This window comes from Spermophilus citellus (genome assembly GCF_964194105.1).
Source record: "Spermophilus citellus genome assembly, chromosome: 4".
Classification (NCBI taxonomy): Eukaryota; Metazoa; Chordata; class Mammalia; order Rodentia; family Sciuridae; genus Spermophilus; species Spermophilus citellus.
This window is the reverse complement of record NC_138185.1, coordinates 177,668,393-177,812,571: the sequence shown is the minus strand read 5'-3', so window position 1 is coordinate 177,812,571 and position 144,179 is coordinate 177,668,393. Positions and strand designations below refer to the sequence as shown.

General features: G+C 36.1%; 3 protein-coding genes and 1 long non-coding RNA gene across 11 annotated transcripts; 1 reads left to right on the top strand and 3 right to left on the bottom strand.

Annotated features, from left to right (window-relative positions):
- Positions 1 to 25,749: 25,749 nt before the first annotated feature.
- On the bottom strand, positions 25,750 to 79,707 carry SEC23A (SEC23 homolog A, COPII coat complex component; the record flags this gene model as incomplete). Its single annotated transcript, XM_081292913.1, has 20 exons — positions 79,524 to 79,707; positions 73,465 to 73,706; positions 72,293 to 72,350; positions 71,845 to 71,931; positions 69,423 to 69,659; positions 67,460 to 67,539; positions 66,048 to 66,192; positions 64,240 to 64,398; positions 62,208 to 62,323; positions 56,266 to 56,389; positions 54,339 to 54,419; positions 53,286 to 53,375; positions 50,376 to 50,482; positions 46,959 to 47,112; positions 41,889 to 41,966; positions 38,562 to 38,723; positions 36,179 to 36,265; positions 34,625 to 34,780; positions 32,769 to 32,834; positions 25,750 to 25,839 (listed from the first exon to the last, which is right to left on the bottom strand). Exons 2-20 carry the CDS (start codon positions 73,683 to 73,685, stop codon positions 25,750 to 25,752), a joined length of 2,298 nt encoding a protein of 765 aa, XP_081149039.1. The 5' UTR covers positions 73,686 to 73,706; positions 79,524 to 79,707.
- Positions 79,708 to 96,602: 16,895 nt separating this feature from the next.
- On the bottom strand, positions 96,603 to 101,356 carry LOC308646417. Of its 2 annotated transcripts, XR_014021384.1 has the most exons (4): positions 101,304 to 101,356; positions 98,264 to 98,792; positions 98,068 to 98,159; positions 96,603 to 97,635 (listed from the first exon to the last, which is right to left on the bottom strand). It is a non-coding gene; the product is annotated as an uncharacterized lncRNA (long non-coding RNA). The 2 variants fall into 2 exon arrangements; XR_014021385.1 differs by lacking the exon at positions 101,304 to 101,356 and having other exon boundaries at positions 98,264 to 99,331.
- GEMIN2 (gem nuclear organelle associated protein 2) lies at positions 101,078 to 123,335 on the top strand. Of its 4 annotated transcripts, none has more exons than XM_081289283.1 (10): positions 101,099 to 101,667; positions 102,056 to 102,140; positions 105,056 to 105,145; positions 105,393 to 105,452; positions 107,119 to 107,232; positions 109,456 to 109,500; positions 111,358 to 111,426; positions 116,159 to 116,269; positions 117,171 to 117,229; positions 122,877 to 123,335. In XM_081289283.1, exons 1-10 carry the CDS (start codon positions 101,480 to 101,482, stop codon positions 123,295 to 123,297), a joined length of 1,242 nt encoding a protein of 413 aa, XP_081145409.1. In that variant the 5' UTR covers positions 101,099 to 101,479; the 3' UTR covers positions 123,298 to 123,335. The 4 variants fall into 4 exon arrangements, with proteins under 4 accessions (XP_081145410.1, XP_081145409.1, XP_081145412.1 ...); XM_081289286.1 differs by lacking the exon at positions 122,877 to 123,335 and adding an exon at positions 117,731 to 118,028 and having other exon boundaries at positions 101,129 to 101,667; positions 117,171 to 117,234; XM_081289285.1 differs by lacking the exon at positions 122,877 to 123,335 and adding an exon at positions 119,331 to 121,014 and having other exon boundaries at positions 101,168 to 101,667.
- TRAPPC6B (trafficking protein particle complex subunit 6B) lies at positions 118,188 to 143,937 on the bottom strand. 4 transcript variants are annotated; one of them, XM_081289289.1, is made up of 7 exons: positions 143,489 to 143,922; positions 133,992 to 134,059; positions 132,567 to 132,684; positions 131,292 to 131,375; positions 127,024 to 127,117; positions 118,814 to 118,905; positions 118,188 to 118,321 (listed from the first exon to the last, which is right to left on the bottom strand). In XM_081289289.1, exons 1-6 carry the CDS (start codon positions 143,567 to 143,569, stop codon positions 118,859 to 118,861), a joined length of 492 nt encoding a protein of 163 aa, XP_081145415.1. In that variant the 5' UTR covers positions 143,570 to 143,922; the 3' UTR covers positions 118,188 to 118,321; positions 118,814 to 118,858. The 4 variants fall into 4 exon arrangements, with proteins under 4 accessions (XP_081145415.1, XP_081145414.1, XP_081145416.1 ...); XM_081289288.1 differs by lacking the exon at positions 118,188 to 118,321 and having other exon boundaries at positions 118,715 to 118,905; XM_081289290.1 differs by lacking the exons at positions 118,188 to 118,321; positions 118,814 to 118,905 and adding an exon at positions 123,470 to 125,458 and having other exon boundaries at positions 143,489 to 143,918.
- Positions 143,938 to 144,179: the final 242 nt, after the last annotated feature.

Sequence of the window (144,179 nt, the reverse complement as noted above, 5' to 3'; positions counted from 1 at the left end):
CGACATAGGCTGGTATCATGGATTAAAAAAACAAACCCAACAATATGCTGCCTCCAGGAGACACATCTGATTGGAAAAGACATACACAGGCTGAAGGTGAGAGGTTGGGAAAAAATATACCATGCACACGGTCCTCGTAAGCAAGCAGGAGTGACCATCCTCATATCGAATAAAATCGACTTCAAGACTAAGTTAATCAAAAGGGATAAAGAAGGACATTATATACTGTTAAAAGGAACCATTCACCAATAAGACATAACAATTATCAATATTTATGCACCAAATAATGGTGCTGCAACATTCACAAAACAAATTCTCCTCAAGTTCAAGAATCAAATAGACCACAACACAATAATTATGGGTGACTTCAACACACCTCTCTCACCATTGGACAGATCCTCCAAACAAAAGTTGAATAAAGAAACTATAGAACTCAATATCACAATCAATAACCTAGACTTAACTGACATATATAGAATATATCAACCATCATCAAATGGATATACTTTTTTCTCAGCAGCACATGGATCCTTCTCAAAAATAGACCATATATTATGCCATAGGGCAACCCTCAGTAAATATAAAGGGGTGGAGATAATACCTTGCATTTTATCTGATCATAATGGAATGAAACTGGAAATCAATGATAAAAGAAGGAAGGAAAAATCCTACATCACATGGAAAATGAACAATATGTTACTGAATGATCAATGGGTTACAGAAGACATAAAGGAGGAAATCAAAAAATTCTTAGAGATAAATGACAATACAGACACAACATACCAGAATCTATGGGACACAATGAAAGCAGTTTTAAGAGGAAAATTCATCGCCTGGTGGTCATTCCTCAAAAAAAGAAAAAACCAACAAATACATGAGCTCACACTTCATCTCAAAGCCCTAGAAAAGGAAGAGCAAAACAACAGCAAATGTAGCAGAAGGCAAGAAATAATTAAAATCAGAGTGGAAATCAATGAAATTGAAACAAAAGAAACTATTGAAAAAATTAACAAAACTAAAAGTTGGTTCTTCGAAAAAATAAATAAGATCGACAGACCTTTAGCCATGCTAATGAAGAGAAGAAGAGAGAGAACTCAAATTACTAACATACGGGATGAAAAAGGTAATATCACAACAGATGCTACAGAAATACAGAAGACAATTAGAAATTATTTTGAAAACCTATATTCCAATAAAATAGAAGATAGTGAAGACATCGATAAATTTCTTAAGTCATATGATTTGCCCAGACTGAGTCAGGAGGATACACACAATTTGAACAGACCAATATCAATGGATGAAATTGAAGAAGCCATCAAAAGACTACCAACCAAGAAAAGCCCAATACCGGATGGGTATACAGCGGAGTTTTACAAAACCTTTAAAGAAGAATTAATACCAATACTTTTCAAGTTATTTCAGGAAATAGAAAAAGAGGGAGCTCTTCCAAATTCATTCTATGAGGCCAACATCACCCTGATTCCGAAACCAGACAAAGACACCTCAAAGAAAGAAAACTACAGACCAATATCTCTAATGAACCTAGATGCAAAAATCCTCAATAAAATTCTGGCGAATCGAATACAAAAACACATCAAAAAAATTGTGCACCATGATCAAGTAGGATTCATCCCTGCGATGCAAGGATGGTTCAATATACGGAAATCAATAAATGTTATTCACCACATCAATAGACTTCAAGATAAGAACCATATGATCATCTCCATAGATGCAGAGAAAGCATTCGACAAAGTACAGCATCCCTTTATGTTCAAAACTCTAGAAAAACTAGGGATAACAGGAACTTACCTTGACATTATAAAAGCTATCTATGCTAAGCCTCAGGCTAGCATCATTCTGAATGGACAAAAGTTAAAGGCATTCCCTCTAAAATCTGGAACAAGACAGGGATGCCCTCTCTCACCACTTCTGTTCAATATAGTACTCGAAACACTGGCCAGAGCAATTAGACAGACAAAAGAAATTAAAGGCATAAAAATTGGAAAAGAAGAACTTAAATTATCACTATTTGCAGATGACATGATTCTATACCTAGAAGACCCAAAAGGGTCTACAAAGAAACTACTAGAACTAATAAATGAATTCAGCAAAGTGGCAGGATATAAAATCAACATGCATAAATCAAAGGCATTTCTGTATATCAGCGACAAAACTTCTGAAACGGAAATGAGGAAAAACACTCCATTCACAATATCCTCAAAAAAAATAAAATACTTTGGAATCAACCTAACAAAAGAGGTGAAAGATTTATACAATGAAAACTACAGAACCCTAAAGAGAGAAGTAGAAGAAGATCTTAGAAGATGGAAAAATGTACCCTGTTCATGGATAGGCAGAACTAACATCATCAAAATGGTGATATTACCCAAAGTTCTCTACGGGTTTAATGCAATGCCAATCAAAATCCCAATGGCATTTCTTGTAGAAATAGAGAAAGCAATCATGAAATTCATATGGAAAAATAAAAGACCCAGAATAGCAAAAGCAATTCTAAACAGGAAGTGTGAATCAGGCGGTATAGTGATACCAGATTTCAAACTATATTACAGAGCAATAGTGACAAAAACAGCATGGTACTGGTACCAAAACAGGCGGGTGGACCAATGGTATAGAATAGAGGACACAGAGACTAATCCACAAAGTTACAACTATCTTATATTTGATAAAGGGGCTAAAAGCATGCAATGGAGGAAGGATAGCATCTTCAACAAATGGTCTTGGGAAAACTGGAAATCCATATGCAACAAAATGAAACTGAATCCCTTTCTCTCGCCATGCACAAAAGTTAACTCAAAATGGATCAAGGAGCTTGATATCAAATCAGAGACTCTGCGTCTGATAGAAGAAAAAGTTGGCTCCGATCTACATACTGTGGGGTCGGGCTCCAAATTCCTCAATAGGACACCCATAGCACAAGAGTTAACAACTAGAATCAACAAATGGGACTTACTCAAACTAAAAAGTTTTTTCTCAGCAAGAGAAACAATAAGAGAGGTAAATAGGGAGCCTACATCCTGGGAACAAATCTTTACTCCTCACACTTCAGATAGAGCCCTAATATCCAGAGTATACAAAGAACTCAAAAAATTAGACAATAAGATAACAAATAACCCAATCAACAAATGGGCCAAGGACCTGAACAGACACTTCTCAGAGGAGGATATACAATCAATCAACAAGTACATGAAAAAATGCTCTCCATCTCTAGCAGTCAGAGAAATGCAAATCAAAACCACCCTAAGATACCATCTCACTCCAGTAAGATTGGCAGCCACTATGAAGTCAAACAACAACAAGTGCTGGCGAGGATGTGGAGAAAAGGGTTCACTTGTACATTGGTGGTGGGACTGCAAATTGGTGCGGCCAATTTGGAAAGCAGTTTGGAGATTCCTGGGAAAGATGGGAATGGAACCACCATTTGAGCCTGCTATTGCCCTTCTCGGACTATTCCCTGAAGACCTTAAAAGAGCATGCTACAGGGATACTGCCACATCGATGTTCATAGCAGCACAATTCACAATAGCTAGACTATGGAACCAACCCAGATGCCCTTCAATAGATGAATGGATAAAAAAAAATGTGGCATCTATACACAATGGAGTACTATGCAGCAATAAAAAATGACAAAACCATAGAATTTGCAGGGAAATGAATGGCACTAGAGCAGATTATGCTTAGTGAAGCTAGCCAATCCCTAAAAAACAAATACCAAATGTCTTCTTTGATATAATGAGAGCAACTATGAACAGAGCAGGGAGGAAGAGCAGGAAGAAAAGATTAACATTAAACAGAGACATGAGATGGGAGGGAAAGGGAGAGAAAAGGGAAATTGCATGGAAGTGAAGGGAGACCCTCATTGCTATACAAAATTACATATAAGAGGTTGTGAGGGCAATGGGGAAATAAACAAGGAGAGAAATGAATTATAGTAGATGGGGTAGAGAGAGAAGATGGGAGGGGAGGGGAGGGGGGATAGTAGGGGATAGGAAAGGTAGCAGAATACAACAATTACTAATAGGGCATTATGTAAAATTGTGGATGTGTAACCGACGTGATTCTACAATCTGCACTTGGGGTAAAATTGGGGGTTCATAACCCACTTCAATCTAATGTATGAAATATGATATGTCAAGAGCTTTATAATGTTGTGAACAACCAATAAAAAAAATAAATAAAATAAAATAAAATAAAATAAAAAGTTGGCTACGATCTACATACTGTGGGGTCGGGCTCCAAATTCCTTAATAGGACTCCCATAGCCCAAGAGTTAATAACAAGAATCAACAAATGGGACTTCCTTAAACTGAAAAGTTTTTTCTCAGCAAGAGAAACAATAAGAGAGGTAAATAGGGAGCCTACATCCTGGGAACAAATTTTTACCCCTCACACTTCAGATAGAGCCCTAATATCTAGAATATACAAAGAACTCAAAAAATTAAACAATAAGATAACAAATAACCCAATCAACAAATGGGCCAAGGACCTGAACAGACACTTCTCAGAGGAGGACATACAATCAATCAACAAGTACATGAAAAAATGCTCTCCACCTCTAGCAGTCAGAGAAATGCAAATCAAAACCACCCTAAGATACCATCTCACTCCAGTAAGATTGGCAGCCACTATGAAGTCAAACAACAACAAGTGCTGGTGAGGATGTGGAGAAAAGGGTACACTTGTACACTGCTAGTGGGACTGCAAATTGGTGCGGCCAATTTGGAAAGCAGTATGGAGATTCCTGGGAAAGCTGGGAATGGATCCACCATTTGACCCAGCTATCGCCCTTCTTGGACTATTCCCTGAGGATCTTAAAAGAGCATACTATAGGGATACTGCCACATCAATGATTATAGCGGCACAATTCACAATAGCTAGACTGTGGAACCAACCTAGATGCCCTTCAATAGATGAATGGATAAAAAAAATGTGGCATCTATACACAATGGAGTATTACGCAGCGCTAAAAAATGACAAAATCATAGAATTTGCAGGGAAATGGATGGCATTAGAACAGATTATGCTAAGCGAAGCTAGCCAATCCTTAAAAAACAAATGCCAAATGTCTTCTTTGATATAAAGAGAGCACCTAAGAACAGAACAGGGAGGAAGAGCATGAGGAAAAGATTAACACTAATAAAATAAACAGAGACGAGTGGGGGGAGAGAAAGGGAGAGAGAAAGGAAAGCATATGGAAATGGTAGGAGACCCTCAATGTTACACAAAATTACATATAAGAGGTTGTGAGGGGAAAGGGGGGGAAACAAGGGAGAGAATTGAACAACAGCAGATGAGGTAGAGAGGGAAGATGGGAGGGGAGGGGAAGGGGGATAGTAGGGGATAGGAAAGGTAGCAGAATACAACAGTCACTAATATGCCATTATGTAAAAACGTGAGTGTGTAACCGATGTGATACTGCAATTTGTATTTGGGGTAAAAATGGGAGTTCATAACCCAATTGAGTCAAATGTATGAAAGATGATATATCATGAGCTTTGAAATGTTTTGAACAACCAATAAAAAAAAAAAGAACCAGTACAAAAAAAAAGGAACAAAATGCCAAATTGTCCCATGTTTATTCCATTGGAGTATAGCTTTCTGTTTTTTATTCCCAGATACCATAAAACCATAAAAAGTAGTCCACATTATTTGAACATCAGGGGACATTGATATCATTTTAAGAAAAAATATACTACAGGCTTTGTATATATAAAAATTATATAAAAAAATACTACAAAGTCTGGGGAAAATATGTGGCATGTAACTCTGTAGTTGTGGATACATTTCAGCATTTTATCCAGTTATAGCAATTGTGTTAAATATGCCACACATAATTAAACAGTTTTTAATTATTGTGTAAGGTATCCTAAAAAAAATTTTAAAGCTTAATCTTTCTGTACTTTTAAATGTAACTGGAATTCTTTAATTTGTATCATTTTATTGTATCAGTGATTTAAAGCACATCTGTGGGGGCAGTTTGCAGTGTGGGCATAAAGATTTGCTAGTGTTGGAGTGTACCTCAGCAGTAGATTCTGGAATCTAATGAGTACATTGTTTGACATCAGTTAATCTTTTCTGAATCCACATAACTGCTTTTAATTTTGAGGCATATGATTGATATGGAAGAATTTGTAAAAGTGGAATTTCCTTAAAATTTATAGTGAACATAATTGTTGGGGAGAGGCATGGTATTTAAATTGATTGACAACATCCTTCATAGCATTAATTAGTTTAAGATAAAGGGGAAGATGGAGCTTCCTTCTTTCCCGAAAATTTTTAAAATTAAAAATATGCTCCAAAAGAATTTGGCAGTTTGAATCTTAACAAAACTGACTGGATGGTTACGTCATCCCTCCCATGTCCTTAGAGCTGGTCTGTGCTACCTTACATACTTCATAGCAAGATTATTGAATGGCTTCAGAGCAGAGTTAGTTAATTTCTCCCTCAAATGCACGCCATGTAGTCTCAATAGGCTGTATTTTCCCAGTGATCAATAAATGAACACTCATTCCAAAAAAAAAAAAAAAAGAAAAGTTCAGAGGTGAAATAATTGGGTTATGAGAGCCTTAACCAGTGCATTGATCACCTGTTAACTGAATCATAACTGTGGGAAGGTAGGGAGTGGCTGGTAAAGCTGGGTTGATAGGTGTGTGCCATTGGGGTTTATATTTTATCTGTTGTGAAGGGAATTTTTCCCTCTCTCTGCTTCCTGGTACCATGTCCTGAGACATTTTCCTCCACCACACTCTTCTGTCATGATGTTCAAACTCACCTCTAAGCCAGCTGTCAATGGACTGAGACCTCTGAAACCATGAGCCACCAAATAAACTTTTCCTCCTCTAAAATTTTTCTTGTCAGATCTTTTGGTCCCAGAGATAGAAAGCTGACTAAAACATCTGCCTTAGTCCATTTGGACTGTGAGGGTAAAAATGCCATAGACTGGGTACCTGACAAATAACAGAAAATTTTCTCCAATTCACAGAAGAACTGGAGCTCAAGATAAAGAAATAAACTCAGATATTTCAGAAAATATACCCACTTAATTTTTTTTCCAAAAAAAAAAACTGGAGTCATATTTCAATTGAACAATAGAAGAAACCTGAGATGAAAATAAAGAAGTAATGACATAGAAGTATTGTCCCAGAGCTCCAAAAATGACTGAAATAAAGATAGATTTAAATATTATAGGAACAGTTAGAAAAGAAAGTTGAATCAATATCAAAACATTCTTTCTTTAAAAATATTTTTAGTTGTAGATAGACACAGTACCTTTATTTTTATTTATTTATATTTATGTGATGCTGAGGATCGATCCCAGTGCCTCACACATGTTAGGCAAGTGCTCTACCACTGAGTCACAACCCCAGCCCAGTATCAAAACATTCTTGATGGAGATAATTTTTTAAATTTTTTACAATAATCTATATTTTAAAACCAAGATTATGGGTTGGGGTTGTGGCTCAGTGGTACAGCACTTGCCTAGCATGTGTGAGGCACTGGATTCGATCCTCGGCACCACATAAAAATATAAATAAATAAAATAAAGTTATTGTATTCATCTACAGCTAAAAAAATATTTTTTAAAAAAAAACAAGATTACATTTACAAGGGCTGGAGTTGTGGCTCAGTGGTAGAGTGCTCACCTAGCACATGTGAGGCACTGGGTTTTATTCTCAGCACCACATAAAAATGAAATAAAGATATTGTGTGTCCACTTACAACTAAAAAATAAATATTAAAAAATTACATTAACAAAAATTGGGTGGGGAGGAACAATGAGCAATAAGAAAATGAAAGGTGAGTCAATCTGCTCAAACATGATGAAGATATGGTTTTTCATCTTGACAGAGAAATACAAGTTAAGGAATGCTTTTGAGAAACTTTGAAAACTAAGTACTACTAGAAGAATTTAAGTTTGTGTGTATGTGTTTATCGCCAAAGGAAGATGAAAGCAAAGAAAATGAGATCCATATTTCAAAACAATGGAAATGCAAAGAAATATGAAAACACCACATGAAACAAAATGACAAGTAAATCCACACATATTAAAGTCCAAGAACTGCAGATTGAGTGCAAAGCTGGTATTTTTGAGATCCATCGAATATAAAATGACATGAATGAGAAAAAAGTAAGAGGAAAATACAGGAAGAAAACAAGCAATGAAACAGCAATGAAAATACTATCAGATTAAGAGAAATTAAAGGCCAGAAGCATCATGTATTAGCAAAAAGGACCATTTCTATTACATTAATGAGTGGCATTCTCCTTAGTACCGCAATAGCAGTCACATCTCTGTATGCTGATGATAATTATAATGAAATATAGGCAGGCATTTTTTTAAATACCAGGGTACATTTTCAGTAATGCAACAGTAGTGGAATCTTTGACATAGTCTCCATTTCAACAAATCAAGTAGGCAAAAAGTAAACAAGGGCAATGTTTTAAGAAATATATAACAGCCAGGCATGGTGGTGCATGCCTATAATTCCAACATTTTGGGAAACTAAGGCAGGTCAGACTCAGCATCTTAGTGAGACCCCATATCAAAATGAAAAATAGAAGAAGGGTAAGGATGTAACTCAGTGAAAGTAAGCCCAGGTTCAATCCCAGTATGGAAAAGAAAGAGAGAAAATGATCAAACTAATAGTAATGTAGCTTTTTTTTTTTTTTTTTTTTTGGCAGGGGCGGGGGTATAGGGGATTGAACTCAGAAGCATTTGGCCACTGAGCCACATCCCCAACCCTATTTTCTATTTTATTTAGAGAAAGGGTCTAGCTTTTTTTTTTTTTTTTTTTTTTTTTTGTAGATGGACACAATGTCTTTATTTTATTTACTTATTTTTATGTGGTGATGAGGATTAAACCCAGTGCCTCATGCGTGTGAGCCAAGTGTTTTACCACTGAGTTACAACCCCAGCCCCGAGAGTCTAGCTTTTGCTGAGGCTGGCTTTGAACTCAAGATTTTCCTGCCTCAGCCTTAAATTATTATAAATATCTAATGGTAATCTAATTATGTATCCCATGAACCAAAAAACAATTCCTAAATTCTTCTAAGTAAAAGGGGGAAAATCAAAACTACTATTGGGATCAATTTAGAAATAATCAATGAAAAAAAGAAATAACCAAGTGAGAACCCTAATTGTAAAATAACATGATATCAATAAGACACTCAGAGAAAAACATTCACAAATACTTTAAATTAAACAAGAAAGTATCAAAATAAATGAACTAAGCATTTGTAAAAAAAAAAAAAAAGCAATAAAGCAAGTTAAAGGTAAGCACAAGGAAGAAATAAATAAAAGAATAAGAAAACAAACAAACAAAAAATACTAGAATTGATAAATAACTCCAGAAGATGATTCTCTGAAAGAATTGATAAAACAGGCAAATTTCTCCTGAATCTAATCAGGAAGCAAAAGAAGTATTCATAGAGAAACAGAAATTCAGATATGAAAATATTTTTTAAAATATTTGAAAAATCTGGGCCAAACAATGAAATACAATTTTACACAAATTAGTCTAACAAAAATCACTAAAATCTAGCCAATAGCAAGTGCTACACATATGTAATTGGATGCGCTAAGCTAGACTACAGAAAACTTTGGTTTTGAGGACAGGCAAGTAAAGCAACTTATGTCATTAAACAATGCTCTATCAAGGCAGCAAACAGGTAGTGCCGAGGATGTCCACCTGAGATGCAGGTGTGTACATGACTGTCCATTGCTTGGCTTGCATTTCATGGCAGCACACCAGGTGAGAGGAGCATACAATGAAAGGCTCCCTGATTTTTATCCCCCAAATACATTAAAATTCAGAAACAACTTTTGCTGCTCAAGAAGCCCAGTTGCCCATGCCTAATGTTCAGATTCTGGGACTTGACATTCTTATTGTACCAACCCTGGAGCAATGTCCCTTGTCTGCAGTGCAGGCTCTAGGAGCTCTCCATTTATGTCTAGCCAGGGGAGTTTTGTACAAAGACTTGGCCATAATCTTTCACAGGTTAACACCCACAACTCTCCTCACTTTTTTTAAAATTAATTCTCTCACTTCATTCAATAAATATTTGACAGCATTTTATGTGCCACACAATGTAATAAACCTGGGAATACAAAAACTCTGGGCAAAAATAATAGCCTTCAAACGTATTAAGTCCCAAGTTTTCAATTCTATGAATATTTTAACAAAATTGATACAGATGCATTAAAATGGATTGGGAATCATAATCCAGAGCTTATATGTCCTTTATTAACATTAAGAATGAAAATACAGATTGTCCTACAAATAGGAAACTGGGAAAACACACTACCTTTTACATATATAAGCCATCCAATAAGTCAGACATTAGGCAAATATGATATCCTGACACTGGGACAAAATGGGTCTCAGTGGAAAGACATGGGAAAGGAAGATATAGTGAAAAAGAGATTTCTAATATTGACTATGCAAAAGCAGGTAGGAAAGCATTACCAATCAGCACAGGGGTCTTTTGCTCAACTGGAAACAAATCACCAAGGGGCTTTCCATGGTCAGCTGCATGTTTGGAAGGCATAGCAGCTTCTGTTGGTGCAAAAACCTCTTAGCAGCCCCAGGTTTTAGGTGATGGCCTTCCTCTGTCGTCTGCAGAGATGAGAAACACATCTTAAACTGTGTAGACCACAGTTTAAAAGTAATAGATGGAACCCCAAAATTAGTAAAGATGGATGCAAGCAGGATCTGGGTAGTCACCATAAATGAGAAAGCAGAGATGGTGTAATGCCCTGTCAAATCCACCTCATACCTTTTTCTGAAGTTAAATTCAACTGTGAGCACACGTTGACAATCGAAGGTGTTGGCTGTGGACTTAGAAGAAAGTCATGTGAAACCCATCATCTTAAAATATTGAGCTTAAGGACCTCTGTGATGAAATTTTTATAAATGGTGCATCTCAGCCTCAGTTTCTATAGCTGAAAAAAAGGTTCTTTTGCAGTCACATTGTGGCAGCCACCATGAACCTGAACTCCAAGGAACTCTCTCTTTCATGTATCTTCTGAGTGACGATCTGTAAACTGCTTTGCCAGAAGCCTTGAAGTGGACACAGATTTCCTTTCTCTTCTGTGGAAACTGGGAGGTTCTCTTCCAGTGCTTCCAGACAGGATCCACACAGCCCTGCTTCTGCTAACACCTTTAAGTCAATCTCCCCCAAATAGAATCATTTAAGAATTCTTTGGGTTTCATCTTCAAAAATAGGCAAGGAATTTGAGTCTGAGATCATCCAAAAAAAAATTGGCAGCTAGTAAACTTAGGGTATAACTAAGAACATTTGAACTTCAGCTTAGGTGGTCTGGGTGTAATGTCATGTATAGATGGGACTGTAGTGATTGTAAATTGAAATTGTTATTAATGTGTATATACATAGTTGTAGAAAGTTAAGGAGAAACAGATGCTTGGCCTCAAAAAGCATTTATCAGTGGATTTCTTTGAAGTCAGTATTTTGGGTTTAAAATTTGAAGCACAATTAGAGGTTCTTTTTGTTTTAAAGAAAGAAATAAAATAAACCACCATGAGACAAGCACTACCAACCCAACAAGGCTTTATGGGGGCTTATGCTTCAGCAAAAGGGAGACAGCACGCAGGAGGGGGTTCTGGACTGGCTCTCTGAGGAGGCATTAGTGAAGCTTTCACAGCCTGGCCACCGCCTTGCATAGGCACACTGGCGGTTGTTGCACATGATCTGGGATTTCCTCACACATTCCATCGTCTTTTGCTCCTGGCACCATTTGCACTTGACCTGGTGTTCTGTACATGTGCATTGGGTTATCTAGGCTCCGCCTCCCACCCTAGCGAGGTTATATAGGGGCATTCTGTACTAACAGAAGTCGTGTGTTGGAAGAGAACCTTTGCTGAGGATCAGGGTCTCCCTAATCTATCTTAGAAGCAAGCCCTGGGAAAACAGAGTAGGCGTCACTGGGAAGGTATCCCTAAGAGTAAGTAAGAGAAGAAAAGAGAAAGTAAGAGAGTTTTCTAAGTAAAGTTTTCTAAGTAAAGTGAGATGACCCCAAGAAGACCAGCCTCTCTCTTCCACCTTCCCAACCAATCTCCAGATCCTTTCTCTTCCACTTATCTCCCCTAAACATCACCCCCCCTTGCCTAAATAACCCAGTGTATTAATTGGGAGAAGCAAAAATTAACCAATTGGAATGAGCTCCTAGACTCCTGCTAGTGAATTATTTTAGATTTTTCTTCCAAGTACTAACATTCTTCCTGCAATGTACACCTAATACAGTCCAGAGCCTGTGAACTTTCAGCGACAGTGATGATGCTGATGGGAACCAGGCTCTGTGAATGGACTGTGCCTCCACTGAAAAGGAAGGGATTTGGAGCCTGAGGAGAAGAAGAGGCGGAAGAAGCAGGTAGTGGTAAGAGACTTGGGACATGAGTGTGAGACCTAAAGTCTCAATCCTACATCAAGAGGCGACAAGGGGGAGAGAAGTCATAGAGATTCTGGGTAAATATGGAAATTCCCAATCAAAAGGAGTGTGGATCCTTCTTCCTGTCTGGAGCTCTATTGCACCCACAGGTAGCTATAGTAAAGGAGACAGCAGAAACCTGTGAGGGCCAAATGCCAGTGGGGAACCACATGCAAGAGTTTTGGTCGCCCTCCAGAAAAACCTCCATGGTTTCTGGAGCAAACACCTGGGCTTACAGCTAGAGTCTACTGCTCAACAGCTCTGTGATCTTTAGTTACTTACTCACTCTGTATCTTAACTTCCTCATTGATGAAATGGGAGTAATAATGGTGCCTCTCTCAGAGGTTATCCTGAGCACATAGAACAGCACCCAGGACAGACTGAGTACTCAATTCATGTTATCAGTTACTATTAAAGACATTGTGTTTCCACTTCACAATGCATTTGTATACAATCTGCATAGTGTTATCTGTGGGCCTAACTACCTACCAAGTGTGAAAACTTTCATAAGGTGTTCTAGCCTTTGTTTCTTTCTCTGTAAAAGGCACCTAATAATCTGGGGTACCCAAAAGGCAATTAAGAATCAGAGCAAGGACTCCCATAACAGCAGTGGCAGTCAACTCTTTTTTTTTTTTTTTTTTTTTTTTTTTTGTATCAAGGATTAAACCCAGGGGCACTTAAACATTGAGCCACATCCCCAGCCCTTTTTATTTAGAGACAGAGTTTCACTAAGTTGCTTAGGGCCTCACTAAATTGCTGAGGCTGGCTTTGAACTGGTGATCCTCCTGCCTCAGCCTCCAGAGTTGCTGGGATTTACAGCCATGTTCTACCTTGTTTAGCAGCAGTCAACTCTTAGGGGGCATTTTTTAAGTGCCAGACAGTGCCGTATGCATATTACAGGCACTCAGTCATTCAGTCCTCACACACCTCCATGAGATAGGTGCCATGAAGCTGAGGAAACAGAACCCAAAGAGGTTAAAAAACATGCCCAGAAGTAACTCATCAGGGGGTGACCAACCTGGGCCTTGGACCCATGCACTTCACTTTACACTCCTTTGCTCTTTGTGCTTGTGTTTAAAACCAGTATCGATGGATTTTTTTTTCCTTGAAAGATATGGACTAATTGCATGACCAATGTGATTCTGCAACCTGTACACTCAGAATAATGAGAAATTATATCCCATCTGATTCAAATATATGATATGTCAAGGTCATTGTACTGTCATGTGTAACTAATTAAAACAAATTAAAAAATAAAAAAAGAAAGATATGGACTATATTTACTTTTCCATCCTTGCTGAATGAAAATAGACTTAAAAAAAAAAAAAAATCTCTGAATCCAACTACAGGATTACCCCTACTGAGTAAGCAAATACGCAGAACTTGATGGTTGGAAAAATCTGAGACAACCAGTATTTCTAAAATTTACCAAAACTGTTCATCTGCACAGATGATCCATGATAAGTAATTTACTCAAGCATAGAAAGTGAGTAAGAGTGAGAATTTTTAACTCTTTAGAATCTTCCACAAAATATAATTTTTGGAAATAAATTCCCCTGGGTTTGGCGGTTGCATTTTTGCTCTGAATAAAGAGTATCACCACATCTTAAATCTATACTTAGGTTGTAAAGACAATATTAAATATTTTATAAGAAATTATGAGTCAAAAATATGTTTACATCTGGAGATGAGAAGATGATGTAACCCTCAAATCCCACCCAGCCTTTCTTGTACAATGGAGCCCACAATTGCTACTTTTAAAAGAATTGACTCACACAACAAATTTAAAGATTCATGAATTTTTATTTTTTTCAGGAAACTCAGACTTTGAAAGCTTTAAATGCATGATGTGGAATTAAGAGTATTTTCGCATTTTGTACCCTTTCAGCAAACTATTTCTTACTTTCGGGATCCAATTATTTCACACAGAAACAGGGATTAGCTTTCAAAAATCAAAGACTATCAAAGCATGGGTGTTGATAGAAAAAATATCACATATAGAATTAGAAAAGTGGAGAATTTCAAGTGAAGAAGAGATTAAGGAGCCCGGTTTCCTGTTATGTAGTAGCTACTGCCACCCGGTGGTGAAAATGTGTCAGTGCCTTCAAATTGTGTTCAACTTGATTGAAGTTTGATTTACCTTCAGCAGACACTGATATGTTACTCTTAAGTGGTTTCATCTTTGTGTTCAGTGGGTTATTCTTCATTTTCTTTAGTAATTATATCTTGTGTTCAACGAAGGCTTAATAATATTTTTAAAAAGGAGTGAATTAAAGCATTCACTATATTCAAGAGCTATTTCAAAGAAGTAGTCATTGAAAATAATATAGAAAAATGTAATAACGTATCTCCCAACAGAAGAAAAGAACATAGAATAATTTGTGTCTTGTCAAGTTTTATTTCATAACTCTTCTAAATTTAATAGTAAAGAAGACTTGACTAGGAATAAAATTGCAGCATTAAATTGATTAAATCAAATGATGGGGGGGACGATGCACTCTAATGCATGAGTCACCTAACATTAAAAAAAAAAAAATCTTGCATTGATTATTTGAAATAAAATCATGATTTTTCTTTCCAGAAAGTTTTTTGGGGAGGATAAATGATTAAATACCTTAGGCCTCTGTCCTTGCAAATATCTGACTGGTAGGTTAGTTCTATTTCTAACTTTCTAGAATCATCAGCAACTGATATTTTTAGCACAAGGCATTGCTCTATAAGTCATTTTTATCTCTAGTCTATCAGCACTATCTAACCTACACAGTATTGCATATAAAATGATTAAATGATAATATCCCTGAGCTATTTTTTAGCTAGAACTGCCAAAGAAACACTGAACCAATGTTACACAGAGTTGTACAATGGAGGGTCTGTTCTTCGCTCAGACTCCAAGCAAGAAGGGACTTAAATACCCTTCCTGTAGCTACAGCCCACAAGAATCCCACACTGCAAAGCAGCTCAGTGGGCAAAAGAAATGAACACATCACATTCCACAGAAAGCTGCAGCATCATGTCACCCCATCATGTCACGTTCTTCATTAAAAAGAGCAGATGGCCTGACCAATATTTTAGAGGGAGACATTGCCTTTCATTAAAATTAGTTGATAAAGATTCAGCCCTTGTATGTTGTACACATGATCAAAATAGCACACTGTATTCCACAAATATGCACAATAATGTCAATTTTTTTTAGAAGATTCAACTCTTAAAGGTTATTTTGAGCAGTTTATAAGCAAATTCTGTGATTAGGAATAAAAGTTCTGAAGAACCAGATATCCCAGGCAAGAGCTGAGTGGGTGAGTCCCAAGAGAAAATCCCTAAGTCCTTGGTGAAGAACATATGGGAGAAAGGAACCCCGAGAAACACTGATTCAGAAGTCTCCATAAGAACCAGAGAATGACAATGGAATTCTTTGTGTATCATTTGTACTCTTCTGGTGGATAAACATACAACAAATGGCTTAAACTAAGATGTGGAGATAACAGATGGCAGATTCCACGTGAGCTATGAGATAAACACCATGGGCAAATGTGGATGAGGTATTTCCCACCTAGCGCAAGACAAGGCCATTGTTAAAGTGGGGTTCTGTCTATGACAGAGAGGCCTTTAAGTGACCCCTAAATCATCAAGGGATTGTTAGAATTGACAAGCTACACATATTATGCTAGTTTAAAAGGACATTTGTAGAGAGAAATGTAATAGCTTTCATACAGGCTCAGTGAGTGTGTATTTGGCAAGCACAAGGCCCAGCACGCACAAGCGCGCGCACACACACACACACACACACACACACAGAATCACTTTCATAATTATAGCCACAGTTCTTGCTCATTCAGTGCACTAGTCACAAAGGTGTAGTGAATCATGTGTAACTCCCTATACTCGATAAGGTCTTCTATTGTTTTTAGAAAGCTGTAAATTAGAAATCCTGCTGGATATTTTTAGAAAGACACCTAGACCTGGTGAGTCTTACCTACTTTGAGTAAACAGGTAAAAGAAACTCTGTCCCAGTGTGCTGCCTATTTCATTTCTGACTTGTTCTCTGAATATTGGATCTATATTCTTTGCAATATAGACAAGTCAAAGGGTAACTGTAACCTTTGTTCTGCATGTAAATTGAACTTTTAGAATGGGGAGTTATGTTTGGGATTAAGAGTGAAATGATCCCAGAAATAGCCATGTTTGGCATTCAAGGCAACCAACTCTAGCAGCAGAAGCTGTGGACCTGCACCCTAATGTTCCACCATCAGTTCACCTCTTCCGCTCCTGTTTCTTCATTTTGTCTTTTTTCTTCTCATTAAAGAATGACCGCCAGGCACAGTGGTTCATGCCTGTAATCCCAGTGGCTCTGGAGGCTGAGGCAGGAGGATCACAGTTCAAAGCCAGCCTCAGTAAAAGTGAGGCACTAAGCAACTCAGTGAGACCCTGTCTCTAAATAAAATACAAAATAGGGCTGTTGAAATGGCTCAATGGTTGAGTGCCCCTGAGTTCAATCCCCAGTACTCCCCATTAAAAAAAAAAGAAGATTGGCTCATGCTTTCTGAATGTTCCTATCTCTCAATTATATAATTAGTCAATTACCATTATCCTTATTACAGAAACTTGTTTTTGTTTTGTTTTGATTTTTGTACAACCCAGTTTTGGGGGCGGGTTTAGGAGGAGAGGTTTGTTTTGTTTTGGTTTGTTTTGGTTTTGAGACAGGGTCTCACTGAATTGCCCAGGCTGGCCTTAAACTTGGTGATCCTTACCCTCCCAAGTAGCTGGGATTATAGGCACATGCTACTGTACCTGGCTCAGAAATTTTCCATGTCAAGTTGTTTTATGGACAGCAGCCAGTCTGTGGATTAGACTGCCCCTGGGAAACTTGACTCCACTCCTTTGCTTTAGGAAGAGACTGAGTGAGGCTGGCTGTTCAGCTCAGCAGAGCAACAAGTGGGAGAACATAAGCATCATGACTGAACTGTCTAGTATCCTATGTTGAAATGTGGGGCTTTTTACTCTGAACAGATAACTTTAGGTTTTATTCATTAACAGACTTTATCTATTACAGGAAAAGAGTGGTATATAACATAGCATAGCTACACCATATAATGTAATTATATACTTAATAAATAAAAGTAGGTTCTGCACATATTTAAACATCTCTATTTGACAATCAGTTTCAATAGTCTATTTAATCCTCACGTCAATGCACATAACTGTTATTTTGTCTTGCAGAAAGGTGGACATTTTTCAATCCAGTTAGTTCACTTCAGCAGATACAGGCAGATTCTTAAGCATTACAGACAGCTAATGATATAAACTTAGATCTGAAAGGTGCAGATGGAGAAGCAGATGTAGCTGTCGCCATATACGCTGAGTAAGCACAGCAGGCGTGCTGAAATGTTCCTGCCAGAGAGCCCACAATAATAAAATATTAGCTCTCTGAAACCATGCTGGACTTTAGACTCCAAATGGAAACTAATCATTAAAGTCATTTACTGTGAGCCATGTCAGGAGGGTATACAGCACTCAATAAATTAATATAATTGAAAAGGCCCACTGTAAATATATAAGAAAATGAGAAGAGCCACCGTACAGCAAACATAAAACAGAAGTGTATGGTCCAAAGTTTGCTCAGAAACGGTCAAATTTATTTCTCTAACTACAGGTGGAGACATGTCTATTCTGTAATGATCATCAAATCAACTAATAAACATATCTAATTAGAAACAATTCATAATATGCCTTGGCAAACTTTTTCACAGCCCCCAAAATGGGAGGTAGTTCTTAAAGAAACTAAAGATAGTTTTGGGGCCATTTCACAATTTATTACTCAGGGTCTTTTTTTTCTCAATATCTATTAAAATACAGAACGTAATTCTGGGCATTATCAAATCCCAGAATTCAACAAAAACATTCTCTTCCTTTACAGGATACTGTATTACCATTAATATTTCAGCAACTTGATAGCCTTTTTAATAGAAATACTTCCTTACAGAAAAAGATATATTTGATAAATCAGTAGGCTTAATGTTCTCATTAAAAATAGAATTTTAGAATTAAACATTGCAAGAGCCCACATATGATGGCATAATCCATGCTCAATGGAGAAAGGCTGTCTCTAACTCTGAGGTCTATATTTATCTCGTTAGTACTTAATAAATAATTAAAGAGTGATTTCACTAGCCCCATAACTTCATCTATCAATTCCATGCTTGTGGTTCCCAAACCTGAGCCTCCCAACTCCAAAATGCATATTTTCCACTCACTGCTGGACTTCCTCCTATGAATGTCCCCAAACATAGCAATATTGTTCTTAGCCGACATTATCGTTTAAGTCGTGGTCCACAGCACCGACACTGGTATCACCTCAGAGTTTGTTAGAAATGCAAAAATCTCAGGCTTTGTGACCCAAATAATTTAATCACTATCCCTCGCTGTTCCTATGCTTGTTCAGGTTTGAAAAGCACTGCCCTTGGATTCCCTCATCTCTGTTGAATTTTACTTCTTCACAAATGTTTTCAAACCTACAGAATACTTAACCTCACAAGGATTTCATGAAGATTAATTTTTAAACCTCTGCAGATTAAGTTATTTTTAAATTGCCTTGAAGAAAGGGCACTAAGCCACTAAATAGAGCACAATGTGATCCTTCCTTATTGGAGGTTCTTTAATCAGCAGACTTATCACTTCAAAGTGACATCTTTACTCATAAGTAATCTTTATTCATCAGTAATCTCCAGATTTGTTATTCTTAGAAAAAATTCTAATCCCTTAGAAAATTATTGATTTTATGGATTTCTCTATTTTGCCAAAACAAACAGTGCCATCCCCAGAATAGGTTAAATGTATACACAGGATCTTTGTGTGGATGGATGCTTCTGCCTGTTAAGGCAGCTGAGCAGTATCTTCTCATAGTTCAGAAATAGCATCTCTTCCAGCAGAGCAGGCCACATTCCCCACAGGAGACAGATTGTTAACACCAGGCCCTACAGTATAATTTTCCCTGCCTAAATTCCCTAGTTAGGAAAAAAATACAGTTCTGTGGACAGTGGGTATAAGATGTCCCAGTCGGAGGCATTTTTCTAACCAGCAAACACCTGCCCAACAGGCTGCCCTGATTTCTTTTAAAGACAATATCAGAGTACCAGACATCTTTGTAGGCTAATAGTTATGGTCCCTCAGTAGGTGTTCTGTAAAACAAATTTAAATATTTCTCCATAAAACCCTGGTCAGAGCTTGCTTTGATGTCATATGAATCCTTCCCAATTCAGTATGTTTTGGAAAGATACTCTAGCATTCAGCAACCTACACCTGTCTTGTTTAACAGTTAAAGCCATCTACAGCGATTAGATAACCATCAATGACATAGCTGGGGGATTCATGAACTGGGTTAAGAAGATAGGACTTTATGACCTCAATGGATCCTTTAAGCTTCAAAATTCCTTAATTTCTCAACTCTGTAACTACTTTTATTTCACATGTATGACTGTAATACTATCAAGTCTTCCCTGAAGTTCATTAAAGGTGAAGTTTTAGATGAGTTAGACATTAAACAACTAAATAATTATGATTCTTAACTAGCTTAGACCAAAAAAAAAAAGTATTCTTTTAATGCTTCTGTTTACTTTTTTTTAAAAATTTTTTAGTTGTTGATGGACCTTTATTTATTTATATGTGGTGCTGAGAATTGAACCCAGTGCCTCCTCACAACATGCCAGGCAAGTGCGCTACCGCTGCCGCTGAACTACGGCCCCAGCCCGTTCTGTTATTTTTTAAGGCACTTATTTTACCATTAACAGAAGAACCAATATCTATTTCCTTCTTAGCTTTAAAAATTCATTTACAAAAACTTTCAAACTTTGGACTTGGGAGTTTTACAAAATATTTCCCTTGAATGATTTTGTTTTCCATCTCCTTAAAATTCTAATTTTATCATTATTTCTTTTCCTTTTATTTTTTTTTAAAGAGACAGAGAATTTTTTAATTTTTTCAGTGGATACAACATCATTTTTTTATTTTTATGTGGTGCTAAAGATCAAAGCCAGCGCCCCGCATATGCCAGGCAAGATTGTTACCGCTTGAGCCACATCCCCAGCCCTCCCTTTATTTATTTTTTTTTTTTTTGAGAGAGAGAGAGAGAGAGAGAGAGAGAATTTTTAATATTTATTTTTTAGTTCTCAGCGGACACAACATCTTTGTTGGTATGTGGTGCTGAGGATCGAACCCGGGCCGCACGCATGCCAGGCGAGCGTGCTACCGCTTGAGCCACATCCCCAGCCCCCTCCCTTTATTTCTTTAGGTTCATTTGTAGTCCTGTTATTTTCTAAGGTTGAATGAAAATGTCTTTTCTACCCTTTCCTCCAGTTGCATTTAAAATAACATGTCTATACAATAATCCTTTTTCTCATACTAATAAGTTTTCACATGTAATACTTTCATTGTTCAATTATAAATATAAATTTCATTGATTTATGATCTTAATTGTACATGAACATTTATACATACTCATATTTTTTTCTCATTTCTAGCATTTTTTAAGCCAGTCATTTTTCAGGGATCAGTTTTTTTAGGACTAGGACGATTGATAAGTATATTTTAGTTTTGTATTCTTTTTGTTTTTAATTTCTTATACATTTATTTTTATGTGGTGCAGAGGATCAAACCCAGCACCTCACACATGCTAGGTGAGCGCTCTACCACTGAGCCACAACTCCAGCCTGTTTTTAATTTTTAATTTTTACTTTATATATATTTTTTCTTTTACCTGTTTCCCTTCTTCTTCTTCTTTTCTTCCACTAACAGCCAATCTTTATTGGCACCAAAACAGTCATGAAGACCAAAATAGAAGACACAGAGGTAAACCCACATAAATACAGTTATCTCATACTAGACAAAGGCACCATACCATAAACATACATTGGAGAAAAGATAGCCTCTTTAACAAATGGTGCTGGGAAAACTGGAAATCCACATATAACAAAATGAAATTAGACCCTTATCTCTCACCCTGCACAAAATTTAACTCAAAGTAGATCAAGGACCTAGGCATTAGACCAGAGACCCTGCACATAATAGAAGAAAAAGTCGGCCCATTACATCAGCTCAGGAACCGACTTCCTCAACGAGACTCCTAAAGCACAACAAATAAAATCAAGAATCAATATATGGGATAATATCAAACCACAAAGCTTCTTCATAGCAAAGGAAACAATCAAGAATGTAAGCAGAGAGCCTACAGAATGGGAGAAAATCTTTGTCACCTACACTTCAAATAGAGCATTAATTTCCAGGATATATAAAGAACTCAGAAAACTTAATACCAAAAAAAAAAACAAAAAACAAAAAACAGCCCAATCAATAAATGGGCAAAGGAACTGAACAGACACTTCATAGAAGAAATACAATCGGTCAACAAATATAAGAAAAAACGTTCAACATCACAGGCAATTAGAGAAATGCAAATTAAAACTACACTGAGATAGATTTCATCTGACTCCAGTCAGAATGGCAAATATCAACAATACAAGTAACAGGGTTGGGGATATAGCTCAGTTGGTAAGAGCACTTGCCTTGCATGCACAAGGCCCTGGGTTCAATCCCCAGCACCACCAAAAAAAAAAAAGAGAGAGAGAGAGAGAGAGAGAATATAAGTAACAATAAATGTTGGCAAGGGGGCTGGGGATGTGGCTCAAGTGGTAGCTCGATCGCCTGGCATGCATGCGGCCCGGGTTCGATCCTCAGCACCACATACAAACAAAGATGTTGTGTCTGCCAATAACTAGAAAATAAATATTAAAAAATTCTCTCTCTTAAAAAAAAAAAAAAAAGAAAAAAGACCTTTAAAAAAAATGTTGGCAAGGATGTGGGGGAAAAGGCACACTCATACATTGCTGGTGGGACTGCAAATTGTGCAATCACTCCAGAAAGCAGTATGGAGATTTCTCAGAAAACTTGGAATAAAACCACCATTTGGCCCAGTTATCCCACTCCTTAACATATACTCAAAGGACTTAAAATCAGAGTCCTCTAGTGATACGTTCATATCAATGTTCATAGCAACCCAATTCATAATAGCTAAGCTATGGAACCAAACTAGGTACCCTTCACCAAATTAATGGATAAAGAAAACACGGTACATATACACAATGGAATATTACTCAGCCATAAAGAATGAAAGTATGGCATTTGTTGGAAAATGGATGGAACTGGAAACTATCATGTTAAATGAAATAAGCCCAATCCCAAAAAATCCAAAGGCCAAATATTCTCTCTGATATGCAGATACTAACTCACAAATGGGCAGGGGGAAGTGAGGAGTGGAGGTTCATGGGTTTGGATGGAGGGGAGTGGGGAAAAGAGAAAGAAAATTGGAAATGAGAAAGACAGTAAAATCAGACATAACTTTCCTGTGTTCATATATGAAACTATAAAGTTACCAATGTAACTATAAAGTTACCAGCATAACTACACATGTACATCCACAAAAATTGTTATACTCCATGTATGTATATGTCAAAGTACATTCTACTGTCATGTATAACTAAAAGGAACACATAAATTTTTAAAAAAATTTTTTAAATAAAAATATAAACAAATGTGTGCTTTGGTCTGAATGTTGGGAACCTCCTCAAAACTCCTATTTGAGATTTAATCTCCAATGTGGTTAAGAGGTAGGATGTTATAAGTTGATTAGTGCATAAGGGCTGTACCCTTGTCAATGGATTAGTGGCCTTATAAAAAGAGGCCTGAGGGAGCTGGATAGCCCCTTGCCTCATTAGGACACAGCAAAAAGGTGTATCATCTAGTGTCTAAACTCCCCAAACTCTAATACATTTCTGTTGTTTATTATATATAATCTACTGTACTTTGTTAAAACAGACCAAACAAAAACAAAGGATTAAACATTTTTTCAACCATCCATCTGAATATCTAGTAATTTACTAATAGCTTAAATACACACAAAAATGATTTCTTTTAAATAGCAAGCTAAATGGGTATGATGATATATCTGTTCATCATTTATCCTTAAATACAGAGGCACTTTAGCATTTAACCTGTACTTGATTTAGACATTAAGAACCACTTAGGGCTAAAATACCATCTTTTCACTAAGACAAAATACATTCTTAACGAACAGAAGTTGAAGGTACAAGCAAAAAAGCAGGTGTTTTTATTACAACATCTTTCCTCAGTCTAAAAAAACACTGAAGCATACTTGTCTTACATAAAGAATGAATAACTATTTTTGGCATGATGAAAATGCTCTAAAATTGATTGTTAATGGTTATAGAATTCCATGAAAATATTTAAAATTACTGAATTGTATAATTCAAATGAGTTAATTGTATGATATGTGAAATATATCAACATAGTTATTTTTGAAATGAGTAATATTTTACTCTACTAGCAGAAGATTTTAAATGCTCTCATTTTGTTTTGTGTGTGTGTAGAGAAATATTATTGAGTCCTTAAAAAATAATGAATTCCTATCATTTATAGCAACGTGGATGAAACTGGAGGACATTTTAAACAAAATAAAGCAGGCAAGATGGACAAATACCACACATTCTTATTCACATGTGGAAACCTAAAGAGTAGTCACTAGAAGTTAGGAAGTTAGGAAGTTATTCACTAGAAGTTAGGAAGTTAGGAAGAGGGGATGGAGGGAGACTGGATAATAGTCATCAAAATGCAGTTAAATAGGAAGAACACATTCCAGTGTTCCACAGCACAGTTGAGTGACTGTAGTTTACAACCATTTACTATATATTTTATTAAGAACTAAAAGAGAGTTCAAAGTGTCCCAACACAAATCATGAATTTTAAGGGGATGAAAATGCTAATTACCTTAATTTGACTATTACATATTATATTCATGTATGAAATTATCACACTGTACCCCATAAATACACACAATTACTAAGTGTAAGTCAAAATATCTTTTAAGTGCTCTAATGTTACAACAGGCTTCTTAGGTTTTACTAGATATCAAGACAACCAGAAACACAGAGAAAAGTATATTTTATTGGCATTTTGGTCTAGCACAGTTCAATTCAAATAAAATGGAACTTACTTAAGCAAACTGAATATAACAATTATAAGTTTTCTGTTTTACCATCATATGATTGTGTTCATGCAAGTAACAATCATCAGAACTATCTTTCTAAGCATATATCAGCGCACCACCTTTCATTTGAAGTACTTGATATGTAAATTTCATTGTCAAAACATATCTGGCTTTAGCAATGTAAACATCTGCTATAAGTAAACTTTAAAAGGAAAAAGCGAATGTTACTGATGAATAAATCAAAACAGAACTAAGTATCGTCACGTGACATAATTAAACATTATATAATACTGTTTCAATAAGAACCACAACTTAATAAAGTTCACACAAAGGAAGCAGAAATAAGAAATGTAAACTCCCAAAATAGTGTTAAAATACTGAAGGATATAATGTAAAATTTACCACAGAAAAAGAAGGGAAAACAACAAAATGAGTAGTGAAAACCAAATTTGGTTTAGTAGTTACAATAGTCATTTTACTGCAAAGGCTTTCTTTATGCACTCTAACCAAATGCTTTATTTTCTGTATCCTTTTTAAAAAGAAATTATTGTGGTTAGTCACATAAGTTAGGTACTTTGTAGGAATTTCACATTTATTGTCATTTGTGGGAATGTTACCCCCACCAAAATTTTTCATCTCTAAATAATTTTTCCAAATAATCAAAAACATTAAATTATCTTCATGAAAATTGCCATTATAAAGTCAGATAATTTCTAAACAAATCATAAAATAAATCTGCCTTACCAGAAAAACTACAGGAAAAAGTGTATGCATAAGTGCTGAAAATCACTAAAAAAAATCAACAAATAAGAAAAAATGTTCACATTTATTATAACTATTGATTTGTTCCTTTCTGGATAAAATTAAATAAGTTTTTAAAAGGTCAGTGAGGATATTCAGTGCCACTTTGGATTTGTCTGCAATATACAAATAAGTTATATCTGTTGTACAAGGCAGACTCTATTTTTACTCTTTAACATAATTAAGTTATAAAGACTTTGAAATTCTAAAACCAGTTATAATACTGTGGCAAGCAAAACAAATTTGTTCTCAATGCTCTCATTATATTCCAGCTTTATCTACAAACGTGAACATTTTTATGTTTTCTCAAACCATACTGATACAAAAAAAAAGTCTAGAGAGATCTGTTGGTTTCCACAGACAAACTGAAAAAGGAAAAAAAATGAAACTGAAATATTTCATCTTCTTAAATGTCTTTAACATGTTTCATATGTCAAGCAGCACTTGACACAGCAAGTTTCTTCAAGTGATCCATAAACACTTGTAAACTAACATCATCTGTGAGGATGGGTGCTCCAGACTCCTAGAGGAAAAGAGAAGTATGTGCTATGATTAAAACACAGGGTGATACCTTGGACTGTATAAGAAAATGTTTAAAATAGACAAGGGAATCATTTTAAGCAGAAGAATGCCTATACTCCTGGTTTCTGAGAGGGAAATTCTTATCTAAGTCCTCAAAATTTCCTGATTGTCTTTGTGATTCATGGACTATTCCCATCACTTCTGAGTTTATGCTAGAAAATAAGAGGTCTCAGGATGGAGACTGGTTATCAAGAGGACTGAGAGGTGATTAGAGGATTAGGGCTTTAAAACAGCCTGACCTCCAAAACCCCTCTCCCTGGCATTTTAACAGAAACACCAGTTAGAAGGACGCAAATTCACGGCATCATTTTTAAAATAAACTATGCTTACTAAGCTTTCAAGTCATTGGATTTCTGTAAGTTTCAAGAAATTAACCAGAATTACCAAAATTCTTTTATTTATTTATTTATTTATCTATTTATTTATTTATTTTTGGTATTTGTTTATTTTTATGTGGTGCTGAGGATTGAACTCAGTGCCTCACACGTGCAAGGCAAGCGCTCTGCCACTGAGCCACAACCCCAGCCCCCAAAATTCTTAATATTTTAACAAAAACTGTACTGACAAAATGACCTTGAAAACCTAATCCATTAACAATGAAATTTTACTGTAAGAGAAAGTATTTGTGGATTTTATATCTGAATTTTTAGAAATATTCTTCTCATACTCAAATTCCATTTATTAATAAATGGAAAGAGTCTAACACAAAGTAATTTCAGAGGAGATCAGCAAGATAGTGGCAAATGTTAGATATGAATTTATTGCTCCTGTGGGTCTAGCCTGGCAAAGCCACAGACATGTTATTACCTCTTCTGAATAAGTCATGTTAATTTATAAGAACTTGAGAAACTTGGCAATGAAGGGAGGGATTAAAGTGCTGAGCTTATGGGCACAGAACTTGGAGCCAGGATGTCTGAGCTCAAATTCTGGTTCTGCCACTTAGTATTCATGTGACTTTGAGGAAGTGATTTGACCTGTGTCTTAGTTTCCACATTTGTCAAATAAGGATAACAGGGTCTATCTCGAACAGCTCTTGAAAAGATTCAATGAGTGAAGTAGTATAAAGCAAACAGAAAAATCTGTGCCATACAATAGACATATGTGTTTTAGCTATTTTCACCATTACTTCATTTGAAAAAGCTATTACTTTGTATCCACAAAAACATTTTTCCTTCTTCTACATTGAGAGTTATCAGAAGCCCCTAAAATGTGACCCAAACTGGTGGTTCTTGCTTGTTCTCTTCCGATGATTTTTTTTTCATTTTAAATGTTTTTCACCTCAATTCACCCAATTCTAGATCTATTTCTTCCATTCAAGATAAAAGATACAGATTGCCTAATTTATACACTGCAGAGATCCTATTTGAAATTATAAAAACTAAGGCTAAACTCAAATTATATCAAAAATCAGTAGTTAGCTCATTTTTCAAATGGGTCTTTTTTCTCTTTAAAATTACAGAAAGGTCCAAGCTTTACAACATTTAGCATATGAAGCATTACACCAATAGAGGTCCCGAATGCTACAGAAAGCAGTATTGCAGTGGTGCCCTCTTCAGGACATTCACATATAATACTTATCACTATGTTCTCGATTTCTGACAAAAAGAAAACTATGATATTTCAATTTCCTCTTCTGAAAAGTTTTTCATAATTCAAATGGGGTAAAGGAGATGAAAACCTAAAGCACTGTGACTAAAACATACTACTGCTCAACTTATGATTATTAAAATACTAACAATTTCTCTTATAAAAATTATAGGTCAAGGAAGACGTGAAGGCTCTTGTTTATGCTTCTAATTGCCCTACTTTCAGATAGCATTAATTAAACTTCAAAGTTGAAATTAGGCTTTCTTTCCTATGTTAAATATCTTTAGGGAAAGACTTTTTCCCAATGATTAACACTGAAAACTAATAACTAATATTTACAGAGTACAGCAAGCAAGGGCTATTATTAAAACTCTGTAGACAAGAAATTGCAGACAAAGAAAACTTAGGCAACTGGCAAAATCTACATTCTCATTACCATTTCAGAATGATGCTTTTCCATATTTAATTGGACAAGCTCTTTCCTTTATTAAGAGTTTACCAAAACAGCCAGGCATGGATGCGCATGCATGTAATCCCAGCAACTCTGGATTTCACTTAGGGATCGTGAATTCAAAGCCAGCCTCAGCAACTTCATGAGGCCCTAAGCAACTTAGCAAGACCCTGGCTTAAGAGAAAAAATAAAAAGGGCTGGGGATGTAGCTCAGTGGTTAAGAACCCCTAGGTTCAATCCCTGATACCAAAAAAAAAAAAAAAAAAAAGTCTACCAAAAGTATATCTCCATGTTGTAATTTAACCCGGAAAAAAACAGAAATGAGAAGTCATCATTTCCATGAATTATTTAGTTTCATGGACTAAACCATACTTTTGTATGAAAAATCCAGCTATATAGAGTATATTTTATTTGGTCTGCAAAGTGTAGACTCCCATTTTTTTTAACTGAATTATGTGAATGATAATAAGGATGGGGGAAAGCAGCTACCTCCTTTAAAGAAGAAATGTGTATTCTTTTCACAAACCTTAGTTTGCCATAGACCACCCCACTCCTAAGTATTGCTTCTTAACACTGAGCATCAGGGTTTTTTGTTTGTTTGTTTGTTTTTTTACATCCAGCTACTTTGTTACTTACCTGGCTCTTGTGGACATTATATGTTCGAACCCTCACAAATACTATTTTAAAGTTTCCTTAACCTCTTCTATACCATATTATTACATCTGGCTTTTTGTTCCCCCAGCAAAGAAGCAGTGAAGTGATACTGAGGTTATATACGTATATGCATTATTTAGGCATAAATTTTTTTTTCATATGTGATCCGACCCTTTCCATACTTCCAAGATTATGGTCCTTCGCCTGTTATACAAGTCTCCCCAAAATTTCAAGACTTTTGGACCTTAAATTTAACTTATTCATCTATACTACAAAATCTCATTAACTGCTAACCATCTCCTCAGATCTCCCACACTCCCATCTCTACTCTTCTGTACAAATCTATCATATTCAATATGTACTATGTTTTTAAGGTACCAGGGGAAGTTAAAAATGAAAATAACAGAATTGTTGCCCTTGAGTAATTTATACTCTAACATGTGAAATAAGTGCAATAGGAAACAAATGGGGAAAAAGGGATGATGGGGCAAGGATATTACAAATTCAGTTATACAATCATATAAAAGGTTTCATGGAGTGAACTATGAACTGAGATTGGAGGAATGAATGTGATGTGTCTAAATGGTGATGAGGACAAAAATCACAAAGAGATAAGAACATGTTCATTATATTCAAAGTAGAGTCAAAATTCAGGCATAGTGCTAGCACACCTATAATACAACTCAGAACTAAGGCTGGAGGATTACAAATTCAAGCCAGCCTTGGCAAGTTAGTAAGACCCTGTTCTCTAAATAAAAAATTAAAAGGGCTGGGAATGTAGCTTGTAAAACACCACTGAGTATAATCCCCAGTACTGCCAAAAAAAAAAAAAAAAAAAAAAGTAGAAGTCTAGTTTGGCTAAAAGACCTCAGTGGTGGTGGCTAACAGTGGAAAAAGATAATGTGGGTAATACCAGAAAGGCTCTCAGTGACAATACAAAGGGTTCTTATGTAATTTAATATGGAATTATTGAGAATTTTAGAGCTGATATTCAGGACTACTACATTAAGGAGACTAATTGGCCACTGACAAAATGGAGGGAAAAAGCTGAAGCACTAAAACCAGTTAGTAGGGAATTCCAACAGTCCATGTGAAAAGTAACCACTACTTGACTTTGGATAATGACATGGAGATTGAAAATGGATAGAAGAAATAGGGCAAAGCCAGGCCAGGTGGCACATACTTATAACCCTAGTGATTAGGGGCAGAAAGGAGAAACTATAAATGACTAAAGTTTGAAGCCTTGGGAATTCAGGGAATAGTGAGGCCTTCTGTTAAAAACAGGAAATCAGGAAGAACAAGATAGTTTAAAAAGAAAGGTAAGGTTGGGACATTCTGCTTGTGAAATATCTACAGGAAATTCAAGTAAGCAGTTCAAAAAATTAAAGTCTACAGCTCAGTGTGAAGCTAAACAAAAGAAGGAAATTGGCAAGTAAGCCTTCACATAAAAGCTGAGAGTAGAAAATGAGACAAATGATTGCTTCCACTGTAAGAGTGGAAGCAATCACCAAAAGAAACAGTGAACGTAGAGAAATCAAGGAAAAATTTTTGAGACAACTCTATACTCAAAGGGCCCTAACCCAATTATGGCATCATTTGTCTTCTACCCAGATGGGACCCCATTGTTACTCAATTAACATTGCTCTAAAAATTCTACCTCCTTTTCTCTTCTTCATCCTTAATCACCCAAAAATCTTTCATCTTTAATACACTGCCTAAACTACAAAGTATGGTTAAAGAACATGATGGGAGCTTGTTAGAAATTATTAGTAAATAAAATGGGCCCTCGCCACTGCTATAAAAGACCATTTTTATCCTGTTGTCTTCTATTCCTCACAATTGTTTTTAATCTTTCCTTTTTTCTAGTCCTTAACCCCGTCTGTCTCACTTTAGCAAATAATCTGAAAAGAAACAGGCAGTTATGTGAACTTTCTCTCCACTTCAAAAATCTATCTTCACCCTTCCTCTCACCTTTTTCTTTGGCAAAAATAAATGTCCTGCCTCCTTACCAATGCTTAACCAGCCTATAGTGCTTGTGATTATATCTTAAATCTGTCTTTTTTTTTTCATCCCCAGATTGTCACCTTCATCTACAAATAAATTCTGTGTTCTTACACTAATAACAATAATCCTTCCATTTACCCTCAGGCTAAATTTATGAAAGGATCATTTATACTTATAATTTCTACCTTTTACCACCCACTCTAATCTGTTTTGTAATCTATTTTCCTTATGATCTCTTTTCTATCCAAATACTATATTAAAACTGTCTACTGAAGGCTACAAATGACTTCCTTATCAAACTCTTTGTATTTTCCTTCAACTGCCTGTAGCATTTCAGTGCCCATTACCCTCTTCTTCTTCCTTAAAGTTCTTCCCTTTATGACAAAGGATTCTTTTCAATCTCCTTCTACCTCTGATTATTTATAAATACTCCTATCACATGTACTTGCTCCAGGTTTTGTCTCATTGTGCTTTGTCTCATTTTCTACTCTCAGATAAGCATTTACTGTAATGACTTTAAGTATCACCTGTCCAGAATCAGCCTTCATATCCTTGCCTCACCACAAATCAAAATTTCCAACAACTTACCCAATATGGTCATCTAGATGACATCTCAAACTCAGTGTCTAGAATCAAACATTTTCTCTCCACCCAACTCCCACTTACTAGTACACGTTTTCCTAGATACCTAGGCTCAAAACCCCTTGTTTTCCCTTAATTTCTTATATTTTAAAAATTCAAAGCTACAGAAAAGTTGAGGATGTATATAGTATACCTAATTTCACTGATTAGCATTTTGCCACATTTGCTTTGTTTCTATATATTTTAGACATTTTTCCTTTTCTTTTTACTTCTTTTTGTTGACTCATTTCTGCAAGTTGAAGACATCATGATATTTGACCCCTAAATAAGTCAGCATGTATCTCCCAAGATCATCAACAAACTCCTATATACCACAACACTATTATCATACTCAAAAAAATTAATAATATTGTCTAATTATCTGATATAGTCTATACTCCAATATCAAAAATCCTCCCAATTATATTCCTTATAATTGTTATCTCCCTAGCTCAAGATCCAATCAGAATTTAGATTTTTGTGTATAGCTACTTTCCTATAATTTCCAATCAAGTTCCATTGAGTCCATCTTCAAAATATCATCTTTATGCCCCATCACTTGAATTATTTCAATAAATACAGTTTCAACTGACAGACTGCTCCCATTTTTTAAGTTTCAACCACAACAGGACTCAAATTTGCCCCTTTGTCCAAAAACTTCAACAACTTTCTACTGCTTACCAAACAAGGTCTTCAACCTGGCATTCAAGATCCTCCACAATTTGGTCACACAACACATTTCTAATTTTGTGTTCTACTATTCATCTCTACACATACTCTATTATTTTAGCCCATACTATCCTTTAAATAGAATTCCCTTCCTCATAGTTTCCACATATTGAAATTATAATTATTCTCTAAATTAAACATCCCTTTTCCCTGAACTGTTTTCTGATCACCCACCCTTTCCTGCTGCCATCACATGACTTCTTCTCCTCTTCCTCTTCTACCCATTGTATTACTTTATATTTTTCTAAAGGCACATTTACCATATTCTGCCTATACTTTACCGAGGTATGTGTCTTATCTCTAATACCAGACTACAAAAACTCTTTTAAGGCAGACAGAAATAGCAATCACATACCCTGAAGTACCAATACAGAGTCCTGCCCTTTTTGGACACTTAATAAATACTGACATGTTATATCAAGAGATAGACTTCTACAAAGTTAAAATATGTCAATAATGGTTCCTAGGCTTCCTGACTCTCCTACTCAAGTATAATCCCTGGCCTCTCCTGGCTTAGGGTGGCTTTTTGTGGTTCATGGCCTCACATTAAACTTCAATCATTACTTCCTAGCTTTCGTACTTTATTGCTTTTTGGCTTGTGGGTGTGATACTGAATTGAAATTTGAAGGGATTCTGCCTATTAGATAGGATAATTTATTTATGTATTTTTTATTGTGTCAAATACTAATTCTATTTTTTTATTACTTTTTCAACAGAAATCATCAGTAAATACACAGAGGAAAAAAATGAAGCTTTCATGAAACTAAAATAACAAACTATGACTACATAAAGAAATAATTTCCAAGACTGCCATTTATACTTACCTGCCCCCAGGCATACATATTATTATGAGTCTGTGAAGGGTTGACTTTTGAAAGCAGGAAACGAGCCTTAAAAACAAAGAATAATATTATCCATCAGAAATAGCTTAAGTAAATATAAGCTGAACAAATACATTATGCCATCTAAAACCAATTTTATTTAATATGTTGGTAAAATTAACTTTATTAAAATGTAACATTTAAAAAGATTAACTAAATTTTGAAATGTGTAGGCTACTATGTTATATATAATTATACTTCTCTAAATCATACATTTATAATCTCTATAACAAATTGTTGTGTCTAAAACTCAGCATATAAAAATTGTGTGTACAACATTTATGACAAAGTTAGTATAAAATCAACGAATGCTTGGTCTGTAACAGTTTTGGAAATTCAAAATCCCAAATAATAATACAAATTAAAAACAAGAAAATCTTGTATTCTTTAAACAATGATTTCAAACTTTCTTAAATCACAGGTGATTCTATGAGACAACTTACCCACCGTTTTACCCATCTGCCCACTATGGTTTACATCATGAAAAAAATCAGAACAGAAGAGGAAAGTAGTAATATGCATAGTGAGATATCAATGAGACTAGAACATGGGCAGTCATATCTTTCAAATTTCAAAAATCTCTTTCTATTCTTTAAGTATTCACATATTATAGTCAAGAGCACTGGTCCTTAAACTGGCCCAGAACTCCAGAATTCAAACCCCAGATCCTCCATTTACCATTTCCTTGACCACAAGTAACCAAAGTCTCCTATAAAAATGGATATTACAACAGAATTCTTATGAAGATCTTATAAGGAGTGTAAATTGCCTTGCAAATTCTCATTACCTGATAATTCCTACTATACATACAGTAAAACACTAACAATAATTGTTATCATCTCTGATAATAATTGTTACTGATATCTGCTACCTTTTTTGTAATACTTGCTACATGCTGGGGTTACAGCAATAAACAAAGCATAATCCCTGCCTTTAAGGAGTAATGAAACAAACTTATAATAACTTAAAATTAATTTATCATAACTCTTCTTTTCTTTAGTAATGGGGATTGAATTCAGAGTGCTTTACCATTGGGAAACATTCTCAGTCCTTTTTATTTTATTTTGAAATAGGATCTAAGTTGCCACAGTTGGCCTTGAACTTGTCTCATGGAATCACCTGCCTCAACCTCCCTGAAGCTGGAATTATCAGCATCATGCACCACCATGCCCAGCAATTTATTGTAACTTAAAACAGAATCACAAGGAAGAAATAAGAACTGTTTTACAAATGTAGGTATGCTAAGGGCATCTAATCTAGCCTTTTGAAGGGATCAAATGAGACAGGCATATGCATATATATTTTGTTTAATCCTCACAGTTCAAAAAAACCACAGTTTCTTTTAATACCACAAAACTTTCCTTTAAATTGACAATTTATTTTCTAGAAACTGGAATGACAGAATGAGAAACATGAAAAAGTAAGTTAACACAAACTTCATGTTCATAGACTTTATCAGTAAAATTACAGTTTTTAGAAAGGTACACTAAATTATTTCCCCAGCTATTCATATATTGTTCACATATGTCAGCTCAATTAAAGTTGACATAACCACTGCAATGCCATCCTAACTTTGTTATGAGAGCTGAACTGGAAACAGAAAATGGAGAAAACTGGTAGCTTTAGGCAACTGGTCAATCATCTTAATGCTTTGCTCTCAAAGTTACTGCAAAAGCATTCCTGTCTTCTCCTCTTTCTGTCTTGTAAAGCAATCTATTCAAACTAAAGTCATAAGACAAGTAAGTATACCTCATTGCAAACCTATCAACAACCACACACAAAAAAATTACACTACTTACCTGGCTGCCCCCATGTTCGGTGTCAATATATCTTGGCATTGGAAATCTGGAGTGAAGGATCTCCTGTGCATCATCTACTGGGGCTTGCAGAAGGTGACGGAAATTTTCGTATTCTGGCATGTCTTGGTATCCTGACTTCCGCCACTGTGCTATAGTCTAGTTTTAAAAGAAGTGAAGGAATTACTTTAAATTTCTTGCCCACTAAAAATCTTATGATTTTTTTCAAAGGAAGTAATATTCAGAAAGTGACAGAAAAGTATTCCATTTATCTCAATTTTTTAAAGTTAAAAATACTAATTTCAGTAGATAAAATATTCTTAAGTAAACAAATAAAAAATTAGGAGATTTCTTCTCCTTTAAAAGAAAAACAAAATAAAAGTTTATGAGATGTGAGTGGAATCAATTAAAAATAATCAAATAATAATAATGAATAAACCTTTTAAAATCCTAGAGTATTACTTAAAAGGATATTTTGAGTAACATCTTTACTATTCCAATGCAAATCTAAAATAATTTACAATAAAAGAAAATTTTAAAATAAATCTGTATAAGTTACTAAAATACTAGACTATAAGCTTGAGTGCAGGTCTGTGAAAAATCAATCTCTTCTAAAGCATCCAGAGTATGCTACTTTTTTATACAGTGGATGTATTTAAATATTGGCTGGATAAATTCAGTAAGAATAGAGTTCTGCTAAATACCTGAGTTAAAGCTTAATGGTTTCTCAAATATTCTACTCTTTTCAATCATTTACCATTCCAATTAAGTTATAAATTTTAATTCATTTATGCCTTAAATGAACTTTTCAAGATCATGTGGGACACTTTTTAAAATAACTTATAATGATCACATGAAATAATGAAAAAAAAAAAATTGTCTCCTGACAAAGGCTGGCTTTTACCCTCTCTTCAAGGTAAAACCCAAAAATCTCATATATCTATGCACATGTCAATGTTTTTACATTCACAGCACTTGATTTGTATAAAATCTATTTGTACAAATACGTATAGACAAATGAGCAACAACAAAAAAACAGAGGAGGGTCAATTGTGATTGAAACCTAAAAACCTAAATTAAGAAGAATCACATTATGTACACACAGGTTGAGCATTCCTTATTTGAGATCCTTGGAACCAGAAGTGTTATGGACTTCAGATTTTTTTTTTCAGATTTTTAAATATGTGCATACACATAATGAAATATCTTGGGGGGTGGAAGCCCAATCTAAACAAAAATTCATTATGTTATATATAGTTATTACAGATACAATCTGAAGGTAGTTTTTCCATAATATTTTTAATAACTTTGAGCATGACACAAAGTTTCATGGTGGAATTTTCTACTTGTCTCATATCAGTGTGCAAAGTATCAGATTTTGGAGTATTTCAGATTTGGAGTTTTGGATTAGGCATGCTCAACCTGTATTTTATAAACAGGGAAGTCAAAGTTTATTATCAGAGATGAACACTAGCTATATTTAATATAGGAGTTAAAAACCTTCCTTGAGTAAAAAAGACTTTACATGCATAGCCTTAAATGGCTATAGGATCTTACCTCACCATGATAAATCAAAATCTGGAAGAATGTGTCCATGAGAAGAATACGATCTGCAAGAATGCTGCTGCTATCAAGAAGAACCGGCTAACATGGAAAAAACAATGAGAGGTACGAAAAAATTAACTACTTAAAGATACAAAATGGATCTTTCCAGGATTTTCTTTTTAATTGTGGAACTGGTAGTTTAATCCAGGAGCATTCTACCACTGATCTACACCTCCAGCCCTGCTTAAAATTTTTTATTTTGAGGAAGGGTCTCACTAAGTTGCCCAAGTTGGCTTCGAACTTGGTATTCTCCTGCCTCAGCATCCCAAGTTGCTGGTATTACAGGCATGTAGCACTACACTCAGCTCCAGGATAGTTTTTGATTCTGAAATTTTTTATTACTTAAAATCTCTTACTATTAAAAAATTCTTGCAGTGTATTTTAATTTAATTTTCTAAGAAATCTTTACAAATTGAGGTAACAAAAAATAGAGTCAAGAAGAAATCAAGGATGACTCTTAAGCTTAATAGTGGCAGCAATAAATGAAATGGAAAGGCTTGGGATAGAGCAAATTTCCATATATGAATAAAAAGGAGTGGACCAAACTGATGATATAAATTTGGGTATCATATGCCCAAAGATGGTAATTAAAACCATGGGATTAGATTGCATCACCTAGAAAGGGGAGAAGATATGGAAAACAAAAGATTGAGCCTAAAAGCATGCCAATATTTAGAAGGAACCTTCATGAGTAAGGGGATACCAGGTGAGAACAGTAGGAGTCAGAAAAGACTAAAGCATAAGGTTTTTGAGAAGAGAGTCCTTATTAGCAAATACTGTGAATAGCTTGTTGAAGCAAGTTGTGGAATAATGGTGGTCTTGATAAGAGCCATTTTAATATAATGTTAGGGACAAAAACTGACTCAGAATATATGACATGTTCAACCCGTATTTTATAAAGAGGGAAATGTATGACATGTGATGAGAATGTCAACTGAGAAAGTGTAGACAATAAATAACTCTTCTGAATTTAATTGTGAGCAGAGAAATGGATGATAATTAGAGAAAATGTAAGGAAAGGATGAGGGTTTTGATAGTTTTCTTTTTTAACCTGACTGCTGTTAAAGTTTCTAGGTTAATGAGAATGATACAGATAGACACAAAAGTGGTGATGCAGGAGAGAAAGAAATAATTTCCAAAGCAAAGCCTTAGGAAAATGAGGTTAATGGGATTCATGTATTAAATGAAATGGTTGGAATTTGATAGGAGCAGGGACTAGGGATGGTGGGATTCCAATTTTCTTCTAGACACTATTCTACATTTTTCCAGTGTCTACAGTTTATATACATTACTCTGAAACAAGAAGTTACTTATAAAACTTATTTTCTTGATTCAAAGAGTTACAAAATTAAAATACATAGCCAAACCAACATATTTTAAAAATGTATTTTCCTAGTAGAAACTATTTGACAAATTGTTTAAAAATTACACTAACAAAATAAAACATTTCCTACAATTTTATAAGACATGAGGTATCATGAAGGATCACTAACAAATAGAAATCACAAGTATTCTCTATATAGTGATCCTTCTTCAAGTATTACTTTCAAATATAGTCATTACACATTTTTATAAGTGGTAAAACAGATAATTCAGAATATAGAACAGAAAAACTGTTCACTGATAACAGGTTAAAGTAAATGGGACAGTTTGATAAGGAAGCTAAGCCATCATTCTTCTAAATATGTCTTAAATATGGCAACTGTATCTTATGTTCTCAAAGGACCAAAGGAAAATGAGACTATGTTTAGACAGAATCCTGTAACTATCTGACACTAAATTTTGAAATAAGCTGAGTACTACAGAATCACAATCACATCTGAACATTGTTAAAGATATGAAGTATAATCATAAGCCAGGAATGGTTGCACACACCTAAATCCCAGCAGCTCAGGAGGCTGACGCAGAAGGATCACAAGTTCAAAGCTAGCCTCAGCAACTTAGCGTGGCCCTAAGCAACTTAGCAAGACCCTTTCTAAAAATAAAACACAATACAGGTTGGAGATGTGGCTCAGTGGTTAAACACCCATGGGTTCAATTCCTGGTACCAAAAACAAGAATGATCATAGGTGTTACAGGATTTGATCAACTAAATGGTCAGACAAAATCATCTGAAAGTCTCTTCTACAATATTTTTATATTATTTTTAATGATCTTTCACTATTCCTATCCAAGATATCTAGTATAAAAAAAGCTCTCATAAATATTTTTAAGTGAATAAGTAATTCAATTCTTGTATATAATAATTATATATTTTTTAAATTAACTGTTCAATTTTAATGCCAAACATCACAGTAGTAAGACCAATGAACATTTGTGTGTGTGTTCCTCTTACCTCTGGTGGTCCACTAAAAGAATATGCATACAGAATAGGCTGAATCATGATTAGAGACTGGGTCAGATCTTGACGCATAAAATGATGACGATAATACGAACTTTCATCAGGACTATTGTTAAAAACTTGCAAGAAAGGAGATCGTCTTAAATGAAACATAAACTGTAAAATAAATAAAATATGAGATATTGTTAGTGATTTTAATATCAGGACAGCAGTTTACAATCAAGAAAAGCATTTGATTACAACTATAAACAATACAATAAACAATTTACGTTGAGAACATTCTAAACAATATTCCTCAGAAATTCATGCTATTTATCAGCTGCTTAAAAATATAATTCTATGAAGAGAAAAAAATTAAATGAGAAGTAACTCCAAAGTATAAAAGTAGGAAAAAAACTTCTTGTTCAAATCCATTCTTCTGAAGCTGATGCCAGGTAGTGTTTTATCAGCTTCTCTGTTGTTATTTGTTTTTTGTTTTTTAACATATATATTTTTTTAGCTGTCAGTGGATGTTTATTTTATTTATTTGTATGCAATGCTAAGAATCGAACTCAGTGCCTCACACATGCTAGGTAAGTGCTCTACCACTGAGCCACTACCCTAGTCCCAGCATTCTCTGTTTTTATCCCTCATCCCTCTGACCACAACTCTGGATTTTTTCATTACTACATCAAAAGGCTCTCAAAAAAACAAAAGTAGATTAAAATACTTTTTATTTTTGGCATACATCTAAAAAATTGGGCTAGCAAGAGTCTGCATTAGTTTCAAAAAGAGAAAAAAAAAACTTTATCTATACCCATATTGTTATCTAATATTTAGGTCTTTCCCATCCTTAGGAAACATCCTCCAGACTTTGTTTTACAGCTTCTTTCTCCTCTTACTTCCTCCCCCTCAAATAAAACAGATTTTTTTTTAAAAAAGGAGAGAGGCAGGCATAAATAAAGAACAGCTATACTAGATCTTTCCTAAAATCGGCAGGATCAGCCCCAAAGTACTCCCACTTGTCTTTCATCATGTCTCTTAAATTCTTTCAGTCCTGAGGTCTCAAGTGCCTGCATGTTCCTTCTGCTTGGAACTTACTTCACAGTTCTCTCCCAACACATGGCACCCAGTGAAATTCTCCTTCCTTTTCCTTTTTCAGTGATCCATAATACACTGGAGAGGCTCTCTCACCCCTTTATCATTTGAATCATTCCTGTTTACTTACAAGAATGTCTAATTACTAAATTCTTAGGTAAATATTTGGGGAATAAAGACTTCCCTTGAATTTAATGAATGCCACTTTCATCTATCTATCTATCTATCTATCTATCTATCTATCTATCTATTTATTCATTCTTGGTACTGGGGTTTGAACCCAGGGGCACTTAACTGAGATACATCCTAATTCCTTTGAATTTTTACGGAGACAGGATCTCACTAAATCCCTCTGCCTGAGTCTATTAAGTCACTGGATTCCCAGAGTGTGCCTATGCACATGCCTCTGGCACCTTTACAGAAGATCCTCAGGTTTTGAAAAACCTAAGGAAAAACGAGTTTTCTGCTTCCTACTTCCAGCAGAAGGGAAAAAAGGAGATTGGTGGGATCACTCTGAACATCTAAAATTCTAAAGAGAAGTCTTAGAGTAAGGACAAAAGAAGAAGAAAGGAAACTGAAAAACTTAGTCTAACATATAGGCTAATGCCCACATTCATTTTGCTTTTTTTTTTTTTTTCAATAACAAAGATAAGGCCTCAGAATTCCCAAAACAGAAAGGACTTTGCATGCCTTAAGACAAATAGATCCTGCTTTTTTCCTTAATTCTCTAAAACCTCATTAGTTTAGAAAAGTCTCCCTTTGTTTAAAAAAAAAAAATGGAGTTTCTGGATCACAAATCAACAAAGGATCTAGCTTTTTTTTTTTAAATGAGTTTTATTTTGACTTGGACATTATTAACACAATTAAGCATAGCAATGCATTATTGCTCTGTTATTTTTTTTAATCTTTATTTATTTTTATGTAGTGCTGAGGATTGAACCAAGTACCTCACATAGGTGAGGCAAACACTCTACCACTGAGCCACAATCCCAGCCCCAGAATCTAGCTTTCACACAAAGTTTTTAAGGGCAAAAACTTGAATTTCCATATCTCAATATCTATCATCCCTCTAGGTTGAGCTGAAATGTCACCCTCTATAAAGATGTATCAAACCATTCATTTGAAAGAATTTCTTTAAGTTGTCTTTAAATTCTGTATGCCTTTCATAGCATTTCTCACTTTTTCTTCTGTGTTGTTTGGGTATATATCAGATTTTACCCTTTAGACTGAAGCTCCTTCAAAGTGGGATCCAGGTCATCATCATCATTTATTCAGTACTCAGTTGAATAAATGTTCTGTTATTTATTATATAAACAACCTAGAGTTTATAGATAAGGGGACAGATTCCACTGTGCCCAGTGGAAAAAGTTCATAAAGTAAATCAAGTTAGTTTCTTTACCTGGCATGGCCCCACAAAACTGTTCCGAGGTGACAATAACATGCTGTAAGTCTAACTAATTGGTAAAATTACCTCACAAAAAGTCCTTGTAGCGGGAGGGGATATAGCTCAGTTGGTAGAGTGTTTGCCTTGCATGCACAAGGCCCTGGGTTCAACCCCCAGCAACACAAAAAGAAAAAAAAAAAAAAGTCCTTGTGGTATCACTGCAATTAGAACCTGTTATATCAGATGGAAAGCTAATCACTTACACCCAATTGTAGTAACAGTAGGGTTTCATTATAAATCTGTATTCCACAAATAAATGACTATTTATAAGAGCAAAATATAAAAACACTATAGACTTTTCATTCAGTACTGACCGCATAGTATTAATTACTTAGCTATCCCAAAAGTTACCTAATCAAAAGAATAACTCAATAAAAATAGGTCCTATGGGGCTGGGGTTGTAGCTCAGTGGCAGAGCACTTGCCTAGCATGTGTGAGGCACTGGGTTCGATTCTCAGCACCATGTATCAATAAAGGTCCATTGACAACTAAAAAAAATATTTCCAAAAAAATAGGTCTTATGAGTAATAAAAGATAAATAATAGCTGGGCATGGTGACACATGCCTTTAATCCTAGCAGCTCAGAAGGTAGGAAAATTGCAAGTTCAAAGCCAGCCTAAGCAACTTCATAAGGCCCTAAGCAACTTAGCGAGACCCTGTCTCAAAATAAAAAAGGCTGGGGATATGGCTTAGAGATTAAGCACCCATGGGTTCAATCCCTGGTATTAAAAAAAAAAAAAAAAAAACAAAGTAAGACAAAATGCTACTGGCAATGCAAGACAAGAATTTTATATACTTACCTGTGGATAAAGAGAGAAAGTTTCCGAAAATCTAAAGGAACTTGGATCATCTTTGTGATACTCTCCAAATTTCTGACACTAAAAAAAATAAAATATAATATGTTAGTAATGAATTTCTGCTATCAGAGCCAAAACTTGTTGCCTCTATATATTCTATTTACAAGAAGTTACTACTTTTTAGGAGGTAGATACTTGATATAGAATAAAATTGGAATATTACATATACATTTAGCAAGAGACTGATTACAACAAAAAGAAAACATTTGAATTTCAGAAACAATAATAGTATAGTAACAACTCACCCTAAAATGTTTGGATTTGTTTAAGTAAGTATCTCTGTTTATTTAATAAATAAAGAACTCCTAGACACTGGCCAAAAAAAATTCCCTAACACTTAACCAAAAAAGATATTAGCCAACTAAAGGAAAGATGCCTATCAAAATACCAGAGTAGCTATAAAAGTACATTGCTGGTACAAAATTTGATATATCAGAAATACCATTAAGAAAGAAGAGGTGAGGAAAAGAAAATCAGAAAGACCAACAGGAAATCTGATAAAGAAAAAAGGCAGAAATTAGAAAATGTAAAGAGGGACATACATTGGCAACAGAGAAGTAGGCTATGATAACATAACAAAAGGCATCTAGGGAATTAAGTAAGATTATCTATAAGACAAACTGCCTAGCACAATGACTGGCACTTACTAAAGCACTCGATAAATCATAACTTTTCTTATTCTTGAGTAAAAAGTCTCTGCCCTGAAAAGGTTTTTTTTTTTTTGGGGGGGGGGGTGTTATAATATATTCATACATGCACACAATAAAACAGTATAATTTGATCAATTTCATTCTCCAGTACCTCCCCTTTCCCACCCATATCTCTCTCCCCCTGATCCCCTTCTTCTATTCTACTGGTCTCCCTTCTACTTTTTTTAAAATTTGTTCTAATTAGTTATACATGAGAATAGAATGTATTTTGACACATTGTACAGAAATAGAGCATAACTTCTCATTCCTCTGGCTGTACCTGGTGCAGAAAATCACATCAACCATACATGTATATAGGGTAATAATGTCTGTCTTATTCTATCATCCTTATCCTCATTGCCCTACCCTTCCCCTCTGCACAATCCAAAGTTCTTTCAATCTTCCCTACCACCCCACCCCACCCCACCCCTCCGCCCCATCCATGGATCAGCATTCTCTTATCAGAGAAAACATTTGGCCTTTGGTTTTTTGGAATTGGCTTATTTCACTTATCATGATGTTCTCTAGTTCCATCCATTCACATGCAAATGCCATAAATGAAAAGTTTTTAAGACTTATGTAACTTTCTATCTTCTGGAAATGTTTACCATAGTTGCATATGAGTTAAGGACAAAAACAACAGGCAAAATGTAATAAGCAAAAAGTTACAAAAGGTTCACTGCTAGGAGTTGTGCAGGACTTTTGCTACCTGGAATGTTCAGCTCTATCATTTATTTGTGCCCTACAAAGAAAGTAAAAGGCATATTTGGCTTAATCTAATTTTAGCTTCCAGGAAAAAAATCATTTCAGAATCAGAGTTATCCAAGGATAAAAAAGTTATAGATGGAGGCTCAGTTACAGAGCACTTGCCTATTTTTCGTTCTGCTTTGTTTGGCATTAGGAATTAAACCCAGGGCCCCTTTACCACTGAGGAAACCAGTCCTTTTTAATTTTGAGAGGGTTTCTCTAAGTTGCTGAGGGTCTTGCTAAGTTGCTGAGGCTGATCTCAAACATGCGTTCTTCCTGCTTCAGCATCCCAAGTCACTGGGATTACAGGCATGCAACACCACACCCAGCTACTTGCCTATCATGTGAGAGGCCCTGGGTTCAATCCCAGGCAGGCAGGCAAGAAGGAAAGAAGCCAAAGTAATAGAGTTAATCCTTGAAAAAAAAAAAAACACTCCGGATCTGAGAATAACAGCATTGCTATCTTTAATTTTCCCTCATAATGCTTCACTGGCAAATTAATAAATTTGTCATTGCCCAATGATAGCCACTAGCTACATGTGGCAATTTAAATTAATTAAAATCAAATAAAAATTAGAAAGTCAGTTCCTCAATTGCACTAGCCAAATTTCAGGTGTTGATTAGCTACATGTGGGTACCAGTTCTGTAATAGTGCATTTCTAACATTGTGTAAACTTCTGGATAGTGATGACAGAATATCATATATACTTGAAAAAATCTAGAATACTAAGTATATTGAATAGATTTTGTGAAAAAGTCAGTATGTCAGGCTATCAGCCACAATATTAACCATACACCTGTCAAAATGTGCCCCAAATTCTGTTAAAATAATGTATTAGGCAAACCTGATGTTATAATAATGAGGGAAACAAAGGATTACTGAGCTGGGCACAGTGGGAACATGCCTGTAATCCCAGCTACTCAGGAGGCTGAGGCAGGAGGATTACAAATTTAAAGCCAGCCTCAGCAATTTAGCAAGACGCTGTCTCAAAATTAAAAAAAAAAAAAAAGGGCTGGGACAATAGCTTTGTGATAGAACACCTTTGAGTTCAATCCCCAGTACCCAAAAAAAAAAAAAAAAAAAAAAAAAAAATCCCAGAGTTGGAAGTATCCGATACTTTATGCCAAAAATTTCTGCTTTAATTGTGAGCATTTCTTTCATGTCATTAAATACTCTTATTACTACTACAATTTTAATGCCTGACTAGCATTGCAATACTGACATACACCATAATCTTAACCAATCAATCCCTCATTATTGGCATCTTCATTTATCCTATTGTAATTTTAGAATAAATTCTGAGATATTTCTAAGTAAAATATAGTTTTTAAGTTTTTGATGTAGTCAACAACTTCCTTGACACACATGGTTATAAAGATGTTTATAAAGGCTACACAGATTCATATAACAAAACTATAAACTATGAAGTTTTCCATTTCCCTGAAAACAGGGCAACTCTAGCAATTATCCTATTTTTCTCAATCTTACAAGAATTGGTAAGAAACTAGCAATGCCAACATGTAAAAGAATAGTAAATAAAATGTTAGGACAGAATGCAATCTGGGGAAATAAAAAAATTCCATTTTAGAGGGTTGGGAGAGTAATTCAGTGGTATAACACATACTTAGTGTACAAAAGGCCTTGGGTTCAATATTCAGCACTCCAAAACACAGGTTTCATTATAAAACAGTATCAGCCAAAGAATTGATGACATTTCACATAATGCTAAAGAAGTTTGTGTAATAAGGTAAATAACAATTTCCCTGTTCAGAATGACAAGTTTACAGGTTTCACCAATGATATGGCAGGTTTTTAAATGATAGTAAAATTCCAGAAAATTTTGCTACTGCAAAGATAATCTTCTCTATTGCCCAAAACAAATAAAGGTCAAAATATACTTAATGATTTATCTTCCTATCTGGAATGAAAGGTCTACCTCTGAAGAACTGTGTTGGCATTTGTACTGATAGTGTCCCATCAATGGCTGACTCTGTGAGAAGTTAAATCTCTGGGTTTTTTTTTTTTTTTTTGTTAAAAAGATACACTAATACTGTCATATACTGTCATAACACTGTTTTCTACAGAGAGGTGCTTCACAGAATTTTTTTCTCCTTGGTCTTTAATTCAACCTTAGTTGTAAAAAAATCACATAATTAAAATTACTTTGTGTTCTTTTCTCTCTACATTAATATATTGACTAAAACCAAAAGTTGAGTGAGAATTTCAGTCTGAAGGATTAATTTGATATTTTGCATAAAATAATTTATTAAATTCACATGTTCTATAAATAAAGATGAAAGTGAAAAAAAATAGCTAATGCTAGATGTGGTGGCATACATCCACAATTCTAGCTACTCAGGAGCTGAGGGAGGAGAATAAGGCCAGCCTGGGCAACCCAGCCAAACTCTGTATCAAAAATAAAAAATAAAAAAGAGCTGGGATGTAGCTCAGTGGTAGAGCACTAGCCTAACATGTGTAAGGTAATTAATACTATCCCAAGTACTGCAAAAAAAAAAAAAAAAAAGAGAGAGAGAGAGAGAGACTAACTTTACTAAACAAAGGCTAGTTCACTCAAGACTATTTTTAAAACTACATGAAATAAAGCACAACCTATTTGATAGTTTAAAAGCAAGTTAGCTGTCTCTTGTACTCAATAGCTTAACAGAGCTCTCCATAGGGTATTCAAGCTGAAGAGTGAATGCAGAAGTACTTTCAAGGAAATGACAGGCCAGAGAAGAAAAGTAGAACATTAATAAAGCCTTCTTGGGGCTGGGATTGTGGCTCAGCGGTAGAGCACCCCCCTAGCACAGGCGGGATCCAGGTTCGATCCTCAGCACCACATAAAAATAAAGGCATTGTGTTGTGTCCATTTACACCTAAAAAAATAAATATATATGTGTGTGTGTGTGTGTGTGTGTATAAAACATATATTTTATATATAAATATATATATTTTATATATATATATATATATATATATATATATATATATATATATTTAAATAAATAAATAAAATAAAGCCTTCTAGGTCACAATGTGAGAAATGGGTTCCTGGTATGTTTACAAAATCAAGTAAATCAACACCAATCATTTTACTAGCATATATTTGTAATCTATGTAATTTGTAATTGATACTTGCCTATATTTCTATATTTAATATGTATAACTTATATATACTTCACTTACTTTTAAAAGATGTATTTACAATATGAAGTTCCATTCAATATAAAACAGAAATAAAACTAACATCATAGCAATGAATACACAAAAAAAGTAGTAAGAGCAGTTACAGTAATATCTAATTAAATTTCAAACTAATTTCATACCAACTAAAATCAATAGAAAAATATAGGTTACATACTTGCCATTCTTTCATGTTAAGGAAAAAAAGGAATTCACTTTTACTGGAAGTTATTACTGAATTTTACTATCATTACTATGGTATTGTCTCAGTAATTTGAATAAGAATCCCTCATATAGTATTTCAGGGTCACTGTTAAGTACTTTTAAGGAGATACAGCAAACAAATTACAAATGAAAACATATGTTTATTAGAAAAGCACAATGTTTATTTACCAGTCGAATGAGCTGTCTGTCCAGCCATCTGAGCACATCTGGTCCTTCCTCTGTTTCTGCTCTATATATTGCTAGCCGGGCCATAAGAATGGCAGCTGCCTCCTGGTCAAAAGATGCAGCGATGTTTTGGATTTGAGTTTGAGCATCTGCCCAGCTAAAGAAATAAGAAAGTACAGAAATGTTGCTGAATTACATTCACATTATCATAGTTGGCCACCACACAGATTTAAATTTGAAAAATGAAGAAAACTACTTTAATATTTCAAATTCCAACACTATATAGACAAATTAGCTTTGGGGAGGGGGGCAGAAGCTTTTTTTGGTTGTTTGAGTTGTTTTGCTTCAGTGATACCGGGGATTGAATGCAGGACTTCATACAAACTAGGCAAGCACACAACCACTAAACTACATCCCCAGACCTACCACATTTTTTAAAAAGAAATCACTAATTCTTGTTTCACTACAGCATTGTTTTCAAAAAATATAATCAAACCTAAAAAAATTCTCTAAAGTAAACTGTAAAGGCATATATGCACAATCCTGAAAACAATAATATTTTTACAAGTAAACATAATAGTATGCAAATGTGTATATATATATATATATATATATATATATATACACATACATATACATATATATATATATGTACACATAGATACATGAATCTATCAGACGTTAGGATTTTATTTCTTCAATTTTATAAAAGCAGAAAAGGGGCTTTGGAAATAGCTCAGTGGTAAAGCATTTTCACAGCATGTGTGAGGCCCCAGTTCACTCCCTAGTTCAGTGATAAAGCATTTTCACAGCATGTGTGAGGCCCCAGTATACACTTCCCCAGTTCACTCCCTAGAGCAAAGGGGGAAATAAGCAGAAAAATGGAAATATAAAAATAAAGATTTTCTCTAAGCCTAAACTGGAAAATAAAACAATAGAATTTTTTCTCATTAGTCTTTAATCATGAGTGATAAAAAAAATCATATAATTAAAATTACTTTATATTCTTTTCTCTCCAATTTAGTATACTGACTAAAATAAAAAGTTACATGAGAATTTCAACCTGAGGGATTAATTTGATATTATGCATAAAATAGCATAATTTATTAAATTCACATGTTCTATAAATGCAATTCAGTAAAACTATTGCTGGGCTATCTTTGTTTATATTTGTTTATTTTATATTTCAAAGGTGCAATTTTTGTTTCTTTCCTTAAAGAGAGAGAGAGAGAGAGAGAGAGAATTTTTTAATATTTATTTTTCAGTTTTGGGTGGATACAACATCTTTATTTTATTTTTATGTGGTGCTGAGGATTGAACCCAGTGCTCCGCGCATGCCAGGAGAGCGCATTACGCTTGAGCCACATCCCCAGCCCAAAGGTGCAGTTTTATATTACTTCAGATGATCCTAGTTCCAAAGTACCTCACTTTGAGCAAGACTGGCAATATTTATGAACTTTCTGAAAATAAATGTTGAACCAATTTTACACACAAGACCAATTCCAAGGGAATTTGGGTAGTAAAATCTTTAAAGTTCTTCTTCCTTCTTCTTCTATTGTTATAGTTTTCTGAGAATAAATAAAAAAGGGCGCTGAAAATTTTGAAAATTATTTTTAATGAAATTTATGTACAGTGACTATATGAATAGTTTAGCTTAAGTACTAATTATTTAATATTTGTTTTCAAATAATCAAAGAATTAAAAACAAAATTGTTTAAATCAAGACTTTCCCAACTGATAACCATAAAGGTGACATTTTTTCTTGTAAAAATATAATGGTTCAACAACAGAAATATATTAGCAAGTAAACACAATGAAAACATGCTAATTATAACATGTTAATTATTTCACCCAGAAAACCCAACATTTCTGACACTGTAAAAATCTCTCTTCTGTGTTGCCAATATCCCTTCACAATGATTCTTACTAGTTTCAAGCCAAACTTTGCAGATCCAAGTTATTTTCTATATGAAAAAATACGGTAACTATGATTATGTTCTCTGGAGACAGAGTTTTTACTTCCTCATTGCTTATTTACTTAACATAAACACTTGTCTAGGCCCCTAAAGTCATGTTTCTAGTAAATGAAGAAAAGACTCTACCCCTGAAACCTTATCACTGCCTTTGATGTATCACCTTAAATAAACCACAGGAGACTTTTTCTAATTGTCTAGCTCCAGGTCCTGTGTGTACTGAATCTACAGGGCTCCACCTTTTTGAAACTGTCTTTCCAACTTTGTCTTTTTGTTTTGACTAATTATTCTAGACTAATTTCTTAGGTAGCTTACACCCTCCTTAGCAGGAAGAAGAACCCCCTTGAGCTTAAGTTGGCACTGGCCGCCTCCCCATGTTATGCCTAACTATTCCCCTCTGAAGATTCTGCCTGCATCAATACAATCAGACAAGATCATGTTACACAAACACTATCCTATAATCTAAACTACTAGAGACTTTACCTTGTGTGGTCTTAATAGGTGCTAGTCAAAGTGTGGTATATGAACCAGGTCTCATTTCCCATGAGATAAGAATACAAACTAAAAATTTCAGAAAATTTTGAGCAACTCAACAAAATAATTTTATGTCTAATGAATCTACTAATAAAAAATAGGAACTGTGTTTTGAATGGTTTTTTAAAATCTACTTTTCCTAGTAATTCAATTTTATTATATTTAATAAAAGCATTCATTCCCAAAGGATTCGAAGACAAAAAACACAATTGGCCTTTTAGCATAGATTATTTAAAGACGAGCCCATACGATGGTGAGCCTCCACCATCATATAAAGACCAAGTATATTCAAGTCTCTTGCATTCACACTCTCCTCTAACAGTACCACAAAACAGAAGCTGAACAAAGATCTAAAAAATGAATTAAATAACTAATAACACTTGAAAAGAAACACAGTTAAGAATTTTATCGTCCACTGAAAAATAATGCTACTAATCACTACATCATATATAAGGTATATATATATGTATATGTATATAGGTACACAGAAAGATATAGATTTTATATAAAGATATATTACTGCCTATTAAAGGAAAATGTTTGATTTTTCCCTCTCCTCTTTCATTGTTATGAGGTAAATAAAAATATTTTGAAGAGTGGGTCTCAGGAATACTTTTTAAAAATTGCTTACAGTTCTTATCAATCAATAGTCTAACAAACAAAGTGGGTTTGAAAAAAATAAAATGTTGTTAATTGTAAATGTTCACTTTCTACTTGTGTCTCCCAAAATGGGAATCCAATTTGGAATTATGACCTATAATAGTTTTGATATGTAAATTAAATCTCTAACAAATAAAATTTACAGGCTAGGAATATAGCTCAGTAGTAGAGCACTTGCTTAGCACACCCAAGGCCCTAGGTTTGATCCTAGCACCACAAAAAAAAAAAAAAAAAAAAAATGTATACAACTTACTTCCTAGCAATGGTGGTCACCCGGATGCGCCTCTGCCCACTTGAATGCTGATACTGGGTCACAAACTGGATTGCACCACGTCCTCCTTGAGGAATTGGAGCATTATGCTATGTAAAAACAAATGAGTAAAAACTAAACAAAATTTACTATGTTATTATCATAGACTACATATTCTCTAGTAGTAATAAAATTCAAATAAAATTCATTCAAAAATTAAAAAGTCTCCCATCAAGCAAAAGCCAGGACCAGACAGCTTCACTGCTCAATTCTAACAAACATCTAAAGAAGAACTACTAGTATTAACCAATTCTTCTCAAAATATTCCAAAAAACTGAAGAGGAAAGAACTCTTCCAAACTGAGACCAACATTGCCCTGATAACAAAACCAAACAAGGTTGCAACAAAAATAGATAACTACAGGTCAATGTCCATAATGAACATTGATGCAAAAATTCTAAACAAAATAACAGCAAACCAAATTCAAGAACAAAGTAAAGCCAAGCATGATGGCACACACTTACAATCCCAGCAGCTAAGGAGGCTAAGGCAGGAAGATCACAAGTTCAAAGCCAACCTTAGCAACTTAGCGAGCCCCTAAACAACTGGGCAAAACTCTGTCTCTAAATAAAGTATTTAAAAAGGGTTGGGAATGTGGCTCAGTGGTTGACTGCCGTTACGTTCAAACCCCAGTACCAAAAAGAAAAAAAAAAGCAAATTAAAAAGATTATTCACCATGATCAAGTAGAATTCTTCTCAGGAATGGATGAACTGGTTAAACATAAACAAATAAATAAATGTAATCAATAGAATGAAGGATTAAAAACTATATGATCATCTTGATAGATGAAGAAAAGGCAATTTGATAAAACTGAAAATCCCTTTATAGGGCTGGGGACACAGCTCAGTTGGTAGAGTACTTGCCTCACATGCACAGGCACTGGGTTCAATCCCCAGCACCACAAGTAAATAAATAAAAGAAAACAAATAACCCAATCAACAAATGGGCCAAGGACCTGAACAGACACTTCTCAGAGGAGGACATACAATCAATCAACAAGTACATGAAAAAATGCTCACCATCTCTAGCAGTCAGAGAAATGCAAATCAAAACCACCCTAAGATACCATCTCACTCCAGTAAGATTGGCAGCCATTAGGAAGTCAAACAACAAGTGCTGGCGAGGATATGGGGGAAAGGGTACACTTGTACATTGCTGGTGGGACTGCACATTGGTGCGGCCAATTTGGAAAGCAGTATGGAGATTCCTTGGAAAGCTGGGAATGGAACCACCATTTGACCCTGCTATTCCCCTTCTCAGACAATTCCCTAAAGAACTTAAAATAGCATACTATAGGGATACTGCTACATCGATGTTCATAGCAACACAATTCACAATAGCTAGACTGTGGAACCAACCTAGATGCCCTTCAATAGATGAATGGATAAAAAAAATGTGGCATTTATACACAATGGAGTATTACTCAGCACTAAAAAATGACAAAATCATGGCATTTTCAGGGAAATGGATGGCACTAGAGCAAATTATGCTAAGTGAAGCTAGCCAATCCCTAAAAAACAAATGCCAAATGTCTTCTTTGATATAAGGAGAGCAACTAAGAACAGAGCAGGGAGGAAGAGCATGAGAAGAAGATTAACATTAAACAGGGACAAGAGGTGGGAGGGAAAGGGAGAGAGAAGGGAAATTGCATGGAAATGGAAGGAGACCCTCATCGTTATACAAAATTACATATAAGAGGAAGTGAGGGGAAAGGGAAAAAAAACAAGGGAGAGAAATGAATTACAGTAGATGGGGTAGGGAGAGAAGATGGGAGGGGAGGGGAGGGGAGGGGGGATAGTAGAGGATAGGAAAGGCAGCAGAATACAATAGACACTAGTAAGGCAGTATGTAAAAACGTGGATGTGTAACCGATGTGATTCTGCAATCTGTATACAGGGTAAAAATGGGAGTTCATAACCCACTTGAATCAAATGTATGAAATATGATATGTCAAGAGCTATGTAATGTTTTGAACAACTAATAATTTAAAAAAAAATAAAATAAAATAAAGGTATTTTGTCTATGTACAACCAAAAAAAAATTTAATCCCTTTATAGTAAAAATACTAAACAAGTTAGATATAGAAGGAACATACTTCAACATAAAGGGGGAAAGGTAAAAGTTTTCTAAGATCTATAATGAGATAAGGATGCCCACTTTCACATTTTTATTCAACACAATATTAGAAGTACTACCTAGAAGCAATTAGGCAAGAGAAGGAAATCAATGGCATTCAAATTGGAAATGAGGAATCAAAGTGTCACTGTTAACAAACACCACAATCTTTCTCAAGTGCAAAAAATCCTAATTACTCCACTAAAAAATGATTAGAAATAATAAACAAATTCAGCAAAGTTGCAGGATACAAAATTAAAATGCAAAATTCAGTAGCACTGCTATACATCAATGGCAGATTATAGAAATCAAGGGCTAGGGATGTAGCTCACGGTAGAGTACTTTTCTAGCATTCACAAGGCCCCAGCAGCATAAAAAAAAAAATGAAAAGAAGTAGAAAGCAATTCCATTTACAATAACAGCTACAAAGAAAATAAAATACTTATGAATTCATTTTATCAAAGAGGTGAAAGATTTTTACAATGAAAACTATAAAATGTTGATGAAAGAAATTAAATAAGCTAAAACAAATGGAAAGACAACTGTGTTCCTGGACTAGAAGAACTAATATCATTAAAATGTCCATGCTACCCAAGGCTATCTACAGATCCATTTCAATTCCTCAAAATACCAATGATATCCTTCACAGAACTAGAAAAAAAATCCTAAAATTCATATGAAATATTCATGACTTAAATTAAATACACTTTTAAATATTCAAATACAGAAAGTCATACCTGATTAACAACCTCAAAATATATAGCTAAGGTTGTAGTGGGACTGAGTCCACATATCTTCCATTGACAAGTGCCACCCGTTCCTATCTCCTGTAAAAACAAAATATAGTATGCTTGAAAGCCAGAGAACATAATTTATTAATATAAAGTAAGTACAAAAAAATCTCCAGTAAGAAAAAATATTTCAATTTTCAACCAACTCACTGCATGTTAAAAACTTAAGAGTTGCTGGGCCTGTAATCCTAGTGACTCAGGAGGCTAAAACAGGAGGTTCACAAATTCAAGGCCAGCAACTTGAATTTAGCAAGATCCTATATCAAAATTTAAAAAAAAAAAAAAAAGCTCAAGAATTTTTTAAGACCATATCATGAGTGGGCACACACACACCTGTAATCCCAGCAGCCTGGGAGGCTGAGGCAGGAGGATTACAAATTCAAAGCCAGCCTCAGCAAAAGAGAGGCACTAAGCAATTCAGTGAGATCCTGTCTCTAGATAAAATACAAAAAAGAGCTGGAGATATGGCTCAGTGGTTAATTGCCCCTGAGTTCAATTCCCAGTACGGAAAAAAAAAAAAAGTTTTAACTTAAGAATGGATGGGAAAGGGTATGTGAAAAGAGCACAGAACACAAATAGAAGTATATCAGAAGCAAATAAACCACATAAAACAGAGCATACAATAATTTTAAAAGAAATGCCACACCAAATCTTTCTTGGTGCTGCCCAAGAATCAACTGTATTTCTTTTTAAGAATAAAAGTGACTGGGCTCAGGCAGAGGTTGTGGCTCAGTGGAAGAGCACTTGCCTAGCATGCATGAGGCACTGGGTTCACTCCTGGGCACAACATAAAAATACATAAAATAAAGGTGATGTGTCCATCTACAACTAAAAAAATTTTTTAAAGTGTTGGTTGTAGCTTAGTAGTAGAGAGCTAGCCTAGCATGTGTGAAGCACTGGTTTCAATTCTTAGCACCGCATATAAATAAAGTACAATAAAGGTCCATCGACAACTAAAAAAAATTTTTTTAGAAGAAAAAAAGAATAAAAGTGACTTACATTTTCAGATACACAGGGTCCTTTGGAATTGAGAGACACACAGGGTCCAATTGCTCCTGAAATCTTTATTTCCCTTGAAGTCTGCAAAACAAGAATACAGTCTGGTTTCCTCAAAGATAAGCTTATATGTTAATTTCAAAGTATATAAGAATGTTAAGATATTCTTCCATATTTAAAACTAAAAACCCAACAAAAATACACTAACATTAAAAATAATTCAGCACTGAGCACTTTAATGCTGATAACTCCCATATTTAAAATACAGCTCAAACTTAATTTTATTTCTCTTTTCTATCAACCTATATATAGGAGGTCTCCCTTTGGAAATATCACCCTGAATTGAAACTTACACCATGCCCAAAATTAATACGCATTAATCCAAAACCATAGTTTTCCTCCCACATAAAAATCTTGTTCAGCCAGGCGTGGGGATGCACGCCTATAATCTCAGAGGCTAGGGAGGCTGAGACAGGAGGATCCCAAGTTCAAAGCCAGCCTCAGCAACTTAGTGAGGCACTAAGCAACTCAATGAGACCCTATCTCTAAATAAAATACAAAATAGCCCGGGGCTGGGATGTGTTTCAGTGGTTGACTGCCTCTGAGTTCAATTCCCAGGACTAAAAAAAAAAAAAAAATCTGTCCAGATGGGCTCTCTCTAATCTCTACTGTCACCAAATTTAACCTATCACATTATCTTCTATCTAAAAAAAAAATAGAAATAAAAAAAAAAAGAAAGCCTATTTATTTTCTTACTTGAGCTTCTTTTTCATGACTTATCCTAAACAGACAAATTTTACCTAACACAGTTATTCACTATACTACAATGACTTTTGCAGACAAAAGCCTCTCCAAACTACAACCAACCCACATAATTAAAACTATTTCTCCTATATTCCAATACAAATCATACACTCTCACTGGACATTTTTCTAATATTTCATATTGATTCTCACCTCCCTACCTCTCTTCTCACTGGGCTCCTGAGTAAAATGCATTCTCCTCCCATCTTTCAAAAACTCCCCTAGGATACATTGTGCCCTACATACATTCATTTTTCTTCCCTAAACTCTATATCTGCTATTCAATTCTATCACATGAGTTAGTCTTGTCTTTCTATCCTTATGACAAGACTACACCTTAGATATTCTTGACATCTCACTTTTTTTTTTCAGAGTCAAAGAACAAACTTACCTTGTGCATACTAGGCAAGGGCTCTGCCACTGAGCTAAATCCCCAAACCATCTCTCAACATCTCTATAATTTTCTAGCATTATGCTGGATATACAGCAAGAACTCAATACAATAACAAGATTAATCTTTAATTAATATTCAAAATCATGCTTATAATATACATGTAACTAACAAACCCTTTAGGTTTTTTAAATGCAAATTTGAAATGAATAATAGAATTTTATAACAACTAACCACAAAATTATTCTATGTCAAATCTTAAATAACACAAAATAGTTTATCTTAAGTTAGATAATTGCTCCATTAAAAATTCTGGCACTAAAATAAATAAATTTAGCACTAAAAAGATAAAGCATACTTTAAAAATTAAAACAAATATAGAAACAATAGAAAGGTAAAAGAAATTTACTCACATAATTCTACTTTCTAATAATTGTTCAAAAATGCTCAATCTCTTCAAGTGAACAAAATCTCTAATTCGAGATTTCGATAGAAGAGCTGGGGATGTAGTTCAGTGGCAGAGCACTTGACTAGCATATATAAGGCCCTGGGTTCTATCCCCAGCACCACAGAAACAAAATGAAAACAAACAAAAAAAAATTCGATATAAAATAACCACTATTTCACTATTTTTAAAGCATACATTGAATTTTATTAATGATATTTTAAAATTATGATCAAGCCTACAATTTCTCTCTTGATAAACATATCATACATGGGAAGTTTTGGTTCTTACCTTTATTTCTAATGTACCACCAAAGCCCATTTTAAACTGTCCATGCATATCTTTGGTAAAGACTCTTTGAAAAGTTTGTTTGAATAAAGAAGTGTTGAAAGAATCACCCATGACCATGTATCCACTGCATGGAAAAAACGAAACAATGCATGAAATACATTAAAATGGGTTCATGTGTTACCAGAAAATGAATACCTCTCAAGACTACCAATAAATTTTAAAGATATCTCCCAAAATGTGCTGTATTACTACCATTAGTGTTTAAGGCTGAAATATATATGAAAATATCCTCACTCTACAAATAATCTTAATTCTGAGTGTATCTGCATGCCCCCAACACTTACAATCTGTCCTCAGCAATTTTTTAAAAATTTTGCCTTAAATAGCAACACATTCAAACATTAAAAATTCAAAAGGCACAACATGTTATTAAGTGGAGCTGGGGATGTAGCTCAGTTAGTAGAGTGCTTGGTGCTTGTCTCGCATGCCCAAGGCCCTGGGTTCAATCCCCAGCACCACACATACATACACACACACACACACACACACACACACACACACACACACACACACAAATGCTATACAGTGACAAATGTGTTTCTACTGGCCCTGCCTCTCAGTTCTGCATATTGGTGAAGATACCTGACATTTTATAGCATACATTTTCATTCTTTTGTTTATTTGTTTGTTTGTTTGGCAGTACTGGGAATAGAACCCAGCAGCGCTCAACCACTGAGTTATATGCCCAGCCCTTTCTTTGTTTAAGACAGGGTCTTGCTAAATTGCCCAGGCTGGTCTTGAACTTGTGATCCTCCTTCCTCAGTCTCCCAAATTGCTGGGATTTCACACATGTACCACCACGCCCAGGGCATTCTCATTCTTAAAAATAGAGGGAAGTATTAATGGAACATTTTCACTTTATACACTTAGGCATTGTTTAAATTTCTCACTTTGGTAGCACATAGAGTACAGAATATAAGTTGGAAAATTATACTTAAGAGCCCCACACAGAAGATAAGTTCCATGACAACAGATATTTTATGTTTCGTTCATTGCTGTATTTCTAGTTCCTTGAACAGTTTGCCAGGATAGAGGTCAGTGAAACACTTGCCTAGCATACACAAAGCCCCAGGTTCAATCCCTAGCACTGCAATGAAAACAAAAAAAAAACTGTTTGCTACAAAGTTGGTGCTCATTAATATTTATTAGATGAACTAATTAAATAACCTGAAAAATAAATTGATATACCTGAGTTTCTTAAAACTTAATAAAATTATTTCAAAAGTAATAACCTCTAGTGGAAGAAGAGGAACATGTCCCAATTTATCCTATGAAGCTAACACAAAACAAAAGACATCGTAAGAAATCTATAGCTTAATATGCCCTATGAAGATAGCTACAAGAATCCTCAAGAAAATACTAAAAATTGAATCTGACTATAAAAAGGGTTATGTGACCATGACCACATGAGGTTCAACCCAGGAATGTAAGGTAGACTTAACAAACAAACATCAGGGGATGAAGTTATAGCTCAGTAGTAAAGTGCTTGCCTACTATGCATAAGGTCCTGGATTTGATGATGTTAGTAGAGTAGAGGAGGAGGGAGACGGGTGGGAGAAATTTAATCTTTTCATATTATGATTTTCATCTAGTATGAAAATCTATCTTCATCATATTATGAAAAGATTAAATTATTTCCCTCTAAGATTAAAAACAACACAAGAAGTCCACTATCACTTTTTTTATTCAACATTGTGTTGTACATTCTATCCAGAGTGATTAGATAGGCATCTAGATAGAAAGGAAGAAGTGACATGGTCTTACATATAGGAATTTCTAAGAAATCCACAAAAAAAATTAAAACTAATACAAAGGTTCAGCAAGGCTGTCATATACAAGATTGTGGGGGACTGGCTCGATTCTCAGCACCACATATAAATGAATAAAATAAAGGTTCATTGACAACTAAAAAATATTTTTAAAAAAACTGATTATGGGCTGGGATTATGGCTCAGTGGTAGAGTGCTTGCCTAGCAGGTGTCAGGCACTGGATTCAATCCTCAGCACCACCATAAATAAAAGTACTGTGTCTATCTACAACTAAAAAATTTATTTAAAAAGAAAAACTGATTGTGTTCCTAACACTAACAATAAACAACATGAGAACAGAATTAAGGAATTGATTCCATTTATAATAACATTAAAAATAAAATATTTAAGAATATAAATTTAACAAAAATATAAAACTGGTTCACTGAAACCTATAGAACACTTCAAATAAATTTTAAAAGATCTTAAAAATAAACAGAAAGACATTCTATGTTCACAGGTAAAACAATATTTAAGCTAACAGTACTCTCAAAGAAATTAAAGGGACACAAATAGGAAAAGAAGTTATATTATCTGTTTGCTGATGACAAAATCCTATATCTACAAGACCCAAAAAATTGTACCAGAAGACTTCTAGAGCTGATAAATGAATTCAGCAAAGAAGCAAGATCAATATTCATAAATCAATAGCTTTCCTGTACTCCAACAGTGATTCTGTTGAAAAAGAAATCAGGAAAATCATCCCATTCACAATAACCTCAAAAAAAAAAAAAAAGAAAGAAAGAAAAACAACTTGGGAATTAATCTAACTAAGGAAATAAAGATCTCTGCAATTATAATTATAGAACACTACGGGCTGGGGATGTGGCTCAAGCGGTAGCGTGCTCACCTGACATGCATGGGGCGCTGGGTTCAATCCTCAACACCACATAAAAATAAAATAAAGATATAAAAAAAAATTACAGAACACTGAAGAAAAAAAATTGAAGAACACTTTAGAAGATGAAAAGATCTCTCATGTTCTTGGATAGGCAGAATTAATACTTTCAAAATGGCCATACTACCAAAAGCAATATACAGATTCAATGCAGCCCCATCAAAATATCAATGACATTCTTCACAGAACTAGGAAAAGAAAAACAACAGTCCTTAAATTCATTTGGATAAATTAAAGACCCAGAATATCCAAAGCAATCCTGAGCAAGAAGAGTGATACAAGAGGCATCACAATACCAGATCTCAAATTATACTACAGAGCTATAGGAACAAAAACAGCAAGGTATTGGCGTTCACACAAACATGAAGACCAGTGGAATAGAATAGAAGACACAGAGACAAACCCACATACTTACAGCCACCTAGTACTTGACAAAGGTGCCAAAAATACATGTTGGTGAAAAGACAGTCTTTTTAAGAAATGGTGCTGGGAAAACTAGATATGTATATGTAGAAGAATGAAACTAGATCCCCCTCTCTCACCCTGTACAATATCAAATTAAAGTGGATCAAAGGCTTAGGAATTAGACTAGAAATCCTGCAACTGCTAGAAGAAAACACAGGGTCAGCACTCCATCATACAGCTGCAGGCACCAAAACTTCCTTAACAAGACTCCTAAAGCTCAAGAAATAAAACCAAGAATCAATAAGTGGAATGGCACCAAATTAAAAGCTTCTGCACAGCAAAGTAAACAAGAGTTTGAAGACAAAGCCTGCAGAATAGAAGAAAATCTTTGCCAGCTATTCCTCTGACAAGGGGTTAAGATCCAGAATGTATGAAGAATTCAAAAAGCTAACAAAATCAACTTCACTCCTACATATGTATCTAAGAGAAACTTCAAAGCACAATATTTACCCAATGTTCACACAATGTTCAAATTAGCATGATCCATAATAATCAAAAAATGGCAATGAAATGTTCAATGTAGATTGATAAAATGTGGTATATCCATACAATGGAATATTGTTAAATGAAGTTGAACCTCCTTCTTCCCTTTTTATTATACAATAATAAAGAAATAAAGCTGGGTGTGGTGGTACATGCTAATAGGGAGGCTGAAGAATAAGCATCTCAAATTTGAAGATAGCCTAGACAACTTAGCAAGACCTTGTTTCAAAACCAAAATAAAATTTAGAAAAAGGATTAGAGATATAGCTCTGTAGTAGAGTTCTTGCCAAGCATGTGTGAGGTCCTTGGTTCAATCCCCAGTACTGCCAAAAAAATACTGTTACATTATAAATATGAAACTTGAAACATTATGCTAAATGAAGACGACATATTATATTATTCCATTTATATAAATTATTCAGAATATGCAATTCATAGCTGCCTAAGGCTCAGAAAGTAGGTGAGAATAAGGAAGAAGAAACGGAGGACCTCTAATGGGTAGTGTCTCTAGAGTAATGCAAATGTTCTAAAATTAAATTATGGCAATGGCTGTGCAATGTGTAAACATAAAAAACCACCACACTGTACATTTTAAATAGTTTTATGGTAATGTGAATTATGTATGAAAACACTGCTAAAATAACAAAATAATGATTTCAAGATATCAAAATGAGATTCTTAAACAGAACTGGCAACTTTATAACACTGTATTTTTTTTTATTTTTTTTCCTGATTCATGAAAATGTAATATAAGTGAACATTTTTATAATTTCCCAGATAATGCAAGGATTTAAAAGTATCTTAATTCCTTTACCACCTCTTTTAATGTTATTATTGTTGTATATTTTAATTATATATAATTCAACATAATTGTATATTTATATTTATTATTTTACATATTATTTAATTATATATAATATTAAATACATGTTTATAATTTTAGAAGACATTATTACTTATGTTTTCAATGGTGAAAATTCATTTGAATTGCCATACTTGTTTAGTTTTTTATAACAAATTTATGTTAGACCCTCTCCTCGGACTATACCCAAAGGACTTAAAAACAGCATACTCCAGGGACACAGCCACATCAATGTTTATAGCAGCACAATTCACAATAGGTAAACTGTGGAACCAACATAGATGTCCTTTAGTGGATGAATGGATAAAAAAAAAAAATGTGGCATATATATACAATGGAATTTTACTCAGCATTAAAAGAGAATAAAATTATGGCATTTGCAGGCAAGTGGATGGTGTTGGAGAAGATAATGCTAAGTGAAGTTAGCCAATCCCTAAAAATCAAATACCTAATGTTTTCTCTGATATAAGGAGGCTGACTCATAGTGAGGTAGGAAGGGGGAGCATGGGAGGATTAGATGAATTCTAGATAGGGAAGGGGGGAGGGAGAGGAAGATTACCAAGGGCTGTGGAATGTGATGGACATCATTATCCAAAGTACATGTATGAAGAATCGAATTGGGTGTCAACATACTTTACATATAAACAGAGTTATGAAAAATTGTGGTATACTTGTGTAATAAGAATTGTAATGCAAAAAAAAAAATAACCAAAGTACATGTATAAAGGCATGAATTGGCGTGAACACACTCTATATACAAAGATAAAAAATTGTACTCTATATGTATAATAAGAATTGTAATGCACTCCACTGTCATGTATTTAAAAAAATAAAATCAATAAAACTAAAAAAAATTTATGTTAGAATAGTTTTATATTTACAGAGAAGTTGCAAAGAGAGTTCTGTATATCTTGTACCCAATTTCCTCTGTTGTTAACAATCCACATTATTGTGGCACACTGTGACAGTGAGGAACCAACACAGATTCATAGCTTCAGGCTCACCTTGTATTTTCCCTGTCCAAACCCTAGAATCAGCCAATTCTATTAGAACCCTTGATTACTTTTAGTAGACACCAAGATCTGGGTACTGGGTGTCATCACTGCTACTGGACCATGATTGCTCATAGGCCCTTTCAATAGTAGAGTTCAAAAGACAGAACTATTGTATATAACAACATTATATTTTAGACAAAAATGTAAAGTGTGTTTACATAAGAAACATCGAAACTGTTAATAAGATATTGCCCTGAAGTGATAAGACAATGATTCTTTTATTTTCCTAAATAGTCATTATTTGGTTTGTATTTGTAAACTGTCATCATGAATTTAGAATTGCAAAAATTATACAAATTTAAATTCATACCCAGTAAGGTTGGGACAGCATTTCATCTCCAGGAGACCTGTCTGATCTAATGCACACGCGTAGATGTCAATAACATGACCAGTTGTAGCAGCTCGATTAGCCAATGCTTCAAAATGCTATAAAAGATTTTTGAATGAAATCTAACATACAAAATTAATCATTCTACAAATATTTTTCTATTATCAAATCAAAATGATTTTAAGATTAAAAGAATTCATAATTTAAGTATGATTTATTCTTACTTTTCTAGAACATCTCACAAAAATGATACAATAACTTCTAGAAGTCTGACATTTTCATATTATTTTATTTAAAACCCACTAGTTCTAAATAAATCCCTAAATGAAGCAAAATTTAAAGAAAGGTATACCAAACATCTTGCTATTCATCTGTCAAAAGAGTAGAACAAGGGCTGGGGACATAGCTCAGTTGGTAGATGTGTTTGCCTTGCATACATAAGGAACTAGGTTCAATCCCTGACACCACAAAAAGAAAAAAAAAAAAAAAGAGTAGAATAAGACAGATTCTTTAATTCTCTTTCCTGGTGAAGTTCACATGCAAGTAACGAAAACAGACAATTTCAAAAGCAAAAAGATAAAGAAAACATTTTTTGTAGCTCTAACCAAGAAAACTTGGAAGCTCAAAAGGGAAATTAGGCTGGGTACAGTTGTCATACAGCTGTAATCCCGGCTACTCAAGAGGCCAAGGCAGGAGGATCATAGGTTTGACAGCAGCCTTGACAACTTCACAAGACCCTGTCTCAAAAAATAAAGTAAAAAGGCCTGGGGATGTAGCTCAGTGGTAAAGTGCCCCTGGATTCAATCCCCAATACAGAAACATTAAAAAAAAAGAAAGAAAGAAAATTAGTTGTCAGGAAAAAAAAAATCTATTAACAATGACAAAAATAATGTCATTAGTTACTTTTATAAATTTGGCCAAGGGCTGGGGTTGTGGCTCAGTGGTAGAGCATTTGCCTAGCACATGTGAGGCACTGGGTTCAATCCTAGCACCATATAATAAATAAATAAAGGTATTGTGCCCATATACAACTAGAAATTAAAAAAAAAAAAATGGTGGGCGTGGTGGCACACGCCTGTAATCCCAGCAGCTCAAGAAGCCAAGGCAGGAGGATCAGGAATTCAAAGCCAGCCTCAGCAAAAGTGAGGCACTATGCAACTCAATGAGACAGACATCTGTCTCTAAATTAAAAATACAAAATAGGACTGGGGATATGTCTCAGTGGTTGAGAGCCCCTGTGTTCCATCCCTGTACCCCCCCAAAAAAAATTAACAGTGACTACCCAAAAAATATGAGATAATACAACACAACTAAGCTAAAACTGAACTCTAGAGAATTGAAAAGAAAAAAAAAAAAAAAAAAAAAAAGGGACATTAACAGGCAATATAACAGAGTCCAGACCCTGTCTCAAAAAACTAAAGTAAAAGGCCTGGGCATTTGCACAAAATCAAAAAACAAAATGAAGTCAGATGAACAAAAAGTAACTCACAAGAAAATATGAAACATTCAAACTACAAACAATGTACTTATCAAGAGGAAACATTTCAGTCAGTCGTGGTGGCACATGCCCATAATGCCAGACTTAGAAGTCTGAGGCAGAAGAAGTCCAAGTTTGAGGTCAGCCTCAGAAACTTTTCAAGGCCCAAACAACTGAGCAAGACCCTGTCTCAAAATTTAAAAAATCATTTTTTTAAATTTTGAGACAGTCTCACTAATTTGCCCAAGGTGGCCAAAAACTTGTGATCCTCCTGTCTCAACCTCCAGATTTACTAGGATTACAGGTGTACACCACCATGCCTGGCTACAATTAAATTTTAAATATTTGAAACCAGAAAAACTGTTACAACTTTCAAGGCAAAAAAAAAAAAAAAAAAAAGACTATTTCCTCAGTTCTGAATAGCAGTTATAATATCAGACTTCATGACACCAGATTTCTACAGAAATCATCAAAACAATACATCAAAACAACTTAGTACCTTCTAGTAAGGTAATAAGACTTAAAAACAAAAATTACCTTGGTTCCCTTTTTAACATATTTGGCATTGTCTTTTTCAATGTCATGCCATGATCTTATAGGTGTCTTCAATTCGTCTCCAACCACCATTCCAGGTCCCTGAGTAGCAGGACCACCAATGAACATCATGATACGAGCACCAGTGTTGGGGAAAGTACACTATTGGAAAAGAGAAACTCATCAAAAGAGTTTAAAGGAAAATGAGAAAGATATAGATATACAAATTCTGATGTTATTTAAAGAAAAGTGGGAAGAATGTATTTTCTAAGAAATAAAATAATTTAATGTTTAAAATGAAATTAAAAACCAGATGTGTGAAGTTTCTTTTGAAATTCTCTTCTAAATAGTAGTGCATTACTAATTTTAAAATAACCTATAACCCTAATGCCTATTAACAAATACATTTCACCTGCTTAACTAGTCCCAGAGAAGCAGAAAGAAACACAGAAGACATATCTTTTCTGTCCAGCCCAGTGCAGGGGATCAAACCCAGGGCCTTGTACATGGTAGGCAAGTGTTCTACTATAGAATTACAGCCCCAGCCCCAGCCCTACAGAAAACAAAAGTAAAGGGCTGAGGATGTAGCTAAAACTACTTTTTAGTTTTCATTTTTATGCATTCTTAGATATTATTTGAATGAAATCATGTTTGTTACTTCCATAACTTTCTCAAACTAGTTTAATAAACAAAAGTAATTTTCATTTTGGTAATCTAAAATAAAAACAGTCATGTAAAAATGAAAAAAGGAAGAACAAGAACAAATTAAAATACAAACACTTTTATAAAACTAAAGCACAAATAACATTCAAACTTCAAAATTCCTATAAATTAAAAAAAAAAAAAGGCAGTAAATTCCACTGATCATTACATCCTTTCACTGCAGTATTCACAAAAAGCAAAGGTAATTTGGAGAAATGGGTACAAACAGGAAGAAAAAAGAAGGAAGCCAACAAGAGACCTAGAACAGCCAGATTCAAATAAAAACTTAATAAGGAACATTAAAGAAGAACTAGAAGATAACCAAGAGAATGAAAATGAAATAAAGAAGTAAAGAGATAAGCCGAGCATGGTGACACATGCCTATAATCCCAGTGGCTCAGAAAGTTGACATAGGAGGATCACAAATTCAACTTATCCAGGCCCTAAGCAACTTGGCAAAACCCTGTCTCAAAATGTAATAAAATAGGTAAACCTAAGTAAAGTGTTTTCCCCAAGTTCTGTGAGCCCCTCTAGCAAATTAATCAAACCTGAAATGGAGTTGTGAAAACCCCCAATTTACAGCTGGTCAGTCAAAATTACAAGTAACAACTTACTACCTGCAATTGGTATCTGAAATGGGGGAGCAGTCTTGTGAAATCAAGCCCTTAATCCATAAGATGTGATGCTACCTCTAGGTAGACAGTGTCAGAATTAAATTGAATTATGGGCTGGGGTTGTGGCTCAGCGGCAGAGCACTCACCTTACATATGCGAGGCCCTGGGTTCAATCCTCAGCACCACATAGATATAAATAAATAAAATAAAGGTATTGTGTGCAACTACAACTAAAAAATAAATATAAAAAAAATTAAATTGAATTAAAGAACATCTAGCTGGCGTCCACTGCAGGACTGCTTGATTGCTATGTAGGTTAAAACACACACACACACTCCTAAGGTAACAGAAGTATTATCTGTTGATTATTGAGTGACAGAATAAGGAAAAGCACTTTGGTTTGTTTTTGTTTTTTTCCCTATACCCTTGTAATTCCATACCCTCACAGACACACCCACATTTACATTTCAAAAAAAAAAAATTCATCATCACTACCTCAAGTAGTCCTACAGCTATGGAAAGTGCCACTCCCGAGGAACGCAAAGGTCTCTTTCCCTGTGGCACAGGCCAAGGGTCTCGCTGAAGTTCTCCCAGGAGATCTGTGAGATTCATGTCTATTTTCTGTACTGGCTGTAAAAATCTGCCAAAAAAAAAAAAAAATTTAAGTCATTTGTGTTATTGAGAGTTTAAGAAACTTTCCTAAAAATAGAGAAACCATTACTTTGAATATACAGTAAACCAACAGTTTTAAAATTTTCCCAGGCATCAGAAATTTTTTTTTTTAAACAGATTACTGGGCCCCAATTCTAAAGTTCATTTCAGTAGGAAGCAGAGGTGAGCCAAAAATTTACATTTCATACAAGATCCCAGATGCTACTTATGTTAATGGTCCAGTATAATATAACTGCTATAAACAAAACACTCAAACCAAGTACTTCATCAAGATTTTTCATTTTTCATCTAGTAAGTTTTAAGTTATTGAAATAATTATGAGAAGCAACATCAACTCAATTTTAGTAATATCACTTTATCACTTCCAGGGCTGGGAGCAGTGGCTCACACCTGTAATCCCAGCTGCTTGGGAGGCTGAGACAGAAGGATCCTGAGTTCAAAGCCAGCCTCAGCAATGGTGAGATGCTAAGCAACTCAGTGAGACCCTGTCTCTAAACAAAATACAAAATACAGCTGGGGATGTGGCTCAATGGTCAAGCACCCCTGAGTTCAATCCCTGGTATCCCCCCCTAAAAAAAAAAGTAATATCACATCCAATTATAAAAATTATAAAGTTCAAGAGAAAAAGCTACCTCTAAAGTTGAAAAAAACAAAATAAAAAGTTTTTGAGGTCCTACTTTTGTTGGATTGTCCTCAAACCACAAAAATTAAATTTATATGAACTTAAAAATAGAAAATCAACAATATATAAAAACTAAACTCTTTACATTGTAGTGATTAAAAAAAATTTCAGTGATATGATTCTGTCTCAATTCTTTAAAAAGTATAATCATGTCAGGCATGGTGGTGCACACCTGTGATCCCAGTAACTCGGGATGAAGGAGGATCACGAATTTGAGGCCAGCCTTAGCAACTTAGAAAGACCCTAAGCAACTTAATAAAACTCTATATCAAAATAAAATAAAATAAAAAATACAAGTAGTCTAATTAAACCCATTAAATTCCTAAAAATATTTAACAATATAGTATTGTTGAATGCCTATGTTCAAGTTAAGGATATGAGGTGGGCCGGAAGCGTAGCTCAGTGGTAGGTAGAGTGCTTGCCTAGCATGAAAGCATGAGGCCTTAGATTCAACCATTAGTACCACAATGAAAAAAAAAAAGGCTCAAGGGTATGAGATGCTTAAAATAGCTGCATAAATTGCAAAATTCTGATTGTCATATTTGATTATTACCTATTGGAAGGAGGTGGCTGCTGTACCTGAGGACCTCGTGTTGCTTGGGTGACTGGTACTTTAGAGAGTCCCAGCATCTCCTGTAAAAAGATTATTTGAGTAACATGCACTTAATTCTACAAAAACTTGTCAACTATTTATAATGTGCAAGGTGCTATGCTAGAAAGTAGGTTCAAAAAAATAAAGGGCACAAGCAAGATCTCTTTCTTGCTTGTGGGCAAGAGTCCAATTCAAGAAAGTTTCAGAAAAACATTAACAGTCCAGTGAAATAATCGTCATGAGGAAGCAAAGGACAAGATTTTATGGGAGCAAAGAGAAAGGATATTAACTCAAATACATTATTTCTAATTTAATAGTCAAAATAAATAACATATTCATTCATCCCTTTCAGTAACTATATATTAAATACCTACTATGTACCAGGAATAAAATGGTGAAAAAATGAATAGTCCCTGCATTCTTGGAAATTTAACTCCAGAAAGAGAAAGGAATTAATTCAGTCATCAGGTTTTCAGAATTTTTGATTGCCTGTTATACATTTTTACTACTTCATTGGCACCAAGAATTTTGGATAAAGGAACTTACCCTGTATCTCCATTCTACAGATGAAAAGCACAGAGAGGTTAAAACTTGACCACTTTATCTCCTGTCTCATGGAAACAGATGATCCCCCCTTCCAAGACATTCTGCTTCCTAAAAAATTCCTGCCATGTCTTCTGAAACCTCACTCTGCTCATCTAATTCTTGCCTGCATTCACTCTTCAATGTCTTTCCCTTCTGTGTATACAGTGTCTCTCCTCCTAAAGTAATCATCTTAAATTTGGTTCTTGCTCAAATTCCCAGATTGTCTCCTTCCTTATTTTCAACAACAAACCTCTTAAAACAATAAACTTAGCCTATTGGTGGCACATGCCAGGAATCCCTGAAATGCAGAAAGCTTGAGGCAGGAGGACAGCAAGTTCAAGACCAGTCTTAGCAACTTAATGAAACCCAGCCTCAAAATTAAAAAGAAAAAAAAAGGGGGGGGGGGCTGGAATGTGGTACAGCAACAGAGTGCCACAGGGTATTCCACCCCTCCTCCCCAAAACAGACTTTTCTTTACTTCCTCAAATCCTATTTATTTATCCAAACCTGCAAGCTCCTCTAGAATGTTTTCAATTAACTTTAGTACCACTATACCAATCTGCCAAGCTTCAGATTAAGAGTCATTCTCAAAAATCTTTTCTTCCTTTCTTTTTCATTTGGGTTAACCTGGATGCCTCCAAAGTTTGACTTCATGTGTGTTGGCTTTATTCCAGGTTTATCTATTATCTTCCAGAGGAAATGTTTTCAAATGGAATTGTACTAGAATCACTTAGAAATTTTTTTTCAAAATACATACATGAACAACCCAGTCATCTCCCAATACAAATAAACATTCACTTACTTTTTTATGGGCTATCAAAATCTCTAAGTGAAATGTCTAGAAGCAAAAGCTAGTATTGCTTAAAAAAAAAAAAAAGGTAAAGGAGGAAGAGGGAGGGGAAAAAAAAAGCTAATATTGTGTGATTGCTCTCTCCTAGCCTTCAGCATTTCTCTTCTATAAGCCCTTCAAATCTCTAGTAAAATATCTTTGGTTTCACTTTAAATTTTAAAGATACATTTAGGGGCTGGGGATGTGTTTCAAAGGTACAATATTTGCTTAGCATGTGCAAGTGTCTCAGTTTGATCCCTAACACATATGGGATTAAAAAAAAAAAAAGAGTACAGTTAAAAGTAAAAGATCTTTAATCTGCCTAACAGCAATTTAAGGAACATGAAAAAAAAAAAGTGATGACAACACTAAATTTAAAACTTTTGTTGTAACACATTTATATTAATCATTCATAATTTTTCCTTATTTTTTTAGAAACATATCCAAAAGGCATATATATTACTTACATGAAATAACATTCACAAGTTGAAAACTACCATTCTTACTTACCTGCAGTTGTTTGGCAGATAGATCTTTTGTTCCCCTGAAGACATAGCTTTTTGAAATGCCTTCACATCCAAGTTCATGAACCTGCACCATCCTCCCAAAAGTAATAAGTCCAACCAAAGCTGTAGGTGGTAAGAGACTTAATGACATCTGCATGGATTCCTTCAAGGCTTGTAAATCTTCATCTTCCATGCAAGTATCAACCACATAGAGGAATATCAAAGGCATCTGTGGACCACGCTTTTAAAAAAATTTTGCAGTAGTAAGAAAAATAAGGTTTTTTAAAAGCATTAACACTTCAACACAAATTTTAAGACAGTCGATGAGGGACTAATTAAATAATGCATACAATGGAATCCTAATACATGCATATGATAGAGTTCTATTATAGCCATTACAGAAATGAAACAGGTTATATATGTGTCATGAAGAGCCATCCAAGACACAGCATCAAGGGAAAAATTAAGTTTAAAAACATTCTACATAGTTACTTGGAGGGCACTTTCAATTTCCATTTTATTTCATTACAGGAGGGTTCATTTCTCTTGTTTTTTGCTTTCTATACTACATTTTAATTGACGCATTATAACTATACATAATAATGGATTCATTATGTCATATTCATACATGCACATAATTTGATCAACTTCATTTCCTAGTACTTTTCCTTACCCTCCCCTCCTCTCTCCCCCCAATCCACTTGCTCTGCTCTACTGATCTTCCATCTATCATTATTATTATTATTATTATTTTAATCAGAACATTATAATTAATCACAAATGTGGGATTCAGCTGGGCATGGTGGCACATACCTACAATCTCAGCACCTTGGGAGACTAAGATCCTTCTGATCAAAAGTTCAAGGACATATTTAGCAATTTAGTGAGGCCCTGAACAACTTAGTGAGACCCTGTCTCAAAACGACAAATAAAAAGGGCTGTGATATAGCTCAGTCGAACCCATCCCTGGGTTCAATTCCTAGTACCAAAAATGACAATAAAAAAGAAAGTCAAGATTGAATGTTTTCTCTCATAGGTGGAAGTTTTTTGTTTTGTTTTGTTTTTAATAGTATCTTTTTTTTTTAATGATAGCTTTATTGTTTTTTATTTTTAAAGAGAGAGAGAGAGAGAGAGAGAGAATTTTAATATTTATTTTTTTAGTTTTCGGCGGACACAACATCTTTGTTTGTATGTGGTACTGAGGATCGAACCCGGGCCGCACGCATGCCAGGCAAGCACGCTACCACTTGAGCCACATCCCCAGCCCTCATAGGTGGAAGTTAAAGGGGGAAAAAAGAGCTAAGAAAGGAATCTCATGAAAACAGAAGGGAGACCAATAGAGTAGAGAAAAGGGATTGAGGAGAAGGAGGGGAGGAAATGGGGAAGTACTGGAAATGAAATCTACCAAATTACACTATTGTCCAACTCACACCCAACTCAACCTTGACTTTCTAAGTCTGGCTTATTTCGCTTATAATAAGTATTTATTAATTTTAAAATAATAAAATAATATAAAGTTTAAAAACAAAGTGAAGTGATTTTTATAAAACAACTATCCAGGGGCTAGGGATGTGGCTCAAGTGGTAGCTCTCTCGCCTGGCATGTGTGCGGCCTGGGTTCGATCCTCAGCACCACATACAAACAAAGACGTTGTGTCTGCCAATAACTAAAAAATAAATATTAAAAAAATTCTCTCTTTCCCTCCCTCCCTCCCTCCCTCCCTCCCTCCCTCTCCCCCTCCTCTCTCTCTCTCTCTCTCTCTCTCTCTCTCTCTCTCTCTTTAATAAATAAATAAATAAATAAATAAATAAATAAAGCAACTATCCAGACTTGAAGTGGATTTTCAGAGACCCAAAAATGAGCCAAGCTAAACAAATTACTGACTGGCTCAAATGAACCATAATTCCATTTTCTCTACAATATTCATATTATCATTTCCACACTTAAACTTATAAATAACTATGTAAAATTGTCCAGAAAGGGAAGAAAAATTATTTTCCAAAGCAAAAATATTTTTATTAATTAGACATGGGGATAAATTAGCAGACCTCAGAGTTATATTGGCCAACTATTTGTAAACTGATGTTCCAATTACAAAACAAGATTGATACTTTATTTTTGATTGTTTTACTCAACATAGCAAATCACCCCACCCTACCCAGTATCTGACCACCCAACAAATAACTATAATAAAGAAATTACCTTTCTCCTATGTAATGTTTTGAACGACCAACAATAAAAATAAAAAAATTTAAAAAAAAAGAAATTACCTTTCTCAAATTGACTCTAACAGCTCTTACCATTGAAATGCCCCACCAACTTAATGTGTGATGATCCCTTTTAAGTTACCTCAAATTAACAATTATCCTAATATAACACACTGGATATTTAAAAATTTTCTTAACTATCTGTTCTTATGTTCTTACCAGAACTACATATTCAATGCTAGAAAACTGAGGTAAAAGTTCAGCAGGCTGATTCAGTTCAGATATCCCAGCATAAGTAGGTGGAAACTATAGAGAGAAATACATAAAAATTTTTAACAAATTATTTGCAAGAAAAATCAATAAAATTTTAAACTCAAAAAATAATTACTTTTTAATCATTTAATTAGTAAAAAAGACATTTCATTACATGAAAGATAACTATTGTATCTTCTCCTTTTAAAAAAAATTTTTTTAGATGCTGATGGACCTTTATTTTATTCATTTATTTATATGCTGTGCTGAGGATGGAACCCAGTGCCTCACACATGCTAGGCAAGTGCTCTACCACTGAGCCACAACCCCAGCCCATATTTTATCTTTCTTAAATATTCATTTTTCTATGTGACTTGTATTATAGCATTAACATCTATAACGGGGATTTTCTTACCTGATTCCTTTGATAACAAAAGTTGCAAGCCCAGAGTTTTGCTCGATAATCCACTTGACTGTTTTAAGAAAAGATATATCAGTTTATATTTCAGTTCAATTTTATAAAGATCCTAATTTCAATAAAATTAATTTATCTTATAAAATGAATGCATTCAAATTAATTGTCAAAATGATCTTTAAAACCTATGTATTTTGGGGGCTGAGGTTGTAGCTCAGTGGTAGAGCACTTGCCTAGCATGTGTGAGGCACTGGGTTCGATCCTCAGCACCACATAAAAATAAATAAACAAAATAAAAGTATTGTGTTCTTCTACAACTAAAAAAAAATTTTTTTAAAAAGCTATGTGGGCATGGTGGTGCATGCCTGTAATCCCAGCAGCTTGGAAGGCTGAGGCAGGAGGATTGCAAGTTCAAAGCCAGCCTCAGCAAAAGCAAGGCGCTAAGCAACTCAGTGAGACCCTGTCCCAAAATTAAAAATAAAAAAGGTCTGGGGATGTAACTCAGAGGTAAAAACACCCTGGAGTCAATCCCAAATACACACAAAAAAATGTGATTTGGACTGACATGAAATGGGAAGATTCTTTAAAAAATAAATTAATTAAAAAACATAATAAGCAGGGCATGGTGGCACATGCCTGTAACCCCAGCAGCTCGGGAGGCTAAGGCAGGAAGATCGAAAGTTCAGAGCCAGCCTCAGCAAAAAGTGAGGTGGTAAGCAACTCAGTGAGACCCCTGTCTCTAAAGAAAATACAAAAATGGGCTAGGGTTGTGGCTCAGTGACCAAGTGCCCCTGAGTTTAATCCCAGGTACCCACCCTCCACCCCTAAAAAGCTATGTATCATAACATTTTTTTTTAAATACCATACTATTCAATTATGACTTTTTCAATGACAAAAGATGCCTTGATACACAGCCAGCATCAGTATCCAGAAAACACTGATAGGCTTTAACAGTTTTTATGGTGATACTTTTATATCTGATATCTTTATATGATTAACTCACTACAACTAGAATGATCGTAAAACTTAACAGTTCTTTGGATTTCTTGAACTACTGGAGTCTGAAAAAATTACTATGAACAAAACAAAGACATTTTTACAAAAGTGAACATAAAGAAACTACGTGTTTGAATTGTACTACTACATTAGTTCTGTCAATATATTTTAATTACCATAAAGGATTCAAAACTGCACGGCAAGTAGTCCTACTACACAGAACAGGTTCATATTGAATGGGTGGTAAATCAGGCCTTTCCTTCAGTGGTGTAAAGAGGGCTGCAACTGGAACAACCATTCTTGTAGCTTCCAGTCGACTTGATGGCCAAACATTCCAACTAAATCGAACTCCATCTCGTTCTTCATTTTGTTGGATGAATTCCAAATAGGTTGTCATTGTAAAGCTTGATTGTTATTGCTGTAACAAAATTAAAAATTTTTATCCTTTTATGAAGATTCAAAATAAGTGTGTTTTTCCCACATTCAGCAATATTAACACATTACAAATCATGACCAGATAAAAGTATTTATCTCAGTAAAGAATTAACAAGCAACAACAACTACTTATTACAAAATAAGGCTCTACAGACCCCAATGCCCAGTAAGAGATATTTTGTTCTCTTTTTATTCACCCTTTTAAAAACTATGGCCAAAAAAAAAAAAAACCACTGTCTTTACTACTTATTTAAAAGCATATAGAAAAGGAACAAGTTGGAGGGGTGCTAAATCTAAATCCCATGGTTTCTGTATCAGTTTTGTAAGTTATATATTATCACAACAAAAAGACATCAAAATTATAAAATTCTAAAACTCACATCATTTTCTATCCATAAAATGACTAAACTTTATAAAAGCAAATGTGTTAATAGCACATTAAAAAAAAAAGATTTTCTAAAACTAGATACTTCTGAATTAGGTAATTTTTATTGTGCAAATCCAGGATATCATGGCACAACAAGCAAAACACTTGTTAAATGGTGTTTCCTATGATTGACAGATCATATAACCTCTTGCTGAAACTTGAGAAAATTTTTAACATTCTAACTTATGGAAGCATTTTACACTCTAATTTGAGATATATTTTTTCAATATAATAATTTAAGTTTATTTCTAGGAGGAAGAGGATGCCATTAGGGAGGATCCAGTGTCAGAAGATATCTCCATTTCATTATTCTCTAATTGCCTACCTACTGTGCCAGTTTTCTTACCTATCCATCAGTTCTATTCTATCTCATGTTATCAAGCTGCACAACAGTTATTCATGCAAAGAAGTTGATAAACTTAAAAGAGTGCAGAAGGATAAAGAGACTGAAGTGCTGTGTGGCAGAGATGAAGACAAGTTAAAAGAACTGAAGAATTATGATCCTAAGATATCAGAAGAACCAATATGGATGTTAAAGTTGCTAAGAAAGATAGTGGGACAAGAAATTTATTCTAAAATAAGAGAGGGAAGGGGACACATAATTTAAATATAAATCTATTAGATATAACAAGATTAATTTTAGAAAATTTTTCAAATAAACTTTGATAATACAAATTACAGAAAGTGAAGCTTAACAACCTAAGTGTTTAAAGCAGCTAAAAACTCTTTTTTCTCTTAAAAAGAAATAAAATAGGGACTGGGGTTGTGGCTCAAGAGGTAGAGTGCTCGACTTGCATGTGTGAGGTACTGGGTTCGATCCTCAGCACCACATAAAAGTAAAATAAAAATTTAAAAAAAAAAAAAAAGAAATAAAATAAACCAAGCACAGTGGCACATGCCTGTAATCCCAGTGACTTGCAAGGCTGAGGTGAGAGGACTGTAAATTCAAGTCAGACTGGGAAACTTACCAAGACTCTGTCTTAAAGTAAAAAAAGCTGGGGATGGGGTCAGGGGATGGGGCCAGGTGCTGTGGCACACACCTGAATTCCAGTGGCTTGGGAGGCTGAGGTAGGAGGATCACAAGTTCAAGGCCAGCCTCAGCAACTTAGCAAGGCCCTAATAAGCAACTCAGTAAGAACCTGTCTCTAAATAAATTTTTTTTTAAAGGCTGGGGATGCGGTTCAGTGGGTAAAAAGCCCCTGGGTTCAATCCCTGGTACCAAAAAAAAAAAAAAAACGGCTGGGGATATATCTCAGTGGTACAATCCCCAGTCTCTCTCTCTCTCTCTCTCTCTCTCTCTCTCTCTCTCTCTCTCTCTCTCTCTCTCTCTCTCACACACACACACACACACACACACAAATAATAAAAATTAAAGAAAAACTGTACTTCCTCCTATCATTCCCAAAAATTGGGAGACAACTAGAGAATATTATGCTAATCAAAAGAGATGTGGATTTTCAAACATGTATAAAGAGTAAAGAGTAATCCTAAAATAAGACTAAACTATCTTGAAGGTAAATACAGGAAACAGTTTTGAGAGGATGGTTTTGAGTTTTCACGGAAACATGGCTATTGAAAGATAATGAGGGCTGGGGATGTGGCTCAAGCGGTAGCGCGCTCGCCTGGCATGCGTGCGGCCCGGGTTCGATCCTCAGCACCACATACAAACAAAGATGTTGTGTCCGCCGAGAACTAAAAAATAAATATTAAAAAAAAAATTCTCTCTCTCTCTCTCTCTCTCTCTCTCTCTCTCTCTCTCTCTCTCACTCTATCTTTAAAAAAAAAAAAAGAAAAAAAAAGAAAGATAATGATAAAACAAAGATCTGGGATAGTGAGATGGGAATTAGAAGATGCTTCTAACAATAAGCAACAATAAGAGAAAAACAACCCCCTCCAGGAGAAATCCAGTTTTTGTTTTTGTTTTTTTAAGAGAGAGAGAGAGAGAGAGAGAGAAAGAGGGAGAGAGAGAGAGAATTTTTAATATTTATTTTTTAGTTCTCGGCGGACACAACATCTTTGTTTGTATGTGGTGCTGAGGATCGAACCCGGGCCGCACGCATGCCAGGCGAGCGCGCCACATCCCCAGCCCCAGAAATCCAGTTTTAATAACATCTTCCAGGTTACAAATGTATTCACATACATTTGTTAATTTGCATTCTAGGACTATACTATCCTTGCATTATTTTTATAAAACATGGAAGCAAATGATGTTATCTGTTTATTACTTAATTATGCCTATAATGTAAAACATATCTCCAAAAAGCATTACAATAACTAAAACACCCCAAACACCAATCATGGTCGTTTCTCTGAAACATAAAGCATAAAAATGGCTTTTGTTTTTGCAGCACTATGAATTGAAACCAGGGCTTAACATATTCTAGGTAAGCACTCTTACACTGAGCTAAAGCCCCAACCCCCCAAAACTGCTTTGAGTGACTACTCTTCTCAGTTCTCTCAAGGATAGTACATAACTAGTACTTCCGACATTTTCTTTTTCTTTTTTTTTTTTTTTTTTTTTTGATACTGGGAATTGAACTCAGGGGCACTCAACCAATGAGCCACATTCCCAGCCCTGTTTTGTATTTTATTTAGAGACAGGGTCTCACTGAGTTGCTAGGAGACTCACCATTGCTGAGGTGGCTTTGAACCCATGATCCTCCTGTCTCAGCCTCCCGACCCACTGGGATTACAGGTGTATGCCACTGCGCCCGGCCAGACATTTTCTTAAAAATGTAAAAATGATCTGGGGATGGTGGCACGTGCTTATTTGCAATCCCTCCTACCAGGAAGGTTGAGGCAGGAAGATCACATGTTCAAGACCAACTGGATCAAAATAAAAATTTTAAAAAGGGCTGGGGATGTAACTCAGTGGTAGAGCACTTGCATAGCATTCACAAAGTCCTCTGTTCAGTCCCTAGTCTAAAAAAAAAAAGAAAATAAAAAGATAAAATGAGCTTGAGGCTATATTTCATTGAAAACAACATGACAATATTTGTTGCCAATGATAAAACTTGAGCTTGCAAACAAATGTTAAAATTTTTTTAAATGTATATCCATATCAGAAGTTTGAGAGCTTCCTAAAACATGAAAAAAAAAATTTGATAAGACCAGCAATCATATTAAAGTAATTTTCTTTGGCATTGTATAATAAAACATTTCAACATTTGGAAGATATATATTACTTCCAATGGTCAGTCCTCCTAAATGGTCAATTCATGATATTACAATATTGTACATGGTAGATGTCTCATTCAAAGTGAAAGTTAAACCAATGGGTTTTAAGAATTAAAAAAAAAAAAAAAAAAAAACACTTCTAAGGTTTCAGATTCTGTACTGGAATTAACCTTTAATTTCTTAACTAAAACTATTGAGTTTTTATGTAGTCTCAAAGAAGAATACACATAATTATCTGAAAACATTATTAAGGTATCTCTTCTTCTAACTACCTATATGAAGCTAGATTTCCTTCATACAACTCAACCAAAACATCTCAACAGACTGCAGAAGTATATATGAAAACCTAGCTGCCTTTTATTAAGAAAGTTGTTTCTCTTTGGATTCTTAATAAAGTTTAAGAGTACAATGGGGTTCTCAGCACCACCGTCTTAGGACTACTATGTAACATCACTGAGAAAGGTCTAAGAGTTTTAGCAGGAAGACATTCACATACAGGCTATAAGCAGGTTTAAGTTTCTGTAACAGGTAGGAGGCTGGATTATAACTTCACAGCATTACTTTTTTTATTAAAACATATTAAATAACATCTGAGTGATATCTGAGCACAAACCCTCTTCTTTCTCACATTTTTTTCTCTTAATCTCGAATCTAAGATTCTTAGTTTGCTAAATCACATCCATTATATTTCTTAGATTCTCACTTCACAGCAAAGTTTGAAGTCCCACCTGTTTTTTTTCTTAATTGGTCAAATTATATAGTCATCCATCACACCTCCCTCAAAAGGAGGAACTGCTCAATCTTAAAAATCACTAATTTGGGGCTGGGCATGTGGCTCAAACGGTAGGGTGCTCGCCTGGCATGCCTGCATCCCGGGTTCGATCCTCAGCACCACATACAAAGATGTTGTGTCTGCCAAGAACTAAAATAAATAAATATATATATATATATATATATATATATATATATATATATATATATATATATATATATAAATTCTCTCTCTCTCTCTCTTAAAAAAAATCACTAATTTGAGGGACTGGAGTTGTGGCTCAGTGGTAGAGCACTTGCCTGGCCTGTGTGAGGCCCTGGGTTCCATCCTCAGCACCACATATAAACACATAAATAAAATAAAAGACACATTTACAACTAAAAAAAAAAAACTTTTTTTAATCGCTAATTTGAGTACAAAAGTCCTTTTACAAACTAGCTTTCCACAAAACAGCATTATTTGTCAAGCACTCTGTCCCATAAATATTAACATATTTACAGAAAAACATAAAACCAAATAAAATCATTCACACCATATTATAATGAATTGATTAAAAATGGATGAACTTCTGAAATGATGTTAATTATACTACTGAAGAAAAACAGAAGGTTTAAACATTTGGGTTTACATCTATATTTAAATGTAAAACTTCTTTAACCAAATTAGCTAATTACCCATGGCTTTGGGGGACCGGGTGGGTAGGTGTTAAGGAAGTTCATGAGAGAACATGAACTGAACATCTCGCGGCAGTGATTATTTGTAGATTTACCAAGACTTCTTAACAGTGACTTTTCCTTTCCCACCCTAACGGAAAGACAAAACTGGCAGCTTGGAAGCCCAACGGTATAGGACGGTCCGGTCTGAAAACTGAACTCTATTAGTAATCAAGGCCCAAGGCATTAGCTTTACCTGGCACTTTTCTCCTAAACCTATTTAACAACAAGGCCGATTTACAGGTGATAAAGTCACCTCGGTTCAAAGTCTAGGGCACATCAGATCAGCCAGCAATGAACCTAAGGGCCCCAGAGCCCGCAAGCGTGGCGCTGGGGTAGGGAAGACGGGGTCGCCCAGGAAGTGGGGGTGGGTGCTGGGCCAGATACTCGAACTGCCACTCTTCACCTGACTCCCCTCTTCCCACCTAATCCAGGGAAGCTGGGTGAGCGGGCCGGGTCGCCAGGCCCCAGGAGAACGAAGCAGAGGGCGGTGGGTGAGGATGACAGGTTCAGGGATCAGCGCTCCCCTCCGCACTCGGCCGCAGCCTCCGGCGCGCCTCGCCGGAGGCGGGGCACCCAGGAAACAGAGCCGGGACCATCCCGAGACCCCCGCCCGCGGGCCTGCCGCCACCGCCTGGCTCCGGCTTCACGCTAAGCTCCCGCGGATCCCCGGGGACCTGAGGGGAGGGGAGCCTTGAAGTCGGTCCTTACCACACTACCCCTCCTACGAGATCCGCGCTGGTCGCAGCCTTGTCCTGGCAAAGTCAGTCCCCTCCACCCGGCAGGACCAGCCGTGGCACTACTAACAGGGCCGGCGCCGCCCCGCCCCCGACCTCCTTGAGGACCTCGGCCCCGCCAACATGGCTGGTGCCGCCTCTGCCACGTCAAGGGGGCGGGGGGAGTAGTCAGGGAAGGGGCGGGGCGGTGGGCGGGGCTAAAAGGCGTCAGTGAGCCGGTACCGAGCTGCAGGGACCCGGCGACTTGGACCCGGGAGCTAAAGGTTAAAATGATGTGCGGCCTGGGAACCCGACGAAAAGGGATGAATGGGAGAGGGGACCGGAATCCGCCTTAGGGGCGGGTCGACCCGAACAACCCTGGCAAGGGAGCAAGGGAGTGGGGCAAGCAAGTAGAGCGACCTTCCCGTCTCGGGAGCCGCGGCATGCCCACTCCCTGCAGGTCGCAGGAAGGGTGGATAACTGTGCTAGGCACTCCAGACACCTCGGCGACAGAAATGAAGACGTCCTTTAGAGCATCCTCTCCTCTACGACCCTGATTGATTCTGAAAACCAGAAACCACACATCTGGAAAAAAAAAAGTGAAAAGTTCCTTCTTTACTTGATGCAACAAATATTTACTGAACATCTATGTGCAGCGCACCAGTTGAGAGGCTGATAATATGATGGAAGCAAAATAAGCCTAAATCCCTGATCTGGCAGAATTTACACACTATGTATCTCTCTTTCCTCCTAGTTCTGCCGCCTATCTCCACCTACCCCATAGCCTCAAACACACACACACACACACACACACACACACACACACACTACAATCTTTGGCTGATTATTCTTGATAAGTTTGCTACTTTTTTTCAAAAAAAAAAAATGCTGAAAAAAATGAGACAGAAAAGGTTGGGAAAACATTCAGTTTTGGTGGTATCAGACACACCTCATCTTTCCATGAGGGCCTGCTCATGAAATTAGTTCCAGATATGATTACAATAAAATTCTACAAAGCTCAGACCTCTCAGCATTTTATGGACTAGAAAAATAGAAATCAAAGTTCTTTAATTCTTATATTCATGAGAAATAACATCAAACAGAGCTGGGAATATAACTCAGTAGTAGAATGCTTGCCTAGCAAGTGTGAAGACCTGAATTTAATCCCAGTAATAGAGTGAGGGGATAGAACCAAATATAATGTATATGTTAAGAGTGTTTTAGAGGGGCCGGGGATGTGGCTCAAGCGGTAGCGCGCTCGCCTGGCATGCATGTGGCCCGGGTTCGATCCTCAGCACCACATACCAACAAAGATGTTGTGTCCGCTGAGAACTAAAAAATAAATATTAAAAAAAATTCTCTCTCTCTCTCTCTCTCTCTCTCTCTCTCCCCTCTCTCACTCTCTAGAGTGTTTTAGAAAATGGGAAAGGATACATTTGCTTAACAAATTTTAATACAAGCCTAAAAAGGGAATGAAATCAAAAGCCAAAATTCAGTTTAAGCCTGCAAATAAAGTGGATTCAGAGTACCAATTTAAGAATGATTCTTGACTAAATACAACATGTAAGTAACAATGGGCAATGTCATAAGGGTGAAATAAGGGCGTTCACCCAAAAAAATAAGATCCAAGAATAAATAGGGTAAATAGATACGCATCTGGGTCTACTCAGCCTATTTTATCAAAAATCAGTAACAGGACACTTCATAAACTACAAAATTTACTTCTCATAGTCTGAGGGTTGAGAAATCCAAGATCAAAATACAAGATAATGAGGTGTGTGGTGAGGCCTTCTAGCTATATCTTCACATGATGGAAGGGGCAAGCTAACTCTCTGAGGTCTCTTTTATTTATTTTTCTGTTACATTTTTTTAAATTGATTTTTTTAAAAATAAATGACAACAGAATGCATTACAATTCTTATTACACATATACAGCACAGTTTTTCATATCTCTGGTTGTATATAAAGTATGTTCACACCAATTCGTTTCTTCATACATGTACTTTGGATAATGATGTCCATCACATTCTACTATAATTGCTAACCCCCTGCCCCCTCCTTTCCCCTCCCACCCCTCTGCCCTATCTAGAATTTGTCTCTTCCTCCTATGCTCCCCCTCCCTACCCCACTATGAATCAGCCACCTTATATAAGAGAAAACATTTGGCATTTGTTTTTTGAGGGGATTGGCTAACTTCACTTAGCATTATCTTCTCCAATACCATCCATTTACCTGCAAATGCCATGATTTTATTCTCTTTCATTGCTGAGTAATATTCCGTTGTATATATATATACCACATTTTTTTTTATCCATTCAATGTTTATAGCAGCACAATTCACAGTAGCTAGAACTAGCTATTGTGAATTGTGCTGCTATAAACATTGATGTGGCTGTGTCCCTGTAGTATGCTGTTTTTAAGTCCTTTGAGTAGAAACCAAGAAGCAGGATAGCTGGTCAAGTGGTGGTTCCATTCCCAATTTTCCAAGAAATCTCCATACTGCTTTCCATATTGGTTGCACCAATTTGCAGTCCCACCAACAATGTATGAGTGTACCTTTTTCTCCACATCCTCACCAACACTTATTGTTGTTTGTCTTCATAAAAGCTGCCATTCTTATTGGAGTAAGATGAAAACTTAGAGTGGTTTTGATTTGCATTTTTCTAATTGCTAGTGATGATGAACATTTTTTTTTTTAATAATATTTTATTTTATTCTTATGTGGTGCTGAGGATTGAATCCAGGACCTTGCACATGCTAGGCAAGTGCTCTACCGGTGAGCCACAACCACAGCCCCACATTTTTTCATATATTTGTTGATTGATTGTATATCATCTTCTGAGAAGCGTCTGTTCAAGACCCTTCTTTTTAAAAAGTTTTTTTTTTTATAAAGCAAATGCCCTTAAGATCATTACATTCTAACTAGCATTTTCAAAATTAGAGATTAAAAAAAAAAAAGAAAAGAGGAGAGATTCCATGGTCAAATAAAGTCAGGAAACACCAAGTTAAATTATATAAAATAAGTCTCTTGACTTGTCACAGATTTTAATGTTAATACCCATGAGTCTTCAAATAAGGGATTTAAGTATACTATCAAAAGATATTTGATCTTCTAACTTTTTGCAGGGATTATCTTGGAACAAGTATTCTAAATACCCTATGAAAGACTTTGTCTTCCACCATTAATTACCCTAAATATTAGTTACTATGTAACAGCTGGTAGTTTCCTTTCTACTTCAGAACACACAGATTTTTTTCTAAACTGAAAATTCCAGTACTCCTCAGTCTAGTGAAGTATGATAATGTGAATTCTTGGAATTTTGTGTTAACCACCAGATGGAGCCTTCACCTCTCCTTTTTGGTTTATTGTTTTCTAATACACATGAAGCACTTTAAGTATTTGTCTAACATGGATTCTTTTCCATTTGTTTACATGGGGACAGAACAAGGCACTGGCCAATTATTTCTCAAGTATTCACTAGAAAAAAGTGATGCTCAGATTCTTCTAATTTTGAAATTTCAGCTTCAAAAGTATGTCAAATATATATTACTATATCCTAACTTCCACCCTGACCCCTGATAAACCGTGCCTGAATCTGGCAAGCAGCTAAAGAGCATGCCGACCTCCTCCAATACTCAAAACCCCTTTACCAATCCCGCAGCATGTGCTGCCATCCCTACAGCTGAACCTAATGGACATACCAATCTCAAGATGCCAGGCTCACTAAAATCCAACACATGACTACTTGCCTCCTTGATGGCATAACAAAAAAATTCTCATACCCAGGTTAATTATGACAAGATTAGGGAACTCACCCAAGGGCCTGATGAAAACCCTGTCTTCTTTTTGGCTCGATTTACTGAAATTATTACCAAATATACCACCTTTTTTTTTTTTTAAGAGAGAGTGAGAGAGGAGAGAGAGAGAGAATTTTTAATATTTATTTTTTTAGTTCTCGGTGGACACAACATCTTTGTTGGTATGTGGTGCTGAGGATCGAACCCGGGCCGCACGCATGCCAGGCGAGCGCGCGACCGCTTGAGCCACATCCCCAGCCCCTACCACCCTTGATCTTGATACTTCTGCTGGTGCTCTCTTTCACCATATCCAATTAATCGGCAGATCTGCACTTGATAGCTGTAAAAAAACCTTAGTTAGAAAAGAGTCCCAAGACTCCTCAGCAGCAACTTCTAGATGCTGCTTTCAAAGTCTTTAACAATAGGGAAGATGAGTCCAAAAAGGAGAAAGAAAACCATCTTAAAGCTAAATATCAGCTCTTGGTCTCAGTCATCCATAGTCTAAAAGAGCCCCTGCTGCTTGTGGCCACACGAGATCCTGTTTCTGATATGGGCAGACTGGACACTGGGCAAAAGCCTGTCCTAATCTGAGCTCCCCCCTTCCTCCCGCAATATACCCTATACCAACTATGGGCAATGGGGACACTGGAAGATGGACTGTCCCCAGGGAATGTCACTCCTCCGCTTGTGCAGCCTACTTCCCAAGTATCATGCACTGAGTTACTGGAATGAGGGGACCTGGGCTCCACTGCTCCCAGATTACAGGGATGGTGAACAACCAAGCAGTTTCTTTTGTGGTCAACACTGGGGTATTTCCCTTCTGACTCAATGACATGGACTCACTTTCAAAGCAAAAACCACTATTAAAGGGAATCTCTGGAACTAAAGCTATCCCCCCCCCCCTTTTGCACATTTGTATCCCTCTCATTATCTCATTCTTTTATAGTCATGCCAAGTTACCCTGTTCCCCTATTGGGCTGAGATCTCCTCCACAAATCAAAAGTCTCCATCACCATTCCTCCTTTAAGGTCCACTACCATCTTTATATTACATTCTAACCTAGACCTAGTGTCTGCACCCCTTATGTCTCCTGATTATTCCTTGCTCACTGGGATTAACTCCACCATCTGGCTTACCTCTCAACCCACCATTGCTAAACACCATTCCCCTGTTCATATCCAACTGAAAGACCCCACATGCTTTATTTTCTAAATTTACCTGCAGCCCTGTCTGGCCTCTGAGGACAGGATATGTCACATTCCTTAGCAAACCACCTGTTCACTGCAGGAGAAAATGCAGGCCCAAAATATTGTTGATCAGAGGAACCAAATTTCCCTGAAGGAGGAATCTTTTGTGACCAGATAATCCTCATCTGGCAGTGGGGGAAAAGAAAAAAAAAAAAAACTGTCTCATTTAATTAGAGTAAAACTACCCACCATCTGTACTAATTCAGAAATTCAAATCATTTATTTTCTCTAGTGGATACATCACCCAGAGCACTAACAGGCTTGCCTCCCACTTCAGATTGCGGAGCAAAAAAAAGTAAACTATCATAGTTCATAACATGTAAGAAATTTTAAGGGATAACTGGCTGGTTGATTTGTATACATGTGTGAAGACACAAATAGTATGACTCTACTTTGTGTACAGCCAGAGAAATAAAAAATCGTGCTCCATTTGTGTACTATGAAATGAAATGCATTCTGCTGTCATATATATCGAATTAGAACAAATAAATAAATTTTTAAAAAGGAAAAGGAAAAAAAAGGTTAATTTGTATTCTCCACGCTGAGTGAGGTTCCAGCCTGAGGTAATGGAAGGAAAGATAGAAATTGCTGATCCCTAGAGGCTCTGGGATTGGGGAGCTGCCCCCTAGCCAAAGAAAAAATTTCCTCAGCATAGGCACCCATATTTCTGATCTCTTTTTATTTATTAAAAGGGGAACTTCACTGAGCGCAGTGGTGCATGCCCGTAATTCCAGTGGCTCTGGAGGATGGGGCAGGAGGATAGACTTTGAAGCCAGCCTCAGCAATGGCAAGGCACTAAGAAACTCAGTGAGTCTCTATAGCTAAGTAAAACACAAGATAGGGCTGGAGCTGTGACTCAGTGATTGAGTGCCCCTGAGTTCAATCCCTGGTAGCCACCCCCCTCCAAAAAAAGGGGAGCCTCATCCTCAAAAGTAATGGGAAATGATGTTTCATAATTTTCTGCATCCAAACTTGGCCTGATTACCAACTGCTGAAAAAATGGTTAAAATGCCCTAGGCATGATGTTTCTGCTCAAAACAGCAATTTACCTCAGCTCCGGCCAGATCTCACTAAGGCTTGCCATGAAATGTAAATGACAGGAGCTTGCAGGCTCAGCAGGGGACCAATCTGAGATGGAAGGAAAAAAAAAAAAGAAAAAGAAAACGTGCTTTCTAAATCCCAACAGCCCCCTTGGGAGATCTAAAACAACTGACTACAGCACAGGGAGAAAAAAATAATTTCAGGGCTCTCTCTCTCCCTTTCTTTCTTTCTCCTTCTTTCAATACCTGAACTCACACTAGCCTGAGTCAAAAAGTAAACTGTATGGTGCTTTATTAAAATAATTAATGGCTATGTCACTTTTTCCTAGGACTCTTTTTTTTTTAATTCTATATTTTTCAGCTCATGGTGATACCGCTGTTGACTGGTGACGAGTCCTTGCTTCCCCGATGTTGAAGAATAACACCAAAGAAGCACGCCGAGGCAAGGTCAGAGTAGAAATTAGAAGTTTATTAAAGGACAGCAGAAAAGACTTCTCCCGGAGGAAGAAGGGGACCCAAGAGGTGGAATCCGTGGCAGTGCGGTTGTTTCTCCTTCTTATAGTTTTGGGGATGGAATGTAGGTTGGAAGGCCCGAGGGGTGGGACACTTCTTTGTGATGGGCTATCTTTAAGTTTGCTGGGGGCTGTTCATTAACACTTCTTTGAGGTGGACTTTGGCCTAGGGCCTTTTTGGGACTCCGTCAACATTCCATGAGTTGTCCTGTGTTTTCCCTGAGTCATTCCCAGCATGGCCTCCATTTTAGATTTCACTCGATATTAGACCCGATTTACCTAACTACACTGACTACCTAACTTTAAATCTGGCTTCAATGGTTTTATGGTGAAATTCACATTTTGATCCTGTGTGCCTAGACTAATATGTTTTTATGATCAGTCCTATTTTTATCCAACTATACAGGCTTTTTTTTTTTTTTACTCTGTTTTGTTCAAAGGCCAATTGACAAAGGTTAGTTAGCTCTCATCTGTAGCATTGCAATGGAGACCTATCTACAAAAAGCTACAAGGCCTTTTTTTGTTTGTTTTGTGTATGTGTGCACCTGTATATTGTTATGTCTACATGTGTTTGTGTCCATGATAAAATTGGCATTATAGATAAATGAGTGACATAAATTAAAATTTTAAAAATGGATCCAAATGCCTTTAATTCACATGATTTTAAAAGTTCAATTTAAATTGACTAAACAAATGAGAGTAAAGACATTTTTAAATGACTAACTCATACTTTTTCGAGGTGGTCAAACAACTAATAAAATGTTGCTATCTAAATCCATTGTTTCTAAGATTTTTCTTTAACAAAGAAGAGATGGTTAATGCTATTCAATACACTTGTTTGATATCTTGGTTTATAAAGTTTGTAAGGGTAAAATTTCTAAGCTGATTCTAAGCTGCAAAAGTCTGAGTTAAAGTGTAAAAGACTAGGGCATTGTAAAGCTTCTAGATTGCAAGGCCTGGGCTAAAAAGTAAACAATTCCCCTGCTATCCCCGGAGCCTGTAATGTCTGTAAAGTTGTTGGGACAATGCGGGAGCTGCTCAGTAAATATCTCCATTGATTCCCTGGTTGTTTAATAGCTAAGGGCTCCAGGTAACATGGCACGTAGGCATCCAGGTCCCAGGACCAATCAGTTTGAATGTGTGCCCCACTTGGAAGTGACCAATCACCCCTGCCCAAACTGTTCCCGCCAATGAATGGACTAATCATGTATCAGAATTGTTGTTCAATTTCCCCGCGCCTCATGATGATTTGTTCTGATGTATGCAAAGCCCCCCACCCTCTCCAAAAAGTGTACTTAAGCTCTGCTTGACCTCTGCTCTGGGCTCTGGGCTGCTCTCCCTTCTTGAGTGAGCACAGAGTCCCAACGCGTTGGAACGGATCCCTAATAAAAAAATCCCCCTTGCCATTGCATGAAGCTAGTCTCGTGTGGTCTTTCCTTCTCCGACGTTTCGCCGGACCCTTACATTTAAACTAAATTAGGTTTTAATATTTGTGGGTTTAATCTTTGTAAATGTGTTAAGGAGACATCTGGTTAACTTATAAAGTTAAAGTGCTAACTGCTAAATATACAATCAAATATTCTTGACTTATTGAATTCAGGGTAATACACTTAAACATTATGCATGTTTTCATGAATTTGTAAATGGAAAAAGGTTTAAGATTGCTATGTTGGGCTGGGGATGTGGCTCAAGCGGTAGCGCACTCGCCTGGCATGCGTGCGGCCCGGGTTCGATCCTCAGCACCACATACAAACAAAGATGTTGTGTCCGCCGAAAAAACTAAAAAATAAATAAAATTCTCTCTCTCTCTCTCTTTAAAAAAAAAAGATTGCTATGTCTATGCCTTAACTAAAACAAGGTTATTAAGAGTCAGTATTCTATCAGGTATAATTTATATACAAAGAGTATAAGAGGTTTCATTTGGGTTTTGATTAAAGTAACATAACTGTAAGGGTCCGGCGAAGCGTCGGAGAAAGAGACCACACGAGACTAACTTCATGCAAAGGCAAGGGGGATTTTATTAGGGGGATCCGTTCCAACGCGTTGGGGCTCTGTGCTCACTCAAGAAGGGAGAGCAGCCCAGAGCCCAGAGCAGAGGTCAAGCAGAGCTTAAGTACACTTTTTGGAGAGGGTGGGGGGCTTTACATACATCAGAACAAATCATCATGAGGCGCGGGGAAATTGAACAACAATTCTAATACATGATTAGTCCATTCATTGGCGGGAACAGTTTGGGCAGGGGTGATTGGTCACTTCTAAGTGGGATACACATTCAAACTGATTGGTTCTGGGGCCTATATGCTTACGTGCCATGCTACCTGGAACCCTTAGCTATTAAACAACCAGGGAATCAATGGAGATATTTACTGGGCAGCTCTCGCATTGTTCTAACAACTTCACAAAGATTACAGGTTCTGGGGATGGCAGGAAGATGGTAACAATAGACTATTTAAATTCTAACAATGGTCTTTTACTTTTTAGCCCAGGCCTTGTAATCTAAAAGCTTTACATTGCCCTAGTCTTTTACACTTTAACTTTAACTTTAACTCAAGATTTTGCAGCTTAGAAATTTTACCTTTACATAACAACATAAAAGTATTTCATCTTATTAAATAAAATATTTTGCCTAAATTCAAAAATTTCTTTTTTTTTTGAGATTTTTAATATTTATTTTTTAGTTATCAGCGGACACAACATCTTTGTTTGTATGTGGTGCTGAGGATCAAACCCAGGCCGCATGCACGCCAGCCAAGCGAGCTACCACTTGAGCCACATACATCTCCAGCCCCTTCAAAAATTTCATAAGAACTGTGAATTAAGAAAAGTGGTCAAAAACTAGGAAAGAGAAAAAGAAGGTCCTAGGTATGGAAATATATTTTAGTAGAAGGAATAAGAAATGTTTCTGGATAAGAATGTCATTTGTGTGGTAAAGTAGAATGTCTAAGTAAGCTGCAGAAAGTTTGTGAAGGGTAAATTTCAAAAAGCTTGTGACTAAAGTGGTATAATTAAGTAGCATAATTAATCACAGCTATTCAAGGCTTTTTCCTAAGGTCAAATATTAAAGCAAATGGTTTTAAAGGAATTGGGATTTATATAAACAACAACTGTTATTTTAGAGTATAATACTACATTACAGAATCTAGATTTTCTTAAAAAAACTAAACTTGGTTAATATAAAAACATCAATGTAATTGTGGTACTATTACTGTCTTCTGTGTATTCTAAGTGTGTTCATATCTTCTAGGTATACAAATATTTTAAAGTAGGTGGTTTAAGCATTTTATGGGACTGAGGTTGTGGCTTGGTGGTAGAGTGCCTGCCTAGCACATGTGAGGCACTGGGTTCGATCCTTAACACCACATAAAAATAAATAAAATATTTTCTTTAAAAAAAGAGCATTGTGTCAAGCTAGTGTTCTCCAAAATATAAGTTGTCAGTAATGGTAATTTTAGACTTTTAAAATAACAAATTTAATTGGGGAGATTTATTTATATCATTTAATGTTCCATAACTTGACCTGAATTTTATGCTACTTTTACATTGGGGTAGAAATGTAAATATATTTCTAAAAGATAATGAGAGCCTGATCTGTTAAAAGGTTAATATGTGAAACATAAAAACATTTTGCCACTTTCTCACAGAAAGAAGTTCAAAGCTTTCTTAGCTTTCGTTTGATTCATGTTTCAGATGTAATGTCATATTATTAGTTAACATTCATATAGATTCAGGAAGCAATATATGTAAACTTTATAAAATGACATTTAAGAAAGAGGCAAAGATTAGCTTCAGAAATATAATGTTTTACCTAAGATTCATCAAGAACCCCACCTTGCCTGAGTTAAGATGCCTTTCACCTTACTCATGTTAAGATAATTTCAAAGTAGGCTAGGCTTAAGCTCATCTAAAGTCCTGTTCAAAGGATAAATTTTTGTTACAAAGATTTAAAATTATAAAAAGTTATATTTCTTGATTCAAAGCTATTACACAAACCCAAAATGTTTTCAACTCTTGTAAATTTCATTTTGTGTTTTCTTTGTCCACTTTAAATGTCCTCTGTTACGGTCTTACAGAAGTACAACTTTCAATATAACAACCTAAATTAATTTAAATAATGGGCCATCATCTATAGACAGACAGGATGTAAGGCTAACTTCCATTACTAATATAGACCCCAATTAAATAAAAGGGATAAGTGACTGTAAAGATAAAGACACTAAAGTTAAGGCCCAGTACTCTTACTTTAAGACTGGTGAGACTGGCTTGCTGGATGTTTAAGTCAAAGGCTTAAAAATTAAAGTTAAAATAAAAGGGTCAAGAAAACCAATATTTGGTTCTTGCCCTCTGAGTCAGTTTGAACTCAGGGAACACAGGAACTTCTCTAAGAGATATGCAACTCTGGGTCACATGACCTCCCGATCAGGGAGATCACTGGGACCCTGGAAAAAGAAAGCCAACACTACACATGTTGCAAAAGAAGAAAGTCATTGGAGAAGAAATACAACACTGATGCTTCCAAAGGAAGCCACATGGTCAGCGAGACCTTGACCTATCTTGGCAAATGGCACTAGTGGACCTAAGAGGCTGCTCACAAGTTCCCCCAAGAAGAACCCCTGAGGAAACAGCTGACTCTTAATAACAGATAGGAACATAGTCAGTTTGACCAGCTTGGTCTTGAACACTTGGCAAAAACAGTTATAACCAAAGTACAACCATGCCTGGGCATATAAAAGAAAAAGTCAATAGTTCTTTTAATAGAATTTAAGATATATACTTTTTTCAGTCCTACATCCCTGATGCCCCCCAAATTTTAAGGCATTTTTTTTCTTTTGTGAGACTCATATTGACCCCTGCCTACCAAAATTGGACTGGTCTCTGTACCTTGGCTTCCCTTACTCCTCAAATTGACATTTTACCTTAGGACCAAAAATTTATCTATCCCAATAATGATGCACACCAGACACAAGGGATCCTTTCACTTTATTCCCTTACTCACAGGGCTAGAGATATCCACTGGGATCGGCATAGGAGCAGTGGGATTAGGAACCTCTACTCACTATAAAAATTGTCAACACAGGTTATTGAAAATATCCAACAGGTCACCAATTAGGTACTGACTTTACAAAAAACATCTGTCAGATATCCCTGACATCCGTCATCCTGCAGAATCATCTGGGCTAGATCTCCTTACTGCCATATTAGATGGCCTATGCCCCCTTCTTCAGAGAAGAATGTTGCTTCTATATTAATCAATCAGGACCAGTAAGGGATAAAGTTAAATAACCATAGGACTGATTGGAACCATGGAGGTGAGAACTAGCTGATTCCTAAAATGGTGGACTTCTTGGCTTCTCTCTCTTTTAACCCCTCTAATACTAATTTTTCCTGTAATAACCTTTTTTTCTTCCATATTCTTTTTTTTAATATTTATTTATTTTTTTTAGTTCTCGGCGGACACAACATCTTTGTTGGTATGTGGTGCTGAGGATCGAACCCGGGCCACACGCATGCCAGGCAAGCGCGCTACCGCTTGAGCCACGTCTCCAGCCCCTTCCATATTCTTAATTTTGTACAAAAACAGTTTCTGTAAGGTGACCTGCTCAGCTCAAATTGCCTCCTGGAAGCACGTCAAAGCCATTTTCCTCCTGTGTTCACAATCTGACTTTCTGAAACCACATAAAAAGGACTTTGCCTATGATGACCTCAACGATCCTTCATATACACCCCTCTTCAGCCTCAGCAACTGAGGTCTCCATGTTCTCTTCCAGGACTCTGAAAGGAAGGGTCCCCCATACTTCCTCCTTCTAAGCAGGAAATAACCAGATGTGATATCCACATCCCAATTCATTATCCCCTTTCAGAGTCTGAAATGAAGGATATGGAAAATAACATCCCCATGGAAAGGAAAGTGACAGCCCCCAGGTAGAAAAGGAGGACAGTGTGATCCAGGAGACTAGGAGGGGAAGGCAAACAAAAAAAAGTCTGGGCTCTGGACTTTTATCCCAGTAGCACTGAATTTCAAGCTTTTACAACTGCTTTCCTGAGTTAGATTTTTTTTTGGGGGGAGGGGGGTTTACCAGGCATTGAACTCAGCGGCACTCAACTACTAAACCATATCCCCAGCCCTATTTTGTATTTTATTTAGAAACAGGGTCCCACTGAGTTGCTTAGTGCCTCACTTTTGCTAAGGCTGGCTTTAAACTTGAAATCCTCCCACCTCAGCTTCCTGAGCTGCTGGGAGTACAGATGTATGCCACAGCACATGGCTCTGAGTTAGATTTTTAACTTGCACAACTAGTTTCCTGACTTTCCAGCCAGTACATATTCAGTCTTTATTGATTAAATCACACTAAACATTCTGCTATGATTAACTCTCATTAAGACCTATAAAAACACAGACCCTTCTTATAACCATTCACCATTTTCTCTCTGAAAATGTGCCATCCCACTGCTGCTTAATAAAGACAGCTTCTGATCCCAGGTCTACTCCCATTTTTCATTATTTTTGCTTATACTCAGTATCAAAAAAATTATAATTCTAGGGCTGGGGATGTAGCTCAAGCGGTAGCGTGCTCGCCTGGCACACGTGCGGCCCGGTTTGATCCTCAGCACCACATACAAACAAAGATGTTGTGTCCGCCGAAAACTAAAAAATAAATAAATAAATAAATATTTTTTTAAAATTATAATTCTAAAATAGCAACTGTTTTTATTCCAGAGTGTCCAATATTCCAATGATTCTTTGTTCTGCCACATTGACCAATTCTAGAATTATTAGTAAGAGTTCCTTTAATCTCTTAAACCATTTACAGTATCCCAATGAAGCAAAACATGATCTACTGGCAGAAGTTTTTTGTTGTTATTGTTTTTATCTAATGTTTGATTTTTAAAAGAACATAGATTTTTGTGTGTGTGTGTGTGTATGTGTTACATGGATTTAACTACCTAGGAACACTTAACCACTGAACTACATCCCCAGCCACCCCCTACCTTTTTTTATTTTTTATTTTGAAATGGGGTCTCCCTAAATTGCTTAGAGCTTCACTAAGCTACCAAGGCTGGCCTCAAACTTGCAATTCTGCCTCAATTTCCCAAGTCACCGGGATTACAGGCATGAACCACCATGCCTGGCAAAGAACACAGAATTTATAGAAGCTATACAACAAAGGAAATAAATCTCACTTAAAGAAAAAAACTAGATTTGTATTTTTACTTTGAAAGAGGATTAAAGTTTTTGTTTGGGATTCTGTGATTAAATTAGACATTACCTTGATTTTCAGACATCAGGTCAGCTTTCAATCCCTCTTTAGATCTGCACCTAGAGCCTGAGGACAGCACTCTCAGCAAGAATAACGAGACTGCTCATACCCAGAGCACATGTGCTCTAGGAAGCAAATTAGAGCTCTCTGCATATATCTTCATCGACTGTCTCTGATTTTTTTTACCAGTGGGTCATTAAAAGCTCACAGAACTTTCCCTGGAATTTGTTGCTTTGGAGTTTTTCTATAACAAAATACCTGGAAAAAATTTAAAAAATTAAGGGTAGAAAAGTTTATTTTGCTCACAATTCCAGATGTTTCAGTTGATGCCAGCTGGCCATTGTTAAGATGAACCTGTGGTGAGACAGAATATCATGGCAGAAAGGCATGGCAGAGCAAAGCTGCTTACTTCATGGTGGCCAGAAGCAAAGAGCAAGAGTAGAAGGACAGAAAACAAGATATAGTCCCCAAAAGCACACCCCCAAGGACCCACTCCTTTCAACTAGGTGAAGCTGGGGGACAAAAAGACAGTCAATATAGGTAACAAATAATTGGGTCTGATCAGGAAGGTGGTGGCTACTTAGAAAGAAAATCAAATGCTACCCTTTCCCCTGCCTCCTTCCAAAGCCCTTCCCCCTGCTCCTGCTCCAACCTGTTGCTAAAGTAATCTGCCCCAGGAATTGTTCCTCTCTGCAGGAAGTTGTAAGAGTTATTAAGTGATATCTCCTGGCTATTACCATACTGCATGGATCACTCCACCATTTGGCCCTTCCCTTGACCATTTGGCTTTCACCATTTTGCTTACCCTGGCCACTGGTCATGTAGGCAAGAAGGGAAGGAGGGCATGAGAACAAAGATAATCTGAGATGTATAAAAGGGGCAGGACACTCCCACTTCCTTGGATTCTAGATATGGCCTCCTTCTTCCCCACCTCCAGCCCAGCAGTCTGTTTCTAGTCTTTAAGTAAACTTGTTTCTATGCTAGTCTCTTTGTTTCTCCCATTTCTCCAGTGTTCAATCTTGAACATCTGGGGAAATGGAACTCACTATCACCAGCAACCGGCAGTATTATAGGTTCCAACTCCTACAGTTTCCACTACGTCCCAATAATCCATTTAGATATGATTCCATCATTGGCATCAATGAAATTAAAATCCTCATGCTCCAATCACTTCCCAAAGGTCCTACCTCTGAACATTGCTGAGTTGGAGACAAAGCCTTCAACACAAGAGTCTTTGGGGGCTACTTCATATCCAAACCATAATCCCAATCTGTCATCTACAATAACCAACCTGGGATGTTGAGAGCCACAGCCAAAGGGGCCCCAGCAAACTTCCAGCTGCCAGCAAACTTCCAGCTGCCGGCTGATGATTGGCTCACAGCAGCCCCAGCAACATCTAGCTGATTGGCTCCTCTGTGGTGATGTTCATTGGGCTGTTTCCCTGCCCTTCAGACTGCCAGCTGATGATTGGCTCACAGCGGCCCCAGCAACATCTAGCTGATTGGCTCCTCCACGGAGCTGCTCATTGGGGGACTTCTTTGGCTCCGCCCACACGACCCAGCCAATCGGCCTCAAGAACAGGAGGATTGTGGGAGGTGGTGAGGGTTGTGTGGGGGTGAGAGGCTTGTGGGAAGCCGGTGGTGGCAGTTGGGCTCTGAGGGTTTTTTCCTGAGGAGCAGTTTTGTTTGGCCTTTGTAGTTCTAAAAATAAAGTTAGTTTCTTTTGACAAGTGGCTCCTGAATTGTGCCCAGCCAGACTGCGGCACTGGGAAAACAGCCTGCTATAAAATAGACTATAGCAAGTCAGAATACTAACTCTAGCAACAACCCAGAAAGTTAAAAAAAAAAAAAAATATATATATATATATAAAATAATCAGTACAAAATATCTAGGATTTGATTAATATTTGATAGTTTTCCTAATTTGTCTGCAATTCCAATTTAGAACTAACCAGATAAAGCCAAATATGCACCCTTAACCGATCACACAGGATGTCCTATATCTAGTTAGCCTGCTGTCCTAATCTATTGTCTGTTGCCACAACAAAATACCACAGACTGTGTAATTTATAAATAATAGAAGTTCTAGAGTCTGGGAAGTCCAAGGCCATGCTGCTAGCGTCTGTCCAGTTTCTAGTGTGGATCTTCTTTCTGCTTTATAAAACAGCAGAGGGCATCACATTGATACTGCCGGTTACTGGCCCTGCTTCCTCACATGTTGAAGTATAACATTAGAGAAGCACAAGGAGGCAAGCATATAAGCAGGATTTATTTAAAAAGGGTTAACACAGACTTGTCCCAGGAGGGAGAAGGGGACCATAGCTGGTATCCTTGCATCCCAAGAAGTCTTTATCTTTTTATAGGTTTGCTTTGCTCACCTGCTCTCTTCCCCTTATCTTTCTCCATCCAGCCTATGTGACTAGGCCCAGGAAATACTTGAATGGGATTGCCAAAAGGTGGGAAACAGGTGGGCTGAAGGAGCCAGAGAGGAGTAATCCAGAAAGGAAGGGGGTGTAATTAACAACTCCCTATAGGGAGGAGAAATCCCTGGGACAGGTTACCTTAGCAGCAGGTTGGAGCAGGGGCAGGTTATCTTGATTAGGGTGGAAGAAGGGCTCTGAAGAAATTAATATTTCAATTCCTCCATTCTCTCAGATCCAACCCTTGCCTACCTGCCTAATTCTGGCTTCAACATGGCAAGTTTGAGCAAATATGTTAGCTCAGGCTGCTTGATATGGTTTAGAGGTGGTGTCCCTCCAAAGTTCATGTGAGACAATGCAAGAAGTTTTGGAAGAGAAATAATTATAATCTCAATCTAATCAATGGATTGATTCCCTGATTGGTGGTTGGAGGCGTGGTAGCTAGAGGCCGTGGGGGTGTGACTATTGAAAATGGTTCATTGGGGGCTTGACTATGGGATTCATAGATAGAGAGAAAGACAGAGAGAGAGAGAGAGAGAGAGAGAGAGAGAGAGAGAGAGAGAGAGACCATGCTTTCTGATCATTATATGAGCCTTTTCCCTCTGTCACACACTTCTGTGAAGTTCAGCCTCACCTGGAGCCTGGAGGCCTGGTTCGGGACTTCTTTGAACTGAGACCTCTGAAACTGTGAGCCCTCAAATGAACTTTCCACCTTTAAGGTTTTGGTGATCAAGTCCTTTAGTCACAGCAGTGAAAAAGCTGAGTAAAACATTTCTTTTTCTTTTTCTTTAAAAAAAAATATTTTTGATTGTCAATGGGTCTTTTTAAAAATTTATTTATATGCATGCAGTGCTGAGGATGGAGCCCAGGACCTCACACATGCCAGGTAAGCACTCTACCACTGAGCCACAACCCAGCCCAAACATCTCTCTTCTTATAAAGACATTAATATCGCTATGGAGGACTGAGGATATAGCTCGGTTGGTAGAATGCTTGCCTCACACGCACAAGGCCCTGGGTTCAATTCCCAGAACAACCAAAAATAATAATAATAATAAATAAGTAAATATCACTACGGGGGTCCATCTCCAAATACCATTAAAATGAATTTGGGGTAGTTTCCAACACATGTCAGTGGGTACATTCAAACCATAGTGCCAACCTATGGCTTCTCCATGAAACTTTTCCTTTTTCCACTACAAGTTTTTCCTATTCCCCTATCTGCTTTTGATTTCTACTAAACAGTACATGGTAGTAGTGATTGACTCCTTATAGGAAGCTCTGAGTAGTCTTTTTTCTCATATGGTTTTCATTTATTTTCTATGCAGAAAGACCCTCTTGAACCTTTCCGTAGTGGTACTTTCCCCAGTTAATGTTTAAAATGTTTCCCCAGCCAGATGTAGTGGCTCACACCTGTAATCCCAGCAGCTTCCGGAGGCTGAGGCAGGAAGATTGCAGGTTTGGAGCCAGCTCAGCAACTTAGCGAGACCCCTGTTTCTAAATAAAATATAAAAAGGGATAGGGATGTGGCTCAGTGGTTAAGTACCCCTGAGTTCAATTCCCAGTACCAAATTTTTTTAAAAAAAATCAACAAAAACATGTCTCCCTGTCCACCAGACTCCAAGCACAACAAAAATAGAGTGGTGACACACACATGTAATCCCAGAAACTTGGGAGGCTGAGGCAGGAGGCTCACAAGTTCCAGGCCAACCACAACAATTTAGCAATGCCCTAAACAACTTAGTGAGGCCCTGTCTCAAAATTTTAAATAAATAAATAAGAAAAGCTGAAGATGTGGCTCAGAGGTAGAGTTTCCGTGGGTTTCATCCCTAGTACTGGGGAAAAAAATAGAGAAAGGATATAATTATGAACTAAGCTTTTTACAATTTATTTCATATGACTCTTATATGCATTAATACTTGAGACTAACAGGGTTGCTTAAAGGTATAGAAAACACAGAGCCAACCTTTGCATTTAGCTTTATTAGGTCTGACTTAGATATCATCATCATCAGAAAGAACTATATCATCAATGAACACTCAATGGAATATTCTGGTCTCACAGTCCTCATTTAACCTCAACAGACAAACACCGATGTCAAAAAATATTTAATACTAAATAGGGCTGGGGTTGTGGCTCAGTGGAAGAGCACTTGCATAGCATGTGCGAGGCCCTGGGTTCGATCCTCAGCGCCACATAAAAAATAAATAAATAAATAAATAAAGGTATTGTGTCCAACTACAACTAAAAAATAAAAAAGTACTTACCCACAAAAATCTTTTCATTGAAAGTTGAAAACTGATTGGAAATCTGTAAAAACTGGAACCAGAAGAAAGTCGCTACCTCAGAAAAGTTCTTCCTGAGGAGAGGTTAGATGACAGTTATAGATTTAGAAGTTCAGCTTTCCAAAGTTTAAGAATTTTTTCAGAATAATTTTATCAACCAAATATAGCTTATTCTTACATGTCTCATATCTCTCAGAAACATTAAAAAATACTTAGTACCAATTCCAGTTTTTAACTATATTAAAATTATTTTCCAGGGCTGGGGATGTGGCTCAAGCGGTAGCACGCTCGCCTGGCATGCATGCGGCCCGGGTTCGATTCTCAGCACCACATACCAACAAAGATGTTGTGTCCGCCGAGAACTAAAAAATAAATATTAAAATTCTCACTCTCTCTTTAAAAAAAAATTATTTTCCAAAGTTCATTACTAATTATTTTAAGTTAGACTGCATTTGAAATAACAGAAAGCTACCCTTATAAAATTTATTTTCCTCTGTCCTGAATAAACTCATTACAGAATCATTAGTACACTTATTACTCACCTCTTCTTTTGAAAAAATAATTTATTTCCTAAGACCACCTTAGTTCCTGCTTTTCTTCTCCTTTCTTTCTTGATCCATGGGTAGTTCTGACACCACATATGTATGCAGAATCCAGTGTTAAGCTTTGTTCCATTGGTGGCTGGCTACATAATCATCTGTTCATTTCTACAGAAAAATAGGATAAAACTGCTAACAATTCACATTTTGAAATTGTATTTGTAAGGAAATCCAGAAATACAGTCACGGCTTACTTTTTCAAATTTGTTATTATCACCAACATGTAGGGAAATACGATTATTTCTCTGTATTTCTTCTAAATCTGTTTCTCCAAAATCAGTGAAAAATATTTAAACAAATAACTTTCTAGTTTGACTGCAGCCAGGCAGTGTTTTTCTGTCCCCCAACTGTCTAGTTAAAATTGTAAGCACTAGGGCTGGGGATGTGGCTCAAGCGTACCACGCTCGTCTGGCATGCGCAGGGCGCTGGGTTCGATCCTCAACACCACATAAAAATTAAAAAAAAAAAATAAAGATATTGTGTCCACCTAAAAAAACAATTAAAAAAAACTAAAATATGAATAAAAAATTGTAAGCACTAATTCCTTAGCTCTTAACCTAAAGATTGTCCTCATTTTATCTTCAATTAAGAGTTACATTAGGGGCCTGGGATTGTGGCTCAGTGGTAGAGTGCTTGCCTAGCATGCACAAGGCACTGGGTTCAATCCTCAGCACCACATAAATGTAAAATACAAATTGCATGGAAATGGAAGGAGACCCTCATGGTTATACAAAATTACATACAAGAGGAAGTGAGGGGAAAGGGGAAAAAAAAAACAAGGGGGAGAAATGAATTACAGTAGATGGGGTAGAGAGAGAAGATGGGAGGGGAGGGGAGGGGAGGGGAGGGGGTATAGTAGAAGACAGGAAAGGCAGCAAAATACAACAGACACTAGTATGGCAATATGTAAAACAGCGGATGTGTAACCGATGTGATGCTGCAATCTGTATACGGGGTAAAAATGGGAGTTCATAACCCACTTGAATCAAAGTGTGAAATATGATATGTCAAGAACTATGTAATGTTTTGAACAACCAACAATAAAAATAAAAAAAAAAAAGAGTTACACTAGGTTTGAAGTCATTTCTTTGCAAGTTAAAGGCAGTGCTTTTTCTTTAAAAAGTCTTATTAAGCATCAGTTTGTAAATTAATTGAATTCATTCACAGCATGTCTAGATTCAGATATAATACTCCAATTATTTTTTGCACTTTGTTTTTTATTTTTTATTTTTATTTTTTTTATTGGTTGTTCACAACATTACAAAGCTCTTACATATCATATTTCATACATTAGATTGAAGTGGGTTATGAACCCCCAATTTTACCCCAAATGCAGATTGCAGAAATACGTCAGTTACACATCCACAATTTTACATAATGCCCTATTAGTAATTGTTGTATTCTGCTACCTTTCCTATCCCCTACTATCCCCCCTCCCCTCCCCATTTATTGCACTTTGTGACCCAACACGAACTACTTAATCCATTCCTGCCTTGTTTCCTATCTGTAGAATGAATATAATAGTACCTAACTCACAAGGTTGATCTAATAACAATAATAATGTGTAGGTGTTGGCATTAGCTTTTTCCCTTGCACTATTCCTGCATAAGCAGATATTTTTTTTTCTTTTAAAAAGAGCAAGTGTGGCATATATACACAATGGAATATTACTCAACAATAAAAGAGAATAAAATCATGGCATATGCAGGTAAATGGATGGAGTTAGAGAAGATAACGCTAAGTGAAGTTAGCCAACCCCCAAAAAACAAATGCCGAATGTTTTCTTTGATATAAGGAGGTTGATTCATCGTGGGATGGGGAGCCCAGAGCTGGGAGGAGCAGACCAATTCTAGATAGGGTAGAGGGGTTGAAGGGGAAGGAAGGGGGCATGGGGTCAGAAGTGAGGTGGAAAGTGGTTGTTGGGTGCACAGGTGATCATTATTATCCAAAGTACAGGTCTGAAGACACCAATTTGTGTGAATATACTAGTATATAACTAGAGATATGAAAAATTGTGCTCTATATGTGTAATAAGAATTGTAATGCATTCTGCTGTCATAAAAAAAAAAAAAGTTGTGGGGAGGTGATAGCTACCTCAGGAGTAATAATCATTTCAAATAAAAATAAAGCAATCTTTGAAGTGGCCAAGCAGGAGAAATCTCAGCAAAAAATTAATTTTTCATTCATTTGGCATCAAATAAATCTAGATTGGACTTGTCTCTTTAGGAGAAAGTCACAATACTTAACCACTTTTTAGGTCACCTTCTACCCCTCGAAACTGGAAAAAAAAAAAACCACCCTTTCGCACTTTGCTTTCTTTTCAACTTCTTTGGATCAACTTGATTTTTTTTTCCTTTTCTGATTTCATAATTAACTAAAATGAATCTCTTGTTTTACTACATGAGTAAAACAAGCAAATAATACCAATTAATATGTCTTTCGATTATTATTTATCCGTAGGATTGGAAGCTGCTCAATGTCCAGATGCTATCAATTTTAAGGTGCAATGTAAATTGCCTACCAGAGGTTGAAGAATTTAGCGTTCCATAAATGATAATTATAGTAATATTGCTCATTAATTTAAAAAACACTATTAGGAATGCATAAAAGTTCACCCACAGTCTTCAGAAACAATTCAGGATAGCTTTTGCATGAATTAAACTCCGACTGGGCCACACACCGCCTGAGGGTAAATATCGAGGAAAAGCAACAGGCTTGCGCACGCGCAGTTTCTCCGTTCCGCCCAGCCGCTTGCTCAACTCCGCGCCAAAGTTGCCTGATTGTGCGCCTGCGCCATGACCTGCACTAGGCGCATGCGCTGCTCAAGGCCGGCCTCATCCAAGGCCATGGCGTGGGTACCATCGGAGTCTGCAGTGGAAGAGTTGATGCCCCGGCTACTGCCGGTGGAGCCCTGCGACTTGGCGGAAGGTTTCGACCCCTCGGTACCTCCGAGGACGCCTCAGGAATACCTGAGGCGTGTTCAGTGAGTGATTCGGCTCTGTGCGGGTGGGCTGGTTATCCGCCCAGGTCCAGGGCACAGCGCCTGTTGCCCATCTACACGCGTGTGCCACAAAGCCCCGCCTCTGTTCTAGTCCCAATCTCTCGCGAAATAGGGACTGCTCAAAATCTCAGGATTATTTCCTGACACGGGCAAATTCCCTTTGAATTTGATTGCACACATAAGACATGCTTTGGGATTTCCTTGCTTTTAATCTAAATAATTTCGGACATATGTTTGTTGTTTAGTACCTCTATCGGAAGTCTAGACATTTTTTTCTGATTTCATAATGAATTAAAATGAATCACTTGTTTTATTACATGAGTAAAGCACACTAGTAATTAAATTTCTTGCGTTTATTACTTATTCTTAGGATCGAAGCTGCTCAGTGTCCAGATGTTGTGGTAGCTCAAATTGACCCAAAGAAGTTGAAAAGAAAGCAAAGTGTGAATGTTTCTGTGAGTTTTAATAACCATCTGGGAGATTTGTCTGTCCGTTTGTCTGTCTCTCTAACACACTAAGGCTCTTCTTACACTATCCGATAGTATAAATTATGGTGTAGGTAAGATTTCGTCCCTACAAAGAGAGACGTTGTCTTGTACTTTTTCCTCCATAGAGACAGTTGACTTTCTCCAGAGATTTTTCAGTAACACTGATATTTGTAGTGATTTGATCATCTTATTTTAAGGACATAATCGTGTCCTAAAGGAGTCTCTGTTACTTTTTTTTTTTTTTTTGTAAGTTTTTTCTGGCTCTGTCTTGATCATTAGTATTGAACTGGTGTTTAATCTTATCTAATGTAGTTTTGCACGTTCTGAGTTTGCCCTGATATCACTTTTTAAGAGTAAAAACCCAAATGTCTTAAACCTTTCTTGCTACTTGCAACTGTGGGCATTTTCATTCACTTATTTATCCAGCACACTTTTTTGGTGGGAATTGAACTCAGGGGCACTGGACCACTGAGCCACATCCCAGCAGTATTTTGCATTTTATTTATAGACAGGGTCACACTGAGTTCCTTAGTGCCTCACTTTTGTTGAGGCTGGTTTTGAACTTGAGATCCTCCAGCCTCAGCCTCCTGAGCCTCTGGGATTACATTTGTTCGCCCCTGCACCCAGGTTCAGCACACTTTTTATTGGGCAACTAAGTTGTGCCAGGCACTAGAACACAACAAAGGATAATATAGAAAAGTCTTACCTGGCAGAGTTGGTGGCACACTTCTATAATCTGGGGGACTTGGGAGGCAAAGGCAAGAGGCAAGAGGATTGTAAGATCCTCAGGTAATTTAGGGAGATCCTGTCTCAAAATAAAGAATGAAAAGGACCTACAGATACAGTTCAGTGATGGATCACCTCTGCATTCAATCTCCAACACCACAAAAAAAGAAAAGAAAGAAAAAGTTCTTACCCTCCCAGAGTTTGTACTCACCTAGGGAAGGCAGAGAGTAAACAAGCAAATGAAATATGTAATTGTAACCCTTCTTTTGAAGAAAATAAACATGATCAATAAATGAAAGAGAACTATTAAATAGTCATAGAATAATATCTCTAAAGTTAAAAGGAAGTGGCATTTTAAAGTTTTAATAATTTCCTTTATATGTTCTGAATAGTTCCATTATATCATACTTATAGTAAGAAAATTTTAATTCAGACACTATAATGTTTCATATAACTTCTTTTCAGAAGTTTTTGATTCATAGAACATGGTGTCTTATATACATAGTACTTAAAAAGTGACCCCACTAAATATTGTTACAAGGTTATATGTAATCAGTTGTGAACTATGCACTGTTTTAGAAAACAAGTAGACTTTTTAAAGTCAAGATTCTTTAAATGTATTATGCCCATACCAAACTTCTTTATTTAAAGTATACCTCTCTTTTTATGTTTTGCAGTTATAGAATGGTAGGACTGAATTATACATTTAGGGTTTACATCATTTAAATTTCTTAGAAACTCCAACTATAAACCATTCCAATTTTTTTTTCCCTATGCTGGGAATTGAACCCAGGGCCTCATGCATGCTAGGCAAGTACTCTACCACTATGCTATATCCTCAGCCCCATTCCAGATTTTTTAAATTTTTTTATTAAAGTGGCTGAGGATCTTTTCCTAACTTTTTGGGGGAGGGGATACTGGGGATTGAACCCAGAGATGCTTTACCATTGAGCTACATCCCTAGTCCTTTTTATTTTTTATTTTGATACGGGGTTTCACTGAGTTGCTTAGGACCTCACTAAGTGACTGAGGCTGGCCTGGAACTTGCAGTCATCCTGCCTTACTCTCCATTGCTGTCCTAACATTTTTAACTGAGACTAAATTGTAAAGTGAAATGCCTGCTATTTTGCACCTGTAAAAAGTGTGGGAGACCAACCTTAAACGTGACTGAGTTACACTCCCCAGCTGGGTGCTGAGGCACTCAGTTGCAGAAATGTGGCAAAGCTTTCCCCACCCATCTTGGGTCCGAGGGTTGGTCTGGATGTGTCTTGCTACAGCCCCATGGGTGAAGCTATGCTCACCTGTTCCTTTATAATATAACCCCTTGCCATGTTTAGGATAGAATATTCCATGGAAGTGTCTTGTGTGTGTCCCCTTTTCTTACTGTGCCCTTGGGTGTGGCCTACCCAGGTGTCAGTCAACCTGCCGACAGTGGATATCATGAAGATAGACTCATCCCCCTAAAACCTGACCCCTTGCTTCATTTAAATAACTTCTCCTCAGTAAAAGGGGTCAGCACGTGCTCTTGCTCTCTCTCTTTCTGAGAACCCTTAAGGTTGGAGGAGCCATCACAGCAACCCCAAAGAAAAAGGTATTTGTGTCTCTTGTGTGGTTATTTCATGCAGCCCAGTTAGCCCAGTTTATCTGCAGTGACCCCTGAGCCTTTTAGTTGTGAAAACTGAAACCCAGCAAAAAAGTATCTTTTTTTTTTTCTTTGTTATCAATGCTAGGCATTGAACCCAGGGCCTTATACATACTAGGAAAGAGCTCTACTACTGAGCTATATACATTCCCAACTCCATTTATTTTTTTCACTTTGAGACAGGGTCTTGCTAAATTGCCCAGGTTGACTTCAGAATTTGAGATCTTCCTGCTTCAGCTTCCTGAGGAGCTGAGATTACAGATGTGTGCCACCAAACCTGATCTAGTTTTGTTTTGCTTTTGGGGGGCTTTGTTTTCTTCGGTACAGAGGTGTTGCCGGGAATTGAACCCAGGGCATTGTGTATGCTAAGGAAGTACTCGACTATTGAGCTATATCCCCATCCCTTTTTTCTTAGGTAGACTTAGTTATTCACTTGTTTTATATATTTTTCATCTTGCTTTTACTTTGTAGAGGTATGAGAGGTTGATGCTAACATTTAGGAAATGATCTCTAGCTTTCAGGATGCCAACCTGCCCCTGAAGGTTATTCCCCAACACTTAAGTGGCAACAGCAACAAGTAGCACAGTTTTCAACTGTTCGACAGGTAAGTATCAAATTTAATCAATTAAACCCTCTTCAGATTTTATTGCTTTTCTTAGACTATAATTGGAAAGCTAAGATATGTGATTTTAAATCATATAGAATATTTATGAATCAATTTTTTAATTGTTATCATTGGTATGTTACAGTTTGTAACTTATTTTCCAAGTTTTAGAGTGGTTAGAATTTTGTGTGGAAAGTGATTTCAGTTACTCATCTTGTGAATCACTGTCCAACTTTTCTTCCTTTAGAGTGTGAACAAACATAGAAGTCACTGGAAATCACAACAGTTGGACAGTAATGTGACTATGGTATGTAAGCTTATCAGTTTAAGTTTTACAATGTATACCTGTATGAAATATCCATATTTATTTCCAGTCTTCAAGGATTCATTTGCTTAGTCTATATTATTTTAATTCTCTTTCACATACCATTATTTAATAGTAACAATGCCATTATATTAGTAGCCTGAAAAATAACCCATAGTGCAAGTTGGTATTTTCATTACTGTTTTAATCCACCATATCTTGGGCAGACTTGGATATGTGAAAGAAATGTAAAAGTTGTCATAATCAAAATGGAGCTACTTTTGTCAGCTGCAACAATTAAAGGTAAAGAAAGCCAGGAAGTAATGAATGATTCTTATGCAAGGTTGCCAAATAGTCCATCTTAAAGGATTCTGCCAACCTACAACCTTGCACTAAGACCACTGCAACCTTATCAGAAGAACTTCTACAAGGATATCTGCTAGGCAATTGTCTGTTCAACTTCAGAATGACTCCAGTTTTGTTTTTAATCACTATGCTCAAATATTATTATTTTGAAACCTCTGACATAACCTTCATTCTTGTCTTAAAACTTCCCCTTGCTTCAACCTCTTTTAATATGCCTGTGGTTAACTTTTATCTCTGGTTCTAATTTTTTATTTAGGTTGACAAATAGGCATTATTTGACCTCTCTAGTTTTTAAGAATTCTTCTGAATCGTACCTTTTGTTGTTGTTGTTTCTTTTTTTGTTTTTGTTTTTGTTTGAGATAGGGTCTCACTATCTCAAACTGGCCTTAAACTTGCTGTCCTCCTACCTCAGTCTCTCTAGTAATGGGGATTATAGGTATGTTCCACTGTGCTTAGCTGAATAGTTGCTTTTTAGGAAATCAATATATTTTCAGTATTATAAAAGACTGAATAAGGGTTATTGGGTTTTCCTAGAAGGATAATGGTGCCATGTAGTAAACTCACATGGTTACAGAGTATCATCTCAGCTTTACTGTAATGATGATGACATAATAGTGAAACCTGTCATACATATTGGAAAATTATATTTTCTACTTTTTTTCAGTTTATATATAATTTTAAGCTCTTCAGAAGCTATGTGAACTCTTCCAAGTAAAAATAGGAGTTGGGGAAGAAAGAAATGGATATGGTGTTCCAAGCAGTCTTTTTTTTTTTTTTTTTTTTTTTTTGGTGGTACTGGGGATTGAACCCAGGGCCTTATGCAAGCACTCTATCAACTGAGCCATATTCCCAGCCCTCAAGCAGTCATATGCCTCATACATGCTAGGCAATCGCTCTACCACTGAGCCATAACCCCAGCCCTCCAGCAGTCATTTTTAATCTTTGGGAAATCACATATTGCTTCTGAGAATCTAATTAAGGCTCTTTATCTTCAGAGGAGGGAAAAAATAAACTCCTAGATTATTCAGATTTCCTAGTCAGATTGGATTAGAGCTCACCATAGAGCCTTCATTTAAGTTTAATCATATCCTTAAAGGCTCTATCTGCAAATACAGTCACAGCTTAAGGTACTAGATGAAGGTTAGGGCTTCAACATATTAATTTGGGGACACAGTTCTCCCCTTAACTGGTACTGTATCTTTGTATTGAGGTGTAGGGATATGGGAGATCCTTATTTCTATTTTTAGTGTTCAGTATAAAAATAAATACCTGGAAAAAAGTTAATTTCTTTTTCATCTTTCAGCCAAAATCTGAAGATGAAGAAGGCTGGAAAAAATTTTGTCTGGGTGAAAGGTTATGTGCTGAAGGGGCTATTGGACCAGCTACAAATGAAAGTCCTGGAATTGATTATGTACAAGTAGGTACTATGTGGATAAACAAAACAAAAAGTATTTTAATTTTGGTTTATCACTTAGTATAAAGGGGTCAGTGAACTACAACATGGGCCAAATATAGACTATAACCTATTTTTATACACCTCATAAACTTAGAGTGGTTTTTATATTTCAAAAGGATTGTAAAAAAAGAAACAAACAAATAAAATGTTTACATGTAGTGAAATTATATGTGACCTGCAAAGCCTAAAAATATTCACCATCTGACTATTTATAGAAAATATTTGCCAACCACTGACTTAGCTTATAGATTCTGTAACTTACGAAGTTTCAAAAATAATTTACTCTGGCTTAATCTAGATTGACTTCTTATCTCTTACGTTTTAACTATGTAATAATTTTGAGATGGATAGGATTTGGGTTTTTTAAATGACTAGGTATAGGTCACATAAAGCATTGTAAGTAGTCACGGAAGCAAAAGAAAACATGACACTGTTAGAAAGATCCTCCAGTAAATTGCATATTTAAGAGATGAAATGTTGGGGGTATACTTAAATTTTACATGACTTTAATTATAATTATGTGGCCAGCTGCTTGTCTTTCAGAATTTATCTGCCTCTGGGTTTGCAGATGTTCCTATAGAACACATTGCATACATCTTCATTACTACTTCCTATGTTATATTGTTCTATTCAACAGATATGGTACCATATTATTTTTTTCCTGTTTAAAACTTATTTTTTTCCAGGCCAGGCACAGTGACTCATACCAGAATCCCAGCTTGAGGCAGTAGGATCGCAAGTTTGAGGTCAGCCCGGGCAACTTAGCAAGACCACGTCTGAAAAATAAATAAAAGGGGATGGGGGCGCTGAGGTTTGTGGCTCAGCAGTAGAGTGCTTGCCTAGCATGCATGAGGCATTGGGTTCCATCCTCAACACTACATAAAAATAAAACAAAGATACTGTGTCCACCTAAAATTTAAAAATTAAATAAATATAAAGAAAAAGTGGAGGTGGATGTAGTTTAGTGGTAGAGCTTTACTGGGTTCAAGTCCCAGTACTGCAAACAAAACAAAATAAATGTATTTTCAAAATATAAAGAACTCCAAAAATCATTAAAAAGCCAAGAATTAGCCTCCACCCCAAAACAAAATAAAACAAATAACCGTCAAAAGATATAGATATCTTACAGAAAGGAAATACAAATTGTTCTTATATGAGAATATTCCCAACTTCACTTATAATAGAACTATAACTTTATACCTCTGCTGATCTACAATTTTTCAGGTCAACATATTGGCAAAGAAAGTTTGATATATTGTTTTGACAAAGCCTGGGAAAACAGGCACTCTTCTAACTAGTGTGGGAGTATAAATAGACTAAAATCTTTAGGGAAGCTAATTTGACACTCTTTCTTAGACAACCTATTATTCTTTTAGATAATATACTTAATGTATACTACATTTAAAAGTTTTAATTTCGTAAAGAAATGTATTTATTTATTTACCTTGTTAACAGAATATAGACAAGTAAAAACATACCATGTTAGAAAGATCATTTAAGGACATAAAGTTTAATGCATTAGTTCTGAAGTTTTGTTTAAGTCCGTAGTGGTTGGCTGGTTGGTTTCTTTCTTTTTTTTTTTTAGGTATGAGAGCTTGAACTTAGGGATGCTCTACCACTGAGTTACACATCACCAGCTTTTTTTAGTTTTTAAGACAGAGTCTCACTAAGTTGGCAGGCTAGCCACAGATTTGTAATCCTTCTGTTTTAGCATCCCAAATAGGTGGGATTCTGTAATCCCACTGTGCCTAGCAGTATACTTTAAAAATTGAGTCAGATTAGGTTTAAAAAATACCATTCTAATTCAAATGCCCTTAATTGCTGAAAACTTTAACTTTCACTGAAGATTTTTAAATAGTGTCTATGATATATTAATATAACAATGTGTTATAATTTTATTGACTATATTTAACTTTTTCAAGTACCTTTTTTAAAATTTCATGCTTAGGACATTTTGGTTACTAAAATTATTTTTAAATTTATATATTCACATTTTGAGATATTATTTTGTTGGGCCTTACAAACAATAGTTTCTAGAATGTCTCATAATGGGCAGTGAAACATTTTTTTTCTTTTATCTGTATTACTAAATAACTGTGTGGCAAGAAATTCACTTGTTTGGGGAAAAAATGAAGATCTTTCTTATATGCATTAATAGATTTCAGTCTCATTTTTTTCTTTCAGATTGGTTTTCCTCCATTGCTTAGTATTGTTAGCAGAATGAATCAGGTAAAACTCCATCTAATAATGATATTATATGTATTATTTTGTTTGCAGTGTGTATAGAAGTATTCGAATACATTTATCTAATATTTACAACATGCAAGACCTTCTTGTATGCTCTTCAGTGGTTCTTTTTAATCCTTATTATATCCCTTTGTGGGGAGTTATTATTTTTCTTTCTTTCTTCTTTTGGAGGATACCAGGGATTGAACTTGGAGGCACTTGACCACTGAGCTATATCCCCTGCCCTATTTTGTATTTTATTTAGAGACAAGGTCTCTCAGAGTTGTGTAGTGCCTCACTTTTGCTGAGGCTGGCTTTGAACTTTCAATGCTCCTGCCTCAATTTCCTGAGCTGCTAGAATTACAGGCATGCACCACCATGCCCAGTCTGTGGGGACCTGTGGGGAGTTATTATTAATAATCATTTTTTTATAAGTGAGGAAACAAAATTTAAGGGTAAGTAACTTGCAGGTAGTCAGGTGTGGTGGTACATACCTGTAATCCCCGCAACTCAGGAGGCTGAGGCAGGAGGATTGTAAGTTCAAGACTAGCCTTGGCAACCTAGCAATACCTTGTCTTGAAATTAACCATAAAAAGGGCTGAGGATGGATATAGTTTAGTGGTAAATCACCCCTGGGTTCATTCCTCAGTGCAAAAAAAAAAAAAGAATTACTGGCTGGTGGTTTTTCAGCAAGTAAAAGCACTGGTATTCTATGCCAGATAAATCTAACTCTAGGGCTCATACTTTTTAATATGGTGCCAGGGTATTCATTTATGTACATTTCAGCTATAATAAGTCTTAAGACTCTGAAGTTTGAATGAATTATTAAGGTTAGGTTAACATTTCTAGGTCTAGGTATCCGACATATTATGTAAGATTGGGATCAAAAGGTAAAGATTAGGATCAAAAGGGGAGAAGTATAGAATTTGGTTCTTCAGTCTTTCAGGAGTAGGGACTCTGTTATCCATTTAAAAGATAAATACTTTGTTTTGCTTTTACATAGCACTAAATACCCTTGGAAGATTAAAAAAAATTTTTTTTGAGTGTCCTATTCAACTGGAAATCATTCTAGATGGTAGTTTCACTAAGTTGATCATTTGCATTTAGATACCTTAATGGTCATAGTAAGTTTCATCAGCATGATTTTTTTTTAATAAGTACCCACATATAAGTATACCAAATGCCTAATGTGAACTTTTTTGCAGATAATATTTTCAATAGTGATTTAATCTGTATAGTTCTAAAAGAGATCTTTCTCTAGCTAATTTTTAGATTTGACCTTTTTTAAAAAAAATATTTTTTTAGATGTTCATGGACCTTTATTTTATTCATTTATTTATATGGGTGTTGAGAATCGAACCCAGTGCCTCACACATGCTGGGCAAGTGCTTTACCATGGAGCCACAACTCCAGCCCTAGATTTGACCTTTTAAGTTGAGAAATAAATGGAAGTTATTTATATAAAGAATTGTTTTTAAGAGCAGATGAATTTTTTCAAGTAGTTACAAACTAAAATTAGTAGTTACAAACTAAATCCTAAGATTAAAACTAAAGCCTTAGTTGATACTTGAGAATGTAAGAATATTTGTGTTGGGCTGGGATTGTAGCTGAGTGGTAGGGTGCTTGCCTAGCATGGGAGAGGTCCTTGATTCAGTCCTCAGCACTACAAAAAAAGAAAATCAAAAAACAAAAAACCCAAGCAGAATAAATATATTTGTCTTAAAAATCTTTCCTTACTAGGTGAGACATCTAAGCAAATTACTAGTCAGTTTTCTAACTAAGCTTTGTGGAATTCCTGTTAAACTTGTAAATACTTTATTACTAATACAACTCTTTCCTATTCTATCTTCTTTTTTTTAGGCAACAGTAACTAGTGTCTTGGAATATCTGAGTAATTGGTTTGGAGAAAGAGACTTTACTCCAGAATTGGTAGTATTGCATCTTTTTTATTTCATAATGCAGGCAGGTTATATATATTTATAATAAGATGTCACTCTATAGTATTTATATTTAAATGTGTGTGTGTGTGTGTGTGTATATATATATACACACACACACACATACATACAAAAATGTGCTTGTTTGTAATAAAATTCAGAGCTTATACTAGATTATAAATCAATATGCTATTTCCTTCATTGAGAAAGCTTTGCTTTAGGGAAAAAATATCAACTAAAGAATTGATTTATATCCTTGTGCAAGCCGTTTATCTCATGAAGATCACTAACAATTAGGTTACAGATTGATAATCAATTTGCAGGCTATATTTGGAGTAGCACTAGCTTGAACAAGTTTGAAATGCATTTTATAAGATGGCCTAGAAATTCAGACCACAAAATCATATAAAAAATGGCATTACATGCCAAGCAAGCATTGTTCTAAGAACTTTGTAAAAATGGAAAAACTAATTGAACACTCCAGTAACATATGAACTGTAATCATCCTCCAAATTACAGATAAGGAATTTAAAACACAAAGGGTTTGGTAGATTGCTTGGGATCACACAGTTTATAAATGGCGGAACTTAGATTTAAGCCCAGGCAATCTGACTGTAGAATCTTTATTCCTAACAATTCTGCTGCACTATCCCTTTATTTAATTGCTTTGTAATCACAGCTCATTTCTCACTTTAAATTTGGGTAAATTTGGTGGATATTAAATAAATAAGTTACATGATTACTCCTCCTAATTTATGATTTTAAGAAATGTTATCATTCAACTGGGCAGAGTGGCACACACCAGTAATCCCGGTGCCTTGGGAGGCTGAGGTAGGAGGATTGCAAGTTCAAAATCAGCCTCATCAATTTAGCAAGAGCCTAAGCAACTCAGTGAGACCCTGTCTCTAAATAAAAATATAAAAAAAGGGCTGGGGAGGTGGCTCAGTGATTAAATACCCCTGAGTTCAATTCTGAAACCAAAAAAAAAAAATAGGATGCCGTCCTTTGAAGTAGATTTAATTTTTACAAAGATTTTTCACATTTTAGGATATTCACTAGAGTATATCCAGGTTCAGAGCTCTTTATCAAAGCATAAGATATAATCTTTGCCCTCTAGAAGCTTATAGTCTCCTGGGAAAGACAAATAAGCAACATTGTGTAACAGATATTAAGCTTCCCAGACTACCTCAGCAAAGTGGCTTAGATAAGTCACTTCCATAAATACAATGAAAAATATATATATATATTGTTGTTGTGCTGGGTATTGAACCCAGAGCCTCACACATGCTAGGCAAGCTCTCTAACACCAAGTTGTACCCCCAGCCCTGGTGACCAAGGTGTTTGTTTGTTTGTTTGTTTTTTCAGATTTTTTTTTCATTCTTTTAATTTTTTTTTTTTTTTTTTGGTGGTACTAAGGATTGTGCATGTGAAGTAAGCACTCTACCCACTGAGCTATATCCCCAGCCCTTAAATTTTTATTATACCGGGCTGGGGATGTGGCTCAAGCGGTAGCGCGCTCGCCTGGCATGCGTGCGGCCTGGGTTCAATCCTCAGCACCACATACCAACAAAGATGTTGTGTCCGCCGAGAACTAAAAAATAAATATTAAAAATTCTCTCTCTCTCTCTCTCTCTCTCTCTCTCTCTTAAAAAAAAAAAAATTTTATTATACCATGTACTTGGCCCATCCCGCCCCCCTCCCCCCACCAGTACTGGGAATTAAATTATTGACCACTTGCATTCTTATGTTTTTGCAGTCATGATTAAATTATAAAAGTTCACATTAATTTCTCAGGATATTTCTAATTTAGAATTATTGGATCAAATTTCTATAAGCCTTTGTTACATTTTGCGAGATTGTTCTCCTTAAGAAATGAACTGGTTTATATATGTTTCATCTTTTGTGTGTGTGTGTGTTGTTGAGGATTAAACCCAGGGCCCTGTGCATGCAAGACAAGCACTCTACCAACTGAGCTATATCCCTAGTCCTGAACTGGTTTATAATATCATCAGCAGTGTATACTCAAATTTATTATTATTCTCTGCAATTCCATTTAAGTTGAACTATATGAATTCCCTTTTTTGTAACTTAAAAACATTTGATTATCAGCAACTCTGAATAGTTTGACCCAACTTTTTTATAGGTTGTGTTTATGTTTCAAACTAGGCAGATTTACTTTAAATTAAATGTAGTTTTCATTTCTTTTGATATCAGTAAAAACGTATTTATCCCATGGGTTGGTATATTAGCTATACCTTCAGAAGATAACTTTGTGTTCTTAGGCCACTTGTTTATCTAGATATTGAATTTAAAAATTTATATCATTTCTTTATGTCTAATAGTAACCTCTTAAAACATTATTTGATTTGTATACCTTCTTTTAATCTTTTTTTTTTAATTCTTTGCTCTAAGATATTTTGTGTTCTTTTTAACTTCTAAAGATTATCCATTCAAGGGGCTGGGGTTGTGGCTCAGTTGTAGAGCGCTTGCCTAGCATGTGTGAGGCACTAGGTTCAATTCTCAGTTCCACATAAAATTAAATAAAATAAAGGTCCATTGACAACTAAAAAAAAAGATTATCCATTCAAGCCAGGCATGGTGGCACATGCCTGTCATCCCAGCTACCTGGAAAGCTGAGGCAGGAGGATTGCAAGATCAAGGCCAGCAACTTGGCAAGACCTTGTCTCAAAGTAAAAAGGATTGAGGATGTAGTGGTAGAGTGCTTGCCTTGTGTGTTTTAGGTCCTGGGTTTAGTCTTTAGTAGTGCAAAGTAAATAAATAAATATTATCCACTCAAAAAGATGGTAAATTTGGCCTTTCCTGTTACTTAATGAAAGCATAGTACCAAAAAAGTCTTTATAATATCATCAGAGGAATCATTAAGGTGTTTTCAAACCACTGACAGCTGACTCTGAATTTTAACATTAACCCTTTAAATGTAATTTTGAGTATTGTATCTTAGAACTATCAAAGTATCTAATTCCTTTATCCAAGTAACTGTACTGTCCAAATAATCCTGAGGATATCAGTGTTTAAATTAAAAATATATCACCAGAAATTTGTGTATCATAACCAGTAGAAGGAAAAAGGGGATCTTCTACTTTTTCTCTTCTTAAAATTACTGTCTAATGTTTTTGAGAAATATAGCCTTATTTTATCATCCAAGTGTGAACCTCTTAGAAGTTTTCAGCTTTTTGGTTTGGTGTTTTGTTTTCATTTGGGGGTTTTGATTTTGTTTTCTAGCATAATCACAGTGATGTTAAGGAACCTCTCAGTATAAATATGTTACAGGCAATCAGTAGAGGTTTGGAGCAACTTCTCAGTGTAGAAGATATTTGAATACTAAATACTAGCTTTATATAATAAATGTTTCACTGAAAATTAGTCAAGTTTTAATTTTTTTTTAACCTAGAAGAGAATTCCACGACTCATTAAGCAAAGCAGGATGTTAATATTTTCATTTAAAGAAAAAGTCTTATTGTTGATTTAGGGCTACTTGAAGAACTTAGTGTGTTCATAAATCACCATTTAAACTTTATTCTAAAAGAAAAATAAACCCTAATATTTTTCAGGGTTCCCCAAAGTGAAATTGCTCAGAATTAAATTGTGTATAGTGCTAGTAGTATACATAATTTTACTGGTTAAACTATATTTGTAATAAATATAAATGATATAACCATTCTTAGTTATACCATTCTTATGATGATTGTATCTCAGAAAGTTTAATGAACTACATACCCTTCAACACCATCATTTTATTTGTAATGTATAATAAATAATAAACATTTCCATGTTATTAAATGGAATTTCTACATGCCATGTTGAGACTATCCAATGATGTTCTTTCATTAATATTGTTAAACAACATTGGGTATGTTTATTATGTGTTATAAATAAAGACAACTACAAAATGATAATGATGGAACTTTATTGAAAAAAGTTGTACATATACATAGGATAAAAGATGTTTTAAAAATCAGTAGAAAGTTTACCCAGATAACAAGAATGCTGTTTTTGTTTTTTTTTGTTTTGTTTCTAATAATTGATTATAATTTTGTAATTGGAAAAAAAAAAAGCCTATTTTAAAAAGGATTGGGACTAAATTCAGCTTATGTTTGTAGAAGTACCAAAACACTATTTTGTCTTCAGAATTGTTCTTTCATATGGATCTAGGGGAAAGCATATAATGATTTGTATATATGTCTATAGTGGACAAAGAAAAGTGGATCTTAATTTTTTCAAGGATTTATATACATAGTATTTTAATTTTTGTCTGTGGTAAGAATTAATGAAATGAAGACTTTGAGCATCAGGGAATATTTTAAAGTGACCAGTGTCATGTATCTATAAGAGTCATCACCTACCTCTCCAGATTATCCTTTGTCTATATCCAAACATAATACTGTTAAATGTTCTATGAATTATTTATAGCAAATAGCCAGGCACAATATTGGACACTTAGAAAAATAAATTATATTTATGGTTAAATATTTGTCTGGGTTACCAGGCATGGTGGCACACTCCTATAATCCCGTAGCTCAGGAGGCTGAGGAGGATTGCAAGTTCAAGGCCAACCTCAGTAACTTAGCCAGACCCTGTCTCAAAATAAAAAATAAAAGGGACTAGGGATATGGTTCAGGGGTTAAGCACCCCTGGGTTAAATCCGTGGTACCAAAAAAAAAAAAAAATTGTAACAATTTAGTACTTTTTAAAATTCTCTTTAGGGAAGATGGCTTTATGCCTTGTTGGCTTGCCTTGAAAAACCTTTATTACCTGAGGCTCATTCACTGATTCGGCAGCTTGCAAGAAGGTGCTCTGAAGTGAGACTCTTAGTGGTAAGTCATAACTTGTTATTTCGTATTGAAAGTATCAATTTATATGGCAATAAAGGAGGTGTCCAATAAATAGGAAAAATGTGGAATATTTTATTAGTTGGAATTAGATTAGCCCATAGAACAAAAAAGTTCCAAATAATAATAGCTTAAATAAAATAAAGATGTTTTTCCCAGAAAAAGGAAGCCTGAAGGTAGATGAATAATATCCAAGATGACAATAACTCAGGCCTTTGAGTTTTGCCACTTGTGGCTTTCATCTTTGTCTTAGTCCATTTTGTATTGCTGTAACAAAATACCTGAGGTCGAGTACATTAATAAAGAAATGAGACTTATTTAGAGGCTGAAAGTCTAAGATTAGGTGTTGGCATTTGGCTACATCACACCATGGCAGATGTCATCACATAGGAGTATGTGTGAGAGTAGCAAGTGGCACAAGTTTAAGAGGGGAAGTGCCAAACTCACTTTATAATAGCATCCTGTCACAGGATTAATCTAGTTCCATGAGAACTGGAACTCCTACAGGACAGTATTAATCCTCTGAACAAGCAATCTTATTTTAAAATATGACTTTAAGTATTTCTCAAGTGAAAATTAGGGCCAGGCATGGATGTGCACGCCTGTAATCCCAGTGGCTTGGGAGGCTGAGGTAAAAGGATTCTAAGTTCAAAGCCAGCCTCAGTAACAGCGAGGCGCTAAGCAACTCAGTGAGACCCTATCTCTAAATTAAAATTTATACAAAATAGGGCTGGGGAAGTGGCTCAGTGGTTTAGTGTCTGAGTTCAATCCCCAGTACCCAAAAGAAAGAAAAAAAAAGTTTATTTTCATGCTTGCATCTTAAACAGAAATTTCAAAAATATTAAAGAAATAGACTATATTTTAATATTTGCTTTCTTTATTTTAGGACAGTAAAGATGACGAAAGAGTTCCTGCCTTGAATTTATTAATTTGCTTGGTTAGCAGGTATAGTGAAGTAATTCTTGACTTTTGTTTATTTGTTCAAATACGCACGCATGTGTGTGTGTGTGTGTGTGTGTGTGTGTGTGTGTGTTTTGCTGGGAATTGACAGGGTCTTGTGCTTGCATGCAGGCAAGCACTCTACTAACTGAGCTACATTTCCAGTCCCTACATTTGTAGTTTTTATTTGCCTAGATCCTATTCACTTTTAGATTGAGGCATTTTTTTATTTGCTATATATTTCTATATTAAAGTTCCACCTGAAATTTATTGGGAAACTTTTTTCTCAAATTCTAATTCTCAATAAATACATATTTACTTTAGGTCTTTTCCTATATATATGTTTTTATTCCATTGATCATTGTTTTTATTCTAATACCAGTACTTTTATAAAACTGCATAATACATTTAAGTTTTGGGATAATCTCTCATTCATTACTCCCTCTCTCAAACAGGTAACTTTTTCAGAATACATATTCTTTTTTTTTTTTAATATTTATTTTTCAGTTATCACACCATCTTTGCGGACACAACATCTTTGTTCGTATGTGGTGCTGAGGATCGAACCCGGGCCGCACGCATGCCAGGCGAGCGCGCTACCGCTTGAGCCACATCCCCAGCCCCCAGAATACATATTCAACATCTAGTTTCTTCTAGGCATGGTGTTGTATGCCTGTAATCCCTGGGAGACTGGACTGTGGGGTTTGGGGGATATAGCAAGTTTGAGACCAGCCTGGGAAAGTTAGAAAGATCCTGTCTCAAAATATAAAATTAAAGGGCTGGAGATGTTGGCCAGTAGTAGAGCACCCCTGTATTCAATTCCCAGTACAAAAAAAAAAAAAAAAAAATCCCTATTCATGTATTCGTTAGAACTTTTTTTCTGTTAAAAAAAAAGACTTCACAATTTGGTTATCCTGGAGTATGATTTCTTTTTTTTTTTTTTTAATTTTTTAGAGAGAGAGAATTTTAATATTTATTTTTTAGTTTTTGGCGGACACAACATCTTTGTTTGTATGTGGTGCTGAGGACCGAACCTGGGCCGCACGCATGCCAGTCAAGTGCGCTACCGCTTGAGTCACATCCCCAGCCCCATGATTTCTAATAACAAAAAAAAAAAAAAAAAATGGTATTTAGAAACCACAATTTGGAAGTTACAGACTGGTTATTAAGTTGGTTATTGTTTTTAGGCCTTTTCAGTCAACAGAGCTAGGAAATAATGCACTTTCTTAGAAAAATAAAATCATGAGTTCAAATTGATATTTCAGTCCTAATTTAGGAGTATTTGATTTTTCCTTTAATGTTTTTTAGTAGTCCATCCTATTCTAAGACCCACAGTGAATTCCTAAAATCATACATAGTACCAAACCCTGTAATTTAAGACCTTTTCCATCTTAACTAAACCCTTACTATGTACTGTTGCTTTAACGTTTCCAGTTTGAGGTACCACACCAAAACTACCATGAATTTCTTCTTCTTCACAATTTCAGATAAGAAGTCTCATTCCCTTTTATAACTTTGAGACAGGGTCTCACTAAGATGCTGATACTAAGTTGCAATACTCCTGCTTCACTGAGTTGCTTAGCTCCTCACCATTGCTGAGGTTGGCTTTGAATTCCCAATCCTCCTGTCTCAGCTTCAAGAACCACTGGGATTACAAGGATGCGCCACTGGCCCAGCTGCACCTGTTTTTAATCACATAAAATGTTTACAACATCCAGAATTCAAGATACATTTGGAGTACTTTAGCATCTACTTTTATCCCGGTTCTCCTTTCTCCTATAAATAATCATTTTATTAACTTTTCGTTTATCCTTTCATTTTCTCTAAAAGTATAAATAAATATGTATAAGTAAACTTATGTGCCTACAAGACTATAGTATACTGAACAATCTATTCTGTACCATGTTTTTTTTCACTTAATCCTAGAAATCACTCTGTAGCAGTGTAGCTATTTTTCTAGTTCCTTTTGTGCAGTTTTCAGTCATGTAAATGTACTGTAGTTTATTATTTCCCTTTATCAATTAATATTTGGATTGTTCATAGTCTTTTGCTACTACAGGTAGTGCTATAATTAATATACTTGTGCATACACTACATTATTTTTCAGGTATTTTGACCAACGTGATTTAGCTGATGAGCCATCTTGATGTAGCTGATTTCTGAGGGATAGAAGCTATTTCTACTGAAGGCAGCCTAAGTCTGATGAAGTGCAATGCCAATTCAAGTACAGGCTGTTATCACTTCTTCAACACTGTGTGAAAGGTCTTCATTTTAACCTGTGCAACTCAAGTTGATAAAAAGAATATAGACTGAATTGATTTTCTGAAATATCTTTGGAAAATCCCACTTGGTGTTTGATGAACAATTTGAATAGTTTTCTGCAGTCACATGATTTAAAATAAATTGAGTGCCAGTTATTGGTGAAGATGCCTGTATAGAAACTGTGTGATGGAATTTTATAAAGGTCCCCGGTGCTATTTCATTGTTCGTTACATGTCTTCATATAAATTTTGTTGAAAATGTGTTTTGGTTATCAAAACTTTGTTTTACTTTTGAACAAAACAAGATAATGTCCTTAGAATTAGACAATAATCTAGATTAAATGGCAAATGTGAGTCAACAACAGAATTAATCAAATGTTTTCTCTTTAAGCTCAATAAGTTTATTAAGTGCTTTATTGCATAAACAACTTTTTCTAACAAATCATTTTCAAAAATACCCTACAAAGAGGTAGAGTGTTTTAATTTTTCTGACAAGTCTTTTGTTTGTATGAATTTATCTGTTTCTGCATCAAATAGGAATGCTTTCTACTTGAGTAACAGAAGGTTTAAGTGGCAATGATTATACAAATAGGATTTATTTTCCTCACAGAACAAGAAAATAGAGGAACGGGCCACTGGCCTTGGTTCAGTGACTCAACAATATCAAAGTCTCAGATTTCTTTAGTCTTCCCTTCATGGCAACAAGATTGCTGCTACAGTTGAAGGCAATGTGTCTCTATTCAAGACAGAAAAGGCTAGTGGTGCACACCTATAGTTGCAGCAGTTTGTCCTGATTCCTGATGCAGGAAGATCACAGCCTCAGCAACTTAGTGAGACCCTCCCTTTCTCAAAACAAAAAGGCCTGGGCCTAGCAACTCAGGACACTGAGGCAGGAGGAGCCCAAGGTTGAGGCCAGTCAGCCTTTGCAAATTTAGGAAGAATCTGTCTCAACAAAAAAATTTTAAAAGGGCTGGGAATGTTAGGTCAATGATAAAGCACCTTTGGGCTCAATCCCCAGTACCAAAAGAAAAACCTTTTCCAGAATTTCCATCAGATCTGTGTTCCCCTATTGGTCACAAATGTCTAACATGATCATCTAAAGATGAGGAAATGAGGTTGGAAGCCTTTTCAGTCTAAAAAGAAGTGTAAAAGGTAATAAACATTGGGAATAAACAACACTAATCAGACAACCAACAGCTGTACCTCTAGTTTTAATAAAAGTAGATGAAATTTTGTCTATATTTTGTTAGTTGTCAGTTATTTGGGGGAGGAGGGCACAGCCAGGAAGAGTACAAAGGATTGAACCCAGGGCCTGGCACATGCTAGGCAAGCACTCTTATTAATGAGCTACATCCTCAGCCTTTTTTTTTTTTCTTTAACTATTATTTTGAGGGGCTGGGAATGTGGCTCAAGCGGTGGCATGCTCGCCTGGCATGCGTGCGACCCGGGTTCGATCCTCAGCACCACATACCAACAAAGATGTTGTGTCCGCCGAGAACTAAAAAATAAATATTAAAAATTCTCAAAATAGGGGCTGGGGATGTGGCTCAAGCAGTAGCGTGCTCGCCTGGCATGCGTGCGGCCCAGGTTCGATCCTCAGCACCACATACAAACAAAGATGTTGTGACCGCTAAAAAAAATAAATATTTTTTTTAAAAAATTCTCAAAATAAAAATAAAAACAAAATTCAAGATTTGATTTGTAAGAAGTTAATTTGTAGGGGGCTGGGGATGTGGCTCAAGCGGTAGCGCGCTCGCCTGGCATGCGTGCGGCCCGGGTTCGATCCTCAGCACCACATACCAACAAAGATGTTGTGTCCGCCGAGAACTAAAAAATAAAAAAAATAAAAAAAGTTAATTTGTAAAATGCTTAAAAAAAACTATTATTTTGAGACAAGGTCTTGCTAAATTAATTGTTCAGGATTTGTGATCCTTTGCCTCAGCCTCAGCCTCCTGAGTATGTGGGATGACAGGTGTGAGCCGCAGCACCCAACTATAAAGCTCATTTTTAAATGGCAGCCTAATAGTCCAAGTACTTATTCACCATAAGTACTTAAATGTTCTCATTACCTGATATAAAATTTGTTTTCAGTATTAGTATTTTCATATATAGTTTTTTTTTTCCTTTTCAACCTTCTTTTCCTTTGACCAGAATTCCCCCAAAATTGGGCTCAATTTTTTAAAAAATGTAGAAATGGAATTGCTGAGTTAAAGGATGTGTTTTAAATGTATAAATGCTCTTTAAATGTGAATATTCACTTATATCTATGGTACACACTATAAATATTTTCCTTTTAACATTCTCATGTTGCTTTTTGCTATGCAAACTTCATATTTTTTCTATGTGGTAAAAAAGCTAAGAAATCCACTGTCCTAACACATTTAGGTGTACAACACAGTATTAACTATATGCACATTGTACAGCCAATCTCTGAATTTCTTTAACCTGCATGACAAAAACTCTATACTCTAACAACTCCCGTTTATTCCTGACCCCAGTCCTGGCAACCATCATTACACTTGTTTCTATGAATTGAATACTTAAGATATATAAGCAAAATCATGTAGTATTTGTCCTTCTGTGACTGGCTTATTTCATTTAACATGATGTATTCAAGGATCATCCATGTTGAAGCATGACAAGATTTTCTTCCTTTTTAAGGCTCATATTCCACTGTATGTATATGCCATATTTTTTTTTATCCTTGCATCCCTAGATGCTTAGATTGTTTTTACCTTTTGGCTATTAACAGTAATGTTGCAGGTGGGCATGGTGGCACATGCCCATAATCCCAGCAGCTGGGTAGGCTGATACAGGAGGATGGTGAGTTCAAAACCAGCCTCAGCAATTTAGCGAGGCTCTGAGCAACTCAGCAAGACTCTTGTCTCTAAATAAAATGTTTTATTAAAAAAAGGGCTGGGGATGTGACTCAAAACACCCCAGGTTCAATCCCCAATACCCAAAACAAAACAAAAAATACGTTGCAGTGTCATGGGAGTGATTTCAATTCTTAACAGAGTGATCAGTCAGTCCAATGCATTTACTAAGGAAACTTTGTACAGAAGAGGCTGCTTTGTATTACTAAAGGGGACAGTAAAATGTTCTACCTAGCATGTCTGCAAAAAGGAGTTGTTAAATGGGTGTTGGCTCAAGGTGGGGAAATAGTTTTGGTGTTTGGATCAACATCAAATACCTTTTTGTCAGTAGGTAGAGAGAAACTGAAACAGACCATGCATACAAGTGTATTTCTGGGTTACATGGTAGTTGTGCTTTAAAAAAAAAAATTTAGGAGCCTTTATGCTGTTTTCCATAGCTGCTGTACCAATTTACAGTCACTAACAGTGCATAGGGGTTCTAATTTCTCTATACTTTTTTTTTTTTTTTTTTTAAAGAAAGGACTCTTGTCACTCAGGCTGGGCTCAAACAAAAGATCCTTCTGCCACAGCCTCTCAAGTATCTGGAATTACAGGTGCACCCCACTGCAACTCACCGTGTATGTGTGTGTGTGTGTATGCACACCATTCTAAGAGCTTGAGGTGGTATCTCATTATGGTTTTGATTTGCATTTCCCAAACTAATTATGTTGAACATTTTATGCATATACCTGTTGGGCATTTGTATGTCTTCTTTGAACAAATGTTTTTTCAGTTCTTTGCCTATTTCTCAACCCAGTTGTTTTCTATTACTGAGGTACAAGAATTTCTAATGGGCTGGGGATGTGGCTCAAGCGGTAGCGCACTCGACTGGCATGCATGGGGCCCGGGTTCGATCCTCAGCACCACATACAAAGATGTCGTGTCCGCCAAATACTAAAAAATAAATATTAAAATTCTCTCTCTCACTCTCTCTTTTTTAAAAAAAGAATTTCTAATGTATTCTGTGTATTATTCCTTATTAGATTTATGATTTCCAAATACATTTTTTCCTAAGTTGCTTTTCACTCTGTTGCTTTCTTTTCTGTGCAGCTTTTTAGTTTGATAAAATCCCATTTGTCATCCTGCTTTTATCTTGCTGAGGGTGTGACATGCAATAAATTATTGCCAAAACAAATGTTATACAGCTTTCCCCGTTTTCTTCCAGAAATTTTCAGATTTTATGTATATGTTCTCAATCCACTTTAAACTGATATTTATGTATAATGTTAAGGCAATGACCCAATTTCATTCTTTTGCATGTGGACATTCAATTTTCCCAATGTTTGTCGAAGAGATGTTAGTTTTAGTTTGCCATTTTCCTTTATGATTTTCTACATTTGTGTTTTGGAAAGGCCTTCACTACAAGATCATAAGAGTAAATGCATATTTTCTTTAGCACTGTAGGATTTTACTGTCTTAACAACACATCAATCTTACCCCCCCACCCCCCGGCAAAAAAGCTTATTTGTCCTATACTATTTCTTGAATAATCTAACTCTTCCTTGTTTCTACTGAGAGGTTTCTTTTGGGCTATAAGTAATCAAATACACAACAAAAAGTGGATTGAATGTCATAAGGAATCTGATATCTCACCTAATTAAAAAATTAATAGGTAAAATAGTTCCAGAATTAAGAAAAACAATTCAGGTACATTCTATCTGCATCCTCCTCAGTGTGATGGCTTTCATCTTCATTCTTGTCATTTCATGGTCAGCAAAAGGCTGTTGCACATAAACCCCAAAAGCCTTCATTCAACCCATACCTTCACTGAGAAGCAGAAAGGAAACGGGGGAGGGGGATCCTTTTTCTTTTTTCTTTATAATACTGTACCTTTCTCTGAAAGAAAAATGGTATACCTCTAACTTAACTGAATTTTCTCTTCTATTTCATTCTTTTAATATAAATTTTTCAACCATTTTATTATAAGGAGTCATACTTCTTTAACTTGCCAGTTTCACACAGTGAAACATTTTATTTGGCAAGTCACTGATTCTCAGGCAGAGTTCCCTATCAGATACATGCACAAGAGTAATAATAATGAAATGGGAAACAAAGTACAGTTTTAAAAATCAAAGTGCAGATACCCCAGCATTTAGAGTTCTAACAAAAGCTTAAGAGGTATCTGCTTAAGCCAGATAATCTAAGAAAGATAAGTAATTGGAAGAGGTGCTAAGAGATGCTAGATAAGAAATGACCCCAACTCACAGAGAAGATGTGATCAATGAATGTTGGTATAATTAATTATTTACTCCTCTGCCCTTTCAGCAAAGTAAATAAGGGGATAAAGATGTTAGAACTTTCAACAGGAATTGGGTGCATGGTGAAAAAAGTTGAAAGGCAGACTTTACCAAGACTAAGTATAAAATTTCCCACAACATGCCTAATATTCCTTGGCTTTGGAATCACCAAATTCATTTAAACTAATCTATATTTCACTTTGACTACATTAATGGAGCTATGAAGGACTAAAATCTAGTGAAATTAAGCTTTCAAGCCATTTAGATAGTCATATGTATTTAAATAAATATATACACATACACAATGTATACATGAAATCATGCATAAAAATTCTCAATAAAAATAAGTTATAAGCAATAAAATAAAAATTAAGCTTAATTTACTATACTGTTTGCTATATAGAAATAATAAAAAACAAATCCATACATTATCAAAGTTTTGTCATTCTTACACAAATATTCTGACTGGTGCACACTTTTCTTCATGCTAATTTAACAAACCCTTGCTTTTGCTTCTCCATCTGTGGTTAAATACATATCTCTAAACAAAAATGTTTAAAGAGTCCTATATGGTGTCCAGTTATTTGAAATTAGGTTTTCATTTTGAATAGTTTCAATAAGAAGTTTATATCCTAACAGAATGACCCCTTGTCTTAGTCTATGTTAAACAGATGAAACAGACCCTCCTATACAAACATCCAACAATGTATTTAAATCATATTATTTGAAATACTTTATACATGAATAATTTATCTCTTTACACTGTGGAAGCTTTGCATTTCAGTATGTTCTATAGCTTCTGTATCATCACCTGAAATTTGCCTAAAAAAAGAAAACATAAAAATAATTTTTGATTTGAAGTACAAGGAAAACAAGCCTGCACATAAAATTTTCTGTTCTACTAAGGAAGCAGTTTCAGTCAAGAAACTTGCTGTGTCAAAAAACTTCTCACAGGGCTGGGGATGTGGCTCAAGCAGTAGCGCGCTCGCCTGGCATGCGTGCGGCCCGGGTTCGATGCTCAGCACCACATACAAACAAAGATGATGTGTCCACCGATAACTAAAAAATAAATATAAAAAAAAAAAAAAACTTCTCACATTCCTCACAATATTCAAAAAAATTTTATTGGATGATTATCTGGTTCAGGAGTGGGTACTTTTGTTTCTTTTTGTGTTTCCTACCTTCCAGTATTTCAGTGCTAATTATCACTGTGAATAGGTAATATAGTAAAGCTCAAGTAAATTTTATTCTTGGCTGGCAGCTGTGGTTATAAGATCGTTTTTTAAATATATATATAGTCTTTTTTTTTTTTAAGAGAGAGAGAAACTTTTTAATATTTATTTTTTAGTTTTCAGCGGACACAACATCTTTGTTTGTATGTGGTGTTGAGGATCCAACCCGGGGCCGCATGCATGCCAGGCGAGCGTGCTACCGCTTGAGCCACATCCCCAGCCCGGTTATAAGATCTTTAAGAAGGAGTTTAACAATAAGACTAATTGAGGGCTCAGTTGGTAGAGTGTTTGCCTTGTATGCACAAGGCCCTGGGTTCAATCCCTAGCACCACAAAAAAATAAAGACTAGTTAATTTAGCTTTATATAATAGACATATTCTAAACAATTATTTAAAAGATATTTTCAATGCTATTGGGAAAACTCCTCCTTAAATAAACACTACAGCCAGGCATGCTGGAACATGGCTGTAATCCCAGAGACTTGGGAGGTTGAGGCAGGAGGAACACAAATTTGAGACCAGCTTCAGCAATTTAAGAAAGCCCTGTCTCAAAATAAAAATTAAAAAGGGCTGGTGATGTAGCTCAGTGGTAAAGCGCCTCAGTACCAAAAAATTTAAAAATTAAAAACACCACAGAGGCTTGAGTGATATAGCACTTGCCTAGCATGTGTAAGGCCCTGGGTAGGTTGCCCAGCCCTCTAAAAGACCAAAAAAAAAAAAAAAAAAAAAAAATATCCGGGATGGGGGAAGACCTGCAAACATTTATAAGAAATGTAAATTCAGGGGTTGGGGTTGTAGCTCAGTGGCAGAGTGCTTGCCTAGCATTCGTGAGGAATTTGGTTTGAATTCTCAGCACTGCGTATAAATAAATAAAATAAAGGTCCACTGGCAACTAAAATAAATAAATATACATATTTTATATATATATTATTTTTAAAGGAAATGTATATTATATGTATATATTATTTTTTTAAAAGGAAATGTAGGGGCTGGGGATGTGGCTCAAGCGGTAGCAAGCCCGCCTGGAATGCGTGCGGCCCGGGTTCGATCCTCAGCACCACATACAAACAAAGATGTTGTGTCCGCCAATAACTAATAAATAAATAAATATTTAAAAATAAATAAATAAATAAAAGGAAATGTAAATTCAACTTACAGGCAGGCATTGAAGACACTTCAGCTGTTACAATACTTTTTATCCCCAAGTTTGATAAGCCACCTCTGATTAAGCCACAGGTAAATGCTAGATACTAAATGGAAAAATTGGAAAAATAAATAAATGAGAATTTATTGATACTAAAGCTACTAAAATATGCCATTAGTTAAGTCATGCTACCAATAAATCATTGATGTTTAAAAGTAAGAATGTTGTGAATAGCCAGGCAGGGTGGTGCATGCCTGTAGTCCAAGCTACTCAGGACACTAAGGTAGAAAGATCATTTGAGCACAGGAATTTTAAGCCATTCTGAGCAACATAGCAAAATCCTGCATCAAAAAACAAGGGACTGGGGTTATGGCTCAGTGGCAGAGCACTTGCCTGGCATGTGTGAAGCCCTGAGTTTGCTCCTCAGTACCACATATAAATAAACAAACAAACAAATAAATAAATAAATCCATTGGCAACTAAAAAAAAATACAAACAACCCCAAAAGTTGTGGAAAAATTGTTTAAGTTACTAAAAAAATCTGATTATTATAAGATGTCCTAGCTCCCTGGCAACTAAAAATGTATGGACATGTGACTTAAGCTTGGCTAATTAGGTGTTCCACTTCAGGACCCGAATCTACAATAACATAAAAATGATAGAAACCAAGTTACATTTTTCTTCTGGGGACGGCAAATGTTGTTTCTGTCTACTGTCCATGCTGCCCACAGGATTCTAAGTAGGGCCTCCCAGTAATAATAATTTGGGTCATGTTCTGGCTGCTTTAACCGGTTTCTTGCCTGTTTTCTGAGCCCTCCTAATCACTCTGTAAATAAACTAACAATATTTCATTCAATCAGAGTTGTTTTCTATGATCTATAGACAAGAATATGAACTTATTCAAGATTTATAGCCTGCCGGGCACCATGGCACATGCCTGTAATCCCAGCAACTCAGAAGGTTAAGGAAGAAGATTTAAAGTTGAGGCCAGCTTCTATAATTTAGCAAGACTTTGTCTCAATATCAAATATTAAAAGGGCTGGACCAGGCACAGGGGTGCATGCCTGTAATCCCAGTGGCTCAAGAAACGAAGACAGACAGATCATGAGTTAAAGCTAGCCTCAGCAACTTAGCAAGACCCAGTCTCAAAATAAAAAATAAAATGGGTTGGGAATGTGGCTCAGTGGTTATGCACCCATGGGTTCAATTCCTAGTACCAAAAAAGGAATACATTTATAGCCTGTGGAGATAAAAATTATCATCTTCATATCAATAATGCAAATGTTAAGAAACCCTGTTATAAAGAAACAAACAAAAAAAGAGCCAGGTATGGTGGCACACTCCTGTAATCACAGCGACATGTGAGAAGAAAATGTAACTTGGTTTCTATCATGTTTCTATCAGAGGCTGAGACTGGAGGATCACAAGTTCAAAGCCAGCCTCCACCTTAGCGAGGTATTAAGCAAATCAGTGAGACCCTGTCTCTAAATAAAATACAAAATAGGGCTGGGAATGTGGATCAGTGGTTGAATGTCCCAGAGTTCAATCCCTGATACCTTCCCACCCCGCCCCCCAAAAAGGAATGGAGCTGGACTACAGAAGGGAAAGTCATGACAGGAATGAAGACTGAAAAATTAATAATCTAAGGAATATTTTTATTATCTACATTTTTTGTACTACAAGATATTCAATACTATTTACTAATAATATAAAATTTTATAATTAATGCACACAAATAGTTACTAATAAGTAATTACACGTAAGTCAACAAATTTTGAACTGGAGGAGACCGTAGATTGCTTCTCATTGGTAGTGGCACATGCTTATAATCCCAGCAACTCAGGAGGCTGATGCAGGAAAATTTCAAGTTCAAGGTCAGCCTCAGCAACTTAGCAAAACTCTGTCCCAAATAAAAATAAAAGGGCTGGGTATAGTTCAGTGTTATAGGATACATATACACAAAGAAAGATTGTTTATCCCTAGAGTTCTTAACCTGGGAATCTATGAGGACCAGGAAAATTAAAATCATTCATACATATATATTTATTGGGAAAAAGTGATCCAATATAAAAATGTCCATAACCAGTGCTTGCCTAGTATGTGCCAGGCTCTGGATTCATCCCCAGCATTTCCAAAAAAAGACACGTCTGATGTGGTTGTGGAACGTGCTGTTAACGCCAGCAACTCATGAGGCTAGAACAAGAAAATTGCTAGTTCAAAGTAGGTCTTGGGAATTTAAAGGGACTCTGCCTCAAAATAAAAATTGTTTTAAAAGAATGGTGATGCAGCTCACTGGCAGAGCTCTTGCCTAGCATGTGCAAACCTCTGGGTAGAATCCCCAGTACCACCAAAAAAAGTCCATAAACTCAAAATATTTAAAAAATCACTGAACTACACAGCTATTCAGGAGGCTAAAGGAGAATCACAAGTTTGAGGCCAGCCTGGGAACTTAGTGAGAGCCTGTCTTTAAAAATAAAGAAGTCGGGGGATATAGTCAGTAGTAGAATATTACCTAGTATGTGTAAGGTCCTGGGGTTCAATCACCATCATCACTACCACCACCACCACCACCACCACCACCACAAAAAAAAAATTACTGAACTGATTCAATTTTCTCTTTTTACAATTAAAGAAATTAAGATTCCCAAAAGTTAAGTGAGAACCAGAGATATTAAAATGAGAACAAATATTTACCACAAAAATGTAATGAGACTCTAGCAATCCCAAAAATACAGAAAATAAGCAATGAAACTAAATTACAAAAAATAAGAATCACATCTATTTCTTGGCCTACTCTGTTAACATCTCACAGCTATAATAATAATTATTACTTACTAAGTATATCATGTGCAAAGCACCATAATAAATACATTTCTCCCCCTGAGATAAAGTCTTGCTATGTTACCTAGGCTGGCACTGAACTCCTAAGCTCAAGTGATCTTCCTGCCTCAGCCTCCCAAGTAGTTGAGACTACAGTTATGTGTCACCACACTCAGTCTCATGTTACATACTTTAAATACATTTAACTATCAAAATAATCTTATAGCTATGATTATACTCGCTTTATTAATGAGGAAACTCAGATCCTGAAGAGTTACGTCACTTATTCAATGTCACAAATCTGTAAATTGTGTAGCTTGGCTTAAAATCTAAATTTATTCAATCCCAAGACTATGATATTTCCACTATAACTATACTTCCTTTCTGTTCAATAATATAGGTATAGAAAAGTTTTTTGCAGGTAAATAGCAGTCTATACTTATCTAGATATTTTTATCACTTCAAAGGAACGCTTATACTAATAATATTCATTAGCTTTCTTTAACACAACTATTTATTGATTGATTTCTACATAAGATTAAAAAAACAAAATCTACACAAAACCCAGAAACACAGATATATTTAACACAAAACATGCACTCCAAGAAACAAATGTTTATTATGTTTTATTAATAACTTTATTTTCTTTCTTTTTTTAAATGTGGTGCTGAGGATCGAACCCATTGCCTCACACATGCTAGGCAAGCACTCTACCACTGAGCCACAACCCCAACCCCAGGCCTATTATAGATTTTAATCTACTAGAGGAGATCATAAATGCACTCTCAGGGGAATAATTCAACACAGCCAATGTCTGTTTTTGTAAGTTTGAATTATCTGTATTGATGTGTCTACACTTTTTCAAAGAATATCATATATCTATATTCACTGGCATTTAGTAGTAATGTTTCTTTAATTGGTCATTCATTATAGGCTTATTTAGCTGCAGCTACAAGTACATATAAGTTATTCATGATGAATATCTCCTATTTCATAAAAAGTGGCTTTAGAAAAAAAGGACAATTTGCCAGGTACAGTGGCACACCCTTTATTCCCAGCAATTCAGAAGACTAAAGCAATTCAATTCTCAGCACCACATAAATGTAAAATAAAGATATTGTGTCCACCTAAAACTAAAAAATAAATATTAAAAAAAGAGTTATGATAACCACAGAAGGCTAAAGCAAGCTCGAAGCCAGCCTCAGCACCTTAGAAGCCAAGCCCTAAGCAACTTAGCAAGACCTTGTCTCAAAATTAATATACCTGGGGATGTAAATCAGTGGTAGAACCCTTCCATCCCGTCCTGGGTTCAATCCCCAGTAACAAAAAATACCAAATACAACTTTAAAACTACTATTTTAAATTAAAGAATTTGTTGTGATTGGCATTGTAATTTGTAATTTTTCCAGTAAATCTACTTTTTTTAGTAGAAAGTCCAAATCTTCTATTGCATTAAATACCTTAGATGCATGCTCTAAGTACTGTTTTCCTGCAGACATCTGAGTAAGCAGACGAAATTTGTTGTCCTGAAGTACATAGATGCCCTATTTCAAAATACAAAAAAAGATTCAAAGTCAATTTAGTCTGTAGTCCTTAAAACCTATCTTATTCCTATAACAACTTTAAGAATATTTTGTTATTAAAATTCCCCTTTTCATTGGTCAAATTTTCTTCAAATGAAAGAATTTCACAATGTTTAAGCTTAAGGGGTTGAGTTCAGCAGTTGTAGCACTAATATTTACTAAATATATCAATACACTGAAAATACAAAGAGGTATAAGACACAGTCCCTAATAATTCAGAGTTGGGCTGGGAATGTGACTCAGAAGTAGAGCACTTGATTATCACAGGTGAGGCCCTGGCTCTGGTCCCTACACAAAAGGTAAAAAAGAACTCAAGAGTCTTATGTAATCACTAGCACTCAACCATACAAAATTATTATATGCTAAGTAAAGCACATCTAGAAAGTTGATAAATGGAGTCACTTCTTGTTGGCATTTCAATTCCAGACTAAGTTTGGTACTGTGAAAAAAATGAATTCTACTAGTAGTATTAAATAAGCTGTTTTCATTTTTTATACTCCATTGAAATGCTAAATCCACTCTAAATATGCCTTTGAAGTTTGTAAAATAAAATCAATCTGTTTTGTTGTTGTCATCTGGGTGTTTTTTGTTTGTTTTTGTTTTGAAGTACTAGGAATCAAACCCAGGGCCTCATGCATGCTAGGCAAGAACTCTACCATGGAGCTACATCCCCAGCCTCCAAAATCAATGCATTTAAAGTTTTCTATGTACTCTCCTAATTGTACAGTAACAAAATCTTTCAAAAAAGAAAAAAGAACAGCAGTAATGAACAATACAAGAGTTACTTAAGATATACGTACTCCAAAAATCAGACAATGGAAATTACTCTAAAGACATAAATGTGAAATATTATTACTTACTAATAATAACTAAGAAAACAAATCCTAAAACCAGTATCATTCTGACGTATGCTGTATTTTAAAATTTAACATAACTTATGTAATTGGGGGGATACCTATAGCTTACTGATAATTGCCACTTTATCTTTATTCACTTTATCCTACCAGAGGGAAAAAAAAAAAAAACTAACAACCTAAATAACATCAGAGAAACATTCCAAAAGTTAAGAAATTATTTTTTAAAATAAAACTGATAAACAAAGGCATTTACATTAAAGAATTTTTTTAAAAAGCCCTTAGTTTATCTGAATACCTGATGATTTGTCCTTAGATTGTCGATTTGTTTCTTGAATACTGTAGTCCAAAAATCTTTGCAAATGAACTTCATGATGTCTAACTCATCCTTGAACCTTGCAGTATCTTTTGTAAACCTAAAAAGATCAACTAGAAGTAATACAATACTTTTCTTCCAAAGAAAGTAAAGGGATCCAAACATATTTTTCTCACTCTTCCCAAGAGGGGCAAACTATGAACTAATTTCCAAATGCCATAATAGCACTGAACATTTATTGAAAGTCATAAAGTGTTAAACATCAAGCAAAATAGATTTCAACATATTCACATATGTTATGGGGTCTATCAGTACATTAGTTATTTGTCTAACAGTAGAGCCAAAATTAAGTACAATCAGTCCAGAACAAAACAACAACAACAACAACAAAAAACCACTGAGCTTAATAATAGTATTGTACATAAAATATAATCAGAGTTCAACTATTCTGCAGGGAATGAATGTTGGCACATGCCTGTTAATCCCAGGCTGAAGCAGAAGGATAACAAGTTCAAGGCCAATGCAGAAAACTTAGTAAGATCCTGTCTCAAAATAAATAAATAAAAAGGGTGTGGTATATAACTTACTAGTAGAGCAGCACTGGGTTTAATCCCTAGTATTGTTTAAAAAAAAGAAAAGGAAAGAAAAAAATTAACTATGCTGCTATTGATTAAAACTAAAAAAAAAAAAAAAAAAAAAAGAAAGAAAAAGAAAAAAAACTATCTATAAATTAGAAGATTATTATATGTATAAACAAAGACTTAAGGCATTTCCATACCTACACTTTAAACAAAATTTCATTCAGGTTTTTTTTTAAAAAACCCTACTAGGCCTTAAGTAAAAAATGCAGTGATGCCAGGAGTGGTGGCACACACCTGTAATCCCAGCAGTTTGGGAGGTTGAGACAGGAATGCGAGGCGCTAAGCAACTCAGTGAGACCCTGTCTCTAAATAAAATACAAAATAGTGCTGGGGATGTGGCTCAGTAAATGCCCACGAGTTCAATCACTGGTACTGCTCCCCAAAAAAAGCAATGAGATTTTAAGCAGTTATTTCAAAATACCAATATTTTCAGGAAAAATATTTAGATGTAAAATGTTTCTTGAATTATTAGGACTTAAAATTTGAATAACCAAGTTAATCTTGCACTAGATCTTCAAATGATTCTTTTTTCTTGGGGGGGGGGGGGTGCTGAGGATTGAATCCAATGACTTGTGCATTTTCTACCACTGAGCTACACATGTTCTACCACTGAGCTACACCCTCAGCTCCTTAAAAAAGAAAATTTCAACTGTGAATTAAGGAACAGAGAAAAATGAAAATATCTCAAATTTTATGCAATCTTTTGAATGGACTATCATTGTTCATAACCTACCTGAAAGAAAATTTTCAAATCCATACTGCTCACCTTTCTATCAATCCTTGTCCTACTCGAAACCCCATGTTTTCCAGTTTAGTAATACAACGTCCATTTTCCTATTTTAAAAAACAACAGTTATAAATACTTTTAGTTCTTTTTGTTCGTTTGGTACCAGGAATTTAACAACCCAGGAGCACTTAACCACTCCGTCACACCCCCAGTCCTTTTTAATTTTTGAGACAGGGTCTCACTAAATTACCTAGGGCCTCGCTAAATTGCTGAGGCTGGTTTTGAACTTGCAATCTTCCTGCCTTAGCCTCCCAAACAGCTAAGATACAAGGAAAGTGCTACCATGTCCAGCTATGATTACTTTTAGAAGACTAAGATGTTTGTATTCAAAATTATAAAAATTACAGCTAAAGGCATGATAATGTAGATTGCAAGGAAATCCTACAAATCTGAAAAATACAAGAGTTTTTAATTTCAATAAATACATTTAAATTATTTAAAAATTCCCACTGAAGAGAATATTATAAAAATGCAAGCAATATGAAAAAGCTTGATGCAAAGTAATTCATGTATATAATGCACCAGAAAATTCACAGCATGAAAGGAATGTTATAACAGTGATAATTTAGCTAGATGCATTGGCACACACCTGTAATTCCAGTGACTCAGATGGCTGAAGCAGGAGGATTACAAGTTCAACCCTCCCCCCAGCCCCAGGCTACTTAGCAAGACCCTGTCTCAAAATAAAAACAATAAAAAGGGGCTGGCATGTAGTAGTATGTGGGAGGCCAACCTTACGGGTGACTAAGTTACACTCCCCAGCTGGGTGCTGAGGCGCTCAGTCACAGAAATGGGTGTGTCTTGCTACAGCCCATGGGTGAAGCTATGCTCACCTGTTCCTTTGTAATATAACCCCTTGCCCTGATTAGGATAGAATCTTCCATGGAAGTGCCTAGTGTGTCCCCTCCTCTTACTGTGCCCTTGGGTGTGGCCTACCCAGGTGTCAGTCAACCTGCTGACAGTGGACATCATGAAAATAGACTCAGCCCCCTGAAACCTGACCCCTTACCTCATTTGAATAGCTTCTCCTCAATAAAAGGGGTCAGCACGTGCTCTCTCCCTCCTTTTCTGTGGACCCTCCTTAAGGTCAGAGGAGCCGCCGTCACAGCAACCCCAAAGAAAAAGGTATTTGTGTCTCTTGTGTGGTTATTTCATGCAGCCCAGTTAGCCCAGTTTAACTAGAGTGACCCCTGAGCCTTTTAGTCGCGAGAACAGAAACCCGGCAGTAGTACAGTGGTAGACCATCCCTGGGTTCAATCCCCAGTACTGGGAAGGGGGGGGGATTGAGGTGAAATAATTGTATAAGTAACTTTAAAGCTCTAGTTCACAGTAGTATTTTTTTGCTACATTTGTAAAAATTTTCTTTTTCCATTTTGAAGTCTATTGGATCCATGTATGAACTGAAGTGTGCTATGGTTTGGGTATGGCTTAAATATGTGTCCGCTGAAGGTTCCTGTGTTGAAATTTAATCCCCCTTATGAGGTATTAAGAAAGTAAGGGCTGGCAGTATGGTTCCATGGCAGGGCACCTGCCTAGCATGTGCAAGGCCCTGGGATCAATCCTTAACACTGAAAAAACAATGAAACTTTTATCCCAGGTATTCCAGAGGTTAAGGTAGGTGACTCATGAATTCAAGGTCAGGCTACATAACACAGAGAGACCTCTCCCACATGATAGACACTTAATCCAAGTATGGTGTCCAGAGGTGAGGCCTTTTGGAATAGTAATTAGTATTAAAGTCATCAGGGTAGAGCTCCCATGATTGAATAATGTGGCTTTATAAGAGACACACAAAGATGAGTGGTGGGAACATGAAGTAAAGGGAACAATTTTACAAAACAGACCTATTGTGCTGACCCCCACATACTTTGGAACCCAGGGCTTTGCGAATACAAGGCAGACACTTTGCCACTGAGCTACATCCCAGCCCTATGCTTTCTTTTCTAAGAAGCAATTAACTGGCAGCCCTGCCTGGTTCAGAATATGTTACATTCCTCAGCAAACTACCTGTTATCTGCAGGAGAAATGCAGGCCCAAAATGCTGGTAAGAAGAACAAAAGTTACCCTGAAGGTGGGAACTTTTGTGACCTTCCAAGACCAGATCCCAGAACTCAGGGAGATAAGGATAATTTACCCTCACCATAAAATCTGTTAAGAACAGGTTCCAATTCAAACTTTTTGGCATGTGCAAAGTGACCTAGAGTTGTCATGGCAGTCTTATATCATTCTGCTATCAAAGTCAAGAGGTGGACGTGGGCAAGACTCTGGAAACTTCCCTGGGACTACCAATATAACTGGAGGGCAGGAGAGGCATGTTAAAAAAACCCTCCCTCTCTCGAAGGACCCACTTTCTCCCTTGAAAGTGTCCCTTTTCCTCCTTTCCTATCTGTTCTAATAAACTCAAGTCTGTCACTCTGAGTAACATGTCTGAAATCTTTCTGACTTGATCACAAGAATTGGGGTTTGAAAGGGGTGTGTGTGTGTCTTCATACTGTCTCAGTTTCCCAGAAAGCCCTAGCCCTATAACAATAGGATAGAGTATGATACCAGAGGATACACAGGTATTCTTCCCGTCTCTCACTGTATGATACCCTGTACTACTGTGGGACTCTTAACAGTAAAACACCATCATCAGATGCAACCCTGTGGTCCTGTACCAGAATCATGAGTTAAAATAAACCTTTCTAAAAAAACAACTTACCCATCCTGTGGTATTGTGTTATTAGCAACAAGAAATAGACTAATATAAATGTATTTCTCAGTAGGCAAGGAAATTTATTTTTATATAGTTTTTTAATTGTGTAAGGGGCTTTTGGGAAAAAAAGACGTGGTATTTGTTGTGACTTTCCTACTGGCCTTACATAGCAGGTACCGGTTATCATTTAGTGATTTTATCAATTGTACCCTTCTAAGAAAGAAATACCAGTTTGTATCTTCTTGCAATGCCTAATCAAACAACTAGTTCAGACTGTCATGGTTGGGAATATTAGGTGATACTCTGACTCCCCTCTACTCTGGAACATATTCTTATAAGATCTCACTTGTATAGTAGGCTCTTTTGTTCATACTGGTAGTTACTGTGCTCCTTAGTCAGCAAGACAGCTACAATGAAGCAGTAAACTACAAAATAACTTGTTCCCTCTACCACATTTTGCAGTGACTGCTCTTACCCAGTTCTTTCAAGTCAGGCAACTTCCTCATACCGGAAAGATTTGGGGTGTTTCCTACTATAGTTAAATGTAATCCTACTGTTTTATTTTCAGTTTGATTATGTGATTAAAAGCAATATGCAGGGCTAGGGTTGTAGCTCTGTGGCAGAGTGCTTGCCTAGCATGTGTGAGGCACTGGGTTTGATCTTTAGCATGGCGTAAGAATAAATAAAATAAAGGCATGCTGTCCATACACAACTACCAAGAAATTTTTTAAAGAAGCAATATGCAGGGGCTGGGGTTGTGGCTCAGAGGATGAGCTCTTGCCTAGCATTTGTGAAGCAGTGGGTTCGATCCTCAGAACCACATAAAAATAAAATAAAGGTATTGTGTCCACCTACAACTAAAAAATAAATGTTTTTTTAAAGCAATATGCATTTTCTGAAACAAAAAGTCTGTATATTTCTTACAAATATATAATGATTTTTACTATTGTCTTTTTTATTTATTGCCAAGACATATTAAAATATACTTTCGTGCAAGGCATGGTATTGTGTTCCTGTAATCCCAGTTCTCAGAAAGCTGAGTAGGAGAATCACTTGAGCCCAGAAGTTGGAGACAATCTGGGTAACAAAGCAAGATTGACCTCAACTCAAAAAAAAAAAAAAAAATCTCTTTGCAAGTAAAAAAATAAAATATTGGCTAAAATGTTAATGTAAATGTTTATACTTCACTTTTTCTTTTCTTTTCTTTTTTTGTATTGGGGATTGATCCCAGGGTGCTTTACCACTCTAGTCCTTTTTATTTTTTGAGACAGAGTCTTGCTAAGTTGCTGAGGCTGATCTTATACTTGGATCCTCCTCTCAGTCTCCCAAGTCACTGGTATTATAGTGGTTACCACCACCATATCCAGGTAAAATCCTTAAATTTTTGTAGCACTAATCATGTTCATTGGGCAACAAGATAAAACAGAGAACTTCTGATCATTTTTTTTTCATAAATGCCAAAACCTCTCCCTAGAAACTTTTCTGTTTTTCTTTTTTTTTTTTTTTTTTAGGTTATAAAACTTGGTATCATCTTTGACTTTTTTCCATCAGTTATTCCTTTGTGATATCTATTGATTCAAAATGTTTCCTACAGTTTTCCAGGCTTCCCAGTTTTCAGTGTGTTTTAGTTGATGACCATCCTGGGCCTTGAAACATGCAACCGTTTTTTGTTCTTCCTTTGACAATCTTAAGGTTTTATTTTATTTTTTTAATTTTTTTATTGATTATTTAAAGCATTACATAGCTCATGATATATCATCTTTCATACATTAGACTCAAATTGTGTTTTGAACTCCCATTTTCACCCCATATATAGATTGCAGAATCACATCTGTTACATATTCACATTTTTACATAATGCCATATTAGTGTCTGTTGTATTCTGCTACCTTTCCTATCCCCTACTATCCCCCCTCCCCTCCCCTCCCCTCCCATCTTCCCTCTCTACCTCCCCTGCTGTTATTCAATTCTCTCCCTTTTTTTTCCCTCCCCCTTGCCCCTCATAGCCTCTTATAATTTTATGTATCCTTGAAGGTCTCCTACCATTTCCATATGCTTTCCCTTCTCTCTCCGTTTCTCTCCCCCCATTCGTCTTTGTTTACTGTAGTCTTTTCCACATGCTCTTCCTTCCTGTTCTGTTCTTAGTTGTTCTCTTTATATCAAAGCAGACATTTGGCATTTGTTTTTTAGGGCTTGGCTAGCTTCACTTAGCATAATCTGCTCTAATGCCATCCATTTCCCTGCAAATTCTATGATTTTGTCATTTCTTAGTGCTGCATAATACTCCATTGTGTATAGATGCCACATTTTTTTTATCCATTCATCTATTGAAGGGCATCTAGGTTGGTTCCACAGTCTAGCTATTGTGAATTGTGCCGCTATAATCATTGATGCAGCCGTATCCCTATAGTGCGCTCTTTTAAGGTCCTCAGGGAATAGTCCGAGAAGTGCAATAGCTGGGTCAATCTTAAGGTTTTAAATACCACCTCTAAGATGAATACTTCCAGACACCCACAAAATCTTATGCAAAGCAAATGCCATCTACCTCTTTGGTTTTAACCACTCTTCTTCAAACTAACTCAATCTAGCTACATTGGTCTCATTGCTGTCCCTTTAAACAACCTGGTATGGTCCAATCTTGGGGCTTTCTGCATGGGCTGTTCTTCCTTCAAATATCATATAAGCAACTTCCTCACTTCTTACAGGTATCTGCTCTGTCAGTGTGGCCCATTTAATCTTTAAGATTAAACATCATTCCCTTTCACCAACTTTCCATCATAGTGACTTTTTTTAAAAAATATTTATTTATTTATTTTCAGTCTTTTAGGTGGACACAATATCTTTATTTTATTTTTATGTGGTGCTGAGGATCGAATCCAGTGCCTCACATATGCCAGCAAGCACGCTACCACTTGAGCCACATCCCCATCCCCCATCATAGTGACTTTCAATTTGTTTCCCAACCAACATCAGCATCATCATATAGAAACTTGGAAATGTGAATTCATTAGTCACACCCTCAATTTACTGAGTTGGAAACATCAGGTGTAATTTGTGGTGCCAGTAATTTGTGATTTGATTTTGTTTTGGTTTGTGGTGCTGGGATTGAACTCAGGGCCTCATGCATTCATAATCTGTGTTTTCACAAATCATTCTGCAGTTGGGTAGACACAGTTCAGTGACTGTACCTATGAAGAACAAGGACCTGGGTTCAATCCCCAGGACTACAAATAAATAAATAAATAAACTAAATAATTAATTTGTCTCCACAGAACTCCTTTCACCATTTAACATACTTATTTTATTTCAATTTTATGTGCTGGGGATTAATACCAGGGGCACTTTACCACTGAGTTACATGCCCAGTCCTTTTTAATTTTGAGACAGAGCCTTGCTGAGTTGCTGAGCCTGGCCTCAATTGTCCATGTCACCTTATCCCCACTCTGCTGCAATACAGCCCCAAGAAGGTTCACTAGCAGGCACCAATTTTTTTTCTTTCTTTTCTTTCTTTCTTTCTTTCTTTCTTCTTCTTCTTTTTTTTTTGGTACCAGGGATTGAACTCAGGGGCACATAACAACCGAGCCACATCCCCAGCACTATTTTGTATTTTATGTAGAGACAGGGTCTCACTTAATTGATTAGCACCTTGCCATTGCTGAGGCTGGCTTTGAACTCAATCCTCCTGCCTCAGCCTCTGGAGCCGCTGGGATTACAGGTGTGTGCCACTGAGTCTGGCTTAGGCACCCAATTTTTTTTTTTTTTTTAAAGAGAGAGTGAGAGAGGAGAGAGAGAGAGGGAGAGAGAGAGAGAGAGAGAGAGAGAGAGAGAGAGAGAGAGAGAATTTTTTTAATATTTATTTTTTAGTTCTCTGCGGACACAACATCTTTGTTGGTATGTGGTGCTGAGGATCGAACCCCGGGCCGCCCGCATGCCAGGCGAGCGCGCTACCGCTTGAGCCACATCCCCAGCCCAGGCACCCAATTTTTAAGAAAAATTAAACCTCAGAATATTTTATCAACTTTTTAAATTCATTCACCATGAATTTGGGCATATTCAATTTTAGAGATTTAATTCCTCGTTAAACATTAAAATCTTGATTTGGAGAATAAGAACACTGGTTCTGAACTTCATGAAAGTTTACTTCGGGCTGGGGATGTGGCTCAAGCTGTTGTGGCTCAAGCTGTTGCGCGCTCGCTTGGCACGTGCGTAGCACTGGGTTCGATCCTCAGCACCACATACAAATAAAGATGTTGTGTCCGCCAAAGACTAAAAAATAAATATTAAAAAATTCTCAAAAAAAAAAAAAGTTTACTTCACTTTCCTGAAAGATTATGAAACTTTATTTCACTTAGTTTAAATTTTTTTATAATAAAAAATAGTAAAAAATTCTGTTATTCAGAAATGGTTTTATTCTAAAAAGATATTAAAAACCATTTCTGGATCCTTTTTACTTTTTTTTTAACAAAAAAATTTCAGCACACTCAAAAGACATTAATACAATGAACCTTCATATATTCAGATTCCAATATGTAATTTAATTATCAAGACTACTATATACCTGTTTTTAAATCATTTTTTTTGTTATTTGTACTTTCGTTTTCCCCCACCATGAACATATTACAATAGAAAAAAAAAATTTGTAATGATTCAAAACATATGGATTTCCTTTCTCTAAAAAAAAAAAAAAAAGCATATTTCTAATGGTTAAAGCCAGCTATACATAAACAGCCAACATTGATGATCAAGAGGAAAATCTGTAATTTGGAAAAATACTAGAGAGATCTGAATAAGAATATAATTTACTTCATTTCGAATACTTTTCTTTAATGTCTTCCTAATGATATTTTTAAATCTATCTTGCCTATTCTTCTTGTAGTTTACAAACTGGTAGCACCTTTTCTTAGAAGTTCCACAAGTATCTCAAAAATTAAACCTAGCCCAAGGAGGTGGTGGCACACCTGTAATTCCAGCAACTTCAGAGGATTCAAGGAAGGAGGATTTCAAGTTCCAGGCCAGCTTGGGCAATGAGACACTATCCCAAAATTTTAAAAGCAGCTCAGTAGTAAAGCAGCTTGCCTAGCATATGTAAAGCCCTGGGTTCAATCTTCAGTACCATGAGGGAGGGGGCATAATTTATTATTTTCACTTGCTTATCTCTTCTCTTTTATTCCCTTTCCTGGTTAATAGCATAACCATCCAGCTTCTCAAGCTAAAAACCAAGGCATAATTTTCTTTTTTTTTCCAGAAAAATTTAACAGTTTTATTTATAATTGTTATAAAGTTGAACTGCTGAAACCTGATCACTGAAACTTTTTGATTTGCATTAATGCTTTGTATCCCAGCATATATATTAAAAATTGCCACACAAATGAAAATGGAAAAACAGCCAATACCTGATTTCTGTCTCCTATTTTTCCACTAGCAATCATATACTTAGGTACCTTTTGACCCCTGGGGGAAAAAAAAATCTAACATTCAGAACTATCAATAACAGGAAGCACCAAGGCATAATTTTCAATTCCCACTCCCATACTTAACCAAGGTCTACAGATTCTACCTCCTGTCTTGAAACCTCTCCTCTCTCACTCCTGTCTTAATTCAGATCTTCTTCACCTCCTGCAATCATAGATTTTCTCACTACAAAGATCTTCCTTCTCTGGCCCAAACACCAGATTATCTTCCTAAAAGGTAAATGGACAACATATTCCCTATCAGTAGCTTAATATTCCCTATTCAAAAATCCTCCAGTGAGATCACACAATGCTCTAAATTAAGTTCTCAATTCCTCTCACTTGCCACCCATTCAATCTAGCCATGCCTAGAATGGTTTTCCTACTCCACTTCTTTATCAACAGCATTGAACAAAGGGTTGCTGGGCTAGGGGTGTAGCTTGGTCACAGAGCTCTTGTCTACATGGATGAGGCCCTGAGGTTCCAGCCTCAGCACCACAACAAAAGTAGTAAGGGCTACTAACTTGAAGTTAGAGTATCTCATTCCTAAAATCCGTTACAACTTCGTGTTTCTACCTAATTGCCATCCAATGCTTAATTAATTATTCGTTAAAATCCCTACTCCTCAAGGACTGTGAGGCAGAGGTGTTTATTTTCTTTTATCTAGCACAGTGTCTGGCCCAGAAAGCCAGACATTAAATGTTTTCCGAAATTATCAATGAGCAAATGAGAACTCCTCCACAAGGACTGGGACATTGTTTCATTCACTATTACAAATCCCAGGCCCTAAAACCAACTCCAAAATAATGGGGACAAAATAAATATTTTCTGAATTAACTTAAATTGTTTTCTAATTATTGGTCATATCTGAAAACTTTGCTTTAAATTCAAATCTCATCAGCCTTCTATCCTCAAGCTGTTTGGAGTGGTTAGGGATGGGGAAAGAAGATTCTCAACTTGCGGTCAGGGCCGTTCAGAGGATCGCTCAGAAATGCTGGAAACGACAGCAAAATTAAGCAGGATGCCAAAATCAGTTCTACGGTTAACATTCCTGTAAATCCTAATAGGAACAACACTGAAAGAAAAATTGTGGCCCACACGTAGTACAGACACACACAAAAATCAAATAGAAGATACAAAAGAGAAAGGGAGAAACCATCAAGTATCAAAGCAGACAGGTTGTAGGGTTTGGGACATGTGGAGGTGGGGACTAGTTTTGTCTATACCTCGGGAAGTGTGGGGTGATGGTGGGCCAGGGTTTAAAGGAAAGCACTCATGGGAAACAAGAGATGTCACTACAAAGGATCTCAAGGGCGTGTGGCAGCACTTACCACCTCGCCCTGCTCCGCGGACTTGTACACTCCTGACACCATCTCGTTATGCAGAAGCAAAAACAATGCCTCGTCCGCCATTTCCTGCTTATTCTTCCAAGCTCCGGGTTTCTGCTCCGGTTTGGGCTGGTCCCAGGGTTTCAAGCTTGCGCCTGAACAACTTGATCTGTGCCGCGCTCCGTCAGGCTCGGTCCCCAGTTGCTAGGAGACCGAAGAGTGCGCTGGTTTCCCAAAGGTCGGTACTGGGGAAAGCCGGATACCTGGGAGAGCGCACCTCGCAGGGCCAAGCCCTAGGTTCTAGCGAGAAAGCCGGACCGTAGGGTAAGCCAAACCAAAACCGCAGAGACCCGATCCCGCCCCAGGACCGGGGGCAAAGAACCCACTTCCGGTCCCCTCTACCCCGGCATTTCGTCGACTCTATGGTCGCGGAGTTCCTTTGCCCGGCCCCGGGTGAATCTCCAGCACCCTAAGTGAAAGAAGGTTCCTCCCCCTTGCCAAGGCGGTGTTGGACCGGTAAGAGTGGAGGGTAAAAGGTTTAAGGAGCTCCGGGAGCTAGTCCTGGGTTAAATCCCCAGTACCGCGAAAAGGAAAAAGGGAGCTCTGGTTGCCATCTCCGTAATAATTTGCATAAAATGCAATTTGACAAGAATGTTTTATTGACTTCATCAACTATTCCATTTCCTGCCACATG

Bases quoted from the DNA above. Each gene is read 5' to 3' on its own strand.
- GEMIN2 (XM_081289283.1), top strand. From the start codon at position 101,480: ATGACCTGCACTAGGCGCATGCGCTGCTCAAGGCCGGCCTCATCCAAG. The intron at 105,453-107,118 runs GTATGTAAGCTT...TTCATCTTTCAG, and splicing joins TGGACAGTAATGTGACTATG to CCAAAATCTGAAGATGAAGA. The intron at 117,230-122,876 runs GTATAGTGAAGT...TTTTTTTTAAAG, and splicing joins TTAATTTGCTTGGTTAGCAG to AAAGGACTCTTGTCACTCAG.
- TRAPPC6B (XM_081289287.1), bottom strand. From the start codon at position 143,569: ATGGCGGACGAGGCATTGTTTTTGCTTCTGCATAACGAGATGGTGTCA. The intron at 134,060-143,488 runs GTAAGTGCTGCC...TTTTTAAAATAG, and splicing joins CCGCGGAGCAGGGCGAGGTG to GAAAATGGACGTTGTATTAC. The intron at 128,912-131,291 runs GTATTTAATGCA...TATTTGGGACAG, and splicing joins ACTTAGAGCATGCATCTAAG to AGTTTTGCTAAGTTGCTGAG.